We start from the raw sequence: 144,179 nt of genomic DNA, 5'->3' as shown, positions 1-144,179 counted from the left end.
TCTCTCTCTCTCTCTCTCTCTCTCTCTCTCTCTCTCTCTCTCTGTCTCTCTCTCTCCTTCACTGTCTCTCTCTCTCTCTGATGTTTTAAAGTCAGCATCGATTTGCCCAGTTCGCACAAATACGTAGTTAAATATGGTAATAACACAATAACTGTGGTCTCGGGAATGGCCATGTATGGACTTCTTATTGACAACTAAAATGTGTCCAAAGACACTTAGAAAAATTTTGATTACAATGTTCTGCCCGCTTTCACATCTGTTGGCTCCTTTTGTAAGATTAAACCTAAATTACCCGGAAGATGTTTCGAATCTACGAATGGATCACGACCCCAGTCACTATCTTCAACACACTCTCCAAAACATTTTTTGAAATTCTACTGCATGGGTACTAAATGTTCCTTAATTAAGTCAGTAAACGCAATATTATCTTCAGTAAGGACTATGCAGGTGGAAACATATGACGCGATTCATTTTCAATTGTCTGTATCCACAATTTTACTTATCCATAAATCTATGAATATTATTCGTCCTAGTCAGAATATTTATTTCTTGCCTTGCATTTTTTTTGTTTAGTTCATTTAAGTGTACGAAAAATATGCCAACCTCGATCATCTGCAAATAAATGAGCACACTCATGCCCCTCAATAACCAAAAATGGAAGTACCTCATCTCTAAGTCCAAATAGTCGCGTTGGTAGTAGGCGAGGTAAACGTCGCACTTTAGAATGTAGCAGATGTGTAGTGCGCTGTGATCCCAGTTCTTGACACAAAACTTTAAAAAGCTGCATATTGAGGGGCCGCGATTTATTGAAGTTGATGGCTTTTACTATTTCTTCCATCACAATTTTCAGAAGATATGGCAAAGAGTTAGCAACAATGGTTTCGCGGTGAATGTGGCAATGGTCGGTTCCTAAGTTAGGATATACTTCTATTGCTTGCAATTACATCCCAATCAACATACGTAATGGAGGCAATAAGTTGTCCATGACCGCTAGTAACGGTGGACTCTGGAATGAGAACGTGCAATTATTTTTCCTTCAAAATGTCTTCGATGTCATTGGACACGTCACCAACTTGGCGTATGATTGTCTCAGCAGAGAGAGGAATTTTTGAAATATGTGTGGGAACTTCTGAACCAAGAGCTGTGTTTACCATTTCTTTACACGCGACCATTAACAAAGTTTCTACTGTTGTTTATGGTATTTTGTGCTTTACTATAAGTTGGGCTACCTTATAGCTGTACTATTTGCGAAACGCGTACCAACATAGTCATGGGGTGCGCTTGTTTCGTTTTGTTGCAACAGCCGACGAAAATATTCACATCTTTACCTAGCAGAGAGAGATGTTTTGTTGAGAAATGTTTCAATTTAGTGACAACCAAAGCAGCATAAATGAGTTTTTCACCACACCAAATGCACTTGGGGGTTGGGTATGTTTTGTCACCACACCACAAAACCCCATAAGATAAATAATTATCACTATATTGCATTTGAACTACTCAATGTTCCTTCGTTTTTCAAGCTCGATGGTTTCACTACTTGCACTTCGTGCAGTGAACTTATTCATATCGAAAAAAATAGTTGAACACTGTAACAGAAGATATTAGTACAGTAGTCACAATGTTGGCACCACTGTAGAGCACATCAGTGATAAAACTTAAGTGAAATATCCAAACAATAGAAAGAACTAAATGGAATAACAACAATATTGTTGAACTAAAATACTCTATTCTTATCTGACAATGTGCGTGTCTATCGGCAACGAACGATAAGAACAATAAAGGGTAATAATCCGCTACAAGCTGGAACAAACATCAAGACAAGGCAATAAAAGTAATAGGAGATGGACGTTTTTGCTGAACCGCCGAATGTCAGGGAAGAGCACTTGCAGCCAGAAGTAGTCAAAAGTTGTGATGTTACAAAGTACTCTCAAACCAGGGCCATAGCTGGTGAAATGGCACAGGCGAGATTACAACTAATTTAAGATAAGCAAAGTAGAACAACAACACTGAGTAAATAAATTAAATTAATTACATTTAATATGTTTGAAAATATAACAGTTATCAGCATGTAACACATAATCAAGGAATAAAATAGTACCTTCTTATTCAAAACCGAAGGAAATAAATTACACTTAATTTCTTTAAGAACAAAAAAATCCATTAATTTCCTACGATAATATGTAAATGTTTGCGTCACGTCCTTATGGTGACACACCAGTTGTGGAACACTGCACTAGAAGATGCTGCAGCACATTGAAAGCCCCTGTAAAAGAACGAACGTGTTTGTCAAATTCACCCTTAGGTAGCAGTGGATTTGTCAAACTATCCTGTACGCGTACAAACAATATTTGTCAGTTTAACCTCGCTTTGAAGAAGACGCCGTTACTGTTCGTGAGCATTTGGCAGTAGTGATAATAGCCACAAATGCAGACAAAGCATTTCTGGCATTAGCTAAAGAAGAAAAAGTAAACAAGACGCTTGTCCAGACAATGGTTTAAAATGAGTGAGAAATATACACATTAAAACCTGTTAATGGAAATGTTACACTCAGAACCAGATGATTACATCAATTTTCTGCGGATGGACCACGATACTTTTATTAACGTTTCTGGAGTTCGTTCACCCTCACATTGAAAAAAAGGGACACAAGTAAGCAAGAATTTATTCTCTTCTACTTGGTTCTTTAGGAACAGTTCATTAAAATACCCGAACATGGAAACATGTAGCCCACAATGTCTGTAAAAGAAAAGGAGGACTTCGATTTTTATTTTTCACTCCCACTTCTATGTCATGCGTAGAATATTGATTACATTCTTAACATCTTCCTGCATAATATATGGCTAGGAAAGATGCGACATCGCTACTCTTTTGGTAATTGCCAGTGCATTCAATTTTTAACTTTTGAAACGTCTCTGTGGAGTCGTTTCATAAGACGATTGTCTCATTTGATTCCGTGCCTGCTATTCTGTCGGCCGCCTGATTGTGGTTTAATTTATTAACTCTCCCAGAAAGACTGAGCAAACAAATTAAAGCTTATTAAATGATATTAAGTTTGATTTTTTTTATGCTCCATAGGAAATCATAAGCTGTATTTATTACGTTTTCCCTTCACCCTACCTTATGTGTGCATGAATGTGAGTGAATGAGTGTTTTGGGTGGTTTTGGGTTTATTTTGTGGTGGACGCTGAGTTGGTTGTCGTTTGCTAGGAGCAGGTGAAGTTTGCTTTTCGTTTGGAGGGTAGCACAGGATGATCAACTTAGGATCCTATTACCTGGACAGAGAGGTTTACCGCTTTTAGTCTGAGGTTGGTTTGTCTGTCAGGTTGGTGGCGGAAGCCTATCCCTCTGGTAGCTTCCGGTGCACCGGTAGTTAGGCGAAGCTCGGTGGAGAAAGGACACTGCAGCTAGCGGTTGGTGAGTACAGTTCGTAGCTCGTAGAGGAGGTTTCTGCTGATAGGAAGTAGGTCGAATTAGAACTTCCCTGTGTTAAACTCATGGAATATACAAGTATTTCAGCTTAACTGAAGCGTGTGTAGTTATGTGTATTTGTAATGTGGCATAATTATTTTGTTAAAAAAATCGGCTATGATGGTGGTTGAAATTAAAAGTGCGGAAGTTGCTTTGTTCCTTTTCGACATCGTGCCGTGGAATTTCTAGCAGTGAATATGTTTAGGAAAAGCTAGTCAGTATAACATCGGGTGAACGTGAGAATAATAGTGTTTTCGAGTGAGTGTGATTTTTATTGTTCTTATTTTCTATGTTTTCGTGGAAGATGCTATTGTCTCTTTGTGTTCGTCTTGTACCTCGTGTTTGGTTACCGATGATCCTTCTGGTCTACAACTGCACTGCTATAGGTTTTCATATTACCAGTTTAATTGCTCCGTGTGTTATAGTTTCAGTAAAATGTCAGTTTTTCGTGTGCATAGAGGAAATGTTCGTAACGCTTTGTTTCTGAACGGACCACGTGTAAGTTGAAAAGGTTGGGGGGGGGGGGGGGGGGTTCTGCCTTGCTGAATTAATTTTATTTCGTGGTGGAAAAATCATTCTGGTATTGCACCATTAAAATTGCTTACATTTGTGTTTGGTTTAATGTCTAAATTCTGAACAGTTAACTCGTAATCAAGATTACCACACACTGAAGTTCGGCAGTTCGTAAGTGGCAGGGGTGGTTTCTTCGTCGTATATCTATTCTACATAACCTTGCGAATCGGATAAATCTCTTTCCAAGCTATTGCAGGAGCATAATGGTGATAGGTACCTCTCTGAACTATTTCCGTCTTGAGTATGTAGATGAGATGATTGAATTATTGTGTTGCACTTCCTTCTTGTGTGTTTTTCCTTTTTCATTGCGCTATCCTACCATTTTTGCGAATTATTTAGTTAAATTCTTTTATTCGGGCACCAGTCATGTGTATTCATAGGATGTGCATCAAATTTAGTCATGAAATAAATGTGCTATGTAAAAGAAAAATTCAATGTCCTTTATCTTTCTCATTGATGCCACTTTTCAAATTAATATTCTAATCCCTGTTTTTTTTTTTTTAAGTTAATCTGCTTGCTTGTGATGCACAAAAGTGGGAGGAAAAATCAAAGTGAACGGTGTACTGTCTCCAATTAAGGAATACACATTTAATTAAACAAGCTCATTGATGTACGACATACAATGCTGTTCATCTTGTTAGTTTCTTTGAAAAAATTGCATTCTTATAGCTAAATTCTTAGTTTACCTAAACTGGTAATTTCCAGTTCGGCCTTTTCTTAATTGTTAGGAAATTTTTAAATTTATAGTTGTCCTTGTGCAGTGGCTTAACCAGAAATTGCACACAAGGGTTACATCTCCATTATTCTTTGTACGTAACGTATCTCGAGCTTTGGCTCGGATCTCTTTACAGTTCTACATACATACTTTACACCTTGACTGTGGTTTTCACAGTTATGGATACTCACGATACAGTGAAGTAAATTATAATTTTCACCAATCATATGTGGCGAAACATCGACACAAACAATGTCAGCCACCTTGGCAAGCTTCCTATCAATTAATTGGAGACAGTACACCGTTCACTTTGATTTTTCCTCCCACTTTTGTGCATCACAAGCAAGCAGATTAACTTAAAAAAAACAGGGAATAGAATATTAATTTGAAAAGTGGCATCAATGAGAAAGATAAAGGACATTGAATTTTTCTTTTACATAGCACATTTATTTCATGACTAAATTTGATGCACATCCTATGAATACACAATTCTTGCAAACAATTCAAACATGATATATGCTGGACGAACACGTCAAATAGCACCGTTCACGGTCAAATGTTTGGCAACCATAGTAAAACTTCCTGGGTGATTAAAACTCTGTGCCGTACCGGTACTCGAACTCATCCGAAAACATACTAATGTTTGATCGTGAAGGGGGGCTTTACTAGCGTACAAGTTTACTTCTGTGATATATTACATGGATAACAGTGCTAAAGTTCCTGCAACTAAAGCCGTAGTTGCTTTGAAATCGATTGAAAATAAATTAAAAAGTGTTGTCTATCCACGCAACAGCGTCTTTCGTTAGGCTATTGATAGTTCCCAACTATTCGAACAAAAATGAAGAGTGAATGAAGTTATTTTATTCGCTGTACATTTGAAGAATTTTTAGCGTCAGTTTCGTTATGTCTGGACATCATTTTCACAAGTATTATAACTGTTGAGGGACTAACTAGCTTCAATGAGTACCGACCATTTTTCCGATAATTCGGATATTAGTCTCTTTGACTCATCTGATCCGCACATGAAAGCGCTGACATTACTCCAATAAACATTATAAGTATCCATGGTCACCAGCAACGTAGTCTGTTGTGTAGACTCGGGCTATGCGTCAATGTGAGATTTTCTTTGTCGCTCCACAAAGTGGTTATATTTTTCTGGGAGAGGTTCATTTTTTACACCGTTTTATCTACATATAAGGAGAGATTTTCATATAAGGTTGGGGTGAACACGAACTCTCTCTTGAAGTATGTTGTTTCTGGTCTAAAGATTATGCCCTAAGTGAAGACAGTGACCAATGAAGCGTGTATGACGTTGGTTCCATTGCACATATCTTTATTTATGGACACCAAAATTAATTTAAAAATTTGCCTGAATTGTACTCACGACCGCAGAGCCTTCTGTCGAGGAATGGTGCTGAATTTTAATAGTACTTACGGATTATTGTTTTCCAACATTTTCTCATTGATGTCTGTTTCTCAGGGGTTCCAAGAATCAGTTAAAATCACTCTCAAGAATAAACTCTTACCTAGATAGAAGACATACAGAGAAGAGCTGCATGATTGTTCATGGATTTACTTAGGTAGTGTGTGAGAGTCAGACACTTACTCAATGAGAGATGTAACGAAAAGGAAGTTGAGAGCCCTAATCACATAATTCAAAGAGTCCATATTCTGGGCTAATTAAGAAACATAACACTTCCTTCAAACGTACCTTTTGCGTAATTGCCACAATGTTGAAATTAAACAAATTCAGGGTTATGCACAGGTATATCAACAGTCTCGCTTCCCATATGGCATCTGTGAATTAGAAAGGTGGTGAATGACAGTGTTAAATTATGCATGCTCCCCCAAACACCACACGAAGGGCTGTGGACTACACAGTAAAAGTACATGTTAAGTTGTTTCTGTACTGGCATAACTGAGTTTGATTAGAAACATGAGTGTCAAAATTTCTCCATCAGATTAAATGCGAAATTTTTGTCTGCGTTTCGGGACTCATTTAGTAAGGGCTTCATTATCATATTACGCACCTGATCTCTCGAAAGCTGGAGGGCGTATTAACATTTGATCTACGACCTTTAGTGCAACCGTGAATCTTCCGCCATGTACTTCACTCTATTTTGTCGTGTGTCAATGTAGATCCTATTCCCTCTATTTGTAGGTAGCACGTAGCAGAACATAGATTTGAGGTAGTTCTCTCTCGTTATTGATAGAAGTCACCTCGAGAGCTTGTGACCGAACTCGCCGATTCCACGTGTGACCGATTAGTAGTATTAAATACTTCTCGTACGAAATCGCGCGGAATCGTACTGTCTTTACGAAACGTAGTTGAAAAAAAACCTGTTAACTACGTATCTCTTTCCTTACTATTAATTTTGTGTAAATAGATACATTTTCAGTGGACATAATAACATTAGTTGTTTGCTGCTGAGTGGAAATCCCGTGCCAGCCTTCCAGACGAAAGCGAACGCCTTTGGAAGCGGGCCGCCCCCCCCCGCCCTCCCCCCTCTGACGCCTAGCGGACAGTGGCACAACGGTTTAACGGTGGCTCCGCGGCCGCGTTCCGCTACTCAAGCCACAACACGGCCGTTCACTCACCCCCGCTAATGTAAACTTTACACTGTAAAATGGCACTGCAAATATTTTTAATGAACTGTCTATGTTCAACAAAACCTATGACCGGTGTAACCTATTGGACTTTACACTGAAAGGCGATCATTCAATGTGGGCTTCTATCCAAAGCACGATGTGGATGAAGGGGCACGATGCACAAATTCGGTGGGGCACACAGGATTGTACAATGTCTGACCTACCTACCATCAGATCCATCTACACCGCAGCAGCACACCACAGCAGACTCGAAACCTTACCTTAGTTAGGCCCACTGTAAGAAAAACTATTCCCAAAATTTTTTAATTTCGGTCGCCAGCTCTGAAGGAGCAATTTTGAAATCTTTAAACATTTGCCTTTTGATTACTTTTAGTGGTGACAGTGTCTTTCAATGGCTGTAATATATATATATATATATATATATATATATATATATATATATATATATATATATAGTTTGCTTCCATGTTGTTTCCAAGTAAATTCACGATATTTATATATATCGTGAATTTACTTGGAAACAACATGGAAGCAAACTATGACTGGCCAAGTGGCAATCATCTTTAATTTTGAAAAACTTGTTACGTAAATCATGAATTAGCAAGCAAAGCAAATTTAAATGTGCAGTATCGATAGCTGCGATACTGCGCGTGCCACGAGAAGAAACGCAGGTTGGCAGCGAAGTTGCTGCGGGCCGCCACGAGTGCGCCTCGCCACTCGGCAGCCAATAGAAGAACAGCACCGACTCTCCCTGCTGAGAAGACGACGAGCCGTACAGCAGCTAGCCAGCGGAGAAGACATATTATCCATGAACATTGTATCCTCTACTTTGCTTCGCTCAATATATCAGAAGTTATGTAATCTGTTTATTTCTCTTAATACAAGTTATTACAAATTGTTTGCTTTGTGTTGCATATCCTCACATCCTGGATAACTTCCTCGAATTGAAACCCCACTTTTGCTCTGCTTATCCACTAAGGATACAGCAAAATGTATAGCAACATTAATGTTATTCAATGGACTGCAGTTTATTTCTTTGAACAAGGCGACCACATTTAAAGATGGTGTTATAAACCAAAGCAATTTCTTAGACTGAATGTCTCTCTCTACTATGAAGCAGTTCGTAATAATAACGAATTTACTTATCGTACATTTTACTCAACTATTATACAAGCAAGCCATTTAACTTTCAAACTGTCATTTCACAACATGACCAGGGAACAGGATTGGTGATGGCTTGGGGCAGAAATTTTCGGAGAGTAAGTTTACGCATCTTCTATTTTTTCGTTTCAAAGTAACTTACATGTTCTGAGATCAAACAAACTGGTCTATAAAATTAGTTCAAATGGTTTAAATGGCTCTGAGCACTATGGGACTTAACATCTGAGGTCATCAGTCCCCTAGAACTTAGAACTACTTAAACCTAACTAACTTAAGGACATCACACACATCCATGCCCGAGGCAGGATTCGAACCTGCGACCGTAGCGGTCGCACGGTTTCAGACTGAAGCGCGTAGAACCGCTCGGCCAAAATGGCCGGCATAAAATTAGTGCTTGCCTTGCGTTGCGTGCTGTCGGGCTCCTAGCACTGTTGGTACAACAATTTCGGTCGGCTCTTCACGTTCCCAGTGATGGACTTCCTTATTGATAGCCACTTCGCAAGCAGCAATCATCTTGACTCGTTGGAGCGTTGGCCAGATTCCACCATAAAATTATTCGGATAATCTTGCCTTCCGAATTGATACATACTGGAGACGACTTTGGGGCGTAAAAGCCGCTGCCGTCCGAATATTAGGTTGCACTATTTAGCACCATATAAGCCTCACTTTAGCCCGATACACACGCTGGGAAGGCTGCCCTTCTTTCCACCTTTTTTTCACTTGGTGCTCCTCTCGCCAAGGTCACCTCCACAACTGGTCACGTAACACCCTTTGTACTTCCCCTCATCTTATTCTGTAAATTTGTTTCACATATTAACCGTGAAAATTTGCCCTGAGGTAGATACAGTCATTACAATTTTTTCATTGAATGGCAATAACATTTTCCTTATCCAATTAACAATTGGATATGAAGTAATTCTTTTATGTCAAAGAGTTTTGCGTACAAACATAACACTTTTACACATTCATTTGCTAATATCGATTTTTCAACATACCAATACCCTAAAGCAAAGTTAAAGATTATTTAAAAAATTATTTAATTTTTAACGGTGGCATCACAAGCTGGCTTTGAATAGAACGTCGTTAGTGTGATCGCTCAGGTTTTCTCAGTTTAATTTATTAGTGGCATATTTTTGGGTGGCCGATTTGTTGATTCTGTTTACGCGTTAATGGAGTCAATAACTCGGCTGAACAGCCGAAAGCACGCCATACTTCGTTGTCTGATTCAGAACACAAACGGCAGTTTTACCTGCTTGGGTCCAGTCAGTATTTCCACTTCAAGTCAGCATCTGAAACAGTAAATAAGTAACTGACACAAAATTGTTCAAATCTACTTCTAATGTGGAATTCTTGAACTTACACAAAAGGCAGTAAACTCTCTACTAATACGTTAGTGCCAATAGAACAGCGAAACACGATAGATGAAAACAAACACTAGGAGAGCTTGAACATCATAGAGAGTTATAGACTCTTGTGCTGAATTATCTAGTATGTTTGTGTATGTATATGCGTGTGTGTGTGTGTGTGTGTGTGTGTGTGTGTGTGTTTTGTAAGCCCTGTAACCTCATTTTTATATTGAGATCACATACAATACCTACCTTGAAACATACCCTGAATAAGATGCCCTATTCTGCATTAAGTTTAGATGTGTAGAATGAAACGATAACGCTGTCTGACTACGATACTTCTGTTGTTCCTGGGTGCACTCACAAATTTTCTACGCTAGTCTGACTAACCGAGTCTGACTCATATAGAGCGTCACAATCATAGTCCAGAGCTCGCGAAGAATGTCGATATTATAAAAGCAAGGCAACGCTGGTAGCGCATTGCTACACAGTTAGCAGAGCCGTAGCAAGTAGTGCAAATGGTGCAGAATGACAGCACCAAGAGCACCGTTCTGCAAACTCTGCGATACGGAGTACATACAGGCATGATCCGAGCTCCACCACTCCAAGGCGTTCTACACGGTCCAGTCTAACTAATGTGACCACCGCCTATGATCGACATCAACGTGCAATAACCATTCACAGACGACAGGTGGCAGCACTAGTAGTGGAGGGTATATAAACAGTGTCTGGGAGGTCGCCGAAAACAGTGCAGTTATTGTCATAATACAGAAACTTAGTGATTTATGTGACGTCCAAAAGGGCATGATCACTAGCTTTCCAGGAGGGCTACGGCTTCAACCGTGGTTAAAGTATACGATGCATGGCAAATTGGCACTATCCAAAACTGGCGCAAGGCAACTGTGGTGCACAATGGGTCACGGACGAGGGAGATGAACTGGGGCTGTGGAGATGTGTACAGGCAAATAGACGTGCAACTGTTGGGCAACTGGAGGCCCCTATCAATCGGGGGGCTAACAACAGTGTCTCCTCAATGACCGTTCAGTGAACGTTGATGTGTATGGACCTCAGAAATAGGCGCCTGGTTCATGCATTCATGCTGACTGCTGTTCATCGGCGACAAAAGCTCGGATTTGCAGGCCTGTACCGTAAGTGGACGTCCACCGAACAGTGACAGGTGGCCTTTTCAGATAAATCACGTTTTATGCTCCATCTGACAGATGGCCGTTGGCGTGTACGTTGTGAAACGTCTGAAAGCAAACAAGGAGGGAGCGTGATGTTCTGGAGAACGTTTACGTGGCATTCCCTGGCACAGTGGATGAGTGGAAATATGCATCCATCGTTGGGGACCATGTCCACCCCTACATGCTGCTCGGTTTTCCTCAACATGGTGGTATCTACCAGCTGGACAATGTAACATGCCACACATCTCGCACTAGTTTACCATTCTCCCCCGTCACCAAACTTCCCAGATTTAAACCTAACCGAGAATCTACTGGACGAACGCGACCGCGCTGTTTACACCGTGGATCTTCAACCGGGAAACCTAAGCAACTAGCCACGACACTGGAATCGGTATTGCTCCACATCCCTCTTTTCACGTTTCAGAACCTAACTCACTCTCTTCCTGAACATCTTGCAGCAGTCTGCCTGCAAAAGTTGGTTATTCAGGCTGTTAACAGGTTGTCACATTAATGTGACTGAACTATGTAGTACTGGTGAGAAATGAAGAGGCAGGGAAACCAGTTCGCTATTAAGACACCACGGTGCGGTCCTGGCCACTGACACCTCAGGTTAAACGAGGGAAAATGGGCACCTAACCTGCTACGATGGCGTGATGTCTGGCGTTAAATACCCATGTTTCAGACATCTTGTAACTAACCTGTTACTACGGGTTATTACGTTACTATTGGGAATGTAAATACTTATTGCTTGGGAAGTTAACGTGAGAAGATTAGGGTCCCCACCAACTCAAACAATACAACTAATCGAAGGTTTGGTCGAGTCGGAAAATAAATTGATCTGATCACAGACCAAAAACACACAAAAATGCATGCGTTGTGATGTCGCTCATAGGGGATAAAATGTAATTAATAGTATTGCCCGTGCACTGTTCACGACAATCAAACATTTAAAATAAAATAGAACATGCATGAGCACTGGGTTTTCCGGGCCACGCGAAGCGTGGAAGAGGCTGGAGAAGAAGCGGGAGCAGTCCGCCGCCGGTACGGGAAGCGTCCACAGCTGTGCTCCAGTCGAAGAAGGGTGACTTAGACTGACCACGTGGCGCGTTGTTACTTGGCGAGGGGAGAGCTGTTAGCTTTTGGTCTCGCTTTTCAACTCTGAAAGATTGCTTTGCCTTGTCGCAGCAAGGAATGCAAATCTTTGGCAGATGTTTCACTTAGTAAATTTGTATAGCAGACTTGGATCCACCGGAAGAGCGCCACACAAAGGTGTCGATAAGAAGTGAGCACTCGCTTCTGTGTGAGTGTCTGTTTGCCTTCAGCTGTGCCTGTATAAGCTTTAATTTTTCTAAATACACTCCTGGAAATGGAAAAAAGAACACATTGACACCGGTGTGTCAGACCCACCATACTCGCTCCGGACACTGCGAGAGGGGTGTACAAGCAATGATCACACGCACGGCACAGCGGACACACCAGGAACCGCGGTGTTGGCCGTCGAATGGCGCTAGCTGCGCAGCATTTGTGCACCGCCGCCGTCGGTGTCAGCCAGTTTGCCGTGGCATACGGAGCTCCATCGCAGTCTTTAACACTGGTAGCATGCCACGACAGCGTGGACGTGAACCGTATGTGCAGTTGACGGACTTTGAGCGAGGGCGTATAGTGGGCATGCGGGAGGCCGGGTGGACGTACCGCCGAATTGCTCAACACGTGGGGCGTGAGGTCTCCACAGTACATCGATGTTGTCGCCAGTGGTCGGCGGAAGGTGCACGTGCCCGTCGACCTGGGACCGGACCGCAGCGACGCACGGATGCACGCCAAGACCGTAGGATCCTACGCAGTGCCGTAGGGGACCGCACCGCCACTTCCCAGCAAATTAGGGACACTGTTGTTCCTGGGGTATCGGCGAGGACCATTCGGAACCGTCTCCATGAAGCTGGGCTACGGTCCCGCACACCGTTAGGCCGTCTTCCGCTCAAGCCCCAACATCGTGCAGCCCGCCTCCAGTGGTGTCGCGACAGGCGTGAATGGAGGGACGAATGGAGACGTGTCGTCTTCAGTGATGAGAGTCGCTTCTGCCTTGGTGCCAATGATGGTCGTATGCGTGTTTGGCGCCGTGCAGGTGAGCGCCACAATCAGGACTGCATACGACCGAGGCACACAGGCCCAACACCCGGCATCATGGTGTGGGGAGCGATCTCCTACACTGGCCGTACACCACTGGTGATCGTCGAGGGGACACTGAATAGTGCACGGTACATCCAAACCGTCATCGAACCCATCGTTCTACCATTCCTAGACCGGCAAGGGAACTTGCTGTTCCAACAGGACAATGCACGTCCGCATGTATCCCGTGCCACCCAACGTGCTCTAGAAGGTGTAAGTCAACTACCTTGGCCAGCAAGATCTCCGGATCTGTCCCCCATTGAGCATGTTTGGGACTGGATGAAGCGTCGTCTCACGCGGTCTGCACGTCCAGCACGAACGCTGGTCCAACTGAGGCGCCAGGTGGAAATGGCATGGCAAGCCGTTCCGCAGGACTACATCCAGCATCTCTACGATCGTCTCCATGGGAGAATAGTAGCCTGCATTGCTGCGAAAGGTGGATATACACTGTACTAGTGCCGACATTGTGCATGCTCTGTTGCCTGTGTCTATGTGCCTGTGGTTCTGTCAGTGTGATCATGTGATGTATCTGACCCCAGGAATGTGTCAATAAAGTTTCCCCTTCCTGGGACAATGAATTCACGGTGTTCTTATTTCAATTTCCAGGAGTGTATTAGTAGCTTTGCCTTCTCGTAAATTTTCCTTGCTTGATGTATCTTTCGTCCGTGGGGACCCGACCACGTGGTTGAACATTAAAGTTTTGTTGGGCTACATATATAAACAAGTACAATGATGCAAAATCATTACCAAGAGCCAAAGGAGTGTCAGCTGGTGTTGACATATATAAAAACTTCTACGTGAAAGTGCAAAACTCAATGTGCATAACAAATACAGTGACACAAAATCATTAATGAAACCAATGAACCAATGGAATGACAGCTGGTAAATAACCAACTATGGAAAATAAGACACGAGTACAAAAACATATCCAGAAACCAGCTCGTTGACACGCTGTCATTTTGCAGTTTCGTTACATGGTATTTTCACTGGGTATTCTCTTTAAGTGCTGGGGTGGGCGTCTCTTCTAAAGGCGACTTGGAGGATAAGCTACTAGGGGACCACAACGCTGAACTGGGGAGTTCGCAGCGGCGTTGATTGTAACGTCCGTTGTAACCCAGGTTGTTCATCCTAGACAGCACCCCGCGACGTTGCCTCGTGTCCGTTTCCAGCCTCTGTGTCCATACTGTGGGATGGTTCGGCGTTGCAGATTTGCAGGACATCGCCGCTTGTTGGCCCTGCCTCATCATCGAGAAGGCGGCTTGGCGGTCGTCGTCCGTGTGTTGCGGAGGAATGTGTTTTATGACACACGCCCCCGTCTCCTGTCGTGTCAATGGAGAGACACGTGCTCTTCTCCGTCGCATCGAGGTCGACGTAAACTCGTGCGGGTGTCGGGCTTGAGACTCGCTTATCGCCTCTTCGCACCGTCTCAGCTGATGTGTCAGTGGTGGGACCCGTGTCCCTCCGGGCAGTGGGCGTTACCTTACCGCAGCAGCCGTCTGGACTAGCGGCGTTCAGGGATCGGCGGCCTCGCCTGGCGTGCGTCATACTTTCCCTTTCGCTTGTCAGATGACTAGCGCACGGAGTGGAACGCCGGCCATCAGCTGGCGCTGCCGTGGTGACACGCCTGCGGGCTCCGGTGTGAGCCTGCGCCTGGGGGAAGACCAGCATCCCCTCCCCTCTGAAGGGGAAACAGCTGTGACCGCTCGCCGCACCACTGCCTCGCCGTTGATAGCGGGGCTCTGCAATGCCTGCCGGTGGACCAAGCCCTGTGCTTTCTGATGCGGAGGCTCCCTAGGCGGCCTTGCACCCACTTAAGAACTGCGCTCACAGAGATCGTTACAAAACATCATGTGTACAAATTACCACAAAATCAGCGGAGTTTCTTACTCCTGATCAATACGTGGAATATTGCCCAAAATTAACTTGACAAGAAGGGCCTTGTTAACAATGCTAATAAAAAAAATGAGGAAAATTACATAACCAATATTCAAACAAACAAAAAATCCTTTTTATAGAATATAGTTCCAGCATTACATCTGCTGTCAATCATTCAGGGTAGATCTTGTACAAGGTTTGGTCAGGATTTGGATAGGATTTGGCGCCGCTGCTAACTGCAGACACAAAACTCTATCTACTCCTAACTACGCTCTCACACACAATCTACACAGCTCGTACTAGTCACCGTCACCATATAGCCCGACTACAATTCCCACATATAAACAAAATATTCCTTTCAACACCAATACCCATATCGTTGTTCATTGACTGCTCCTCGAAGGTTTGCAGCAAACGTTTGCTGATCTGTGGAAAATTTCCGAGACTTCTTTTCTATGAACATTGCATAATAAAAGTTATGATTAATGAGACACAGAAGGTTCATTCAATCTGGAACGGTAAATGTTTCAACATGTATTCATCAGACTAATGCAAAAGGTCAGTGGGCATAAAAATGGAAATAAAAATCATCCTATCCTATTAGCAAACACATAAACACTTCGTCCTATAAGTACATAAAAAAATACTGTCAAAAGAAATCCATTGTCCAGGGCCATTAGTACCCAACTTACTGCTGTCATAAGATACTCATAATGATTACACAATTACTCACATGTCCCCAGGGGTCCTCACCTACCGTCACGTTATTTCAGCTTGGAGGTAGTCGCACTGATTCTCTATTAAATATCAAGTTGCTTGAGTTAATAAGCTGTTTCCATAACGTCTTCTGGGGTTTAACATTCTGGTGCCCTCAACCGTACCTAGTAGTATCTGGCGGCAAGTTACACTTTCCAAACATCTAATAAGGTGGCAACTCTGAAAGTCAAAAACTATTAATCTCCCTTCATACACAAATCCTTCACCTACAAGTCACCAAGTCGCTTCATCAACATCGCAGTACAGTTGCACAATCTCACCGAATCATGCTCACCTAAGGGGAATAAGAACATTACAACTGCAATTTATCATCAAGAATTACCTTACGACTATTGACTCGCCACGCCAACACACCCGATACCTTTTTAGTCATCAAAAAACAAAAGCCATCTTACTGTAATAGGAAACGCTTCATATGAGCCACATAATCATTCACATTCAGATGTTATAAAGCTGCACAACACTACTCTTTCCTGCTCAGAAGAAGAAATAACTACACATATATTGGGGGACCCTTTAGAACTCATAGAAAATATACACTTTAATTTTAATCACTCCAGAGTGAATCAAAACATTGGAAAATATACACTGTAAATGTACTAAACAGACACGACTGGGTTCACCGCAGGCACACCAAAACTGTGGCCCTTCCTCAACAAATCTTCCATAATAACGTCTTCCTTTATCATAAGCACATCAATATCATCAATAGCACCGGTCCTCATTAAGTTGAAGCCAACCGAGCCAGCCAACAGTCATTGATCCCTTTGATTAGAGGCATTTGTCGGATTGTGCCGCGGGTTTGCGGGACGAATTTCAACACCCACTGGCGGACCACCCGTACTGTTTACGGCACCCCTGTTGTTGCTTGTTCGATAATTATTTTGTGGTCGGTCACGAATACCGTTCCTAGGTCCGCTATAATTGCGCCTAAATCTCTGCTCATTACCATATCTTCTGAACTCCCCGGGGTGTCTCTGATTTACTCTCGGCGAATGATGACGATTGGCATCGTTTGTTTTGCCCGCGTTCCGTGAGGAGTCGCGACGCTGCCAACGCTCGCGCGCTTTGTAACTCTCAGGCGACCCGTTACGTCTGGAGAGCCACCTGTCTCTGCGGCTGCGGCTTCGCTCGCGCGGCCGCTGCTCGTAAGCACTCTGACCGTAATTCTGCGTGGTGCCATTCGCATCGCACTCAAGCTCTAAAAGAAAATTGCGAAACCCCTCTACGTCATCCTTACATCGTCCTGCAAGGATAACGTGCCGCAACTGCATTGGAAACTTTCCCAGGCAAATACGAATAATTTCCGCAGGTCCATAAGGATCGTCAAGATGTTCATTCGCCTGCAGCATGTGCTCAAACATCTACACAGGGCTGGAGAATTTTGACCTGTTTAACTCTGGCAGCATAATGAGTCCGTGTTTTACACGACTTTGCGCTGCCACTGACCAATAGATCGACAGGAAGTGTTGTCGAAACTCCCCGACAGTGTAGCAATTGCGTGCAATTGACCTCATCCGCGCCGCTGGCTCACCTTCGAGGTAGCCGCACATATACTCTATTTTGTGCGCACTGGGCCACATAGGAGGAAGGGCGAACTCGAATTGCTGTAACCAGGCCCGCGGGTGAATCCCCGTAGCCGAGTTACGGAAGACTTCGAACGTCCTCAGCGTCAGAAAATGTTTAAAGTCAAATTCGTGAGTTTCCCTTGGCGAACGTTCCTGCGGATATCCGCACCGTTCCCACCTGGTAAGAGATCCGTGATGGTGACGATGGTCAAATTCGCCATCGTTCCTGGAATCATCGTCGAAATAATGGCCCTTTCGTTCATTTCTTTCAACTTCATGGGCCGTTAACCCTGTTAGGTGAAGTTCTAAACGGGCCATGCGCTCACATAGTCCGTCGGTAACCCCTCTTTGTTGTATTTTTATTTCACACTGTCCACGCGGACATTTCGTTATCGACCGTATTTCGTCTGCATCCGCCGATGACGAGGTAATCGTTTCCCTATTACTGTCAGACTTACGCGCCACTGCGTCTGAGATCCTGGCTATTTCTTTTCGCATCTCTCGGTGGGCCGTGTCTTGTTGTGTTTGCATAAGCCCTTGCTCTCGCTCGACAGCTACACTCCTGGAAATTGAAATAAGAACACCGTGAATTCATTGTCCCAGGAAGGGGAAACTTTATTGACACATTCCTGGGGTCAGATACATCACATGATCACATTGACAGAACCACAGGCACATAGACACAGGCAACAGAGCATGCACAATGTCGGCACTAGTACAGTGTATATCCACCTTTCGCAGCAATGCAGGCTGCTATTCTCCCATGGAGACGATCGTAGAGATGCTGGATATAGTCCTGTGGAACGGCTTGCCATGGCATTTCCACCTGGCGCCTCAGTTGGACCAGCGTTCGTGCTGGACGTGCAGACCGCGTGAGACGACGCTTCATCCAGTCCCAAACATGCTCAATGGGGGACAGATCCGGAGATCTTGCTGGCCAGGGTAGTTGACTTACACCTTCTAGAGCACGTTGGGTGGCACGGGATACATGCGGACGTGCATTGTCCTGTTGGAACAGCAAGTTGCCTTGCCGGTCTAGGAATGGTAGAACGATGGGTTCGATGACGGTTTGGATGTACCGTGCACTATTCAGTGTCCCCTCGACGATCACCAGTGGTGTACGGCCAGTGTAGGAGATCGCTCCCCACAACATGATGCCGGGTGTTGGCCCTGTGTGCCTCGATCGTATGCAGCCCTGATTGTGGCGCTCACCTGCACGGCGCCAAACACGCATACGACCATCATTTGCACCAAGGCAGAAGCGACTCTCATCGCTGAAGACGACACGTCTCCATTCGTCCCTCCATTCACGCCTGTCGCGACACCACTGGAGGCGGGCTGCACAATGTTGGGGCGTGAGCGGAAGACGGCCTAACGGTGTGCGGGACCGTAGCCCAGCTTCATGGAGACGGTTGCGAATGGTCCTCGCCGATACCCCAGGAGCAACAGTGTCCCTAATTTGCTGGGAAGTGGCGGTGCGGTCCCCTACGGCACTGCGTAGGATCCTACGGTCTTGGCGTGCATCCCTGCGTCGCTGCGGTCCGGTCCCAGGTCGACGGGCACGTGCACTTTCCGCCGACCACTGGCGACAACATCGATGTACTGTGGAGACCTCACGCCCCACGTGTTGAGCAATTCGGCGGTACGTCCACCCGGCCTCCCGCATGCCCACTATACGCCTCAAAGTCCGTCAACTGCACATACGGTTCACGTCCACGCTGTCGCGGCATGCTACCAGTGTTAAAGACTGCGATGGAGCTCCGTATGCCACGGCAAACTGGCTGACACTGACGGCGGCGGTGCACAAATGCTGCGCAGCTAGCGCCATTCGACGGGCAACACCGCGGTTCCTGGTGTGTCCGCTGTGCCGTGCGTGTGATCATTGCTTGTACAGCCCTCTCGCAGTGTCCGGAGCAAGTATGGTGGGTCTGACACACCGGTGTCAATGTGTTCTTTTTTCCATTTCCAGGAGTGTATTATCGCCTGGCTGAGGCTTTCTACCTGCGCGCTAAGGTGGACCAGGCACTTAGCCGCAGTGTCCTCTATTCGGGACACAAGAGCCGCGTGGTCACTCTGGCATTGTTCTGCTAATGCGCGGAGATCCCTGGCGGAATTTTGTCCTACTCGGGACTCAAGAGCCGCTTGTTCACTCTGGCATTGTTCTGCTAGCATACGTATATTCCCAGCGAACCTTTCTTTTTGCTCCATCACCTGCTTACTAATGACTTGCTGCCCCTCTTCTAAGGCGGAGATGCGTTGGTCAATGATCGCCAGTTTCTCCCCAACACCCTGTACTATTTCACTAGTCAATCTTTTATTTGCTTCCTCGAGATGCCTCCTATTTTCTTCTGCTTGTTTTTTATTGACTTCCTCGATATGTCTCCTATTACTGTCTAGTAATTGTCGTAGCATAGCCTGTAATGAATTTGCATCTATCGAATGATTCGAAATCACTACAGCGGGCTCAGGATGGACAACACTTGTACTTGCGTTTTCCGCGTTTCGTTCCTGGTCGGACTCGACGTTTTGACCTCGTCCTTGTTCAGGGTTATTGTCTGGCAGGTTTTTCCGATCGCGGCTTCCTGAACAGCTTCGCGTCTCCATCATAAGGATAGTTACTCCGTGCTCCAAAATACAACAAGAATAATGCCAAAGTCTCCTAATGGACTCACAGTCCCCACAAAGCACCCAAGATTTACTATATGACACCGATACACGCCACAGGACAAGAATCAACCCACACTTGTAACACAATTGAATACTAAATCACAATGTCTGTACAGTAATACATATACAAGATAAAACATGTAAGAAAATGCACACCTATATCATAAATTCACGCAAATTCTGTATTACAGAAAGACAATATACCAATTAGCACATCCAACCGACATATACAAGATAAAACATGTAAGAAAATGCACACCTATATCATAAATTCACGCAAATTCTGTATTACAGAAAGACAATATACCAATTAGCACATCCAACCGAAAACAACTAATCCTCACTGCGCATCAGAAGATCTCTGGTTTACCGACATCCGTGAGCAGGGTAAGCCATGTGTAACTAACCTGTTACTACGGGTTATTCCTTATTATTGGGAATGGAAATACTTATTGCTAATGAAATTAACTTGAGAAGATTAGGGTCGCCACCGACTCTAACCATACAACTAATCGAAGGTTTGGTCGAGTCGGAAAATAAATTGATCTGATCACAGACCAAAAACACACAAAAATGCATACGTTGTGATGTCGCTCATAGCGGATAAAATGTAATTAATAGTATTGCCCGTGCACTGTTCACGACAATCAAACATTTAAAATAAAATAGAACATGCATGAGCACTGCATAAGATCAGCTCCCAGCAACACACCTGAAAATAAGACTTAATCTAAAACACTTGTTTTAAAATAAAAAAGGAAACTAATCACTGGACCTGTGCGCAAGGAAACGCGTTGGATGTGCTAACGGGAAAGCTATGAGGTGAGTGGCTTAGGTGCAAAAACGTAACCTCGGAACACAAGAGAAAATTGTGGATAAAATCATTTATTCCTAAGACATTAAAGAAAAGCATCGATACATTCACCGCTATAATCTACACCTAAAATCATTGGTGTGAATCACTGCTGTTGCCTGATCGCAATAACTCGTAAAGCGGTACACGTTGCGCAGTACACCCGCGTGCCCACGTGGTTTGTGGAGACGCACTTCGTAGGTGTCGTGTCCAAGTTGCAACAATATCACATCACACAGCCATGAGCGGTTAAAGTTCTTTAAAACAAGCATGAGACCGGACAGTTAGTGATGACGGTAGCCCAACAAAACTTTAATGTTCAACCACGTGGTCGGGTCCCCACGGACGAAAGATACATTAAGCAAGGAAAATTTACGAGAAGGCAAAGCTATTAATATTTAGAAAAATGAAAGCTTATACAGGCACAGCTGAAGGTAAACAGACACTCATACAGAAGCGAGTGCTCACTTCTTATCGACACCTTTGTGTGGCGCTCTTCCGGTGGATCCAAGTCTGCTATACAAATTTACTAAGTGAAACATCTGCCAAAGATTTGCATTCCTTGCTGCGACAAGGCAAAGCAATCTTTCAGAGTTGAAAAGCGAGACCAAAAGCTAACAGCTCTCCCCTCACCAAGTAACAACGCGCCACGCGGTCAGTCTAACTCACCCTTCTTCGACTGGAGCACAGCTGTGGACGCTTCCCGTACTGGCGGCAGACTGCCTCCCGCTTCTTCTCCAGCCTCTTCCACGCTTCGCGTGGCCCGGAAAAACCAAAGATGCCATTTCCGCCACCAACCTAACGCAGGTGGATTTCTCACAAGTAGCGAAAACCTCTTTGCCTACTTGACCACTACGAGAGTTGGCTATTCTGTACAACTCCTGCTGAATCTATACGACTACCGCAGACTTTCTGCAGCAGACTACGCCACCGTCTAGCAACGTGACACACAACCACATTCATTCAATCACGCCACTATGAGAGTAAAGAGAAAAGAGAAACAAGGAAAAGAAAGAGAAATGGTAATGAAAATGGGCTACCGGACTAATGAAAGGTGGCTACAGGACCCTTTCAATCTCCTCCTCCGTGTCTGGTCATTCTGTCTGAATCACTGTTCCTATCGGAATAATAGTCTCACTAGTTACAGGTGTACTCTGGAGGCAAACCGTGATGTGGTGCTTGCTGCCTGTGGGAAGACTTCAACTACAAGACTGCAGGCTGCAGGCTGTGGTTGGACTTGACCACTCCATGCTGCCACTGCTGACAGATCACAACTGTGGTTTGGCCTTGCTCTGGTGAAGGGCCAAACCGACTCCATCTTCTGCTTGCACGTGAGTGCTGTACACGTATCGCCTTCCTGACTGTACTTTGCATGATCTGGGCTTCTGCCTTCACGACAGCCGCCATCCGGAAGGTGATGTGCGTACAGGTCCAATCACGCGTCCATGCTGAAGAAAGCTGAGGCCTATCGTGTCCACAGAGGTATTTTCGCGGGCAGCCTCACTGGTTCCCACGTCTCCACACTGTCAGGCACTGTGCCTGATCGGCCGCAGGTTTCGTGAGCAGCCAGAGTGCTGTTTCTACCATTCCTCTCCGACGCCGAGAGAACAGTCTGGCCTCTTCCCTGCTTGCCGTAGGGCACAATATTCATTGTCGTAATTCTGCTAATAAAATTTTATTACAAATATTGGTGTTTCACTGACGTCATCGGAAGTAAAACTGGAACACTCGGTACTCGGCCCCCAACACCTGTAACGACACCACCTCACCTGGGTAACCTCGATCCAAATTGACGTCCAGACCCGAGGGGTGACCGTTCTCTAAAGGAGTATAACAAGAGGAGAGTAAAAGTAGCTTACTTTGCACAGTGTAATAATAATGAGCATGAATGAACGCTTGATTGATTCCTGTGAACATACTAAGTTGTGATAAGGGAGTGGCCTAACATTAGTAATGTGTCATTAAATCAGCGTGAAGCCAAGTTTTGTGCAATGTGCATTCCATACTCAGTTTGTTAGCCTAGATATCCTACTGAGAAATCTAAAACTCAAAGACACAAGGCAAACACGGTATACCTAAAGTGATAAACTGACAGCTCTCTTTCTGCAATTCCAACTGCTAACTTACCTTTTGGCCTGTACAACATGCAGAGAAAAAGACTAAGCAACAATAGTCTGCAGTTTTAGAAACATGTGTGTTGAGTGCAGGAATATTTAAGGGAAATTGGCATTTCTGCTGAAGGTCGGAATCCTATAAAATTACGTGAGATAACTCGATGCTAATTGCAAAGTGCATATCCAGGGGTAAAGATATAAATTTTAACCCTTTCAGATCCTCTGGCTACAATTGCCTCCATTAGCGTTTTCTGTGTCTTAACAGAAACAGAAGTATTTTTCCCAATGGAAACCTGAGGTTGAAAGGTCTCTGCTGGATTCCTTTCAGGTTAATTTCTTAAATCTGTTGTCATTTACGGCATAAATTCCTCTTCTAAATTTACTGTGGCGTTTCTGACTATCTGGGAGGAGACTGAGTAGTGGAACGTGTTACTTTTACAATAAACAAGAACGATCTGTCACACTACTACACTTTAAAACACAGTTTATATGTAATTCATGCCACACAGTCTCATACGGAACCTACATCCGCTTTCTTTTGTATACTGTATATGATAAGATACTGTCATCCCCACCGAGCGAGGTGGCGCAGTGGTTAGACACTGGACTCGCATTCGGAAGGACGACGGCTCAATCCCGCGTCCGGCCATCCTGATTTAGGTTTTCCGTGATTTCCCTAAATCACTCCAGGCCAATGCCGGGATGGTTCCTCTGAAAGGGCACGGCCGACTTCCTTCCCCATCCTTCCCTATTCCGATGAGACCGATGACCACGCTGTCTGGTCTCCTTCCCCAAACCAACCAACCAACCAACTGTCATCCCCCTTCCCTTCTGTATGAGAGGATGAATGAACAAATGTATTTCTAGTTGCATGCCTGAGGGTAGCAGACAAGCCTGTCTGCTAGAGAACAGTAGGACCAACGTCGGAACAGGTAGCTACGCTTTCTAAAAGCAAAGAGGTTTCTATCCTTAGTATGGTGCTGTCCGTCCCTTGTCATGTTGGTATAGGAAGCTGCCCCTCTGGCCACTTCCGTTTGTATTTGTGAGCCACCCTCAAGGAGGGACCAGGTCAGTCTGTCCGTGGCGAGCGTCTGAAGTGGTAAGATCTCCGGCTAAGCGCGTGTCTGCTAAGTCGGTAGGACAATGGATTTCTTAAGTTCAGCCTAACTGAAAATTTAATCACCTTTATTTCAGGTTTAGCTCTAAAATATCTAATGTTATCTTAAATTGCAACACAGTGTATTTCGAGTGTGAAGTTCAGAATATTGTCCAGTAGTTGCTTTGTCACTACTTTGTGAGTAAAGTGGAACCACGTGTTGATCAGTAACTCTAACTAAGATCATCAATCTTAAATGCGAGTGTGCGTGAGATTATAACATCTCGTCTTGACAATATTTTTCAATACAGCAGCTTTTCTTTATGTTCAACCCACGTGGGGTGTACTTTGTGAGACCACTACCACGTGCTTATATAATTGTTTGGCCCATCAGGTTAGTAGTAAGACGTTAGTCACCAGTTCGAGGTTTTTCTTTTGTAAATTGCTTTTCGATCTAATTTATTTTAATTATCAAAATTATTGTGGAGTTACACGCTTTGTGTAAACCAAGTTGACCACGTGAAGCATGTGGTGTAATCATCAAAGTAGCCCTCAGCTATTCTTTTTGGGAAGATTTCACAGAGAGTTAGTATGAATTTAGTATACCAGTGTGTGGTAATTACACGACGGACGGGATTGTGCTACGAACGTAACTTCTTTGGGTGAAAATTGAATCGGTTGGTTGTGCTTAATTTCCTCTTGCATATGTTTCAACGTTCTTCGTGTGTTATTTTATGAATGCGGTGTTGTAAGCAGTCTCCCAATCTTGGCTCCATATTTGATGTGTTCCGTAAGATTACAAACTCATATTTTCACAGTCCTAAATAAGGCACCAGCTTAGTTATGACTCACGTTTAATATGCTGAAATTTCAATGATCAATGTTAAAATAAATTTCCAAATATAAACTGATTTATTTCTTTTTATTTAAATTCTCTTTCTTATATATGTATCACCGGTTGTCGTATGACTATTAAAAGATTGTAATTAATTTTAGTCTGGTTGGGAATTTGGTAAGCCTGACAGTATACCTGGTGAAACAGTTGTGCAGTAATGCAAGGTTAACTTCCCCAGACAGCTCACAGCTTATAGCCCGCTTTTATTGTCTATCAGCACCGCTTACACCTCAAATTAAAGCAACAACGTTGCACATGGCGACCCTGTTCTGTGATTCCGCTAGATTCTGGAATCTCTGAAACGTTAGATTGCGAGCGTGTTATAATCTCAAATTTTTTCCCTGCAGCGCTCAAACAACTTCTGCGTTGTTTCTGAGCAGACTTTCAAATGATTCACGGCATTGTTGAGCGGCGTTGTGTTGTTTGTCTTGTTGTTTTCTATATTTGTGTGTTTTATATATGTGTGTGTTTTCTTTCTCGCTTGTAAATTGCACCGTTTCGATCAAAGATACAAATTTGTTTTGCGTGTGAAAAAGTGCGTACTAGGTTGGGTACCTTTCGTGTGGCTGTCGTAATTTTTGGGGGATGCGTTGATTCTGATTAGTGTGTTGCGTACCGGGTATAAATCGAACTAATGCAGACACGTAACCAAGCTAAAAGTAGGCGGTCCAACAACTTAAGCAACATGGATCAAGGGGGTAATTTGATTTCGAATATTAACGCATCAGACGGTTCCGAAAATGCATTGGGGAATACTTCAGAGGAAATGCAAAACAGGACGAACGGGCTCACATCAGAGCCAGAAATTAATTTGCCTCCAACTAACCAAATTGATTTGGCAGAACTCATGAAAGCCTTATTGCAACAAAATAAAGAAAACGCAGAGAAATCAGAAAAATCGTTCCGAGAACAATAAGAATCATCCGAAAAATCGATCCGAGAGCTAGGCGAACAAATGACGCAGAAATCTGAAAAATCGATCCGCGAGCTAGGCGAACAAATAGACGAAAAACTAATCCAGCAGACAAAGTCGACAAGTCGATGCAGAGAGTGTCCGATGGTATCTCACAAAGAATAAACAATCTGGCAAGTTAAATAAAAAGCGATATTATGAAAGAATTAGGCCGTACATTTGAACAAATCGATGACCGTCAGCAAGCCTTAGAACAGGGCAAGCGGAGTCGCGATGCGGAATCTAAAGAGAGCGAAGAACAGCTACTTAGGAATTTCCAAGCGCTGAGAGAAGAATGCCAAAGAGAACACCAGCAGGTACTCTCGAGGGTCCAGGAGGCGGAAACGCATTGTCCAGCGTCCATTAGCAACACAGTAGCGGACAACAGTCAAGCGATTCACGCACTCGAACAGCAAGTAGAACAATTGAAGCAGACTGGGGCGGAGGACAACAGACAAATACATGATAAGATTGCGGCATTAGCGGACATTGTAGGTATGATGAAGGTGACGGAAAACGAGAACCATACTACACCGGTAGCGGTCGCAGAGACCAAAGAAGTGCGTTCGCTTCTTAGATTTCAGAGGGGACAGTTCGAAGTGAACAGGCGGCACAAAGCTGTATCATGCAAATTACAAGAACACGTAGCGCATCTGGAAAACTGCATGCCGTGTGATTCCGAACTCGCCAATAGCACTAAAAATAGCCATACGGACAGTGCAGAGAGGGACTCCGGCCACGAGGGAGATTTTGACGACAGGGAAGAATGTATTTTGAGGGGCAGACATGAGAAAAATAGAAACATTCAAGGGCCTCGCCGGGAGGAAATGCGGGGATTTGATTTCAAACATTTCCTTACGGTGAGAAAGTTTGAGATATTTCGAAATTCGCAAAAAGGAATACATCCACGAGCATGGCTCGAGCAATTTGAGTTTTGTCTTCCCCCTGACTGGGCAAGTTCACATAAGATAGAATATATGTGTGGATATTTGGAGGGCGAACCAGCGAGTCGCATGAGGTCGGCAGCGCGTCACTGCAACTCCACTCGGGAGTTTCGACATGCCTTTCTGTCCGCCTATTGGTCGGAATCGGCACAAAATAGGGTCAAGCATGGCATAATTATGCTGCCAAATTTGAACCAGTCTGGTTTCGGCAGCCCAGCACTCCTATTCGACCATATGCTGCAGGCAAATCAATTTCTATACGACCCACACGGGTCTGCAGAACTAATTAGGATATGCATCACCAAATTGCCGATGCACTTGCGCCACGTCATTCTTGTGGGACGATGCAAAGAGGACGTGGAAACGTTTAAGACACTTCTCCAAGAGTTGGAATATAATACAGGAGAATGCCCGCCTTATCAGGCACAGAGTTATTACGGGGCACAGCAGTGCGACCGCAGTCGTGGCCGTAGTACTAATCAACGGCGTGACTGGTCGTCGCGACGCGAACGGAACAATAATCGGGACCGGCCGTATAGAAACTGGGGTAACAGTCGCGAACATAGGTAGAACAACGGGAATGATCGAGGACGTGGACAAGATCGTGAACGCAACAGGTATGGCAACCAGAATCGATACTACGATGAACACAGTGGGAACAGGACTGTAGGCGGAGCCCCACATGATGTTGAAATTCGGCCGGCTAACCCTAGACATAATCCAGCAAATGGAAATGAACTAAACCGGCAATGGCAAACGATCAGCGCAGAAGGCGCCCAATCGGAACAAATGAGCGACATGGCAAATGAGTAGAAAGGACAGTGAGAAGTAGAGAGGACGGTGAGGAGAAAGAATTGATTAGTTTAAATTTGTGACGTATGCATTTTGAATAATATGTTGGTAAAAATAGTGATAAAGATGTTTCTATGTGATTGGTTGAAGTGACGTTTTTAGTTATTTTTCTTTCCTTGAGTTACTAGGATTTAGGTTGGTTCAAATGTGAAGATAAAAGGTTTCTTTGTGAACGAGTGAAATGCTGTTTATGTTTTTTTTGTGTAAATTGAAAAGAGTCGCTCCTGAGAGAAGCAAGATCTGTGTTGAATTAATGCAAAACTCAAGGGAATATCCGATCTGTGGGTATTATGGGTCTGGCAAACCCAGGTACCCAGCTGTTAGTAGCCGTGTTTCCGATTTTCTGCTTTCAGTGCTACTATCTATCCATTACTATTCTATATCTGTCAGTATAAATGAGGATCTCTTACTATAGTATGCGTGCTGTATGAATATTTTAAGATAGGAGAACTCTGAGAAGGGAATGAGTAAGTTTGGAATCTTGAAAACAGGATGCGATAATACGATTGTTTAACAAATGGCTTCCCAATATACGCTAATATGTTAATATTGATGATATATCTTTTTTTTTGTTCTTTATAGCTGAGTATGTAAAGTGTTGTCTGTGGATTTCGTCAGTATATTGATTCCCTTCAAGGTCAAAGAAGAATTGTGGTTTGTGTAATTTACGTGGCCCTGAAATATTATTGTGGTAGTCAAATACGAGCAGTTTTTCAGCAAATGGAGAATGGAACAGAAATATGGATCCTTTCTGTAGTCTTGATTGATGTTGAGCTAGAGCCTGAAAAATTATTCTGCGTTAATACTTGTCCTAGAAAAGAGACGTTTATGTGTTTTGCTGATGCTGTGAGCATTACAGCTTACTGTTTTCGCTGGTGCGGGATGCACTGCAGCCTATATGATTTGTACTGAGGAAATTTCCCTCTTGAAGGCAGAGGAAGATTAAATAATTTTGATTATGGGACCGAAGGAAAGCTTGGTTTAAGGTAATAAGGATGAAGGAAACATTTGTCGTTTAAACTACAGAAGGATTCGGATCTTTTGTGTCTGTTGTAAGTTCAATATGTTAAGATGAAACTGTTTTACAGAATAGAGGTGACCACAATTTTGCCATTCATGAGAAATGAATCCAGAATGACCACCACAGGCGAAATAACTGGTTTGGAAGAGAAAGGTAACTTAAAGAAGGAACGAAATGGGTAAGAAAATGTAGTATAACCTGTGTAATGAAAATGTTTTTACCCTTCTCAGAGTCATCTATGTGATTAATTCTTGTGATAACGTAATTTTAGATGAAATTTTCTTACTGTTTTACGTGTGAATATATGAGTATGATAAATGTATAATTGCGAGTCTCTTATCAGGTGTGTCAACTGGTATAAATGTTTTGGCGTGTAAATAACCATTGTTCTTTTTACTGTGTATGTTTAAGGAAAGTTTCTCCATATTTATCATGTGACAAGACATATGCGGCGAGCGTCAGGAAGAGGACGAATTAGAACAATGTTGTAGTGGTGTAAACACTTTGTTGAATTAGCATTGAAGTAGCTTGTTGGATTAACTAGTAGTGGATAGAAGTAGAATTTTGAGTAATACATGTTTACGGGTAATTAGTTTGTAGAATAGACAACAGGTGTGCATGTGTTTGTGTAAATAACATGTGGACCCTATGCTGTCCTGACCTATACTTGCACAAGGCATAATCCTATTCATTTTAGTGATTTAATAAGTAGCATTTGATTTATTAAAACGTAAGTGAACCACATTAGTGATGTGCATTTAGATATTATATTGTCAGTTCATTTAAATTTAATTTTTATACTGTCAAGCCATTTCACTTTCATTTTTTTTATATTGGCAAGTCATTTAACTTTTATTTTTTATATTGTCGATTCACGTAATTTTTTTTATTTAAAAAAAAGAATAAGTCTCACTTTTGTTCTTAAAAAATTGTGAAAGACAATACTAAGCGGTATTATGTATGACATTTTGTAATCACATAACTATGATAAACAATTTCTGTGAACGCAGTTGAGAACGTGAAAGCAAACCGGCTAAACTCCTACGAGACAGCGGGAGCAGCGAGGAGGAGGGCTAGTTGTAAACTAGCGGGTTTCCCAGCAGGACACGCTGTCAACTGGGCCTCTACGGGAGCGCGGTCGACAACAAAAGAAGGGCACGCGACAAACACTTTCCCTTGCACCTGGAGCTAATGGGCGGCCGCCCCAGTCGTGGAGGCGATGACCTGAGATGGGCGAGCGGTCCACCGCGCGGAAATCCATCTGCTGGCAACGCACCACACGCACGCAACCGTGGCGAGACGGGCGCGGTGAAACGACAGATGACAGGGGATAAAGGGGCGTGTAGCCTTTTGACAGGTACTGTCCAGAGAAAATGGCATACTTCAACTACGCCTATCAACATTTCCTGACGGATGCCCACTGTCAAGCGACAGTAATTCATAGTTCGATGTTCTCTGGTTGCTAAGGGTGGCACAAAGAAGAGCCACTAAGTGTCATACTTGCCCAGGAATATCAAACCGGAGAGCCAATTGAGGATAACTCAAGAATGTAACAACACAAGGGGCGTGGAGCCTTTTGACACATACTGTCCAGAGAAACTGGCAGACTTCAACGACGCGTATCAACATTTCCTGGCGGATGCCCACTGTCAAGCGACAGTAAATCATAGTTCGATGTTCGCTGGTAGCTAAGGGTGGCACAAAGAAGAGCCATTAAGTGTCATCCTTGCCCAGGAATATCAACCTGGTGTGTAAAACGAGGATACCGCACGAATTTGACAACACAAACATGGAACCAAATCGAGATGTACGTGACACGGGCCACCAAGAGAAACTTCATGAGAGGGCAGAGACGGCGGGATTGCACGCAACAGATGGACAAAAATCCCTACTGACAGCTGCGGCGACGAACCCCCCTCCCCCATCCCTTATATTGTGCCTCGGAACAGTGGAAGTACTGAGTGTGTCAGTGAACAGTGATTATACGGTTCTTAGTCCAGTGCATATACGTGTGTTTCTGTCACAGAAACTTTGACTCGTGTGTTTTGCAGGGGTTCGATTTATTGGTGTTTATTAGACTGACTCTTGTATTTTACAGGTGTTCTATTTATTGTTTTTTTTAAGACTTTGACTCTTGTATTTTGCAGGTGTTTTATTTATTGGTGTTTTTTTTAGACGTTGACTATTGTACTTTCAGAGCTGTTTTATTTATCAATGTTTGTTTTTGTGTGATGTATTAGATTTGTGATATTTTGTTTCGTAAATTCATTGCTGTGGCATTGCTTCGTTTATCAGTCAGATAGCTTTTCATTCTCATTGGACTGTGATCGATTAGTCTTTGCATGGGGCATATTTATAGTGAGGAACCCCATAGGGGTAACAATCACATAATTAATTGTGGTTTCAGTATAACGACACAGTGATCATTGTTTGCTAATTAACTGAAATATAGAAGAGTGATTAAATTAGTGCCACAAAGTTATTTTGATTCTACAAATTATTAGTTTTATAAGATATAGAATTTTTTTTTGCGATAACCACTTTGTAAAACATGTTTTTTTTTCTCTTATCTTTTTTTTGCTTTTGCGGATTGTGCATTGTAATGTTCTGCTTTATAATACTGATGTTATTTTCATGTTTTTTTTTAATTGCTGTAGCACCTTAGCTATTTTCATAAATTTTACTTGTTAATAAACAGTCATAAATTTTCCTGTGATCAGTTGGCTCTTGCAATGAGCAAATACTGGTGAACTCCATAAGGGTAACAACCAGAAATTATTTTCATATTAATGACACAGGAACCATTGTTTTTACTTGCTGACCGAATTAGGTCTACACTATCTTTTAAATTGGTGTCACAGATTGTTTTTTTTTTTTCTCTTTGAAATTGGTAGATTCTAAAGATGTGTTGAAATTATTGTGTTTTAGCAAGTAGCTTGTGACCTTTTGCCTTTTCTTTACATTTTTGGTTTAAGTAGGGTGTGAGAAGCCTGCTTGGGAATGTCCTAGAATGGCCAGAAAATTCCCTGCACAGTCTTTTCCCGGAGCGTTGGGATTATGAAAGGTCTCTGCTGGATTCCTTTCAGGTTAATTTCTTAAATCTGTTGTCATTTACGGCATAAATTCCTCTTCTAAATTTACTGTGGCGTTTCTGACTATCTGGGAGGAGACTGAGTAGTGGAACGTGTTACTTTTACAATAAACAAGAACGATCTGTCACACTACTACACTTTAAAACACAGTTTATATGTAATTCATGTCACACAGTCTCATACGGAACCTACATCCGCTTTCTTTTGTATACTGTATATGATAAGATACTGTCATCCCCCTTCCCTTCTGTGTGAGAGGATGAATGAGCAAATGTATTTCTAGTTGCATGCCTGAGAGTAGCAGACAAGCCTGTCTGCTAGAGAACAGTAGGACCAACGTCGGAACAGGTAGCTACGCTTTCTAAAAGCAAAGAGGTTTCTATCCTTAGTATGGTGCTGTCCGTCCCTTGTCATGTTGGTATAGGAAGCTGCCCCTCTGGCCACTTCCGTTTGTATTTGTGAGCCACCCTCAAGGAGGGACCAGGTCAGTCTGTCCGTGGCGAGCGTCTGAAGTGGTAAGATCTCCGGCTAAGCGCGTGTCTGCTAAGTCGGTAGGACAATGGATTTCTTAAGTTCAGCCTAACTGAAAATTTAATCACCTTTATTTCAGGTTTAGCTCTAAAATATCTAATGTTATCTTAAATTGCAACGCAGTGTATTTCGAGTGTGAAGTTCAGAATATTGTCCAGTAGTTGCTTTGTCACTACTTTGTAAGTAAAGTGGAACCACGTGTTGATCAGTAACTCTAACTAGGATCATCAATCTTAAATGCGAGTGTGCGTGAGATTATAACATGTCGTCTTGATAATATTTTTCAATATAGCAACTTTTCTTTAGGTTCAACCCACGTGGGGTGTACTTTGTGAGACCACTACCACGTGCTTATATAATTGTTTGATCCATCAGGTTAGTAGTAAGACGTTAGTCACCAGTTCGAGGTTTTTCTTTTGTAAATTGCTTTTCGATCTAATTTATTTTAATTATCAAAATTATTGTGGAGTTACACGCTTTGTGTAAACCAAGTTGACCACGTGAAGCATGTGGTGTAATCATCAAAGTAGCCCTCAGCTATTCCTTTTGGGAAGATTTCACAGAGAGTTAGTATGAATTTAGTATACCAGTGTGTGGTAATTACGTGACGGACGGGATTGTGCTACGAACGTAACTTCTTTGGGTGAAAATTGAATCGGTTGGTTGTGCTTAATTTCCTCTTGCATATGTTTCAACGTTCTTCGTGTGTTATTTTATGAATGCAGTGTAGTAAGCAGTCTCCCAATCTTGGCTCCATATTTGATGTGTTCCGTAAGATTACAAACTCACATTTTCACAGTCCTAAATAAGGCACCAGCTTAGTTATGACTCACGTTTCATATGCTGAAATTTCAATGATCAATGTTAAAATAAATTTCCAAATATAAACTGGTTTATTTCTTTTTATTTAAATTCTCTTTTTTATATATGTATCACCGGTTGTCGTATGACTATTAAAAATTATAATTAATGTTAGTCTGGTTGGGAATTTGGTAAGCTAGACAGGATACCTGGTGAAACAGTTGCGCAGTAATGCAAGGTTAACTTCCCCAGACAGCTCACAGCTTTTAACCCACTTTTATTATCTATCAGCACCGCTTACATCTCAAATTAAAGCAACAACGTTACAGGGTACACATTTGTGAATGATCAACCTTTTGATCATGCACAAGTGCTGCCAACCGTTGAGCATCAGTATGAAAATACCAGCAAGTCAGGGTAGCAGTGCGCAGCAGCTCGTGGCCACCAGTATGCACGGATGTTGTCGGTTCGTTATATTCCACTGTGCAATTGAATACTGTTATTGTTATTTTGCTTGATAATTATTGAATGAGCATCTTACTATTTATTACAATAGAGAATATTTCGTGATCAGTTATTTTAGTGTATAAAAAGAAGCCAAGTGTACAAAGTATGTTTTGGAAACAGGTATATATTTTTGTGTATAAATCTTCTATCTAAAAGCCATTAAAAAATCACGTAAGAGCATTGCAACATAAAGAGAAATTTTACTTCCTTCAGAAAAATTCAGGTCCGACAGGGTTAAAATAATGGCAAGGGATCACAGATAAACTTCAGAAGCTTTTATAAAGAAATTATAATTGCATTTAAAGCCACCACGACGTGACACACATAACATCCGTGTATGGAACAAGTGGTACAATAAATCACCTCAAGTGAAAGATTTAAACGAAAAGAGTTACGCACGCATGAGAAAGTGTTGTAAAGGGCTCACCACACTATGGTGGATGAACTCAACTGTCCTAATATTCGGATGGATTAACGTAAAACTGATTCTGCGCAGTGCTTTGATAACGGCACACATAATCGGGGGAACGAGTGTATCGTTTTCATATGGATAAGGGCTCATAAAAGATCTAGAAATACTGTAAATGCCTCTACACCAAGTGTTGCACTACAAACCAGAAAACAGGCACATATTTATAACACGACATCTGAGAATGAAGAACAGAAACTGTCTTAATGTCTTAGGCAAGTACAGCAGCGTCTCTGCACACCAACCCATACTGACCGACAGTGTCGAACTAGAACTCCCCTTTTGCATTCAAACCGAAACGTTCCCAGCAGATCACGCGGCGCATTCGCCGCAGACTGACCGCCGTAGCCATCTCGTCAAAGTGTTTCCTCGTCTACTACTACTGAATGTGTCAATAACAGTTATGTTTTTACAGATCGATTGCTCGATACAGTAAATACACTGTCCAGTCACATTAACGTGACAACCTGTCACTAAGCCTGAATAACCCACCTTCTGCAGAGAGGACCACTGCGAGACGTACAGGAGGAGAATCAGTGAGGTTCTGGAAGGTACCAACAGGTATCTGGAGCCATGCAGAGTCCAGTTCCACGGTCAGGTTTCTCCGCTGATGACCTATGGCGCGAACAGCCCGATCGTCGTGGTCCCACACATTCCCAATTGCGGTTCAATCAGGGGAACTTGGAGGCAAGAAGAGTACGGTAGACTCATGCTGGTGCTCTTCGAATCACGCACGCACACTTCGAGCTGTGTGACACGTTGTATTGTCCTGCTGGTAGATGCCATCGTGCTGATAAGAAACAAACTGCATGCAGGGGTGGAAACAATACCCAGGAATAGATGTATACTTCTTTTGATACATTGTGCCTTCCAGACTGACGAAATCACCCAAGGAAGGCAACGAAAACATTCCCCAAATAATAACACTCCCTACTTGTTTGCTTCCAGCCGTTTCACAACGTACACGCAAACGGCTATCTATCCGATGGGGCATAAAACGTGATTTATCTGGAAAGGCAGCGCATGCGCGCAGGAGCCAGGCGCCTGCTACAGAGGCTCATACACAGGAACGTTGGCTGAATAGTCGTTGAGGAGACAATGTTGGTAGCCCTTGGTTCATCTGGGCAGTTAATTGCTCAACAGTTGAAAGTCTAGTCGTCCGCATACATCTCCACAACCGCCATTCACCCGTGTCATCTATGGCCCACGCTGCATCACAGTTGCCTCGGTGCCGCTTTCCAATAGCTCCATTTTATGATGCACGGAATCCTTTAACCACAGTGGCACACAAACAGTTTACAGACTTAAGTCATTTCGGAAATGCTTCCACCCTTGGCCCGAAAGCCAATGATCGTGCCCTTTTGGACGTCAGATAAATCGGTCTGTTTCCGCATTACAATGACTACACTGTTTTTCGTGTCCCCCCAAAACACTTTATACGGTTCCGCGGCTCGTGGTATTGCGGGCGTTCTCGCTTCCCGCGCACAGGATACCGACTTCGGTTCCCGGCGGGGTCAGGGATTTTCTCTGCCTCGAGATGACTGAGTGTTGTGTGTCTTTCATCACCATTTCATCCTCAATCACTCGCAAGTCGCCGTAGTGGCGTTAAAGAACTTGTGGAGCGGCAGCCGAACCGCCCCGCGAGGGGTCTCCCGGCCACCAATGCCATACGCTCATTATCATCTTTATACGGGGTGAATGTTAGTAAAACCGACAAACTACATGGATGGATTCTTGATTGGAAATGGAAGAAAAAAGGTCCTGAGAACATGTGTCCGGAAATAGGTGATGAGCGTGCAACGACAACCAATCGTCCCAGAACAAAGTATGGAGCTGCACTGCATCCACGTCACAACAGATGTCCAAAGTGACCTCCATGGGATTGCAGGTTACATGGACAGTACAGTTGTCATGTAGGATACATGTAATCGTACTTTGGTTTGCGCTATGTTGGTGGGCCACTTACCTGTAGCTTGTACAAGGGTTCGTCTCAATATCCTGTAGAACCTGGTCATCCAAATCTGGTGCACGCACGGTTATGGACTGTACCCACAACATCTCCATCGTGTTGGATTAGGTGACACAGGCATATGCACGTGTGGGGAAATCGGCATAGCGGAACTAAGCACATTACGATGTGACATTTTTAGACACATACGACCACAACAGCACGACAGTGGCACACGACAAAGGGTAAGACAGCTGAATGACTGGTTAGAACTAAACACCATCACAGACAAAATTTCACAATCACTCCACACAGCATGCAGGCAGGATCAAGCGTACATGAGCCGGAGGATAGGCAATCACCCTACAAGGCAACACAATACATGGAACGATTCTGACAACAACACAACCACTGGCTCGAATGCTTCAACAAACTCAGCTCAAGACAACATGGATATACAGAACAATGCCAAAGTAAATAATAAAACAATGAAGAAGATAAAGGTATATATAGAACACTAGCCAAAGATAGGAAATGTATAAGGATTGTAACTATAAGTAAGTAACATGTAAATGATTGCTAAGCTTAATTTCAGAAATACACTGAGCTAAGACTTCCAGGGGATGTGAGGCTCGAAGAACGTCCGAGGCTCTCCACCCACAAGAAAAGCGACGTCATTGCCAGTAATTATTCAAGAATGTCATATTACTGTCAAATGCCTTCTGGGCTGTAAATTTCCCATAATAGATCATTTTACATAATTCATTAGTAGAAATTCCACTATAAAAGTAAAATTAATATGAGAAATGTATACTAATTTATTACGTATAGTGAAAAATTTTAAATAACATAATTCAATACAATTTGTACTTAGATCTAAGCAAATTGCTGCTCCGTCTGGGACTGGCTCGAAGTTGTTCCGATGCTCTCCCACCTGGAACAGCCATTTCGTGCATATATTCTATTAAAAACCTCTCTTATCATCTATTAGCTTCTTCTTCAATAAAACAAATTGTTTCAGTTTCCTTTTTCTCAAATTATGTTCATTTTATAGTAATACTAACTCATTATTATTATTCTTCTTGTTCTAGTGCTCAAAAAAGTTTGTTAGGAATCTGGAACAATGTACTGTAACACCTAAAATGCTGCTTTTTAAAACAGGCAACGGGTATTGGTACATGCAATAAATGAAATGTACGCACATTCTACCGCCTTCTTGTGCGTTCGTCTGTCTGGAAGGACCCACGATCACTCAAACGCCCAAAAAGGGCTTGAAATCTTGTGTGATGTGGTTAGTGTCTGAGAGGGTACTTGTTTGGTATAACCTTGCTGTCTCTCGACCATTTCCATCTGCTTAGCCGAACACAAACACCATCCCGGCTTGTTCCCGATATGAATACCGGTCCACTCTGCTGCTTGCAGTACGCTGCGTGAATCACAGCGTGCAACACGCAAGGAGCACACGGCACGTGGTCACAGGAACTGTCATTCTTCAGCGCCATCTATCGCTGCAACCATGCATTTCCGGGCACATGTTCATAGGACCCTTTTTCGTCCATTTCCTGTCAGGAATTCGTCCCTGCAGTTTGTCGGTTTTATTGATGTTCATCCTGTATACCTTCCACTGCTAGTGCTGCCATCTACCGTCTGTGAGCGGTTACTGCATACTCACATCGATTATGGCGGCGATCACATTAATGTGAATGGACCGTGTATCTTCGCAGGGTGCCCGTGCGTAAGAAAAATCAGCACTGAAAAGTACGATGTGTGTGAGTGAGTGTGTGAGAGCGAGAGAGAGAGAGAGAGAGAGAGAGAGAACGCCAGACAAATTCCTTTTAGTGTGCGAGAATGGGTAAAATGATAGCACTTTCAGTATATGTCTGACAGAACAGACTCTCTCTCTCTCTCTCTCTCTATCTATATACACTCCTGGAAATTGAAATAAGAACACCGTGAATTCATTGTCCCAGGAAGGGGAAACTTTATTGACACATTCCTGGGGTCAGATACATCACATGATCACACTGACAGAACCACAGGCACATAGACACAGGCAACAGAGCATGCACAATGTCGGCACTAGTACAGTGTATATCCACCTTTCGCAGCAATGCAGGCTACTATTCTCCCATGGAGACGATCGTAGAGATGCTGGATGTAGTCCTGTGGAACGGCTTGCCATGCCATTTCCACCTGGCGCCTCAGTTGGACCAACGTTCGTGCTGGACGTGCAGACCGCGTGAGACGACGCTTCATCCAGTCCCAAACATGCTCAATGGGGGACAGATCCGGAGATCTTGCTGGCCAGGGTGGTTGACTTACACCTTCTAGAGCACGTTGGGTGGCACGGGATACATGCGGACGTGCATTGTCCTGTTGGAACAGCAAGTTCCCTTGCCGGTCTAGGAATGGTAGAACGATGGGTTCGATGACGGTTTGGATGTACCGTACACTATTCAGTGTCCCCTCGACGATCACCAGTGGTGTACGGCCAGTGTAGGAGATCGCTTCCCACACCATGATGCCAGGTGTTGGCCCTGTGTGCCTCGGTCGTATGCAGTCCTGATTGTGGCGCTCACCTGCACGGCGCCAAACACGCATACGACCATCATTGGCACCAAGGCAGAAGCGACTCTCATCGCTGAAGACGACACGTCTCCATTCGTCCCTCCATTCACGCCTGTCGCGACACCACTGGAGGCGGGCTGCACGATGTTGGGGCGTGAGCGGAAGACGGCCTAATGGTGTGCGGGACCGTAGCTCAGCTTCATGGAGACGGTTGCGAATGGTCCTCGCCGATACCCCAGGAGCAACAGTGTCCCTAATTTGCTGGGAAGTGGCGGTGCGGTCCCCTACGGCACTGCGTAGGATCCTACGGTCTTGGCGTGTATCCGTGCATCGCTGCGGTCCGGTCCCAGGTCGAAGGGCACGTTCACCTTCCGCCGACCACTGGCGACAACATCGATGTACTGTGGAGACCTCACGCCCCAAGTGTTGAGCAATTCGGCGATACGTCCACCCGGCCTCCCCCATGCCCACTATACGCCCTCGCTCAAAGTCCGTCAACTGCACATACGGTTCACGTCCACGCTGTCGCGGCATGCTACCAGTGTTAAAGACTGCGATGGAGCTCCGTATGCCACGGCAAACTGGCTGACACTGACGGCGGCGGTGCACAAATGCTGCGCAGCTAGCGCCATTCGTCGACCAACACCGCGGTTCCTGGTGTGTCCGCTGTGCCGTGCGTGTGATCATTGCTTGTACAGCCCTCTCGCAGTGTCCGGAGTAAGTATGGTGGGTCTGACACACCGGTGTCAATGTGTTCTTTTTTTCATTTCCAGGAGTGTATAATTTCCGATTATTCCCTTTTAAGAGAGCGATTGAACTTGAATTGTCATGATTTCTTCTTCTTTCTTCGTTCTTCCCAAATTGTCTTCATACGTTCACTGTGGTCTCTCTTGCATTCTTCCGACCATCTTTTTCCCGTTCTGTTATCCGTGTGTTCTTGTTTAAGAGTGTGTTTCTGTATGATGTTTCTAAACTGTTCTCTATTGTTTATGTTGTCTTGTGTGATCCCCAGTTCTTTAATGTCTTCTTCTGTTTCAGTGATCCAATTTGTCTTGTTTTTGCTCTTGTTTGCTATCTTAAAGATTTGCCTTGTGAGCCTTCTTTTATTCATCCTGACGATATGTCCATAAATTTTCATCCTTCTCTTTCTAATGGTGTCTGTTATTGTTTCTATGTCTTTGTAAATCACTCTAGTTGGCCTCTTCATCCAAATTCCTTCCCAAAACACTGGTCCATATATTTTCCTCAGAATTTATCTTTCCTGCTTTTCAATCTCTCTGATCTTCGTATGACCATCAATCACTGTAGCTTCTGCAGCATAAAGTGCTTCTGGTAGTACTACTGTGTTGTAATGCCTTAGTTTCACATTGACAGAAATAGATTTCTTATTATAGTGATCCCAAGTGAGCTTATATGCTTTTTGTAATCTGGAGATTCTATCTTTATTGGCTATTGAGTTCAATCCTGATGGTTTGATTATCTCTCCCAGATATCTGAAGAGGGCAACTTGTGCCACTTTCCCGTATTCAGTAGTAATGGGGAGATTATCTTCAGGTTTGTTTTCCATATCCTGTGTTTTCTCGTAGGAGATTTGTAGGCCAGTTTTCTGTGAAATTTAGTGTAGTTTTTCCAATGCAAGTTTGGCTTCCTCTCTATTGTTAGTTAGAATGGAAAGATCGTCCGTGAAAGCCAGACACTTTACCCTGATTGTCCGCTCTTTTTTAATCCCAAGATGATTCCTTTGATTTCCTTTTCCCATGTCCTCACAATTTTTTCCAGAATCATGTTAAATAGGAGGGGAGACATTCCATCTCCTTGGCGATCACCAGTATGGATATGAAAAGCTTCTGATGTTTCTCCCATGAATTTAACTATGGAAGTTGTAGCTGTTAATGCCTGTTGAACAATTGACCTTGTTTTAGTGTCAATCCTGAACTCCTCTAAAGTGTGGAATAATGTTTGTCTATCTATTGCATCGTAAGTCTTTTTAAAATCGACAAAAGTTACCACAGTATTTCTCCATCTCCTCATTTGCAAAATTTTTTTAAGTTCTATATCTGTTCGAGGCAAGATCGACCTTTGCGAAACTCTGCCTGTTACTCCCCTATTAACTGGTCCGCTTGTGTTTCTACTCTGTTTAACAGGGCCTTTGAAAGAATTTTGTATATTACAGGGAGCAGTGAAATTCCCCTGTAATGATTTGGATAGGTTTTTGTACCTTCTTTGTGGAGAGGGTGGATTGATGCACATTTCCACTCTGCAGGTATTTGTTCAGTTTCCCAAATATTTCATATAACTCTGTGGATTGCTTTGTGAGATTACTATCATTTAATTTCCATACTTGTGCTATGATTCCGTCTTCCCCTGGAGATTTGTTGTTCTTCAAAGAATTGATTATTTCCCTTATCTCTTTAAGTTATGGTGGATTTGAATCGGGATTGGATGTGGGCTTTTCGAAATCTAGTTGTTCTGTCGGAGGCTCGCGGTTGAGAAGTGAGTGAAAATATTTATCTAAAATTTGACAATTCTTGTTAGGATTGGTTTCCAGTGATCCACCGGGCCAGCGAAGGCACAGATTAGGTGGTTGATACCCTGTTAGGCTTTCTTTGAAAATTTAGTAAAAATTTCTGGTCTTGTCCTTGATAAATTCTTGTTCAATTTCTTTTAGCCGGCTTGTATCATATCTACGTTTTCCTCTTCGTATTGCCTTGGATGAATTCTTCTGTATTCTCAAAAACTCCTGCCATTTATCTGTAGTTTTGTTGCTACTGAAAGTTTTCCATTCTTGTGTTCTTTCTTCTATTGCTTGATCACATGCGCTGTTGCACCATCTGTGTTTTCTCTTTCTTGGGGGTTTGCCAAATTTCATAGTGTTTTTCGGTACTTCTGCAAGTTTCTTCCAGTTCGTTTCGTTTGATTGCCCAATTTCCTTGAGAATTTGCCTCTTGTTAAGTTTAAGGTATTCTGGATCAGTTCTAACTGTTTTGTTCATTGGTGATTTCTTTCTATTAGGTTGAAATCTACTCTTTATTTGCAGCAGATGGTGGTCTGACTCAAAAAACCCCTTTCTTGTTCGTACGTTGAGTATTCCTATGGTATTCTTATTAGATATGGCAACATGGTCTATCTGAAATTCACCCAGAGTTGAATTTGGTGATTTCTGTGTTGTAAGTTTGTTTACATGTTTAAGGAATTTTTTAGGCATGATTTTAAGATCCTCTCTCTCTCTCTCTCTCTCTCTCTCTCTCTCTCTCTCTCTCTCTATATATATATATATATATATATATATATATATATATATATATATATATATATAGTGTGACGACCAAAGATCCATTCTTTCAGTGTGGATGCACTCCAAGCCTGATCTCTTGCGGGAATCAGAAATGGTGAGTAATGGGTTCATGGGTTGGTGATGCTGCTTTAAGGTATAACAAGCTGGGAATTTTGAACGGGTAAGAAGCGTGCTTTATATTTATTGACATAAAGTACCTGGTAAGAAATTATTGTTATATGCTTTAACTTGCTGTAACTATGCTTCATAAAGATTTTACGAAAAACTAATGAAAATAAATTATTGTTGTATGCTTTAACTTGCTGTAACTCTGCTTCATAAATTTTGTAAAGTAAAGTTACTACCCTACCTTATAAAGCACCATTACTGTGCAAACGGCGTGCAATGAGAAAATTTTACTGCTAACGGAGTTACTGGTATGTACACTTTTATGTATGCCTTGTAGTTTTGACGCAGTCGTTTTTTGAAACACTTGAGGCAGGGGAGAATGTGGCACCTACACAGAGGATAGTGTACCTAGGAACTCAACTTGGTTTTTGGTCGGTACTCCAGCCTAGTGACTGATTTTCGAATCACGTGAAGGAATGCGCATCAGAGACAGCCATCAGCAGTTTCCGCTTTTTCTACAGTTTTTGTTGTTGTTAGACATGGGGTGGTGCAACATTTCTAAATATGTCGAGTTGCTACGCACTGAAGTGTTGTACATATATTAAAGATATTTAGAAAATATTGTTAATTATTCAGTTACAGAATTTTACGGCAAGTAAAATCCTATGTGTTTTTAAAACTAGTTACATAACATGTGAATGAGTGGTCGTTCAGCTGCGGCACGCGGGCTGCATGCGATCCCAGTCAAGTCATCGGTTCTTAACTATGTTTTATAATAACATTCTTCTAGAAAATAGCAGCTGAATTCAAAAACGTGAACTAGCGTTAAGAGCTTCTTAAGAGTGTGGTTTTCCTGCTCAGTGGCAAACAAAAATACTTACAGAGAAAGTATTATTTTAAGATACGATGCATTTTAAATGACGTTCATGAATTCTGCGGCGACCTAGGAAAAGTGGGCATTTTCCTTCAGGAGCAGGGGGGCAAGTAGCGCTGCTACTGCGGGGTTAGAGGGTGTGAGAAGGGGAATGTTATCTTGTTTGTCTTCCAGTGTTGATAAATCGTTGGCGTATGTGCCTCGTACCCATCCGCTGACATGATATAAATTTCAGAGGAAAGTAACATGGATTCGTGAATGCTTTATTATAAAGACGGTCATCTTCAAATACGGTACAAGTGTATAGCAGGAAATACGAAATCAAATTAAGTCTCTTGAAACGCAAAGCAATGAGTAGAAAAAAATGACATGCAAAACATTTGGCAAAAGTTTGTGACCGTCTTGCATAATGCGTTTAAGTATAAGCACAATTACTGTTATAAAAGCTTTGACTGGCAGTTCTGTGAAATGACGACACGCGAAAATTTCGATGGACTCTTGCTTCCGACAAGTGGCGGAGTACAATTTCTCCACCCTTTAAACTCGAAACCACGTATGTTGACGAGCTCGATCAGTCTCCACTGTTTCTAAAACAGCCGTTTGATGTATGAAGTTCAGCTGCTGGAGAATGGCAGCCGTTCAGTATGTAAAGGAACGAAATACACGGCTTTACCTTGTCTTGCTGACGACGACATTCCGAGTAAATTGAAACAAGATTTAGTTAGCAATGGTAGCGAAGGTGACAGTATCGAAGATTTAGGTGGTGATCCTCACGTGTGCAAGGAGTGCCGTGTCAAACAGCAAGTGAGAATTTCTCGTTGTGATTTTGTAAAACGTTCACTGAAACATTGAGTTCTTTTCTGTTTCTTCGTTTTGTGAACAATGAAACTTTTTTTTTGGTATAGGCAAACAGGAAAGTCTGCAAAAAAAAAAAAAAAATAATAATAATAATAATAATACATACCATTGCACCTAGTGCAAAATACGCATGTGCAAGAAGCCTTGTTACAAAGTCTATCGCACATAAGAACTATCCTGTACTATGTGAAAGATGTGCGTAACAACTTACATATATAAAATAGCGAAGAAGTAGTGTCAAGCTTTCATAAAAGGTTAGTATCACAGTTAAATGTTGACTAGTGTTCTTGATAAAACACAGTGGCGCAGAGTCTATATTTCGCAGTGTCTCTTAAGTTCGATGCAATATTCCTTCAGACACTGCTGTCGATTGACAGCCATATTAAATTATGAAATATATTCGCAAATTGCAAATACTATTGTACATCGGCTATACGATTTACTAGTAGCAAACGAAAACTTGTGTCGGCCAGCCCCAAACTTCGGCACGTCCTAGTGTCTCCGTTCCATAGTGCTAGCATACGAATCATATGATTCCCGAACAGGGAGAGACATTGCCTTTGCTAGTCAGATTGCCTTGCTCTGACATGAGACACAGTAGGGTGCTGCCTGTATTTCGTGGCAATCTGACGAGCAAAATCTGACTGCGAGTCGTGCACGGATTGCCAAAGTGGTGAAGGAGACCATTCGGGTAAATCAGGTCCGACACAAATTTTCATATACTGCTAGTAAATCGTATAACAAGACTACAATTGTATTCGTAATTTGGGACTACATTTGATAATTCTTGATAAAGATAATGAAAAATTATAACAATGGCCGGCATCCTAAGAAACGGCAAGGCTTACGTGGCCGGGAGTCAAAGTGTTAATTAATCATCCGCTTACACAGGTGGAACAGCAACACGGTATCACTTTGAAACAATACCGATAGATGCCGGCTTAACGATCAGTACTTGGGGACCGGCGGCCGGTTTACCGTGCCCTTAGTACGCCTAGTCACTCGATCACTGATGTGGGCGGTCCTGCACCATCTTGTACCTTGAAACAGAACATCTTTTACCATAGAATATGAGATTTTGCAACTTACTTGAGTTTCATTAATGTCTTAACAATTTTACTTGTCTTGAAAATAGAAATTTATGTTAGTTTCCAATACCTTCGATATCAAAGTGTATTTAACTTGTAACTGGTTCTCGATTATATTTCTGTTTAATTTGATTTCACTTATTGATTGTCGGTGTGTGGTAGACTAACGATGTGACAGATAGACGACTAATTACAGTACTGGCATGATTTTCTCGATGGAAACGCTTTTAATTTTTAGATTGAATATTTGTTCCTACGTACATGACCATGTCGTACCTTGGAGCATATCCTTTCATTTGGGAAAACCTAAATTTTCCGGAGCAATTTTTGTAAGGTTCCTAGTTTTGTCCCAGTTCCATAGAATATTATATCACAGAGTGAGCCACTTAATGACATGTGTACCAAGTGTGAGTCAGTTTGCTCCAAGCGCTCTACAGTTATGTTTCACATATCATGCGATGCTACCGCCGCCTCCACCCCTAAGGTTAGATGTCAGTAGTATTGTCACCTATCAGCCCAGCGACCCCGGAAAACTATGGATCTTACTCTAAAGTAGTTGGTTTTCAATTATTTCTACACGTCACCCCATTCTCATATCCGTCCCATCATTTAATATGCTAGAGGATTGATGGTGTGCTTCCGTTTGTTCAGGCCAGTTGTTAGTTCCACTTGTATGCACATTATTTCGATGATGGACCGGGACGTCTTTTCCAGCTGCTGCGAACTGTGTAGTTGTGTGTAATCGCTGCCTGATTTCCAATCAGACTGAGGCATGTATACGTGGTTTCTGTACTTTCGGGCATATCGGAAAGGACAGAGACAATATATATATGATTATGACGAGGACGGCCAATGATCTCTTCATTTCGGAGGTACACCAAGATCGAACTCTTACGAGAACCGGCGAAATGCCGCGAGTAATGAGGATAATGGGCAAGGGGCACTACATTAGTAGTGTGTGGATAAGTTGACAATTTGGATCTGACGGGAGGTGTGGTAGGAAAGTCCGTGCAATTGTGCTGATCTTTGCATGCGGATAGGTTAGTAGTTAGAGCATCTCCCTAGTAACCAGAAAACGCGTTTTCGAATCCCGGTCTGGCGTCAAATTTCAACTTTCCCCATTGATTTAAGTCAGTACCCACCCGAAGTTAATGTCTGTAATTCCTTTGTGTCTTAAGACTTAAGTATTGTTGCCGCGGCTCTGTTTATAGCCGAGTTCGACTTCCGGCACTCGATACGGTCTTCGACGCTCATTTGTTTTTTTTTTGAGCCAACGCTATTATTCCGTGAAACGCACTTTCTCTCGGCGTTTTCCATCTCTGGTGGAAGAATAGCCGATGAGATTTTAATAAAATGAGTGCCAGATGCCATGCCTTGTTTAAACTGAAACCTCCGTTCCTCTTTGTTAGGTTTTCCAACAACTTTATTTTGACAGACTCCTCAATAACGCTGTCCCAGGAACTTGACGTTTGTACCACAATGAACCTATGAGCTTATATACTAGAGGATTCTTCATCCTAACAGTATATTTTTTGAGATAGTCAACTGACATTAATATATCATTCGGCGTTACCTATTAACTTATTTTTACGACATCCTATTTCCCACTCCTACCTCCCCAACAGCGGTAAAAGGTAGTCGTGACTATTACCAGTCAACTACTCCCACGAAGGCTCTTGGATGTGACACTAATATTAGTGATTTTCGATTGTTTCCCATCTCACCCTGTTCCAACGCGCCCTCTCTCTTTTACTCAGTCAATGTGACGTGTACTATTCAGCTTAGCAATGCCAGATACCATGGAATCAACACTAATTTTCGTCGCTTTCGATTATTTTTATGTCACATTGCCATCACTACCGCCATGTTCACTAAACCTTTAGGGGTGAAAGATGACCAGAACTGACACTTAACTGCCTAACAACATCAATATCTACGGATTAGACACTAACATTGTACTTTCCTTGATTTAACATGTCACCTCCTTCCCACCCCACCTCTACTCCTAACGGTGCTGCGGCTGCCTCCCCTGAACCCTGTCCTTCAACCCTGTATTTTTTCCCCCCTACAGTAAGTCATACGTACCTGCACAAAGTTTGGTAGAAATTGATTCAGGCGTTCCAGAGATAATCCCCACATATAGAGGTGCCTTACTCACTCCTTTTTTCTCATATGGTAAGCCATATGTGTACCAAGTTTGGCTGAAAGTTCTCACTGTGTCCTAGATCCATACTATTTTCGTCCAGACAGTAAGTCATTTATTACGAAGTTTGGTTGATATTTCTCCCAGCTTTTCGTATCACCCATTCTTGCTGTCAGCTTCATACCTAGGGGTTAAATATCATGGTGCCCACCATCAGTGAGCCAAGCAACCCCAACAACTACGGATTCTATACTAATATGGTTCGTTCTCGATTATTTTTACTTGTCATCGCTCCACACCTTCTTCATGCCCCTTCCACATCCTGAAGTGTTTTAGGGAGGCTTACCTGTTTTTCTATGTAACATGTTTGGATGAAATTGCTCCAGGCGCTACAAAATCGTGCTTGGATGTCACCAGTTTCTCACCTCCAAAAATATGGGTACTTGGGGGTTTATTAACCGCATGGTAACTGTATCATAACATTATGTCAGACGTGTACTAATTTTGGTTGAAATTGCTTCAAGTGTTCGAGAGCTATGTTGTGACATATACTGAAACACATATCTACTTCTATATACACAGATGGGTACTTAGGATTTTACAAATACACCTTAATGTGTTAGCTAACGAAAGGAATTTATTGAGCTGAATTAAGTGCTATGCTGTGACATGTACAGAAACACATACATCCTTTTCTGTGTACATAAATAAGTACACTGGAATTTACAAGTACACTCTATTGTGTTAGCTAAAAAGGGGGATTTGTTGAGTTCAATCAAATAAACAATGTATAACTGTATCTCAAATGTTCCTGTGATAGAGAGATACCTATTGTCTCATTCATAAGTGGAAAATATTTAGTAATGAGTAATATTTAAGATATATGCAGCTCATAACATGAGTATCTGACACATTAAGTACTGGTAATACCTTTAGTACGCTACGGGGTAGCATTACTAACGCAGTACTGCGCATCTAAGACTAATAACAATCAAACCTAATAGAGTATATCATTAAAGAGTAGTGGGTAGCTAAAACTATTCTTTGGTACTATAAATGTCGTGCTTCTTTTACAAGTGATATCTTCTTCATCCTATTTGCAGCTGTTCAATGGTATCACAATACAACACTACATATAACAAGAGAACAGATTTGTGGCTACACCTAACAACGTTTTCATTTTAGTACAATGCAAGTAAACTTCATTATATTTCTTAACATTTCAAGCTGAAGAGGTGTTACAATTCAGTTCTTTCACTTGTCGTAACCACTAGAAAATAACATTTACAAAATTCACAAGAAACTCATATTTAACGATGACGAGTGTAACTAACGACCACATTCTGGTTTCCTCGCGGGTACTAGTCCAGCGAGTAAACCAGGTAGGCCATTTTAAGATTTCACTTACTATAGCCGAGACTTTTGGAATCCTACGTCATTTTACTAGGGCGCACTAGTGACGTCACTGAATTTCTGTCGTGATTTGACGTGGTATCTGCTCATCATCTTCAAGTGATGATGTCAATAGTTGACATCACCGCCCGAAAAAATATTTTGTATATGTCGGTATATATTTATTATTACATATTTCATTTGTCATTACATATATGAATATACGTATAACTATAGCACTGTAATGCTTACTGTTAAGTTTTACGAATAGATTTATGCTAATGGTAATAAAATCGTTGTTTTAGGTCAAGTAATTGCCCTTTTAATTGATTCTTTTGTGACAAGACGTAAGACAGAGCTGTATTTAGGAACCACTACATTTTCAGTTTTTCTTATGATCCTGTTGCAACACTATAATTCTCGTGATAAAAGAGGATGCCAACGAATTTCAGCATAGCTGTTACAAACGAGTGTTTATAAACTTGACATTAAGCACAATTCGCGATAATTGCACTGTTTCCAACAGGTTTCACACTGAATAATGAGATCAAAATAAAGTAAGTTAATAAATTAATAATATAAGCAAGGAAAATTACTTTTAAGTAACAGTGTATCTTTCACAGAATAGTATTTATGACACGACAGTGTGCATTAGTAGTAATCTTTTCTGCTGATTGTCTACACAAAAAGTACAGCAAACGCTAAAAAAAAAGTTTAACACTTGTTTCTTCAGTAACCTGAATAAATTTTAACCTTATTTAATGGTTGCTGTTAATATTTCTCACAAACAGTTATTGTAATAATCACTTTAAAAGACGAAGCTTAAGGATAGCCTGAAGCTCAAAGGACTGATTTATATTATTAGTATGTTAAGCGTGACAACCGTCATCACCACAAGAAATATTCACTTTGTAGATTTATGCTGTAATACAGCCCCTTATGTACCGTTTTGCGCGCCGTGATGAATCTTTCTAGAAAAGAATACGATGAAACTAAATTCACTGGCAGACACTCCTTCTCAAGATTGCTATGTTAATCAGAGCAGGGTATACCCTCCGGAATCTTTTTTCTGCACTTAAATTATTTACATTGGCCTGTCGAAACTAAATTGATGCAGTTGTATTAACTCCCTTTGTTGTTCATCACTTTGCCTTATTGTGGCATAACTCCCACCAAACCCAACGACATCCTGCTTACAATACCGTACTACACTGGCGACTAATAACAAAGATTTCAAAATGCGGACTGTCTTGTCAAATCAGTAATTGCTTCGAAAAGTTGGTGAATGACAGTAACCGGTACGTATAATGAAAGGTAGACGTCCATCGGAAACAATGCCAGCATCGGGTGCATCCTAAGGACGCATGATAAAGCTGCCAATGTGCTCCGTAAACGTAAGGGTTAGCATCACCGTCGGACTGCACGCTACCGACGCAGTTGTCTAAAGTAATCTTGTTGGATGTTTGGTAAGACACCTTCAAAATGGATACATGCAAGATAAGGCATTTAAACAAGAGACAGAACACAACAGCATAAGATTACATTATCATTAATAAGTGTTTGGAGCCTTTTATACCTTCACGGTAAATGATGACAGCCAAAACAGCTGCTGGATAAAGATTTTTGTAAAATTCTTGACCACGGTTACGGTATATCTAAATATACCTTCATCAGAAGTAAAATTACATCCTGCAATGGAGATTAATAAAACAATCATTGCAGGATGTAATTTTAGTAAGTGACTAAAAGTTTTTGTGCTTGTAATACTCTGGTAATTTTACGGTTACTTAAGCTACAGTGTTTTTTCTTTCTCATTTCCGATGCTAAGTTTTTGCTAATGAGAGTGTCTTCCTGTTCAGGTTTATTTTACTTCTGATGAAGCTGTATTTAGATATACCGAAACCGTGGTCAAGAATTTTAATAAATCTTTATCTTGCAACTGTTTTGGCTGTCATCACTTACCGCGAAGAATTTCAACAATTGCTGTTTCAGCCATGTTTAAAATCTTGAAGCCATGTTTAAAATCTTGCCTTTTATACCTTTTAAATACCTCAGGACAACACTAAAAAGCGATATGAAAAGGAATGAATACCTGAAATGAGTAGTATGAAGGTAAATTTGAGACTAAGAACTGATGAAACTATGCTTGAAAGCGTAGCACATTTGTTAAGGAAGCGTATAAAATACTGTAGTGCGAATAATGAGTTTGACGTCTTCATCAAGTAGGCCTAACGAAAGACGCAGAGGAATACAGAAATGCTCTACTAGGAGGTCGTAAAAGTTCGATATATCTCATAGTAATGAGTGTCAGAGATGTTCAGAAACTTAAATGGAACTCATCAGAGAACGTGACTTGCTTCGGCGAAAACTGAGTAAATTTAGAAGTAGTCTATACCTCTGCCGTACTCTGTATACCGAGTAGGTGCTCCTAGAATGAGGAGAAAGAGCCAAGGATGAACAGTGATATTTGATTTCCCTCGCTTCCTAGGATAAGTGACTAATGTTGGTAAGTGGCATCTCTCGAGAAGTGACTTGTGGACGTAGATGGTAAACAAGAAACGTTGCTTTGTATTTAAGATTGTGATCTCTGGGCTAGTCCATGAGCGTGACAAATCATTTCGAACAGGTGAATGAGCCCTTGCTATTTTAGGGAGATCTTAATAATCTGTCACCACAAATAATGACAAAATGTTGTTATAGAAGTAGTCCATAAAACGCTATGTACCTCTGAGAATGAAATTTAGGCCGTGGTTCAAGTCGTATTTCTGTGCCTAACTTTTAGTTTTCCAATGCTGGAGACAATACCAGATGCCAACGAGTCCCAGATATCAGTCTCAAACTTAAACAAGCTCACGAGGGAAGGTCACGGTAGTTGTCGCGAAGAGTAGAACAAATCTCTTTTTGTTTTGTTATTGATTAGAAAGAAAACTCTAAAGTTTTAGCTAATATGCTGCAACGGCACTGACAGGAAAGGGAGAGAAAGGTGGGTGGTAATAGGTTTCCCTCCTCTCTACCAAAACCCTCCATTTACGTATCGCTCTGCAAGCAGCGCAGTGGTCACAATATGTCAGATGCGTGTGTGTCTATTGATCAGATGATGTTTGTGGCGTGGAAGCGTATTTACAAAGTTAGTAAATGTATTACCGTGGACACCCTGGACAAAGAAACAGACAGCAACTGTGAAACTGTCGGTAGAGTACTTTGGTATTGCAGAAGAGGTACTTTCAGGATAAGAGCGTGTTATTTATGAACAAATAAAGTAACAGTTGACAAAAGAGGCTGCTGCAATAGAAGAGGTTACTACACTTTTCATATACGAAGAGGCATTAGATGAAGAGACATCAGATGAAGACATCAGATCAAGAAAATGATTGGGCCATGACAGTGAAGGATGAAACAACGTCACCAGTGGCGGATTTCCAAGGAAGCAGCAGTTCATCTTATAAGACATCAGCTCCAAGAAAACGAAAGAAGTTTCCAGACGGATATCTGGCTGATGCGTACAAGATATGGACAAAACAACCAAGAGAAAAAGACGGAAACGTTGATCCTCCCCGTCTGTAATTACTATGACACCGCGCCTCTGTATTACAACACTGGTGGCACAGAAAAGGAAAATAAAGAGCAAGACTATGTTACAAGACCTCGAAAACACGTTAAAACAACTTCATTAGTCAAGCCCAGAAATTATACTGGATATGATAAATCGTGCATTACGTAATAATTTTATAATAGACAGAATAACTCAGTAATAGATGACTGCGCATTGAGACTTTGGGCACTGAAAATAGAGAATAAAATTGACCCTCGCATTTCATTGCAGTTCAAAGCTTTCAACTCGTGCGTAAAGAATTTTAAATACAGAAATAAGGTTGTCTGTCGCAAAATAACCCACAACGTTAGCAAGTGATTGATTGAAGGAGATACAGACATTCAAGAAAAAGCTTGTCAAGTCGTGAGAGAAATCACGTCTATCATTGAGGAAAAAATAATCCATTTGTGTAATAAATCATTCCTACTTACAGTATTCTCATCGTAGCGCTGACGATTGATATTTCCTATTCTAATAATCCATAGCAGCTACAATTTTTATATTGTATACATATTTTGTTGCTCTATTAGCTGCACTATGTATGAATATAATTTGAGCGAGAACATGTGACCCATTGTCAGCAAGCCGAACTGTTTGTACGTATACACAAAGCTATCGGTTCGTGACGCTATGACACCGCTGCTTAAGATAGCGGAGTCGCGTCGACGTCTCTTACCAAGTTTGTAATGGGGAAGAGTTGGCGCTGTTTAATTTAACAATAAGGCCCACAACTTGTCTAATTTCAATTCTTCTTCTTTTCTGTTAAAGTTGTTTTGTGCTTTTGAATTTCTATGGCCTCTCTAAACATCCTAGCACTGTAATGACTGGGTATCGATAAAACCGTAGTGTCGGTGAAACAAAGTCGGTGGTTACCTGCTCCCATTGCATGATCTGGTACAATCGACTTATCCGTGTTTCCCAAACAACTGCTCCTGCATTCCTTACGTCGAGTGTTAGTGCTTCTTTTGTATGTACACTTGACTGTATGTGCAAGGAATTTCGTATATTCCTGCTGTGGCAAGCGGCAGGCGAAGGTCCTTTGCAGTGTTCAAATATTCGCGCACCTTCCTCTTTGGTTGGTTTAAACACTGTGTCTTCTTGGTATTCTGCTGAGGTGACGAGTGACAGTTTTAAACACTGTGTCGATAGCGTCTCTTCTTGATACCCGCACTATGCTCATGCAGTATATGACAGTTTGCACGAATGCGAGGAAAACTTTCTCTTTAGTTGGTTCTTTTTCACTAAAAGCTCTAGATGTTTGAGAGAGTAGTGCTCTGTTTTTCTTTTTGTCAGAGTAGCCGTTGCTTCTGAAAGCAGTTCTTAAATTATCGAGCTCGTCCAACGGGTACTGTGATTCACAGATTCTTCTAGCCTGGTCCACCAATGTTTTGATTACTCCTCTTCTTTGTTTAGGACGATGGTCGAATTTTCTGTAAATGTATCTATACCTGTGAGTTGCCCTCCTGCAGACTTCGTAGCTTGAGGTTCCGTCAGGTTTGTTAAGCATCTGCTGAATTGTAGTTTCTAGTGAAAAGAACCAACTAAAGGGAAAGCTTTCCTCCCATTCGTGAAAACAGTCACAGATCGCATCAGCAGATAAGTGTGAAGACGTGATATCGTCATAGTGTTTAAACTAACAAGAAAGATTTGCGAATGTTTGAATACTGCAAAGGACGTACGCCTGCCGCTTGCCACAGTAGGAGTATATAAAATCCCTTGCGCATGCGGCCATGTGTGCATAGGATCTACAAAAAGAAGCATTAAAAACAGCCTTAGGGAACACGAGAGCAATTGTCTGGGAAACAAGGATAAATCAGTAGCACCAGATCATGCAATGGAACTAGGTAACCACCAAATTCGTTTCTCCGATACTATGTCTTCATCTATACGCAAACACTGCTGTGTTAGGATGTACAGAGAGGCCATAAAAATTCAACGGGAAAGACGAAGGACTGAAATTAGGTAAGTTATAGGCCTTTAGTGCTAAACAAAGCAAACAGCGAGAACTCTTCCCCAATACAAACTGCATAACACACTTCAGCGCGATTCTGCGATCCTTGGCTGCGGCCTGATGAGGTCACAAACCGACCGTTGCGTTTACGTTTTTACTGCTATCTGTGTCTTTATAGCCTCTGATGATGTCTTCTGATCTGGAATACGAAACGTTAGACAGAGAAATATGCCTTGTACCACGGCCTAACACCCGTAAAACTAAAATCGCCAAGGTTGCAAAGTAGTGTTTATTTTGAGGGAAGTTCTGAAACGTCTTTGATTTGATTTTCAGGTTTAGTGATTTATATTTGCTATGACCTCCATGTCTGGAGAGCATATCAGTGGCTCAGTTTAAGTCAAGGCGGCCTATCGTGTTTGGAGAGCTTTAAGTAAGCAGGTATCTTTTCTAAAATAAGTGGAGAAAGTGAACAATTCAGTCTGAAATGTAGTCTTCGGTAGACTTAGCATGTGACAGCTTGAATTTATTTGACTTTTGGAGCACTGGACAGATATTATGAAGAAGAGTGGACTTTTATGACAAACTCTGAAGGCCTATGCCTAACTTTCCAATACTTTGTCAGTCATACTCTGAGTCAGTTTCATACTGAGTGCTAAACTTCAGGAAAATTGCATTCCTGATCTCGTACTCGTGAAGCTGACGTGCCCCTGAATTCTTCCAACATGTCAATGAAGTCGCATGTCTAAATTGTGCAGCTGGCTGTGACGGTTGCTCAGGCAGTGTTGCGTGTTGTTACGGCTGAATATGGCACATAACTTTCTTCTCCTCAATAGCTCCGATGGGTCCCAACAGGACAGACCCCCTAAATCTGTTAGAAGCTGGACGCGTAATAAAGAAAATTACTGCATAGTCTGAGGTGCAACCTTCTCATCTCGACTATGTCAGCCAAATTCTGGTGACGAAAATTTGCTCCACCTCTGGGATGATTGCCACCACACTAGCGTGCGTTAGGGAGCTTCGCTAAGGAGGCGGTTTGTACGGGATACCTCTTCACATTTCCCCAGTGTAAAAATTGTTCTTCTAAAGAAATTGAATTTGTGACGTTCTTATGCCATGAAAGATAGAGATGAGAAAGCAGTAGTGAGTGCATCCTATATTCAAAAGCAGCAAATTACGGACGTTTAAGTTAACTATTCACGGCACATAAAATGTATGCAAGGATAGTAGGCGTAATAGCAAAACCAGTTATACTCGGCATATAATGGTACTGGGCAGGGAAATTCTGCAGCATTTAGTAAGAGTAATACAAAGTATGTATGGTAGCACACATATTAAAATTTTTAATGGGATAGCGTAAACTGAAATAAGACAAGGATTTTGACAAATGTTCCCTCTGTCACTCATTTGTGTGTTGTTGCTGTTATAAATAAATGGCAAAAATTGTTACCGAAGGATATTTATCTTACATACACATCAAACGATGACGTGAGTATTAAGCTATAGAAATCCCAGTACCTATGTGGCCCAACCAAACGTGACGTTAAAAAAAAAGCAGAAGAGATACATTGCTTAAACTATGAAAAATCAAAGCAGTACTAATATTTTTATATGGTTGTTAATGTTTGACGCTTGATATACTACAGGTCAAAAGTACAGGTGAGATTTCTGGGAGCAGCAGCAGGCCAAACATTAATTAATAGGGAAATAAATAAAAATTTGGGGAGCGAATTAAACTTATTTATTCCGAATGAATAAATAATTAGGTACAGGTGAAAATGGGAAGAGCATCTAACAAGAATGCAAGAATTCAGAACACCCAAGTCTCTGTTGAATTATAAACCAAAAAAAGGAAGAAGGAAGACCGCTCGTCTATAGAAAATATGGATAGGCAAAGTGCTCGAGGGCAAAAGAAAACCAGAGTTAGTGTAATACTTGATGCCGTCGATGATAATGGCGACGATGATGACGTACCGTGTTGCATGTGTAAGTATTTATCTATGCCAAAAGAAGACAAAAGGGAAACATGATTTGATTAAAAACAACAGTGGCTAGCCTGCGTTGGATAAGAGGTCTTGCCCTTACATGTGAACTGAGTGTAGTAATGAACGCTGCAGCCATATTTGACTGCTTTGTAGTCAATAACCCCATCCATATGGCAAGAAAATAAAGAATTTTCGTAACTTTGACTTTAACCTCTGTGCTTACCTTCTCCATACGGACAATTCCATTTCAGTTCAGACAGCAGGAAACCTTACATTTTTTGCAGGGTTCAGTTTTCTGTTATCCAAAGTGGATCTTACGTTAACATATTTTGGAAAGTGATAAACAAATGCTTCCGGATTTTCTTAGTGGTCAAAATTACCGTAACTCGCGATTCTGAAACCCGTAGCTCGGAAAATATTCTGTGTAAAATCCTTAAATAAAATTCAAAATATAGATCCTATTGTACATTTTGAGTTGGTATTTATGAGGTATTTTTATAACATAAATTTTATGTGGTTTTCATCATGTTTCATACTTTTTACTGGAAAACGCCATTTTAAATGAAATATAAACTATGCCATATCGTACAACACTTGATTTAAAAACCATAATAGTAAATATTTTTGTGGTGTCTTCAATGTGGAGCCGTGGAAAAAATAAAACGCAAATAGAAGAAGTTGCAACCCACGTGGTTGCGCTACATCTTGTGAATCATGACGAAGCCATAGCCGACCACCTGCTGTTTATGCTTCACGGCAGCCCATAGCAACCTAAGCATAGCCCGAGCTTAAATATTTATAATTCAATTATTTTTTTCCACGTGTCAGACTATGGCTTTCATAAAATTTAAAATAGGAATCAATGTACAATAAAAAGAAGTTCAAGCCTCTGTAACTTTAATCTTTTTGAAAATGGTGTTTATGCTTAATACACGAATAAACAGTTTTTGAAAACTGTATTAATTAGTTTATGTTATTGTTGTATACGGCAATCAACAACAGACAGTCAGCCTCAAAATGAAACGCAGCTCACTGAAATCCGATAAAATGTTCATGAGTTACGCGGCAGACAAAATGTCGCGTTCGGAAAATAACGAAAATTTTACCGAATTTTAACTCTAAATGTAGAAAACATTAAGAGATAACAGCATGAAGGGTGTTTACCTTTACAGTAAATGTCACATGTAAAAATATCAAGGATTTCAAAAAATATGAGGTCAGTTGACTCATTTTTCGTCCGATTTGAGCTGGAATACCCCACCCTCGACAAGTACTCATTTAGGGCATATCGGGAGAGGTCATTTTTACGTTCTGCTACATACGGATCGAGCACTGTATTGCTCCTAGTTATCTGTAAGTCACATCTAATCTTACTCTACTGAACATGAATCACCCCAGCGAAACCTGCGACCAGCTGAACACGGTACCGTTTCCGGATACCAAGGAACCTGTAATTAGTTGAAAACTGGGACTATATGGAAGATCATTGTGAGTGCGGGACAGAACATATATATGTACCAGTGTTAGTTTCATCTTACTCACTGCACTTTCGGAAATCATGCCATTGGAGAGTCAATTGCTGTTGCCATTTCGGAGCAAATCTATTGAGAAATCTATCTGGAATAAGAGAATCCTTAAAATTTATAACTATTTATATTTAATAGTTTGTGATGCTATGCACTCTGAGACGAAAATAATAATAATCTGTAGAAGCTACAAGTGTACCAGAACTACAATTTTGCAAGTACTATCGAAATTTTTATTTTTAGATATGGTTGGCTGATCAGTATCTTTTCCGCAGTTTGATGCGTGCAGCACAGCAAAATTAAGCATAAGACTCCTTTTGAAATAAATTCTGTGTTAAAGAAAACTCACTAAAATGTCTTCATTATTGAAATTGTGGTCTGAAGCACAGAAATTATATGGATCGCAATGTTTTTGGTATTGTCCATATTCATAAGCAGATTTTAGAACAGATATAAAGCACAGATATTATGAAAATATCAACTGTACTGTGGATTGCTACTGTTTAAATGATATATTGCAGGATTTTGAAACATACATTGTGTCCGGGCATTACGAAATACCTCGTAGAAAACTATCTGTTCACACTTTGAGTCTATATATCCAAAAGGCTTTTGACATTGTTCCTCACAAGCAGGTTCTAAACAAAGTGAGCGTCTCTGCTGTGTTGTCGCAGTTGTACGACTGGGTTCGCGATTTCCAGTCAGAAAGCTCACAGTTCGTAGTAACTGAATTAAAATCTGGTGTTCCTCAAGACAGTATAATAGGCCCTCTGCTGTTCCTTATCTATACAAACGATTTGAAAGACGATCTGAGCAGCCATCTTACATTGTTTGTAGCTGATGCTGTCGTTTCCTGTCTAGCAAAGTCATCAGAAGATCAAAACCAATTGCAAAATGATATAGACAAGATATCTGTAACGTACGAAAAGTGGCGATTGACTGTAAACAATGCAAAGAGTAAAGTCATCCACACGGGTACTTAAAGGAATCCGTTAAGTTTCGGTTACACGATAAATCACAAATTTAAAGGTCGTTGATTCAGCTGAATACCCAGGGATTATGATTACCAACAACTTAAATAGGAACGATCTCGTAGAAAATGTTGGCGGGAAGGCAAATCAAAGAATGCGTTTTACTGGCAGAACACTGAGAAGACGCAGTAGTTCTACTAACTATACGGCGTACATTACGCTTGTCCGTCCTCTGCTGGAGTACTGGCGTGCGGTATGAGATCCGTAGCAGGTAGAGCTGCCGAAGGACATCGAAAACTCCAGAGAAGGGCAGCTCGTTTGTACTATCGCGAAATACGGGAGAGAGTGTCACGAAAGTGTTTTGCGATTTGGGGTAGCAATCATTAAGACAAAGGAGTTTCTCGTTGCGGCGAGATCTTTTCACGAAATTTCAGTCACCAATTTTCTCCTCCGAATGCGAAAGTATTTTGTTCACTCTCACCTACATAGGGAGGAATGACCATCTTAATAAAATTATAGAAATCAGAGCTCGCACGCGAAAAGTTAATTGTTTATTTTTCCCCTCTCATTCTGAAAATAGTTGGATAAACCCTCTGCCAAGTATTTCAGTGTGAACTGCAGAGTGATGATGTAGACGTATCTACGCTTCAGGTTTTATTTTGACCTTATGATGGCTAAGACCGAAACGACTCACAAGGAATAATAAAGACATTGCAATCGAGACCAACTGTGTGTGTAAGTGCAAAGCACGATCGGTGACCTGCAAAAGAATCTGTCATATTTGACGTGAATTTTGGTCTTCACACCACATCCGCCTCCAGTTTGTGGATTAAGCTCATGGGTTACTACCGCTGATCGTCTCCTAGCTCAAGACAGTAGAAGTGCCACTTTATCTGCACGCTACTTTTTTCAGCCATTTCGGTATCTTTGCTTCAATGTTTGTGAAGCGCCACACGACGTCAGTTAAAATCCTCCCTTCAACACTTACATAACGAAAAAGATGCTTGATGCGAGTAAGATGTGCGGCTTGCAGAAATAATGAACCCCTGTTAATATTAGCAACATATATAACTGAACTATTTACTTGTTGGTGAAGGTTTGTTTGTACATGGCTTACTTGTCTTCGCCTCACGCAATAGCCGATGGACGTAGTTCCTAACAGCATGATTAAAATACCTGAACAGCGAGTAAAGGTCTAAAATCACAATAAACATTGATTTTGTCTTTCCAAATACTTCAAAATAGGGGTAAAACTGAAATAACTCCTTTATGAAAGTCAAAATGAGATAAATGTAATTTTACTTTGTCAGTAATTTGTTTCAGAAGCTAGCGTCTGTCGTCTGAGTCTTATTTTTGCGCTTTTATCAATCTGTTTATGCTCTGTGAGGTCTAAATTTATTTCGAAGACGGCCGTAAAACAAATTATAAATCGTAAACAGCCTGACGCAGTAGTTATTGTTTGTCGACGACGTGTCATTTGTCAATCTATGTCGACTTGACGGAAGAGTTGCTCAGTCAGTAGACCGCTTGACTACAAACAACAACCAGACCGGCGGGGATAATCTTTCTGCCTCCAGTAGCATCTGAACATCGAACGAATAGTGGCCACATTGTACTAATCAAGCGACTCGGAGAAATAAATGTTCTGAGTATTGAGCAATGGAAATCTGGTGCAAAGTGAAATATCGTGGGTGAGTGAGAATCACAGTTCATTATTTGGAAACGATTTAAAGCAGGATAATTAACATTGTAAATGTATTGTACATGCCAAGTTTCGGGACAGTACAACACTTTCACTCTCAAAATATGTGTATTCTCTGAAAAGGAAAAGCAAAATTCAGTACAGCGCGTTGACAACACACCTTATAATCATTCAAATACTACCAAGCATCTTCGGCGGAAAGAAACGTCGAAGAACGTGGGTGTAACTTTGGATGAGCACCTGAGCCAGGAAGAAAATATTTTCGTTATGTCCAGGAAGAATTTTGATTGCCTTTATGCTCTGCATAAGTTTCTGAACATACTTCGACAAGACATGAAACGTTAACTGTAGAAGTTCGTTCTGCCGGACCTCCACTATCACGATGTATCCAACACTGGCATAATAGTGGTGTAACGATGTACTTGTATCTACAACATCCACGCATTTGACATTGTGCGTGTGTCGTACGCTCATTAGGGCAGTTGCAGTCAGCCAAGTTAGTGACTAACGATGCGTATGTTTACTTCATTGCCTCTCCAATCTGGGCGTATTCCAGTACTTTGTACCACAGTTCACATACCTATCATCTCACAATAACTGCAAGAAAAAGTTTCTATCTGTGCCCAGTCGTAAAAGAACAACTTTTACAAATCCCTTCTCCATTTTGCTGCTGCCCCACTTCTGCAACAAGGTACTTCACATCCCGTGAACAATTCAGCGTCCTGCTGTTTTTAAGAAGAATCGGAAGCACCTAATTTTGTCAATATCAGAACTTTACCTTAAACAGTAACATATGGTTACATAGTCATTTCTCTTTGTCAGACAGCAAAGCAAATATTCACATCTTCTCCTAGTAAAGGTTATTTCTCTCTTACTTTCTCTTTCACTTCCTTTCACACACTGTTCATTACTTCTGTTGTATCACGTTTCTCTTTCACTCCCATCTCCCACACCTTCATTCAGATCCACTGCTGCCAGAGCCCACACCTTAAATCTACTTGCCTTTATCTATAGTATATGAGTGTTCATAGATGAATGTAAATCCTGTTTTCTGCTCTAGCTATTACTGTTTACGCTGTTTATGTTCTAACTCTTTCCTATTGATAGGCTCCATACTATATGGGAGACTATTTATAACATGTGCATCACAATGAATATAATGTAGAGTATGAAGAGTGTGGTTAGATGTAAGGGAGGGTATAATGGTCCTAGTCGTGCCAGGATAAATAAATGAATAAGTAAATAAATTAAATGATATAGTCTTCTATTGCCTTCAGGTATCCTTGGTGCCACACTGAGTGGTCGCGCGTTTAGAGGCACTATGTCACGGATTGCGCGGGCCCTCCCGCCGGAGGTTTGAGTTCTCCCTCGGTATATGAATGTGTGTGTGTTCTTAGCATAAGTTAGTGTAAGTAGTGTGTATGTCTAGGGACCGATGGCCTCATCAGTTTGGTCCCTTGGGAATTCACACACATTTGAACATTTTTTTTTAATCCTTGGTAATGGTGTACGTGCGTTAGTCATTTCAACGATAATTGCTCTCGATGTAACACTGATTATGGTAAACGTGAGTTAGGGGAAAAATCCGGTGTCCAAGTTCCTCTCATCATATCCGAAGAGTCCAGAGATTCACTCGGTAGCAGGGTTCTGTATTCCGGTGGGTGAGTCGAGCGCACTCAGATTGGCGCGCCCGGCTGCTGAGAGGGTGAGACGGCGTTAGTTGGCGGCCACGTGCTTCACCTGGCGCACCAGCGAGTACGGCAGGTAGTCGCGGGGAGTCCCCGCCGAGTAGAGCGGGGAAGCCCCGCGCGTACAGTCGGCTGGCGGGCACACTTTGGCGGCGGCTGCGCCTGCACCGGCACCCACGCCGAGATTCACTCGATAGCAGGGTTCTGTATTCCGGTGGGTGAGTCGAGCGCACTCAGATTGGCGGGCCCGGCTGCTGAGCGGGTGAGACGGCGTTAGTTGGCGGCCACGTGCTTCACCTGGCGCACCAGCGAGTACGGCAGGTAGTCGCGGGGAGTCCCCGCCGAGTAGAGCGGGGAAGCCCCGCGCGCACAGTCGGCTGGCGCGCACACTTTGGCGGCGGCTGAGCCTGCACCGGCACCCACGCCGCCCGTCAGTAGCTCGCTCATGAACGAGATGTACGTGATGGCCAGCCGCAGCGTCTCGATGCGTGACAGGCGTTTCTCGTACGCGAATGTCGGCACCTTGCGTCGCAGCTTGTCGAACGCCTCGTTCAAGTTGAACATGCGACGACGCTCTCGGATGTTGGCGGCTCTGCGTTGCGCCATGGTGGCCACCCGCCGGCGAGGTTTCTTGTGGCTACCCGTGCTAGCTGCTGTACCCGATACGGCCGAGTGAGACCCGAATCTGCACATAACACGAGGAGGCTGGAAGTGTTATTTGCACAATTATAGTTTCTGAATTAAGTAATTACAGGACTGAGTAAAAGTTTCAGTTTAATTACTTTTAACATACTGGCTGCTGGCTTTTGTCTCAGGATCTTCATCTGACATCTGTTTAACGATTTTTATGACGTTTCGCGCACACGAGTAATTGGTTCATCCTTCATTGCTGGCGGAAGACGGCACGATGAAACGAGCTTTCTTGGTGAGCGAATTTGAGTGACACGGGAAGTCCAGTCCCCCACCAGAATGGAGGGAGAACCTTAAATAGTGCTAGCTACTCGTCCTGGCGAAACACCAGAAAAATAGTGAAATAAGCATCGGTCGAAGATACCGAGACAAAACCCAACAGGCCAAGTGCCAACAAGGGGCATCCTTGTAAGCCTCAACAGTTTTGTAAAATGAGTTTTATTGTAAACTACTGAATATAATTAACGATGCATAATGGAAATACGCACTGAAAATAAAAAGACATGGCATTTGCTTAACCGATATTTTGGTACAAAAAAATTGCATTAGACACTGAAATTCGAGATCTGCCAATAGGTTAAATTTGAGGTTTTCAAGGAACACCATTTCACACATAAACTTATCAATTTCCTTTCATTTAGGATTCAATGTAGGCTATTTCTGGTTCCTCATCAAAGTTTCTTGTAGAATGGCTGTAGTGGATGACGATGATGTAATGGCGTCTGCTTAGATGATGTTTAGCATAAAAAACACGTTAACTGTTGAAATTAGCGGTAATAAATTGGAGATCTTGAGGGGAAGTCGTTTCACAAATGAACTTGTAAATTTCTTTTGACTTATAGATCAATGTACAATAAATAGGATTTAAAGAACCCACTGATGATGGCGATATTGTCTCTGAAACTAGTTTGGGAATAAATAAATAAACAAATAACAAAAAGTGTTTTGCGTCAAGGTGGACTCACAACCCCCATATTGTTGGCTCACGCTACCGAGGTTGTTTCGAGTACGCTGCAGAAGTTTCGGTGGGAAGCCCTTACACGTCCTCCACAAAGTCCCGATCTCTCCTCACACATTTTTTTTCTTTTTTTTTTTTGAGCATGGAAAAAGTCGTTCGTGGCCGTAGGTTTGTTTCGGACGTAGAGGTGCACGCACAGGTACAATCATGGTTCCCTAGGCAACAGAAAACATTTTTCCACTGGAAGTATTGACCATCTTGTGTCAGAGTGGGGTAAATGTATTAACAGTTACGGTGATTACTTTTGAAATAATAAAGAGTTCACTTTTTTTCACCTGTCTCGTTTTCATTTGACTACCCCTTATATTTATGAAGGCTGTTGCTCCTTATTTTACAAGGCGAACGACATTTTTATGTGTGTAAGGTGAAAAGTTTGTGTTCTGTTTAAGGAAGGAAGATTGAAGCCCGCCCAGTTAGCCGTGCGGTCTGACGCACTGCTTTCCGGGCGGGAAGGCGTGCCGGTCCCCGGCACTGGGGCCCGAACCGCACGATAATCCTGGGTTCGGTGTGGGATGGCGGTGGGGTGGGTGGACTGCTGTAGCCTGTAGTCGCGTTGTGTACCACTGCGGGCTAGGGCGGGGACGAAGCCTCTCCGTCGTTTCTAGGTCCCCAGTTCCATACAATACAACAGAAGGAAGGCTTAACGTTTTACTAACATAATTCGACATCATACTATTTTAATTGCTACTAACTACATTTCAACGTGACACACCTCAGACAGGGTCATAATCTTAAACCTGAGATTCCAAAAAGAAACACTAAAAGTAATCCAGATTTATGCACCTCAAGTGGGATGTAGCGAAGAAGAGAAGATGGACTTTGAAAATGTGTTAGAAAACCATATAGAGAGTGCTAATATAGTGATGGGAGATTTTAATGCACAGGTAGGCAAAGACAGATAGGGATTTGAGCAAGTATTGGGATTTTTGGATATGGAGGCAGAAATGAAGAAGGGGAAAGACTCCTGGATTTGTGCCAGAGGAGTGGAATGAAAATAGCAAACAGCTGGTTTATGAAGAGAGAAAGTCATGTTATCACCAGATACAGTTGGGATGGAAGAACGAAGAGTGTAATTGATTATATTCTAGTAGATAGGGAATGGGGAGAGAAAGTAACAAATGTGAAGGTAATTCCAAGTGTGAGTGCAGATGGAGACCATAGATTACTGGTGGGACAATGGAAAATGAATCAGTGTCTGAAAAATAGAAAACAGAAGAAAGTGATGAGGATACGGGATTGGAAATTGAAGGACAGTGAATGTGCTGGGAAGTACAGAGAATTAATAACACAAAAATTTCCAAAAGAAGTTTTCTGCGATGTAGAAAAAGAATGGAGTTTATTCAAAGACACTTTAGTCGAAGCAGCACAAAAAGTATGTGGCAGAACATCTGGTAAGGAAAAAATAAGACAGACAAGTTGGTGGGATGATAACACAATCCAAGCAGTTAGAAGAAAAAAATGGAGCATGGAGAAAATGGTGGAAAACTAAAAATGACGAAGACCATAAAAGATATATAGAGGAAAAGAAGAAGTGCAAAGAAATAGTGGAAACAGCAAAGAAAAAGGCATGGGAAGAGTTTACAAAAAAACTTGAAGAAGATGTAAAGAGCAATAAGAAAATGTTCTACAAAATGATGAAAAATAAAAGGAAGGCTTCTGAAGTACCAGTAAAGATGGAAACAGAGGACGGTACCATTATTGAAGATCCAGGGAATATAAAAGATCTCTGGAAAAAACATTTTAAGAAGCTGGTAAACGCTGAGGAGCAGGTACACGAGGAAACAACAAATAATGGAGAAATTGAGAGAAGTTGGGAAGCAGAATTAGGACAAATTACACGGGAAGAAATGGAAAAAGCTGTGAAGAAGATGAATGGGGGGAAAGCCCCAGGACCTGATGAAGTATCAGTGGACGTGATAAGAGCAGCAGGTCCAGTGGGAATGCAGGGGCTGTATAGAGTACTATCAAGCGTGTGGAGAAATAGTACAATACCTGACGACTGGAGAACAGGAGACATTGTTCCCATCTTCAAGGAAGGCAATAAAAGACTTTGTAAAAACTACAGAGGAATAACCCTAATGAGTCATACAGCCAAGATTTTTGAAAGAATTTTACTAAATCGAATAAGTGAAAAGATAGAAAAGGAGCTGAGTGAAGAACAGCATGGGTTTAGGAAAGGAAGGAGCACGATCGATCTGATATTTTCTATCCGTCAACTGATGGAAAAAAGTTGGGAGTATAACAAAAGGGTGATAATGATTTTTATAGACATAGAAAAGGCATATGACTCAGTTGACAGGGAAAGACTCTGGGAAGAACTGAAGAAGATAGATATAGAAGATGGATACATTAATGTTATAAAGACAATGTACAGAGGCCACAATTGTAGAATTAGAACACGACTGGCGGACTCTGAATACTTCGAAATAAGACAAGGACTTAAGCAAGGAAGTATTCCATCTCCTGCGCTTTTTAATGTAGTGATGGGGGGAATGAATAGGGCAGTTAAAGATATAGTAAAAGAAAAAGACAAAAAGATGATTTTTGCAGATGATATGGTAATATGGGGTGATAAAGAGGTAGATGTACAGTTACAGCTTGATGCGTGGAAGGAAATAATGAAAAGGTATGGATTAAAAATAAATAAAGATAAGAGTGAAGTAATAGTATTTGGAAGAGAGAAAGGAATCAATGGAAATATTACCTTGAATGGAGAACCCCTCAAAGTGGTAGAAAGTTTCACTTATTTAGGGAGTGAAATATCCAGGGATGGAAGAATAACTAACGAAATTAATAGGAGGTTACAGAAAGGAGGCAATTTCTACCAAACAATAAAATATCTGATTTGGAATAATGAAGTTTCAGGAAGAGCAAAACTCCTTATGTATAAGAATTATTACATCCTTATTGTCACCTATGGTGGAGAAACAGGGACAATGACGGAAAGGGACTGGAGCAGACTGCAAGCAGGGGAAATGAAATTTCTCAGAGCAGTTAAGGGAAAAACAAGAATGGACAAAGTAAGGAATGTAGAGATTAGAAAGGACATCAAACAAGAAAGTATGAGAGAAGAAATTGAAAGAAAGAGATTAAGATGGTATGGGCATGTTAAGAGGATGCATGGGCAGAGACTCCCCAAAATTATGGAAGAACTAAAGATGGATGGGAAAAGACCTAGAGGGCGCCCAAGAACACGGTGGAAAATGGGAGTGAGAATATCTGTTGAAAGGAGAGGTGTGACCTGGCAGCAAGTGGAGGAAGAAAAGTGGTGGGAGGACCGAGCCAAATAGAGAGGACTCGTCAGCACCCAGACCCGGCAGTAGCTGGAGCGGGATTCGAATATAGATAGATAGACACCTCATGGAAGGCAAAAATCGAAAGTCGGATACCAATTTTGCGCAGTCGTGGTTACAAGTTGCGCCTGAATCCGTTTTAAGAACATGAATTGTTTATAAGAATTGCCTCCCCAAAACAGTTGTTCAGATTTCATGAACCCGGTGAAGTGAGATTACAAGCCCTTCGGGATTTTTTAATACAGAGAAAGTACAATTTCCTCACAAATGTCTGTGAACCCTTTAGGAAGATGTGGAGGAGGAAGAAGAGTTCGTTCAAGGAGAGGTCCTTGAAAATCCTATCCACGCCAAATAGTGAGAGCGAAGTTATTTTGTTACACCTACCTACATCACGCGCAAAGCAGGAAAAAGTGCAAAGTGATTACTGCACTCAAACATTTTGGAGGCTCTGAATGGCTAGAAAAGTTCCGACGGAGTGAAGATATATCCCCCATTCCTGCGCACTGAATGAACGTTTGTTTGTTTCATCAGATCATGCTTGTAGGAGAGTCTTGACAACCAAAAGCTGCAGTGGGTATAGCAATTGACGCAGGATATGAAGTTGTTGCCAAGTGGTTCGATTTTTCTAATTTAGTGAATATATCTGTATTTAGGGGAAGGTTACTATCGATGGGCCACCTAAAGAAAATGTGTAATAAAATCCTCGGGTGTTGTAACAAATATTTTATTCCCAACGTAGCTTGAATATTTTTGCATTTCACTATATTAACCACAGAAGACATAATTATTCACTGTTGATGAAATTGTGAAAAACTTTTGCAAAACGGGTTACACTTAATGACCTTTAGAATGCACTTATTGTCAATACCCGCAGCGAAATCGAGCCAGCCCATCGACAGCAACGTTACCCTACGTATTTCTTCCCATCTAATAAAGATGGAACTTGCTTTTCTTCAATTGAATAACTTCCTGGTCAGTACAGTACATCTTGTTTTGTTTCACTCCACACAAAATCATCTCGTGAACGTTAACAAACATTTTACAAATCAGGTATCCAGTTAATAACTCAGTCATGGCTCAAAAGAAGCAGAGTAAACATAAAGCATAAACCGATTGTACGAGCTGAAATCTGGCAGCCACATTTACAAAAATCGATACTGGAGTGTTTATATGAACCAACTAGAACCTACATTGGAATATCATTTTGCAGACTATTCGATTTGGGAGTCCATGTAAAGGTTCTCATAGTGCTTAGTCGAATAATATTCCTAGCTGATCTGTTTTAGGGAGGGTCCGCCTTGAGCAGAACACAATTTTTTATTTTTATTTTTATTCCCCAGACATGCTCCGCTGGAGTTTCAGCATCATGAGAGGGCTTTTTGTTATCTTCTATAAAACAGAAAAATGCTTTTCAGTACCGGTACAAATATAAATTTGAGCTTTTAAAGACAGTATTTACGTATTTGAAAATCAGACAAAAATTTGTTTATATACCTTGTCATCACATGCTGTGGATTTCCTGGATTTTATGTAATTTAATGCAGTTGTTTTGTTTCACGGTTTGTCTCATCTGCAAACCATATAGAACTTAATTTAGAACAATTATTTACTTCGAAAATTTACGACTGGACATGTTATGGTTATGCCTACCATTAACTTATACAACGTGGAAGATTTTGTGTGTGTGTGTGTGTGTGTGTGTGTGTGTTTCAGTTTTTCTTCACATAATAGGGAAACTAGACTAAGTAAGTGAAACATATTGCAAACACACAAATGTACACACACACACACAGCCGGCCGAAGTGGCCGTGCGGTTAAAGGCGCTGCAGTCTGGAACCGCAAGACCGCTACGGTCGCAGGTTCGAATCCTGCCTCGGGCATGGATGTTTGTGATGTCCTTAGGTTAGTTAGGTTTAACTAGTTCTAAGTTCTAGGGGACTAATGACCTCAGCAGTTGAGTCCCATAGTGCTCAGAGCCATTTGAACCATTTGAACACACACACACACACACACACACACACACACACACACGCAGACACACAATCTTTCTACTACTGGTACAAATATAAATTTACATATTTGAAAAACAGAGATAACTTTATATATATATACCTCGTCACTATATCTAAAAATTGTGTCTGTTTTTCAAATATGTAAATATTGTCTTAAAAAACTTAAATTTATATTTGTACCAGTATTAAAAAGCAATTTTCCTGTTTTATAGAAGATAAAGACCTACCAATGTTGCTGAAACTTCAGCGAAACATATTTGGGCAATAAAAAGAAAAAATTGTGTTTTGCTCAAGGTGGACCCTCTCCGAAAACAAATCAATATGTAAGCCAACACGGACAGAAGAGCTTCAAGCTCAAGATGAATATTCCTAGTTATTGCGCTAATTTTATCGATTTTTATATCTCGCCTCTAGAGTGTATTTGTGATCTTCTACCCTATTTGGAGTTTTACGATGGGCCAGGCATGTGATAAGATGGCTTTCGCTGAGTGTTGATTTTACTCTCCATTTCCGCCCCAAATTTTCAAGCTGACTGACATTCTGTGACAGCTTCAGTAGCTTTAATTGAACGTGTCGCTGAACACCATCAGCGTAGAGATTGATGCTTTTCTGTTAATTACATGTTCCTTAGAACATTTGCACGGTGTTTATCGAAATGATATGGAATGAGTCAGTTTACAGACTAGATATAAACGATTGTTGTTGTTGTTGTCTTCGATCCGAAGTCTGGTTCGATGCAGCTCTCCATGCTACTCTGTTCTGTGCGAGCCCCTTCAATTCCAAATAACTACTGCAACCTACATATTTCTGAATGTGCTTACTGTGTTCATCTCTTGGCCTCCCTTTACGATTTTTAGCCCCCACACTTCCCTCCATTACTAAACTGGTCATCCTTTGACGTCGCAGAATGTGTACTATCAACCGATCCCTTCTTTGGTCAAGCTGTGCCACTAATTTCTTGTCTCCCCAATTCTGTTCAGTACTTCCTTAATAGTTACGTAATCTACCCACCTAATCTCCAACATTCTTCTGTAGCACCACATTTCGAAAGCTTCTATTCTCTTTTTGTCTAAACTGTTTATGGTCACTCTTTCACTACCATACATGGCTACACTCCAGACAAATACCTTCAGAAAAGACTTCCTACCACCTAAATCTATAGTCGATGTTAATAAATTTCTCTTCTTCAGAAATGCTTTTCTTACCATTGCCAGTCTTTTTATATGCTCTCTACTTCGGCCATCAGTTATTTTGCTGCCCAAATAGTAAAACTCATCTACTACTTTATGTGTCGTTTCCTAATCTAATTTCCTCGGCGTCACCTGATTTAATGCGGCTACATTCTATTATCCTTGTTTTTCTTTTGTTGGTGCTCATCTCATTCCTTCTTTCAAGACACTGTCCCTTCCGTTCAGCGGCCCTTCCAAGTCCTTTGCTGTCTTTGATAGAATTACAACGTCATCGGCAAACTTCAAGTTTTTATTTCTGCTCCCTGAACATTAGTTCCTATTCCAGATTTCTCTTTGGTTTCCTTTACTGCTTGATCAATGTACGTATTGAATGATATCAGGGATGGGCTACAACCCTACTTCACTCTCTTCGCAACTACGGATTCCCTGTAATGCCCCTCGATTCCTACAACTGCCGTCTCCTTTCCGCGCAAGTTGTAAATAGCATTTCGCTCCCTGTATTTTACCCCCGCTACCTTCAGAATATCAAAGGGAGCATTCTAGTCAACATTGTCAAAAGCTCTCTCCAAGTCTACAAGTGCTACAAATGCAGGTTTGCCTTTCCTTAATCTGTCTTCTAACATAAGTCGTGGGATCAGTATTGCATCGTGTGCTCCTACATTCCTCCTTAATCAAAACTGATCTTCTCCGAGGTCAGCTTCTATCAGTTTTTCCACTCTTCTGTGAAAAAATCGTGTTAGCATTTTGCAACCATGACTTATTAAACTGATAGTTGGGTAATTTTCACATCTGTCAGCAACTGTTTTCTTTGGAATTGGAATTACTACATTCTTCTTGAAGTGTGAGGGTATACGCAATACAGGCTACTAAATAGTATACTGGGGTAAGTTTAATAAGGGCAAGCATAGCCATACCTACTGACAGACAAATTTGAGAACGACTCCTTATTTCAACCTGTTTTTCAGCTAAGCATGCCACCAGTTTTTAATAAATATTTGTCTATGAAATAGGGTTTGTTTAGAAGAAATGAATTAGGCGAGATTTAAAATTTTCTTTGCTGCTTGTCAACAATTTTATGTCATTGGGAAAATGAATAAAGGTTGTTACGGCTGCAGACTTAATCCCTTTCTGAGAAACTGACAGCTTTAGCAATGAGTAATGTAGGTCATATTTTCTTCCAGTGTTGTAGCTGTGGACCTTAATTAATATTCTTCTAAATTGTGACTGACTATTTATGACGAATTTTATTAGTCAATATACAGATTTTGAAGGGACGGTTGAAATGCCCAACTACTTGAAGAGGCGTCTACAAGATGACTGTCGGTAACATCACATGTTACTCCTGCTGCTCGTCTCACTTTTGTGCTATCTGTACTTTCGAGCTAAATGGTGAGTTGCCCCAGATAATATCAGAAGACAGAGAGTGGAAGTATGCGCAATATGTTAAAATGTTTACTTGTTTGTTCCCAATATTAGCAATTATACGAAGAGCAACGACTGCTGAACTTAGCTGTTTGAGCAGCGCAGTAATACGATTCTTTCAATGCAAATTTTCGTCGATATCTACACCCAAACGGTTGTGACGTCCTGTCCTATTTACTGATTCCTGCTCATGTGCTACATCAATTTCTTATGGTATACTAGTGGTTTAACTGAACCAAACAATACGAAGTTCTTTTTTTAAAAAAAGAAAAAGAAAACGGTAGAGTCCAGTTACGGTGAAAAGTTTTCTAATCATTTGAAAAACGTTATTAACAGTTTCTTCTTCTTTGTTTCTCTCTAACAGGATTAATTTTATCGCTTATGTAATCATAGTCTTAAGAAGTACTGATTTTATTCGATGTATGGGAGCTGGAAAGTTTATTCACGAAAACTATAAGACAAAAAAAAAAGAACGGAAATCGGTTGATGTGATGTACACGACTACAGTTTCGAAAAAAAGCGATGATTTATTCAAGAGAAATAAGAGCTTCACAAACTGAACAAGTCAATAACGCGTTGGTCCGCATCTGGCCTTTATGCAAGCAGTTACTCGGCTTACCATCGATTGATACAGTTGTTGGATGTCCTCCTGAGGGATATCGTGCCGAATTATGTGCAACTGACGCGTTAGATGGTCAAAATTCCGAGCTGGTCGGAGGGCCCTGCTCATAATGCTCCAAACTTTCTCAGTTGGCGAGAGATTCGGCGACCTTGCCGGCCAAGGTAGGGTTTGGCAAGCAGGAACACGAGCAGTAGAAACTCTTGCCGTATGTGGGAGTGCATTATCTTGCTGAAATATAAGCCTAAAACGGTTTACCATGAAGGGTAAAAAAACGGGACGTAAAATATCGTCGATGTACCGCTGTGCTGTAAGGGTGACAGCCCAAGAAAATAAATGGCACCCCAGACCATCATTCCTGGTTGTCTGGCCGTATGGCGGGTGCCAGTCACGTTGGCATCCCGGGGTGTCTCCAGACATGTCTTCGCTGGTCATGGGGTCTGAGTTGGAGTTGTGACTCATCCCTGAAGACAACGAGAATCCAGGCCGAAGAGTGTCTGAAGACGCGGCGGGACCCCAACCTGACTGTTTCCAATTGTACAGGAGTGACGGTCTGAGGAGCCATTCCGGGACTCCGGTTGTCATCCACGGCAACCTTCCAGCACAACGGTACGTCGACCATATTCTATGTCCCATTTTGTTGCCGTGCTAAGCCATCCCGGGCTTACATTTCAGCAACATAACGCCCTTCTGCTCACAGAGTTTTTAGTACACGTCTGTGTGCTTCCAAAACCCAGCTTGGTCGGGAAGGTCGTCGAATCTCTCCCCAGTTTAGAGCGTTTGGATCGTTATGGACACGGTCCTCCAAACAGCTCGTAATTCTGACGATCTAACGCCCCGACTGGACATAATTTGGCACGGTATCGCCAGGAGGACATCCAAAAACTCTATCAATGAATGCCAAGCAGAACAACTGCTTCAATAAGGGCTCGAGGTGGACCAACACTTTATTGACTTGCTCAATTTGTGACGCTCTTTCTCTCGAATAAGTCATCCAATTTTTCCGAAGTTGTAATCAGTTGTTTGTCCGTACATGTACATCACGTCTACCTCTTTCAGACCCTTTCGGATAGTGCCTTAGTGGTCCGTCTTTTTTTTTTTTTTTTTTGTCTTAGAGTGTATATAAGGAATAGGAGTCGACCAAAAATCAAGCCCTGCGGGACTTCCTTCGTGTTTTATTACCAGCCACTGCTATTTTATTTGCTTAAATCATTGAATTATTCAGAACAAATTTTTGTATCCTTTTCTTCCTGTTCAAACCAGCTACGTGTAATACAATCAGTTTCATAAATGTAAGCACTCGGAAGAGACTGGATGAGTGCAGCGCCTACACGCCCCTTTCCTGGTGGGCACGAGTAGTCACCTCTGCTGCAGCATGCACTGCGCGCGGTGCTGCGGCGCGGCCGACCACAGCTCGGACGCGAAGCCGATGAGGTCAGGGTGCGCGCCCGGGTAGCCCACCATGGCTCCTGGGCCTGCCACGCCCGCCGCCCCCGCGTGCCGGTGGTGGTGGTGGTGGTGGTGGTGGTGATGGTGGTCCCACAGGCTCGAGTACGGTGCCAACTCCCCGTAGCTCGACACGCCAATGTCTGCGGCCTGTCACACACCGTACATAAAAGTAATATCTGCTTCTTTTCGGTCACAGATGCTTCGCACTGCATACAGATAAGGTGGCATTTCAACTTTCTCTAGATGATCGATCGTATTAACCTCTGAGCTTAATCCAAAAACTGTAGGTGATTGCGATAACCGTAATTTACGCTACGTAAGATGGCAGATCCTTATAGAGGTCACTGGTTGTTTTCAGCCCTTACGCACAGAACTGGTCTCTAGCGCAATGTCTTTATAATTGCTCAGCCATGTGGCTCGCGTGCGGGCACTTTGTGCTATCTTTCGGCCTTTCGGTCGCGCCGTCTGTTGCCTGTCTGGCGCGCTCTGCTGGGAGGAGTGGTTCCGGTCGCTGGGGTGGGGGGCGGACGCCGATGAGCAGCTGATTCTGCACAAGTTGGCGTTGGGGACAGTTGCCACTTTTCGTGACATACAGATATTTTCTCTAAATCATTTTACATTTTTTTAAATCTTTTGATGACAAACGACAGTATAATCTACAAAGAATATAAGTTGGCCCATCCAAATCTTTTGTAGACATCAGCAACAGCAAGGGGTCCATATCACTTCCTTGGCGAACGCCAGATATTACTTCCGTTTTACTCAATGACTTTCCCTCAGTTTCTACGAACTGTGACCTTTTTGGCAGTAAATCACGAAGCCAGTCGCACAACTGAGACGACACTCCATAGATAATGAGTGTATGGTATTATTGGCTGGGAGGCCCCATACGGAGAAATTCGGCTGCCGAGTGCAAGTCTTATTTCAGTCGACACCGCCCTGGGCGACTTGGGAGTCGGCGATGAGGATGGAATGATGAGGGCAACACAACACAGAATCCACGAGCGGAGAAAATCTACAACCCGACCGGGAACCTTAGCCGGGCACGCTGCAGGGAAAGCAAGCGCGTTACCACTCAGCTAAGCAGGCGGCTACAGATACGTCCTTTGATTAGAAGCCGCTTGTGAAGAGCGGTATCAAAAACCTTTTGGAAGTCCAGAAATACGGAATCAATTCGAGATCTCCTGTCGATAGCACTCTTAACTTCAAGAGAATAAACAACTAGTTGTGTTGGACAAGAACGATATTTTTCAGAATCCATGCCGACCATTTTTCAATAGATCGTTTCCTTCGAGGTAATTCATAATGGCCCGCATCTCGTGGTCGTGCGGTAGCGTTCTCGCTTCCCACGCCCGGGTTCCCGGGTTCGATTCCCGGCGGGGTCAGGGATTTTCTCTGCCTCGTGATGGCTGGGTGTTGTGTGATGTCCTTAGGTTAGTTAGGTTTAAGTAGTTCTAAGTTCTAGGGGACTGATGACCATAGATGTTAAGTCCCATAGTGCTCAGAGCCATTTGAACCATTTTTTGAATTCATAATGGCTGAATACAGTACACGTTCCAAAATCATACTGCAGATCGACGTCAGTGATATGAGTCTGTAATTCAGCGGATTTCTGCTGTTTCATTTCTTAACTACTGGTGTCACCTGGAAATTTTCCAGTGTTTAGGCACGGATCTTTCGTCGAGCGAATGGTTTGTAACATCATTATCGATTGTAAGTAGTTTATACAGTGTTATTATGTGTATTTAACTATGAATTGATTGTTCTGTACTAGTTAAGATCTTTGAACTGTCAGAGGGAAAGTGGAAGTTTATGATGTATATATTGTAAAGATTTAATAACGTTTAAGAATAATGAAACTTCATAAAATATGTATGCTCGTAAAAGAGAAATCGTACTTTGAACACTGTTTCATACTCAGGGAAGTTGTATTATATAAAGGAAAAGGTGTAGGCAACCCCCTCCGCTGCGGAAGGGGCTTGGCGCGCGGGAAAAGGTGGCATTGGCGGTCAATTTGGGCGGCAAGAGAGAGAGCACATTAGGCAGTCGGTGGCCAGCAGTCGGTGGCCAGCAGTCAACACCGTAGGTGCCAAGTGAGGCATTAGGAAGCCAATTTATGTTGAAATTGCCTCGGATGTGGTTTCGGCTGTAATATGTTGCTCTTGTATTATGGAATGGCTCTGAAATGATTGATACGTAACCAAGAAGGAATCTGAAAAGAGCCTTAAACTGCAAGAAGTAAGACCAGATGGCCGCCACGTGCTTTCCACCACTATTGCGCCACTCCTCCGCTAACTTCAGGAAATCAGATACGTATTTTAGTACGGACCAGAACATTTGTGTGTTTTTTCAATAATAATTTCAGTGATAAAAGTATGTGTTGGAACGTTGACATTGCCCTGATCATGAAACCTATGCAGGGTCCTATCCTAAACGTGCTAAAGACCGAGTGTCTTGTTTCTGACTAATCAGTGATTTGTTTCTACTTTGAATGTGCCAAAGTTTCAGTGCTAAAGTGTATAAATGATACTAGTTAAACCACCTGCTTCACAGGTAATGAAAGAGGCACATAATTTGAACATTCATGAAACTTTACTTTGTTGTAACTATTACTAGGAACTAATTTCTGAAGTTTTATTTGAAAATATTAATTGAGTAAATTGCTATATAGTGTTGAAATATAAACCAGTTCAAGAGGGGTTAGAAATCCACATTAGTGTAATGCAATTGTCTCTGAAGTAGTTACAGAATATACCTATAGAGTAAATGACAGTTTATGGGCCCCCACTATATTCTTTTCCACTATAAGAAAGTCAAACTGAAGATAGTTTTTTTTGGTCGCTAATAAAAGAAATCTGTGACATTGGTAATAATGAAGGCATAATGAGTATAGGTGAGGGTTATTTAATTTCATTTGTGGTATGTATGTGTTAGCTGAAATCAGAACTCTTTCCATGCCCAATTTCAGTCCAGTGTGTCTTTAGTAACATCTTAATGTTGAATTAGTACTGAATTAATTAATGATTGCAATAGTAACTTTTATTACCATGAGTGAAGTATTATTTAGTTCCCTACGTTTGCCGATTTGTGTAAAAAGTTGTCTACTGCTAACCACTACGTAGTTCGTACGTTAGTTGTGTGTATCCATTGCACTGTTTAAAACGAGCATTAATGGAAGTCTCTTCAGCAATCCATGTTTATTTTTCTTTAAACTTAATGTTTCAATGTATTATGCCTAATTAGGCTGGCAACCGTTTAGTATTTCATTTACGTGAACTTTGCTACTTTCATTACTTACAAAATTAAAGTCTTTCAGCTTTCTATCAACTGCCACAGTCAGCAACCCTTGTTCGATACCCTCTGTCCATTAGGTAAACACACAGTCAAACTTCAGAATTACTTGCAGAGGGAAATACTTGTTGTATGTTAACGTCATATTTGGCACAATGTACGTACATAGATGTTATAGGTTGTATATGATTAGTAAGTATGAAGCTATCATATCTGCATACTGTGAAAGGAATCTAACTGGTGCACAATCTGGACCGGAAGACTTGCATTTATTAAGTGATTTGAGTCGCTTCGTTACACCGAGGATATCTATTCCAAGTTACTAGTGTCAGCAGCAGTTCCTGATTAGAAATCAGGAATATTTCCTTCGTCTTGTTTGGTGAAGAAATTTCGGAGAACGGTATTTAGTAACTCCACTTTTGTGGCACTGTCGTCGCTAACGCTACCATCGCTGTCAGGCAGTGAAAGTAATGATTGTGTCTTGCCGCTGGTGTTCTTAACATACGACGAGATTCAGATTTTCTGCAAGAAACTATTAAAAGCATCTCGCATTGAAATCTGCAATGTATATCGAGCTTCTGTGAAACTTCGCCAATCTCGGGGATTTTATGGTCTTTTAAATGTGGCATGCTGTTCTCGTTGCTTTTGAAGTGTGTGTGCGTGCGTGTGTGTGTGTGTGTGTGTGTGTGTGTGTTGTGTGTGTGTTTACGCAAAGAAGTAGGTGGCATTGTAAATGCTAAACTGCCTTAAATGAGTGTAGTTTAGTACGTCTCATTGAAAATAAGCGTCGCATTATTTCTAAGAAAGCCATATTTTCTCTGACAGCGTTATGCCAGCTTTCAGATGGCTGTAATAAATGTAATTCTCTTTAATTTTATCCACAGCTAGAGGTCGCAGACGCAATTCAATAATTTAAGAAAATATTCCGGCTCAACCGCGACCCTCCTGGATAGCCGATATTACGAAATCTCACGCTTCCGGAATACGAGGAGGTGAGCCAGCCCCAGATCGAATCCACCTCGCGGATTAACGACGATGGCCAGCTTGGATATGACTTTTAGGCGCTTTTCCACCTGCTACTAGGTGAATGCCGGACTGGTCCTCACGCCCCACCTCAGATACACACAACGCAAACTCCTATAAAATGTTATTAGACTTGACAATGACGTCTACACTAGTCACCGACAGATGCGGGTCCAAAGATTCGCCCGTGGGGGATGGGAGGGGGGGGGGGGGGTGACAACAGGAAGAGCATCCGGCTACCAAACATCAGTAACCCTCCTAATACGATACAACATTACCGAAACAGTAGAGACTCGGGAAAAGGCAAAATCAAAAGAATTCCGGATCAACTAAACTTTTAATGTTATTCACCTTAGAATCTGATAACCTTAAAACTGACACGTTTCGGAAGAGCGAGCTTCCAATTTAAAACACACCATCATAACATCATAAGAATCAGAGTACTTTATCTAATGAAAGTTACAAATCATTTCATAAATTTAAAAAATTAAAAAATATCGGATAAGTTGTATTCGTTTCTACGTCAGCAATTAGTCTGCCATGGTAAGTAAGAGAAGAGCGACCAACTTCCCTGCTGAAGCCATAGGACTGCAGGCTCGAGATGTGCCTTCACAATATTATAAGACGATCATCATGTGCCAGACAAATTCTGCAGTTATTGGTGAAGAGAATCCCTTGTCATTGACCAGGTTCATTTGCAGTAATTCCCCTGCTTATTTCCTTCGCGTAACACGGTGCTGCGGGTAGTTTGTACTGTTGCTCGTAATCGACAAGTAGAAGACAAACTGACTCTGTGGAGATGGTTGCGTAGTGACAATTTGTGAACAGTCTGATCTCGAAATGACCCTTCGAGACAAGTTGACAGATTGAACAGAGTACATAAGCCACATTATCCCGCTCACAATAGGAGGCACAATGGAAATTGCAATGATGATGCTAGTTTACTTCCAACTCTGTCACATGTGTGGCTATAGATAGCAGTTTTTTGTGATCAGAAGAGTAATGAGAAAGAGGTTTCTGATCAGAACTAAGCAAGTCATGAGAGCCACACAAAATTTATTTTGAACAGTTCATGTTGTATCCTCCAAATGTACAGTCTTTTTATTATGTACCAGCAGCGTGCTTTTGATACTTCTTACAAGGTGCTACTGCTTTTCTCGACAGTCACTATTTTCTCTTTGCCAACCTCTGCAACACGGCATAAGGTTCCGTAGGATCCTGCGAGGTTGAAAAACACGACAGAGCGTTAGTGGAGTACATCTCCTGAGTACGAGACGTTGCACCAGTTCCCGTGCTTGTGATCCGTACCCTTGTCATTGCCTAAAGGAGTGAGACCGTGAGACACTATTGACGATGATCTATCATACCTATGAGTACGCTATGGTCTGCAGCCTCCATGGTATTACTCGAGAGCTGATCAATACACTGTCTCAGGGGCTCATTGTGAGTACTGGGGCAACCTGCATATGAACACACTCTGCATTGTTGTCAGGTGTATCCAAGATGGCGCCAATGGCGGGAAAGTGCCACGCCCCCCTCACCCAGAAAAACGGGGTGAATTTCAAATTCCAATAGGATAATGCATCACACCACGGTTATCTCTACTAAGCTAAGAAAATTGCAGGAAGATAGGTCACTTCGGCTGCCCAAACTAACCTAAGTCACCCAACCGCCACTTCTACCCATGAACTGGCGGCAAGTTTGAATTTTGGTGGTAAAGAAAGGTCAATTTGCGTATCTCTACTAAGCTAAGAAAATGGCTCGAAAGAAAGGACACTTGGACTAACCTCAGTCACCCGCCCACCATCTCCTCCTAAGGATTCGTGGGAAAAGGACTCGGACATAAGTCTTTATTCAAACAATTTCGTGCAGCACAGCCATCCAGTGTGTTCACCACAAGGTCTGGTTCCAACTGACTTAGTACACATTGCCAACACCAGAGGGCGCTCTCATCTGTGACATAATCCAAGATGGCGGGAAACAGTGTGTTTACCAGGAGGTCCAGATTCCAACTGACCTAGTACACAGTGCCACCACCAGAGGGCACTGTTGACAAGGTGGCGGTCATGACGTCAGCTGATGATGCAAGTACCGTTAGACATGGGATGTCACAGACACACTGATAGGGTTCCCACCCTAAATCCAAGATGGCGGCGGCATGAAATACAAAAAGCGATGCGCACCCCTCCCAGGTGGGAAATTCAAATTTTGTCATATTTTCGCCAGTGCCATGCCCACCTGGACTTGGAAGGAAACAGTTAGTCTCCATCTGACATGCATATACACAGAAATACAGAAGACAGAGCAAACGCTGTCCAAATGTGGGGGTGACTGGATAAAGTCGAGTACAATGCTATATTTTGCCTCCCGGTCAGTACTTTTGGGCTAGGTGTTGGCAGCTGTGCTACATTTACAGGCAATTTTAGAACACAGAACGAAATGTCATGATTGTATGGATAGATCTGACATAAAATCGATAGAAATGCGAAAAATGATGAGCGAATAGGCATACATTGACCAAATATACACCAAAATGTGGGGAAATTGAGTAAGTACTTGCGTATCTTCTGGTTCGCGCCAAATAAATTGTACATGGAAACAAGTATGCCACAACAAGAGGAATCCGAGGAAATGTCGACATCGAAACGCAGGGAATCAGGGAGGCAGTCAATTTTTTTCCGTCGAGGCAGCATTATACTCTATGTCTATTGAGGTACCAGTGATACACGCAACTTGACTACTGTATTTGTTACTTTTCAGGAGGACAGAGAACCATTCACCTCTAAACCTATTTGCACCTGCGTTAAAGGATAACAGGAAGTGAACAGGGTGATCGATTGAGATGAAGCTGTAACGAGGTATGATTTAATGGTTGACTGACGCATTCTAGAGAAGGAGAAGTTGCTGCAGGTCAGTTTTTCCAGTGTTTGTCTGGATGCATCAGTCGCGTGACAGCCTGCGTTCTAGTCATATACAGCCTGGTGTTCTGTATGTGGTTTAAAGCAGTCTCATAACTAAGTTAGCGATAGGTGTTTGTGAGGTGCTGTAATCCCCGTGTACACATTTACCCAACAGACGTGCTGTTTACAGAGTTAGTGACGGAATGACTTGTAATTTACACATGTCGGACGCTGCTGCTATGAGTTTATCTGTTCCCCCGCTACTAACGATCATTTTATATAGGCCTGATGCAGGCATCGTATAATTTCTGAACCATGATCGGACGTGGACACTATACATCTCCAAATAGCTACATTGTGCTCTTATCACGCAGAGCAAGTGTTTTACGGAAGTAGTTTTTTTCCGACTTACGGTTCGATAACATCGTTTATCGTAGAGAAAGTGGGAAGAAGGATGTATGTCATATGCCTGAAATGTATTTCTCACAATGAAATATTAACAACGCTACATTCCAGACGACTGATAGGTCGGAAACGCAGGTGATCTAACGTTATAGACCGTTTTAAGTGCAGAATGTTGTAGCCTTAGGAGTGCATGTGTTTATGTTCTCTCATGCCAGTACCTTCCAGGTACCAATCCTAGACTCTAGAACAATACTTAAGAGTTGATAGCTTGGTTGATTTACGTAAAAATGCGTCGAACTCCATCCACCTGGAGCTCTATCGCGCATAAAAATCATTCATTTCTTGTTCTTCTCAACTGTCTGCTATTACATTATGTCACTTTGAAATCTGTTACTATACATCGATAAGGAGTGCTAAGCTCCGCAACATGGGCCCAACTCGATATGGGTGAGGACTCGGAATGGACGTACTGCACCGTCATCTATCCATGCTCGAAATGATACTCGCAGAGTGGAGAAGGGGTTGTTTGGCTACGATACTGAAATTGGGGAAACATGCTGTCACATCATTGGCCTGTGTTGAAAATTACTAAAATTGTTCGCATTATCAACTGTGATGCTTATTATTGGAGTACATCGATGGTGTCTTTTCCATCCCATCTGTGCACTGGCATGCTGATGGTTACCACATAATGATTGACTGATATCGCTTGTTTGATTTAAGGAAAGTTTTGCTGGATGGACAGCACCTTCTAGGGTGGATAGCACCGAAACACTGATCACGCACATAAGTGCAATGTGAGGAATCAGTCGAAAGGGAACGCAGAGCCATCAGCTATTCCATCAGTGTGAGAGACAAGTCTAAATGTAGAGCTCGTGAATCACCTTTGGACTATTGTTTGGAAACCTACACCAACGCTGTAGAACTCTTCTGGTTTCCTTATGTTGTAACTGTCTTTTATTTAATATCAGACAATGTGTGGTGTGTTATGCTATCCACCATAAGAGCATTATTTACACCATGCAACATCTAGTTTCCTACAAAATGCCGTGGATCAGAACTTCTTAATGTCAGTTTAGGACCAGGCACAGGCCTTGAAGTCGTGGTAGAAAAACGAAATGTTTGGCTTTGTAAAAAAGCGTGTTAGAAAACAGTGTCTCAAGCAACTAAACAGGACCAGAGGGAGTGTCTCTTGTGACTTAGTATAGTCTGTGGGATACGATCATTCACCTAGAGTATAGGTGATCAAATTTTAAAGGGCCTCTGCAGTATCTGTATATTTAATAGGATCGTGCCACACAGGCTGTCGAAGCAGCAGCAGTTTGAGATGTAAATTCGGTGAGGGACTGGGTATACTGTTGGGAATGCTTGGAGGGCTGCACACTGCACTTTTCTGCGGAGTGTTGCGAAATCTCTTTCTCCGCGATGGACCACACTGCAGCTATGCGTCATTGCGCCAGTATCGGTGCCTAGGTGACTTCTATATCGGATGAAGTTAGTGGGGCTTTTATAGTTCGTAATTTTTCTCTGTTAGGGGTAGAGAATAACAATGACAGTATGTCGGGCTGATTGATTTGAATGGTCGCGGATCTGCTTCGGACTGTAGTATCTGTATCTAGTGCGGATATGTACCACTTTGTGCGCATTTCAGCCGAATGGTCAAATCACGGTCCTGTTGCACTATCTCTGGACGTTCTGTTTCTACACGGGTTGCAGAAGGTGGTGGATATGACTTTCTCCGACTTCTGCTCAGTTCCGACTAAAATTGGAACGATCACATGTGCAAAGCTGTAGAAATGAGATCAGTTGCAAGATGCGTAGGGACTGACTAAAACCAGGTTATAATTTGACTGTAGCAGACAGGTTCAAGGAAGGTGACTCGTTGCAAGATATGAGAGTGCCAGAAATATGCTTGAGTAGTGGTTGTAATCATTAAAGGAATTGTCAATAGGAACCAACGCAGGTATGTGCTTGAATGGAAAGACCTGATTCCAAATCATGGACATCATTTTTGGCGGATAGTGTAACACTAGAGATCTGAGAATCTACTGTACATTTTCTTACGACCTCAATCAGAACATCATCTACTACTGGTGTTTGTGTTCCTTCTCAATCAATCATTGCCTTTAACTTGGCGAAAATATCTCGGAACCTCTGATATGGTATCGAGACAGATGGTGCTACAAATACCATACAATTATCTAGCTGTGGCGGTGTGAGGGAGTCGCAAATGCCGCTTACATACCACGTTCCTTAGCCGAATCACTTTCAAAATGCGTTAAGTTTCTGACAAGGTTGCATCATGGGCTATGTGTTGGTCTGATAATACACATTCCTACGATCACCGTCGCGATATTTGTCCAGAAAAAACCAACTCATTCAGAGGTAATGTCGTATCTCGATACTTGCGTACAGCTGTAGAACCAAGACTGCTTGTGACGGTAATATACAGTAGTTGTTGCGATCGGGTTTTTTAACATCTGTCCGATTACGTCTCTCTAAGACACAGAGGTAGCACTCGCAAGAAAAACCTAAGAGACATGCCCACCCATCGTTGATTTTTGGTCAGCACTATTTTGCAACGTGTGGAAACATTTATTGGTCAAGTATTATACTTAGTACTAGTGGGGGGTGCGTGATATGGTCGCAGTTGAGCATCAGGCTTATAATGTATGTGTTTGTGTTCCGATATGTGTAAAGGAGATGACTATGTCCAGTAGTAAGGAAGGTACAGGTATTTCCATTTCCAGAGCCACAGCCTTCAGCAGGGTGTATTTCTGATACTTCGCGCATTGTCGAATGCCGTTCAATTGAGACCGCGATCGCAACATTTAACTGTAAGTATAATGACAGAGCATACATGTGACCAGTTTTCTAGAATGATTCCGTGTATACATGACCTGTGGTGGGAATGATTCACGTTTCCCGTTAATGGCAGTAGCCATCCGAATGCAGAGGTCTGTTGGAGTGTAGGAATGTATTTGAGTTAACTTTTCCGTCGTCTAGAAGACCGAATAACGAACTAATACTTAGTATGTGTTGGGCAGCTTTTGTAATCAAGTGGAAATTTGAGAAGATTGTGTATGGAGGTGCGTTTGCGCTGGACCGTTATTTCCTCCCATGTAAATTGTTTGGTTGAGTGCTTCTGCACATTTCGCGCCTCTGTTTAGTTAAGAGAAGATCGATTGTGGTGTGTGCTTCTAGCATGTGGAAGACACGTTTGCCTGTTCTCTAGACATGGGAAAGACCTTAGTTGGCTTGTAAATTATAGGGATGATTTTGAATCTGTTACAACATCGACATCAGTATTCGAGAGTGGAAATAGCAGTTTCCTCTGTTTGTTTCTAGTTACTCAGAGGTTTACAGCATGCTGCACCTCACTAAAGGTTGGGTTTGTGGAGAAATAATTTACAGTCTATATCTTGGGATTTATGTTGCGCTAGCGATCGGTAGGATGCTGCCTAGTGCTTGATATCGAGAAGTACCGCGAAAATGGTATAATATTATGGCAAACCATGCGAAAATACGTGTGTTCTTGTAATCCCAGAGTCTGGAGATATGCGTAGAAAAGCGAGCAAGGAAGGAAGCAGGTTTGGAGCAAAAACAGTAACGCGTTTGTGCCACGGGGAAACGATCCCGAATTTGTAGAACAGTTCTGAGAGCGACTTCGGTCCGCTGAATGGGGCTATGATGTAAAAGGAATGATTTTGTATGGCGGAGGATATGTCTTTTGTGTTCACTACATCGACACAGTATGCGGTGATATATTGCTGGGTTGGATATCAGTTTCACTCTCTAATATTAAAGCTCCTGTCCTCAGTGGAAGAGCAGTGTAATTGAGTAAGCGTCTTTCCATATTTGACGATATGTATGGCACTTCACGAGGTTTAGTTGTCGATGCACTATGGTGATCAGTGTAAAATAGTTTATTGCCGCTGAATGTCACGTCTGAAGAAAGAAAGAAAATTTTTTTGGGTGCTGTACAGATATAAAGGATAACTACACTGTTTGTGTAAAATGTGTGTATATTGTATTGTAAAGTTACTGTGGTTTACATTGTGTAAAATGTGTATATATTTCATTGTAAAGTTACTATGCTATATGATGTGGTATGACTAGAGAGGATGACTGTGTGTCCTATCATGAGGGGCATATAGATTCAGCACATCAATAACTGCGAGAGATTTTTTAAGTGGAAAATTATGTGCGCTACGGATACTGAGATTCGTTCTAGAAGCACAGTCAAAAAAATGGCTCTGAGCACTATGGGATTTAACTTCTGAGGTCATCAGTCCCCTAGAACTTAGAACTACTTAAACCTAACTAACCTAAGGACATCACACACATCAATGCTCGAGGCAGGATTCGAACCTGCGACCGTAGCGGTTGTGCGGTTCTAGACTGTAGCGCCTAGAACCGCTTGGCCACCCCAGCCAGCAGAAGCACAGTCGTCAAGAGGAGACATTACCTGTACATCGATTGGTGTCAGATTGTAGCAGCAATAGTAATATTTAATTGTAGTTACACTGATAAATACCTTCCTGCTTCCAATATTCTTGTGAGTCTCGTATGTATTTGATGATCTGTAGACAACTTTGTGGGTTTAACTGTCAGTGCAATTTACCGATCTGTGCAAAATAATTTTACCACTGAATGTCTCATCTGCAGAAAGGAAGAAAAGGTGGATGGTGTTTCGATACCGGCGGCATCAGTAATTCAGTGGGTAAATTCGATAAGAGCCAATCATAATGCTCGATTCATTCACATCCTTTGTGTTGGGATATAGGAGCTTCTACATAGCGGAGGGAACATTTGTGTGTGCGGGGTAACATGTGATGGAGTTGGTACCACGTTAGGTCCACGAGGAAGACTGCATTCGACGTTATTCTGCGTTATTTGCATGACCAGGTGCTTTTAGGGCAAGAATTTTCATGCACACAAGCTGAGACATCAAGAAAGCGAGCGTTAACTATTTCTGGGGCACTATACAATTTCCACGAGGTCGACTCGGTTCTTATTCTTTACGCAGTCATGTGACGTGAGTATGAGATTGAGAACCTTGTTAGATGCGTTTGCAAAGGTTTGTAACTACTCCACCATCAACGGTAAAGACACGTGCTGCCAGAATGTGTCTTGCATATAGGGGCTGCGTGAGCTCACCCTGGAGTTCTGTGACGTCAGTATAACAGCGACTGTATACTCGAAAAAAGAGGCAACTTTCACCTGCGTCCGGCGCCTAGGTGATCACGTATTTCGCAAGGAATTTCTCAGGTGTCAAGTATGGTTGGGGCACCACCACCTCATGCGTGCGGGACCTTAATGGGCGTCTATGTGTGGTTTGACAGCTGATGGTTGTGTCACTTTGCGGGGGCTGCCGTTAACCTCCTGTGTGGCCTAGTGTACAGGGGATGGCAGAGGGTGCTTGCACGTGTCTGTTGGATTATTATGAGCAGGTCTGTATTCTATGCTATGCGTTATTTGGACAGTTTACCACTTTGTGTCTGCACATCAGTGTACCGAATTATTTAAGAGCAGTGGAACAGTTTATGTATAACACGATCTGTGAAGTCCATATGCACGTCTCTCTCTCTCTCTCTCTCTCTCTCTCTCTCACACACACACACACACACACACACACACACACACGAGCGGTGGAACAGCATCATCTGTGACATCGGTATCTATGTATCGGAGGTGTCCCGTTAGAATGACGATAGAGAGAAAGCGGTTGAACAGATGAGAGGAATTACAGCGAGCTCTGGTGGTGGCGCTGTGCACTAGGTCAGTTGGGCTGGACCTCGTGGTGAACACACTGGATAGCGGTAGTGGCTAAAATTTTAAAAAAAAAGACAGGTGCATGATTTCGACAGTTGATAATTAGCAAGCATGTTTGCAGACTCTTCTTGTGGTTCACATGTCTGTACACCATGTGATGTGGCCTCAAGCATGTCTGAGTGTGTGTTTTGTATCATTGTAATAAATATACTCCATCCCTAAATAAATTGTTATAAAATAAAGAACACTTCTCCCCCGTGGCGGATAGGGGAATGCTCTCCAGATATGGAGGGTACCGGGGAAATAAAATACCCGGGGTGGACCAAAACTATCAACCGAAATCCACTAATGTCTGCGTGGTATCCAGCGGTTAGGGGTCAGCATCTGTTCGCCTAGATGGTGCGGCTGCAGCAACCTTCTTGATCTCAACAATCAAGTCGTATTCCTCGTGATCTTTCCTCGGAAGGACCACCACCAAGTTAGTTTTCAACTTGAAAACCAAACATGATGATAACACAAGGAATGAATCCACTACCCCGGGCACCAGTCGCAAGGCTGGCTTTACCTGGTCATCGGATTCCGGGGGACCAGGAGCATCATGTTACGCCTAAGGTTGAGAACCAGACGACGTCCAAATTGTTACACACAAAACAAAGACACTTCATCGGTACACTTAATACTAATACTCTTTTCAAACTGGGCAAGATCAAACATCTTACAGACGTGCTGCAAAAATTCCAGATCAAAATCCTTGCAATCCAGGAAACACGATTTACGGACGAAAACCATTTTGATACAGGCAACTACAGGATCTACAAAGGAAAACCAGCAGTTAAAACTAATGAGAAAGGACTCAAACAGTTTGGCACAGCATTTGCAGTCCACAAATCTATCAGCGACTCTGTCATTGACTTCCAGTCTGCCTCAGAACGTATATCAACGCTCTCCGTCAAATCGGCCAACAAAGCATATACCTTGATCAACGCACACACACCCGCAAATACCTATAACAAGAAGAACCGGCAGAAAGTGGATGACTTCTGGAATGACCTTGAAGAGACGACAAACAAAATTGCCAAACACCATGTAATAATCTTGTTAGGCGACTTTAACGCACAATTAGGTAAAGAGGAAAAATACAGGAAAATCACCGGAATCCATACAGCTCACAAGAGAACTAACAAGAATGGGGAAAGATTGATAAACTTTTTGCGAAAATTTCAGCCTCGTAATTATGTCAACACAATTCAAAAAACCCAACAAGAAACTGTATACTTGGAAGTCGCCCAACACAATGTTGGGTGAATTCCAGATAGACCATGTGGCCATATCCAAGAGTAACACAGCAGAAATTCTGAATGTGAAAACGAGAAGAGAATTTTTTGACTCAGACCACCATCTCCTACAGATAAAGACCAGATTACAACCCAATAGAAAAAAGCCAAAACTAAACAAAGTGCTGAGACCGGACCACGAATACATAAAACTCAACAAGGAAAAATATCTTACAGGAAATTAGTCAGACAAACACCACAAACTGGACAGAACTTGTGGACGTCCTCAAATCCACGATGAAATTTGGTCAACCCCCGAGAAGGAGAAAACACAGGTGGTGGAATATAATATGTGACCAAGCAATAGAAGAAAGGACCAATGCCTGGGAAAACTTCAATAGTCACAAAACATCGGAAAAATGGCAACAATTTCTAGTAATCCGAAAACAAACATCGAAAACTATTCGGAGGGAAAAAAGAAATTATGACAAACGGCGACTAGATGAAATAGAACAAGATTTTAAGAAGAACAACACCAGGAATTTTTATAAGACATTTAAAGAACATATTGCAGGATACCAGCCACCCAATCTTTGTTTCAAGAAACCGGATGGTTCACTAGAAACTAACACGAAGAATAACTGCCAAATCCTCGCAGACTATTTCAACAAACTTCTCAAGTGCGAAAGACCTACAGAGGATATTCACTACGAGACGTCTACACCAAATCCTGACGCTAAACCGCCAACCATCAACGAAATAGTAGAAATTATCAAGATATTGATAAACAATAGAGCCCCAGGAGAATATGGAATTATTGCAGAATTATGGAAACTAAATGATGAAAGATTAACAGGAAAAATGCACAAAATCATATTAAACATTTGGGAAACAGAACAGATCCCTTCTGAATGGAAATGCGCACTCATCCATCCACTCCACCAAAAAGGGGACAAAACTGAATCAAATAATTACAGGGCTATCTCACTCGTACCGGTCACATATAAAATCCTATCAAAAGTTCTCATGAATAGATTAGAAGAACAAGCTGACCCACAAATAGGAGAATACCAGGCTGGTTTTCGCAAGGGACGATCATGCATAGAGCAGATCTGGAATCTGAAAATGATTCTCCAGATGAGAAACACCCGAAACACAGTGGTTACTTTTGTAGATTTTAAAAAGGCCTACGACTCAATAGACAGACTAGCGCTCTGCAAGACGCTGGAAGAATTCAGCATTGACAGAAAGACAAGAGCAATCATTCGGGAAACATTAACTGACACAGTCTCCGAGGTTAAATTTATGGGGGATATCTCGGAACCATTTGAAATCCAAACTGGAGTGCGACAGGGTGACGGACTTTCACCATTACTCTTTAATATCATTCTTGAAAAAATCACCAGGACATGGTAAAAAGAAGTCAAAGGAATCCAAATTGGCATCAGAAAAGATAATAGATTCAATGTGAAGTGTTTAGCTTTTGCGGATGACCTTGCAATCCTCACAAATAATAGAAAAGAAGCCACTAACGCCATAGAGAAGTTATACGAAATTGCACAAAGAACTGGCCTGCAAATCTCATATGAGAAAACCCAGTACATAGAAAGAGTGCCACAAGACAAATTGCCTATTGTGACAACCCATGGGAAAATCGTACAAGTACCACATTTTAAGTACCTGGGAGAAATCATCCAGCCATCAGGGATCAACCTAAAGGCCAATGAGGAAAGAATAAAAAAACTACAGAAAGCATATAAACTCACGTGGAACTATTATAACAAAAAGTCCATATTCATTAACGCAAAATTGAGGCACTACAACACTGTCGTACTTCCGGAGGCACTGTATGCATCTGAAACAACACAAATAGGTGGGCAAACTAAAATCAAAGAAATAGAGAAACAAGAAACGAAAATTCTCAGGAAAATTTTTGGCCCGATACAAGAGCAAGGAATCTGGAAGAAGAGACCAATATCAGAATTATATAAATACACAGACAAGATTACGGATACAATAAGGAAAAGAAGAATACAGTTCTACAGACATATCCACAGGATGAATGAAAACAGAATTTCAAAGCGAATTCTTAAAGTCATCAACTCAGGCAGGAGAAAAACAAAATGGATAAAAGAAGTTGAAGAGGACCTCAGACAAGCACACATAACAGTAAACGATGCAGAAAATAGAACTGAATGTAGGAACATCATCAAAAAACATAAATTTGACACCACAACACAGAAGAGACCAGGATGCAAATGGACAGCGGAGCGAAAGAAACAACACAGTGAACACATGAAGAAAATTTGGGCTCAGAAAAAACATAAACAATCATCATAAAGGAATTCAATGTCAAACGCTCTCTTAAATGGGAATAATCGAAAATAATAATAAAGAACACTTCTTCCTCTCTCCATCAGTCCAGTGCAGGCTGAGTCCTTCTCCCACGAATCCCTAGGAGGAGGTGGTGGTCAGGTGACAGGTTTGTGGAGGCAGTCCAAGTGTCCTTTCTTTTGTGCCATTTTCTTAGGGTAGCAGAGGTAGCCCAATTGACCTATATTCCCATCAAAATTCAAACTTCTCACCAGGGTGGTGTGGCAATTGCGTCATCAACTGACGTCACAGCCGCCCTCTTGGATGACGTCATGCACCGAGCATGTTAGTACATGTTAGTGCACATTAGTACATGTTAGTATACATTAGTCCGCCAACATGGATTGTTAAGGGGACGTGGCGGTCGGATCATGGTGGAGACTTTAACTATTTCCTTCAAAGTCCAGGTGGGCGTGGAACTCGCGAAAATATGAAAAAAATTGAATTTCCTGCCTGGGAGGGGGGCGTATCACTTTTTCAATTTCCCACTGCTGCCATCATGGATTGGGGATGGGAACCCTATCAGTGTGTCTGTGACGTCACAGGTCTACGGTAGTTACATCATCAACTGACATCATGACAGCCACCTTGGCGACTGTGTTCTCTGGTGGTGGCGCTGTGTACTACGTCAGTTTGAGTGTGGACCTCCTGGCAAACACACTGTTTCCTACCATCTTGGTTTACGTCACAGATGAGAGCACCCTCTGGTGGTGGTACTGTGTACTAAGTTAGTTGGAGTCCGGATCTTGTGGTGAACACACTGGATGGCTGTACTGCATGAAATTGCTTAAATAAAGACTTATGACCAAGTCCTTTTCGCACGAATCCTTAGGAGGAGGTGGTGGTCGGATGACTGAGGTTAGTCCAAGTGTCCTTTCTTTCGAGCCATTTTCTTAGCTTAGTAGAGATACGCGAATTGACCTTTCTTTACCACCGAAATTCAAACTTGCTGCCAGTTCATAGGAAGAAATGGCGGTCGGGTGACTTATGTTAGTGTGGGTAGCCCAAGTGACCTATCTTCCTGTGATTTTCTTAGCTTAGTTGAGGTAACTGTGGTGTGATGCATTATCCTGTTGGAATTTGAACTTCTCGCCGTTTTTCTGGGGGACGAGGCATGGCACTTTCCCGCCAAAAGCCGCCATCTTGAATAATGGTACTTTCATCATCAGCTGATGCCATGGACGCCATTTTGGATGACGTCATACGCTGTTGGGAAGTCTACACGCCGCCATCTTGGATGAAGTCATAGCCGCCATCTTGGATACATCTGAAAACAATGCAGAGTGTGCTCATCCGCATGTTGCCCCAACAATATTATGTGCCTTCTCCTTTACTGTTACCTACAACGTTACCACAAAAAAAACTGTAGTTACGATATCATAATCATCTTAGCTAACGGTTTCACTTAAGGATTAATTTTCTTATATCACAAAAAGCATCTGCCATCGTGGTCATTTTTCCAGTTAGGCCACTATACAGGGAGCTCCCTGCCAATAATGTCACATGATGCAAGGCCAGTTCTGCAGGTGTACTGCATGATATTATCTTCAGCAAATCGAAGGTGGAAATCTCCGTAATTTTTTTAGTTTTGCTAATCTCCAGAACAACTAGTTCCTTGGCAACAAAACACCAGTCTGTTTTTGACAAGAACTGTGTGTTTGTGTGTGTGTGTATGGGGGGGGGGGGGGGGGAATTCTTCATGGAATCGTCTAAACATCTTTAAGTTCGTCTTCTCAGCATTTTCTCATTGTGAAGTGGAGCCTGATTGCTGCTACAAATCTTCATCACTGTTCACGGACCACATTGATCCGGCTGAGGCGCTTAAATCGTTAAGCCCGTAATGATGAATCATTGTATCGTCGTGTTTATGTGCATCTGAAAGGAAGGACTGGCACTCACCAGGAGACATAAACGGTAACCGCAAGCTACTCCCTATACAAGCCCTGTGGTATTCTATGCATTAACCTATGTACTTTTCAAATTACTGTGTAGTACATGGCAGAAGGTACTACTTATCACTGTACCAAATATTAGAGTTCATTCTCGTTCCAATCGGATATTCTGTACGCACTCTGTAATTAGTCTTATCTATCTTCGCGATACACAGAGGGCTGTCATTTATTTCTAGATTACTCACTTAATAATCGTTCTTGAAAATTTGTAAGTAAACTTTCGCAAGATAGCTGGCCCCATTGTTCCAGTGTCTGCCAGTTCAAGTTTTGAAACATTTCCGTGATGCTCTCATGCGAGTCAAAGAAACGTGTGATCACTTGTGCTTTCCTACTTTGTATACGGCCAATAAACTCTGTTAATCCTGTTTATCGTAAAGTATGTCCCACATACTTGAGCAATGTTCTATGACATGTAGAGGGTGTGGGTGTTCCCTGGTGGAGGTTGGTGAGGCAGGATGGCCACAAGCAGCTGATTGGTCGGCTTTGAACCAACGGCTCTCGGCGGCGAAGAGTTGTCAAGAAGCAGGCGACATTTGCTACGCCCAGCTCGTCTTGATGGTGGGTCAATCTTGCTACAGTAGCATTTCTGGCCGGGCAACGAAGCTGTGCGAGGCGGTAGTGCAGGAGACTGGTACGAGAGCAGTGCGTACACCGGCTGTGTCGAGTCACGGCATCCAGAGTGCGAACCGCGGCATCTGGCGCTGAGGATGTCAGCTTGCCCCTCGGTCCACCAGTGCTGCAGCTGGACCCCCAAGCAAGCAGTCCTGTTACGATTCCAGTGGACCAAAGGCTTTGCGTAATACTGCGTCACCGTGTTGCGGAAACTAACTCTCTTTTGTACGCCAGAAGTTAGCCACCACCTTAATGTAAAAGGCAGACACAGCTTCGAGGACAAAATGAAGACCTTAAACCGCTTGCTAAGGGGCTAGTGTCTTCTTCTGACCTGTCAACGAGTCTGTATCGTGCTGCACCAGCTTGTGTAATTTAAGTAGAGAGGCTATATAAAGAGTAATTCAAAAGGTTATGCACAAAGGCTGCTGACAGAGGAGTCGAAATAAAACAGCTTTGGAATACGAACATATGGTTCAGGAAGTAACCCTGAACCGTGAACGGTGAAAACTTTGGAATTTCAGGAACAACAAGGGCAATTAATGTCCATGCACCTTAATATTTCAGTAAAGATGATGTACTATTTACTCAGCAATATTCTACATTACTGAAGGTGCTCAAATGACGACCACCACATTCAGTATAGGTATAAAGTTTTACATACTCTATCAAGTATCCAGACATCACAAACAACAGTTATACTCCGAGAACCGTTTCTTCGTCGGCAACTGGAGTACATACTTGAGGATTTTGATATGTCTCCACAACCAAAATTAATAGCTAACATATCAGAAGAGCAAGATGGCTATACAATTACACCATCCCTTCCGAGCCAAGGCCTGGGATGTGTGGCACTGAGTACGCCAAGTACTTGCACAGACAAGTCTGCGCCGGCCGGTGTGGCCGTGCCGTTCTAGGCGCGTCAGTCTGGAACCGCGTGATCGCTACGGTCGCAGGTTCGAATCCTGCCTCGGGCATGCATGTGTGTGATGTCCTTAGGTTAGTTAGGTTTAAGTAGTTCTAAGTTCTAGGGGACTGATGACCACAGAAGTTAAGTCTCATAGTGCTCAGAGCCATTTGAACTAGCCACAAGTCTGCGGGTGCTCTGTCTAGTTGCATCCAACCGTAGGTACACAGAAACTTAAAACTGCGTTTGCGTTATTATTGTTGTTGTTGTTCCTGACATTCAAAAGCTTTCACTGGCGCAGGATTACTTCCAGGGTTATAAGTTCTCATTCCAAAGTTATTGTATTTCGACTCCCCCATCAGTTCCTTCATTTTGCACACAGCCTTTGGAATCACCCTTTAAGGAGGGATGTTAATGAAAACGGCGGAAAATTTAAGTTTCCCGTTTATTTTCTGTTTATAAGTAGAACTCATGGACAATAAGTTCGCAAAGTTTTAATGGTGAAATAGCATCCGAAGTGCTTGAAAAACAAATGTGTGAAGCGACCTTCCTGCCACACTCATTTTTTAAAGCAATACTTCAATATTTACAGGCTCAGAGGGATAACAACCCCTACATTCACAAGGAGAGGCTTCCAAATTGTATCCTGGATGTTGTGAAATCGACTAACAGTTTTCTGGCCGATCTTTAACTTCTAAAACAGTGTATTAATGGCAAAACCCAGAATCCAAGTGAGTCTCTAAATTCAGTTAGACCATCAGAGAGAGTAGATCGTTAGTTCCTGCTACTACTAAGGCGAGTACACCGTTCGCTTTTTACATATTTTTACGAGCTTCAAACAGGAGCGACTTATTTTCAGTTATCTATGTAGTTACTAGTTTATTTTTGTAATTTCTTTCGTGTTCGAGTGCTTACTAGGCACAACCTTTTATTTCAATAACAGTGTAGTGTACAGTACCGCCGTTGCTATCGACTGTTGTATCGACTTTCGTATCGTACAGGCTTTTGTTTGTTTGGTTAGAACAGCTTAATGTCAGTTAGACCGTCAGACAGAGCGGGTCGCTAGTTTCTGCTGCTAATAAGGCGAGTACACCGTTCGCTTTTTACATATTTTTACGAGCTTCAAGCAGGAGGAGTGCAGTAGTGGATAGGAAGTGTGATTGTTGTGTGCAGATGCGAGCTGAGGTGGCGACCCTTCGCTCACAGCTTCAGGCTGCGTTGGCTTCCATCACACAGCTTGAGGCTGCTCCAAGGGGCGTCACTGTGGGGGATCGGACGCGGGGGTGCGAGGGACGTCGAGCACGTCCCACGTGTCCTCCGATCGGTTCACTGCTGTGGCCGCCCCGGTTACTGTCTGCACTGAGGTTGACCCTTCACAGATGGTCGAGTGGGAGATCATTCCAAAGTCTGGCAGGCAGCGAAAATCTTTCCGAGGGGCCGATCGTAGGGCCTCCCCGTTTCGTTTGACGAACAGGTTTCGGGCGTTACCTGTGGCTGACGATGTCTCTGAGCCGGATGCAGTCGTCCACCCCGTTCCAGAGAAAGCTTCTCGGCCCGCAAGGTCTGGACATTCACAGAGGGTGGGTTTGCTGGTAGTTGGGAGCTCCAACGTTAGGCGCGTAATGGGCCCCCTTAGAAACATGGCTGCCAAGGAGGGGAAGGAAGCCAGTGCGCACACTGTGTGCATTCCGGGGGGAGTCATTACGGAAAGGGTGCTTCTGGATGCCATGAAGAGTACAGGGTGCAGCCAACTGCAGGTGATCGGAGCAGATTCTGTCTGGTTTCGGGCGGCTAGCGGAAATGGTAAAGACTGCCAGTCTTGCTTCCGAGATTAAGGCGGAGCTCACCATCTGCAGCATCGTCGACAGAACCGGCTGTGGTCCGTTGGTGCAGAGCCAAGTGGAGGGTCTGAATGAGAGGCTCAGGCGGTTCTGTGACAGTGTAGGCTGCAGATTCCTTGACTTGGGCCATCAGGTGGAAGGTTTCCGGGTTACACTTAATAGGTCTGGGGTCCACCACACACAGGAGGCGGCTACACGGGTAGCTGGGGCTGTGTCGAAGGGACTGGGCGGTTTTTTAGGTTAGAGAGTCTCGGGAAAACACAAGATGGGCTTCAGTCACAAAGGGTGCAGGCTGAACACAGGCAGAAAATGGATACAGGAACCATTGGTATAACAGTTGTAAATTGTCGTAGCTGTGTTGGGAAACTACCAGAGCTCCAAGCGTGAATGGTTGCGAAAGCATACTTGACCTTTTGGCAAAAAATAATCCTGGACAAATAGTGAGTGTTGAGACGAATACAGGGAGTAGCGACCACAAGGCAGTTGCTGCTAGGCTGAATACCGTAACACCTACAACCATCAAAAAGAAACGCAAAGTATATTTACTTAAAAAGGCTAATAAAAATGCTCTTAACGCCTTTTTAAGAGACAGTCTTCACTCCTTCCGATCTGATCACGTAAGTGTAGAAAAGTTGTGGAATGTTTTCAAAGAGATGGTATCAATAGCAATGGAGATATATATAACACTTAAATTAATAAGTGATGGTACCGATCCCCCATGGTACACAAAACGGGTCAGATCGTTGTTGCAGAATCAACGAAAAAGCATCCAAATTTAAAAGAACGCAAAATCCCCAAGATTGGCAAAGTTTTACGGAAGTTGGAAGTATGGCGCGTACTTCAATGCGAGATGCTTTTAATAATTTTCACAACGAAATTCTGTCTCGAAATCTGGCAGAAAACCCAAAGAGATTCTGGTCATACATGAAGCACACCAGTGGCAAGACACAATCAATACCTTCACTGCGCGATGACAACGGTGACGTCACAGATGACAGTGCCACTAAAGCAGAGTTATTAAACACAGCTTTCCGAAAGTCCTTCACCAAAGGAGACGAAGTAAATATTCCTGAATTCCAATTAAGAACAACCGTCAAGATGAGAAACATAGAAGTAGATATCCTCGGTGTAACAAAGCAGCTTAAATCACTTAATAAAGGAAAAGCCTCCGGTCCAGATAGTATACCAGTCAGGTTCCGCTCAGAGTATGCTGATAAAATAGCTCCAAATTTAGCAATTATATACAACCACTCGCTCTCAGAAAGAAACGTACCCAAAGACTGGAAAATTGCTGAAGTCACGCCAATACCCAAAAAGGGAAATAGGAGTAATACGCTGAATTACAGGCCTATATCACTAACGTCAATTTGCAGTAGGGTTTTTGAGCATATACTGCATTCGAACATTATGAAGTACCTCGAAGAAAACGATTTATTGACATAGTCAGCACGGTTTCAGAAAATATCGTTCTTGTGAAACACAACTAGCTCTCTATACTCATGAAGTAATAAGTTCTGTCGACAGGGGATGTCAAATTGATTCCATATTTTTAGATTTCCTGAAGGCTTTCGACACCGTTCCTCACAAGCGTCCTCTAATCAAACTGCGTGGAATACCGCCTCAGTTGTGCGACTGGATTCGTGATTTCCTGTCAGAAAGGTCACAGTTCGTAGTAATAGACGGAAAGTCATCGAGTAAAACAGAAGTAATATCCGGCGTTCCCCAAGGAAGTGTTATAGGCCCTCTATAGTTCCTGATCTATATTAACGACTTAAGAGACAATCTGAGTAGCCGTCTTAGATTATTAGAAGATGATGTTGTCATTTACCGTCTTCTAAACTCATCAAATGATCAAAACGAATTGCAAAATGATTTAGATAAGATATCTGTATGGTGCAAAAAGTGGCAATTGACCCTGAATAAAGAAAAGTGTGAGGTTATTCACATGAGTACTAAAACAAATCAGCTAAATTTCGATTACGCGATAAGTCACACAAACCTGAGGGCTGTCAATTGAACTAAATACTTAGGGATTACAATTACAAATAACCTAAATTGGAACGATCACATAGATAATATTGTGGGTAGAGCAAACCAAAGGCTGCGATTGGCAGAACACTTAGAAGGTGCAAGAGGTCTACCAGAGACTGCTTACATTACGCTTGTCCGCCCTATTCTGGAGTACTGCTGTGCGGTATGGGATCCGCATCTGGTGGGACTGACGGATGACATCGAAAAAGTACAAAGAAGGGCAGCTCGTTTTGTATTATAGCGAAATAGGGGAGATAGTGCCACAGACTTGATACGTGAGTTGGAGTGGCAATCATTAAAACAAAGGCGTTTTTCGTTGCGACGGGATCTTCTCATGACATTTCAATCACCAGTTTTCTCCTCCGATTGCGAAAATATTTTGTTGGCACCCACCTACATAGGGAGAAACGATCATCACGATAAAATAAGAGAAATCAGGGCTCGCACGGAAAAATTTAAGTGCTCGTTTTTCCCGCGTGCCGTTCGAGAGTGGAACGGTAGAGAGACAGCATGAAGGTGGTTCATTGAACCCTCTGCCAGGCACTTTACTGTGAATTGCAGAGTAATCACATAGATATAGATTCACTCATATGGGAAGGATGCCCTAAAACGACATTTTTATTTGCTACAGTTGCAACTTGTCTTGCAGTACTTGTGTTTAATGATAGGAACGTAGGGAGGACGAAGGTATTAGAAAGAAAGGGTTTAAGATAGGTAATTTTATTCAAGACATCTTGAGAAACATAGATTTACAGTGCCTCTTTGCAGCTGTTGAAGGAAAGAGGGCAGAAAAGAGAGACCAGAAGAGAAGTCTTGAAGAGAAAGAGGACCCTGAGTACAAATCTGGAGCCTTCTCAAGAAGTGACGTAAGAAGGAACATTAGGTTGAACTTGATGGCTAGAACTATGAAATTTCTCACACTTATTTCTATATACCCAACAAATGAATTTTCTAGAGTAAATTTTGAAATTCTGAGTGTAAGATGAGATATGGGGCAAAGTGCTCGGAATTTTGTATGGATTTTATATTGTACTTACAGAATTATAATAAAAATTATTAAAATTCTCCTATTCGATATTTTCAAAAAAAAACTCATGAGAGAAGCTTGCTATATTCAAACGGTTAAAAGGAGAAAATTTTGTAGAAATCTCTTCAATAGTTTCCGAGAAAGAGGCATATACATTTTTTCGAAATTAAAATTCTTAAATACCATAAAAAGTTAAATATATGTTTAACCTAAGAAAGTTAATAGTAAATGTAGCAATCTCATATAAAACATGGTACAAAATTTCGTTGCCATATCTTCAAAATTGTGTATCTGGCGCATCTTTTAAATAGTGTGTGTTTCAGTAACGTCCCTCCTTAAAGATAGAAACTGGGCGATGGTGATTAGCTGAGAGCTCAGGATGCCATTTTTTTCGTCTGTCGTGTCAACTGTGATGGATTTGTGTGCACAATGCTAGCGTAGACAGATTTTAACGTCCAAATACCTGTTCCGCGGCATAATTATTTACAGGTAGAAATTGAGCACGTCTTGGTGCAATACTGTATACCGTTTGTCGGCTCTTCAGGAGAGAAATCAGTGCAGGAAATGATTGAGATCTGTGTTTATTAAAAACTTTGTGCCTGTTGAGTCTCACATTTATTGACCAAAGACCATGAAGTTCGGAGGAGAACTATCATCCGAAGGCTTCTTCAGAGTTTCGGAAATAAAGAAGACAAGTTTTTGATGAGCTTGGGACATGTGGTGAAAACTACGTCCATCGCTGTAAGCCTAAAACAAAACGTAAAAGTATGGAATTGCCCTATTTGGATTCGCCATCAAGAAACGAACCAATGACAGTGCGATCCGTTGGGAAAATTATGGGCAGCGTTTTCTGGAATGCAGAAAGCTGTCTTTTGGGGCATTGTCTTGATATGAACGTGCCATAAATGTTGTCTGCAACATTCAGACACTTCTGAAGCTCCAACGTGCTTTGCACGATACGTGCCTGCGGTAGATCATCCTGTGGCACTATAAAGCGCGGCCTTACACTTTGGAGAAAATTAGGTAGGATAAATCGGTGGCAAAGCCTTCGACATGCCCCCCTACAGTCCCATCTCCGAATGCCACATTTTCGCTTTGGTGAAACAATAGTTGCGCCACCACTATGAGATGCTGACGGACATCCAGAAAGTGGTGTATCAAAATCTTCCGGCAGCCGCAACGTTCTTCTCCTTAACGGAAAGTTCAAACGTATAAATGATGGGAAAATCTGTGCAAATAAATGGAGACTATTATGAAAAGTGACAAAAAATTATGCCACTTTAGATGATGTCCATAGCTTGTCTAAAAAGCAGTAATCAATATTTTTAATAATAGTTGGCTCATGACTTTTCGTTTGACCCTCGTTTGCTATTGATGGACGCGCCTCCGCAGATGAAGTCACTAACGCGCGATGTTGCGTCGGTACCTGAGCAAGAGACCGCCGTCTCGAATCATGAAACTGTAAGAATCTTCAACTTTCAAAATTTGAGCGAAAGAGAGGAGTGGTGTTGATTTTTACATCAGTGTCTGGTCACCAAGGTGTACATCAATGTCTTGAATTACAGAGTGTGGCCAACGCTCAGGCACCGCCATGTCTTTTCAGACAGCACGCGCCTTGGACAATTAGCATCTTAACGGTGGAATTCAGTCACCTACCGACTACAAGACGGGGATCTAACAACTGACACGAAAGCAACGGTTCAAGATTTGCTATGTAGCTAAAGCTAATATTATTCCAGCATTGTCACACATTTACTTATTGACAAAAGACCATGAAGTTCGGAGGAGAACTATCATCCGGAGGCTTCTTCAGAGTTTCGGAAATGAAGAAGACAAGTTTTTGATGAGCTTGGGACATGTGGTGAAAACTACGTCCATCACTGTAAGCCTAAAACAAAACGCAAAAGTATGGAATTGCCACACACCGTCAGGTGGCTTGCGGAGTATGGATGTAGATGCAGATGTAGAGTAAACTCAACAGTCTGGTATGAAGCAATGTATGTGTCTGACGAAAGCAAAGACTCATGAAATATTAGTAATTTACTGCGGTTCTATTGGCGTTCTAAAAATAATGGGAATCGGCCAGAAAAAGATTCATACACTTTCTTTCAGAGGCTCTGAAGTGATAAAACTTTCGTGCTGGAATACTCATTGTTGTTAACCTGCAAGTTTTTAATATATATTTTTCTTCCCAGCACAAAATATATTCGATGATTCATTGTGGATCTAATAGCTTTCTTTTATATAGAGGAAATCCAGAAAACGCTTTTCTGTACTGACATGTAGAAACCGTAAAACAAAAAATCGGAAGAAAACTGTTTCACAGTAGCTGATTTTTGAAAACGAAACATTTACACGTTCTGCACTGGCATAGCAGTAGTACATGAAAGGTAAATTGTTGTCTACGTTGTACTGGCTGGCCTATTTATATTTCTTGCTGTTCACTTTCCATAGCCAATAATTTGCCCTGCGACTGCGAATAAACAGAAAAACGTAACCAGTCTGTAAACAAAAAAAAAAAAAAAAAAAAAAAAAAAAAAAAAAAAAATGCAGTTTATAAGTTTGGTGTATTACAACAGTCATATCCTGCACGCTGCAAGTCAAACTTTTCGCATTAACAGATCACTATCAGAGATAAAGGAAGTGATAGAATAGAATGTGGAACCGACTGATGACTGGACCTGAGACCTACATAATCTATACACTTAAGGACAAGTTGTAGTTTAACGTTGTTACCAAAAATAACGAAAAGTTCTTCACCGATTTACTTCAAATTTGTACAAGATACTGTAATAGACGTTCGAATGGCGATAGGCTACATATATGGTTCATATATATGTATGTAATGCATAAAGTGGAAACTTCGTTAGTAATAATCTCTAAAAGCTACTGACCAATTTATTTCCTATTTTTACACGACACTCCAACAGACTTTTGGACGGACGTAGGCTATACATTTCTAAATGTATATGGTAAAGCTTTAGGAGTTCGTTTTTCCCGCGCGCTGTTCGGGAGTGGAATGGTAGAGAGATAGTATGATTGTGATTCGATGAACCCTCTGCCAAGCACTTAAATGTGAATTGCAGAGTAGTCATGTAGATGTAGAACGTTGTTAGCAAAAACCTCAAAAAGTTCTTCAGCAGTTTATTTAAAATTATAACACGATGCTACAATAAACATTCGGACAGACCCTGGTTGTACTTTTTAAGTGTACGTAATAAATAAAAATATACTTAATATATTAGGAACAACGTTGTTAGCAAAAATCTTGAAAAGTTCTTGACCGTTTTACTGCAAATTGTTACACGATACTCTGCTAACTTTCAAACGGACGTTGGCAATATATTTTTTTAACCAATAGTGTACAGAATTTCTGTTAAAACTGGCTGCGAGAAAGAAAATATTGCGCTATGAAAAAGTGCAGTTTCACTTCGTTTCTCGCAGTCCATTTTAAATTAGATATCAGGCCATTTAATACATTAGACAAATTGTTTCTTTCGCATATATCGTTTCTCCTTGTGTACAGGGTGGATCGCCTACAAATTGCACCGCAGACATTGCGGACATGGAGAGTGCTATTGATGTGCGGTTTTCACAGAGTGGATTGCTAGTCAGGGCCTCGTATTGTTAATCAACAAACAGATCGTAATAATACTTAGAAAATGTATTTTTCATGCAAACATACACTTTTTAAAATGGAACAATACCTATTGACATCAACAAATTAAAAATGGATAAATTGGAAGGTCAGTGGTGTTTGTTGTAAGGTTCTAGTGCGAGTCGTTTATGAAATATCGTATTTTGTAAGTTTCCACACCGACACGTGTTTGTACCATACAGCATGCGTAGTTGCGAGGTATGATGATGTTATTTTTGCTTATAGTGTGTCTGTGTGTTCACTGAGTGCGTTGCGACTTGCTAGTCAGTGTCTGACAGTCCAAGCAATAGTTCTTGAGTGGACGATGGGAATACCAACGCAGAAAAAGCCGACACGCCCAAGGTATATGTATGGAAAGTGTAAGAAGAATGCAGTTCATTCATGTAGGGCGTATGCGGCAAGATAACCCAATAGACGTCAACCATCTCGGCAGTTATCTATCAATCTCTTCAATCAGTTACGTGGATGTGATAGTATAACACCTACACAACATAACAGAAGGAAACAAGTGACGACTGAAGAGGGCGAAGTTAATGTTCTTGCTGCTGTTGCAGTTCATCCGCACGTTAGGAAGTGGCAGAGTGGGCAAGTTTGTTGTAGGGTTCTAGTGCGAGTCAACGTAAGTTCCATCCCCGTCACATCTCTCTCCATCAAGAGCTGCATGGAAACGATTATGGGAATCGTGTTAACTTGTGTACATTGGCATTAAGGCAGAATACTTCAGATGTATCTTATATCTTTTTTAGTGATGAAACCACATTTTCCAATCACGGAGAGGTAAACGAGCGAAACATGCACTACTGACTATTCATAGTTCCCGCTGGCTTCGTCAGGTGGAACTTTAACGTCTATGGAGTTTAAACGTTGACGTGGGACAGTGAACTATCAGCTCATAGGTCCATTTTTCATAGACAGAACACTGAACACGCACAAGTATCGCAGCCTCCTATCATATCACCTTAGACGGATGCCAGAAGACTTGCCTCTGGAGAGTAAGAGGAACCTGTAATACTAATATGATGGCTGTCCAGCCCACAGTGCACCAAGTACTACAGCATGTCTTCACGAATTGCTGGATTGGACTCAGAGGAGCTGTACCTTGGCTGGTCTGTTCCCCGGATTTGACGCCTGTACACTTTTTTCTGTGGAGAAAGCTGACAGACGCTGTCTACAAGGACACACCAACCACACCCGATGATATGCAACGACGTATTACTGCAGCCTTCTCGGACATCTCCACTAAAATGCCAGCACGAGTGTAACAGTCGTTCCATACCGACTGGAATCGTGTAGTGCCGCTGCCGGTGGTCATTTCGGACAACCTGTGATGGTCAGTTGTCTCGTTACTGGTCAGAATACACATAACTAGTGTATGCACTTGTGTGCTACCACAGATATCGTACAAGTGTCGGTGTGGATATCTCGTAAACGACCCTCACTAGAATCCTGAAACAAACACCACTGACATTCTAATTATCCTACTTTTAGTCTTTTTGTGTCAGTGGCTGTTGTTCCATTAAAAAACGTACATTTTCTAAGTATTGTTGCAGCTACTGTATTGGCTAACAATACAATCTCTGGAAATCGCACACCGACAGCACTTTCCATTCCCGCAATAACCGCCGTGCAAATTTTAGTGATTCGCCCTGTATGATATTAAACAAAAACTGTATACGAAACAGTATGCTGTTTTGTTTTCTCCGTCGCAGGCAGTATTAAGAGGAAAGAGGAATGTTGTATCTACGGCTTATTGACTTACGATTAGAATACTACTGTGGAGTCTGGATCACACGAAACTTTGTAATCGTACCCGTTCACAGATTAAAACTATGAGAAATATTGCCATTGAAATTACTATCCTCACAGATCCAGCAGCTGGGGCGGTCTCTCCTATGTCCCTTATATAAATGATCCCAACCGATTTACTCTTTCATTTTAAGTGACTACGTTTTCCAATCGAGGTTTCGTTTGCAGTAACAATAAAAAACTCTAAAGGTCAAAGGGAGGGTGGAAGAATAGATGGAGGGAGTGGGTGGGAGGGGGGGATGGACAGAGAGAGGGATGAGGAGGTATGGAGAGAGATTTGGGAGTTGCGGGAAGCTATCAGGAGATGGACAGTGAGTGGAGGGAGGAGGAGAAAGAGATGGATAAAGAGAGGGAGAAGAGGAGGAGATGGACAAAGAGAAGGGGAGGAGAAGACTGACAGAAAGAGGGGGAGAAGGAGATTAGGACGTATATGCAGTTCCCATACATATTTAGCAATTACGAAGCATTGCCGGGTTCGCTATGATTAATAAAACTGGTTACAGTCACGGAATAAGAGCAGTACTGCTGCAGTTGGATACGTTTTCGTATCTTGTGTTCTTTGACTCTAGTTATAAGAGTATATAGTTCTGTGCAGGGCCAGTTTAAGGGCCAAGCGACTCAAGCCTCCGCTTAGGGTGCTATATACTCAAAGGGGCGTAAGAGACGCCACAGCTTAGTGACTTCCGTACAGGACACATCGCAGTTAGTAGCAGTCGCTTGGGGCATCAAGCTGAGAGGGTAGCTAAGGGTGCATAAGCGTAAGATTTATATACAGTGCGCATCACAAGTAGTCGCGAAAGGTGACTCGACTCAAAGTGTGCGAGAGATAATAGGGGCCGCCAAATGACAAGTCGCTTGTGTGGAAATACGTTCTCAAACCTGCCCTTGCTATGGCAAGTTATTAATAACCTTACGCATCTTGTAGTTTGTCCCTGGTAACTTCAGATTTTCTGAGCTTGAGAGTGCATAAAGCTTTCTACAGTTACCGACGCGAGATCAATACAGGGGGGCGACTGATCGTCCTTAAAGGAAAGAACGGGGAGATGTGGGGGCTAACAACATCGCAGCATCGCTCCCCTTCCTCAGATTTAGTGGTAAGATGGCCCATCAAAAACTGAACGCAGATGAAGCATGAAAACAGGGAGGTGTATTGTACTGTGAAAAAAATATATATATATAAACAATGCACGGTCCATGCTCAACAAGGGAAATACTCAGCGTAACTAAACAGCGGTGGCGTCGTGGTCAATTGGTGACACTGGTGGACTGTGAAGGGGACGAAACGTGTTCAGAACGCCATGTTATGTATTTTATTTTACAGCGTTATGAGCTCTCCGTCCGGTCACTGAAATGTTTGTTCCCTTTCTATACTCCTGGCAGTTGTCATACGATACGTCGGTTATGGAGTATGAGTCATGTGGTAAGAAAATGTTACCGTCGCAAGTAAACGTGATGAACAGCGAGAACAGAAATGAAAAAAAAACGAATACAGGAAAGGAATTGAAGAGCCAAAACTTCAAAAACGGAACGCAACTTCAAAAACGTTAAAAACGTATGTTTTCACAGAGCACAGAGAAACTGTGTGATAGCGAAACTGTTGCAGATTATGTGAAATCTATTATTTTTCGTCATTTTCTTGGGATTGATCACATTCACATACCTACGAACATATAAATCGGACAGAGAGGCAAACTTACTCACTTATCAGGCGTACAAATTAGGTGCAGCAGTAAGAGATTCCTGTCATATGACACTCGTACTGTCACTAATGTCATGTATGACACGCCAGACGTGTTTTCCGGTGGAGGATTCGGTTGATTTGTTGCCTTGTCATCAAATTTTTGCGATTCCCATTCGAAAGCCGCTTCCTTTCGGCAGCTAATAGAGTAGTTGTGCTGAAGCAATTGTAATTATAGGTCCCTTCCTTACACCTTGCTGTTGCAAATGGACGTTACACCTCGGCACAGACAAATTTGAATACAGCGAACAGCGGAAAAAAGAAAAATATGGCATTTCAGTCTTTGATAGCTATTTTTTATTTTCATTGACCGGTTTCAGGCTAGCTGCCCATCTTCAGATCTGTTAGACAAAGTTAAAAATATAATTAACAAGAGAGATACATTTACTGATAGAAATATCTTAGTTTACAAAAAGAAGAAATTTTGGAATGTATTAAATGCCAACATACCATATACTGCAGTTACAGAGTAACTTGTCAGTACAGAACTATCGGTTCACTGTCATAACTGAAGTAAATTTTAATCTGTTAAAAGCTTATATCGCAGTTTTGGAGAAACCTGACTGGAGACAGTAAAAAGTGCCCTCTACCTATAAGAATTGTGCATGTTATTTTCTCACCGTACATATTAATGGCGAATATACTTTTTAATAAAACAATTTTTTTTCTTTTTTTTTGAGTGGGCCATGAACCGAAATAATTTACGCTAATGTAAAATTTTTTTATAAAGAAAATTAAAAATATAATTAAAATGTAGATATTCTTTCGAGAATTATTAAGCAAGTTGCAGCAGCTAATGGATACAGGACATAAGATGTTACGCGTATGTTTAACAAGATCAAAAACAAATCCGCGGGTATCAATAATGATTCTAGGAAAATTAAAGTTAAGAAGAAGTTTGTCACCACGACATACAAAGGGCGTGTGTCAGAAAGAATTGCTAAATGCTTTCCAAAAAACATCGCTGTGGCATTCCAGAATGAAGGGCAAATGGCACATAGATTAAGACAGTTATTATATGGGACAGAGAGGATGGAATTTTGAAATTCGATACAGGGAACATTGCAGCCATAGCGATCGGACAGCATTTGGAGCACATTTAAAAGACAGTAAACATTAAGTGAATAATATAAATGAACAAATGGAGGTGCTACATGAAGCTCCAAAAAGTCTCTATCTTAACGTGCTCGAAGAGATTGAAATATACGCTAATCAAAGAAAAAAACCAGATCTACTACTTAATGAGCAAAGTGATTTTATGCACAGAAGTTATTATGAGATTTTTAAAGACCTGGCCGGCCGGCCGGCCGAAGTGGCCGTGCGGTTAAAGGCGCTGCAGTCTGGAACCGCAAGACCGCTACGGTCGCAGGTTCGAATCCTGCCTCGGGCATGGATGTTTGTGATGTCCTTAGGTTAGTTAGGTTTAACTGGTTCTAAGTTCTAGGGGACTAATGACCTCAGCAGTTGAGTCCCATAGTGCTCAGAGCCATTTTGAACCTGGCCGGCCGCGGTGGCCGTGCGGTTCTAGGCGCTCCAGTCCGGAGCCGCGCTGCTGCTACGGTCGTAGGTTCGAATCCTGCCTCGGGCATGGGTGTGTGTGATGTCCTTAGGTTAGTTAGGTTTAAGTAGTTCTACGTTCTAGGGGACTGATGACCACAGCAGTTGAGTCCCATAGTGCTCAGAGCCATTTGAACCATTCTGTAAAGACCTGTTTTACGCGTACTCCTGAATGCAACAGCACGCTCCAGTAAGAACAAGCTGCAGCGGAACGGCCCTCAGCGTACTGGCAGCGAGGTGAATTGGGCGCGGCGGTTAGAGGACTGGACGTGGCGTTGTATATATTCTGACGTTGGGAAACCCTCTCCTCCACCAATCAATACAAAGAAGAGGAAGCGCACACTCTCGAATAAATACCTACATTTTAATCATATTTTTAATTTGCTTCATTAAAAAATTTACATTAGCGTAAATTATTTCGGTTCATGGCCCACTCAAAAAAAAGAAAAAAAATTGTTTTATTAAAAAGTATATTCGCCATTAATATGTACGGTGAGAAAATAACATATGCACAATTCTTATAGGTAGAGGGCACTTTTTACTGTTTCCAATCAGGTTTCTCCAAAACTGCGATATATGCTTTTAACAGATTAAAATTTACTTTAGTTATGACAGTGAACCGATAGTTCTGTACTGACAAGTTACTCTGTAACTGCAATATATGGTATGTTGGCATTTAATACATTCCAAAATTTCTTCTTTTTGCAAACTAAGATATTTCTATCAGTAAATGTATCTCTCTTGTTAATTATATCTTTAACTTTGCCTAACAAATCTGAAGATGGGCAGCTAGCCTGAAACCGGTCAATGAAAAAAAATATAGCGATCAAAGACTTAAATGCCACATTTTTATTTAAAGAACAGTCGCGGAAATCCCATTAAGACAATCATGTCTAGTTTTGAAAAAAAAAAAAAAAAAAAAAAAAAAAAAAAAAAAAAAAAAAAGAAAGGCACACAGGAAGTTTGATCACGGATTGCCCGTCTATCCCCATGGCTACTGAACCACATCCATTAAAGCCTGCTCCATATTGCATTTTTTGGGCCGTTCATTGTTTCTATTTGCTTTTTTTCCACAGTTTAGTACGCCTTCTTCCTGTTTTCACACTTGATCTGTGTTCAGTTTTTGACGGGCTGTCCACTAGCCATCTTACCACTAAATGTGAGGGGGGGGGGGCTGTGATCGGGAGTTTCCCTTGTAAGTAGTGCAAGTAGCATAGAAACAGAACTCTGGCACGGAATGCAATGAATCACTCAGTTTTTATTTTGAGTCGAACAGGCTCGGTAAGCAATCGCTGCTTACCTAGTGTCGCAAATCCGATGGAAGAATGCAAGGAAATTGGACTATGCTACACTTTGAACTATTTCCAACGCCTAAAAATCATAAGTACAGGTGTAAGCCGTATGTCGGCATTGCACAGAATGTAATACTTATAGATAAATGCGAATTTCTGCACCTACTTTTTTCTACCAAACCATAACACACGACAGGTGTGTGAACTTTTTGCACCGAACTAACGAGAACTTTATTGGAAGTTGGTATAACATCACATGTGCTGGACTTCTGTTGAAATTGCTCATCAATATTTTATAAAGTTTTAGTCTTAAGTTACTTATTTTAAAGTTTATTTGTGTTGTAGCGGCACCACAATTTAAGACAGGAAAAAGTTAGATTCGGGGCAGTATTTCTGAGCACACGAGTTACAGCCAGTCGCGGGCCTCTTGACAGTAAGTTGCACTACCAGCGGTTGCAAAGTAGAATGGAGGCCACAGGGCTGTAGACCTGCTGAAAAGAGTAAACGCAGCGGTGTGCATGGCACAAGTTACAGGCAACAGGGGCCCACTGGCCTACCTAGGTGTTATAAGCACATGACTCGGAGTGGTGCATTAGCAAAACAGAGGCACAGACAGCGTTCCAGTTCACGGCAGGTAGCTGGTTCGACCGTCCGAGTCCAACACGGGGTCCACAGCCAGCCAGTGGCGGGTCACGCCACTGCTCGCTACTGCAGGCAGTCTCATTGGCTCCCAACACACGCCGGAGGCATCCCGAGCTGAGGGCCGCAGGTTCAGATGCTGGATCGCGGGCGCTTGTTGTCGCTGCAGTCTTAGTCAGGTTGGCGGGGAAGCATACCACGGGCACTTTGCAGCTCCCAAGCTCCCAGTGGGTGGCGCTGAGGCAGCAGGGACAGAGACCACTGAGTCAACTGCCGGCGCAGCCAGATGTCGGCTCAACTCCACGGCCGCACAAGGCCGACACGCAGCAGTGCGCTGCACGGGTCGCTGAGGCAGCCATTCCACGCCGAGCCATTTCACAGACAGCAAAGTGGTATCCTCAGCATTGCGGGACCTGGTGATTCAGATCGAGAGGAACGGGGGCACTGTAGCTGGAAATAATAAATCACTTGGGAAACTCGAACGAGTTTTAACACGGCACACCCTGACAGTTCCCATCCGTGTCCAACACACCATCTACAGTGTTAATACTTGCTGTAGAAGTGACTTATTAGTGGATTTTCATTAATCTCAGTCTTTCTTCCTCTGTTGTTTATTCGAGTGTCCTTACTATTTGCGGCGTGCAATGGCACCTGTAGCACTTATAAAGCTAAGTACTGAAAAAGTTTTTTGTGCACTGTTATACACTTATTAAATTTAATAGCTTTCTGCAGTGTTTTGTACTGTTTGTGGCGAAATAACGATTTAATAAATTTTTGGAAACGTTCACTCGCTGTGTTTTTTAGAGTTCTCTGTGCGTTGAAGTCATTTAGTAATTGCGTGCTTTAGTTTTCAGCTGGCGTTTCTTATAGTTTCTAGTGAAATATTTCAGTAAATTTTTCACGCAGTGTTTTAACTTTGTTGGGTCTTCCAGTGGCTGCTTGAATTTCTGGTTTTAGTTAATAACTTTGTGAAGTTTTGTTGGCATTGGTATTAGTTGTGGTTTAGTAGTATTAATACAAGTAGTGGTTTTCGTAGTAGAGAGAGAATTTCGAGACCAGTATTGTTAGTTCTATAAATAGTTCTGCTGATGTAATTGAACTTAGATGTAGACGTACAATTTTTTGCAATAACTGTAAAATTTTACTATGAGTGAGAAGTGAGGGCTCTGTCATAGGTTTGTGAATGGTGGGTTACGGAGTGGGACTTGTTCAAAGTATTTTCGCTGGGGGGAATGCAGTGGGGATGCCAGTGGGTATTCTAGCCAGATCCTCACCGGGGAATGCAGCCTCTGCAGTAGAAATAAGTTGAGAGAGGAGCAGGAGCGTAGGATCTGTGCCCTTCGGGTGCAGTTACAACACGCAAAGGAGGAACTACATAGGTTAAGGAGGGTGAAGGGTGGTGGGGAGTGGGAACTGGCAGTTGACAAGAAGGCAGCTAGGAGGAGAAGGTATTCAGACAGTTATACTTTGCATATATGCAATAGTTTTGACCAACTGTCAGAGTGGAGTGGAGAGGAGCCTCTTGTAGCTGTAGCTATAGATGTAGGAAACATGCAGCAGTCCTCAGAAGTTGGGAGGCCTAGGCCAGTTGCAAAGTCCAACAGAAAGAAGAAGGTTCTGCTGCTAGATAGTTCGCACAGTAGAGGTGTGGGCCAGCAGTTGCAGGAAGTGTTGGAGAGTGAGTACCAGGTCACCAGCAGTGTGAAGCCTAGTGTAGGGTTGGCTCAGATAACTGACAGCATAGGGGAGTTATGAAGGAAGTTTACGAAGGAGGATCAGGTAGTGATAGTGGATGGAGCAGAGAACAGTCTTAATAGGGATGGGGAATATGATGTAGGTGGTGACCTGGTAAAACTAGCTACTCAAACTGGTGGCCATAATGTGCATTTCCTGCAATTGTTTCAGCATCATGGTCGACCTCATCTTAAAAAAATGGTTCAAATGGCTCTGAGCACTATGGGACTCAACATCTATGGTCATCAGTCCCGTATAACTTAGAACTACTTAAACCTAACTAACCTACGGACAGCACGCAACACCCAGTCATCACGAGGCAGAGAAAATCCCTGACCCTGCCGGGAATCGACCTCATCTTAATGCAGGTGTTAGCCACATTAACATGGGGTTGGAGAAGCCACTGATGGCAGAGGGCATGGGTCACATTTCAGTGGTGCCAATCGAGTCCATCAGTATAATGGCTCTGAGCACTATGGGACTTAACTGCGCCCGCATCTCGTGGTCGTGTGGTAGCGTTCTCGCTTCCCACGCCAGGGTTCCTGTGTTCGATTCCCGGCAGGGTCAGGGATTTTCTCTGCCTCGTGATGGCTGGGTGTTGTGTGATGTCCTTAGGTTAGTTAGGTTTAAGTAGTTCTAAGTGCTCAGAGCCACTTGAACCATTTTTTTGACTTAACTGCTGAGGCCATAAGTCCCCTAGAACTTAGAACTACTTAAACCTAACTAACCTAAGGACATCACACACATCCATGCCCGAGGCAGGATTTGAACCTGCGACCGTAGCGGTCGGGTGGTTCCAGACTGGAGCGCCTAGAACCGCTCGGCCTCTCCGGCTGGCCCATAAGTAGATTGGGTTCCACTAGACATGACCGGCACCTCATTAAGTACAGGGAGGGGAGGCTGGCAAAGCTTATAGGTCACAGTGTAGTGGGTGGTGGTGGGATCATACATGGAAAAATTCCTGTAGTAATTGGTGTTGGATCTGCACCTTTTTTAGACTGAAGTCAGCTGATAGGTATACCAGCTTAAAGAAAGTCCCTCTAACTAAGGGCTCGCCTTCAGAGGAGGTCATGTTTTCAAGTAGAGAAGGCATTAGCGTATTTAATCAAAATATGAGATATTAAAGATAAAGTTAGTGAACTGCTTATAGATGTTGACTCTGAAATTATTGGTATATCGGGGCATCACTAAAATAATTTGACAATTTAGAGGCTTCCTTTACCAGGATACATATTAGCTGGTTGTTTTTCAAGTAGTTCCTTGGGGGGTGGGGGAGTGGCCATGTGCGTAAAAAACAGTATTCCATTTGAGTCCATGGACGTATCACGGCACTGCACTGAACAGATATTTGAATATTGTGCAGGAGCAGTTGAATTTAGTGAAACTAAACTTCTAATTTTTGTTGTTTGACTTTTGAGCATTTCTGATCAAGCTAGAGAGGGTTCTTGATTCACTTTATAGGGAGTACCGGAAATTAATTATATGTGGTGACTTCAATATAAATTTTGTATAGGATTATGCAAGAAGAAGGACGATGGTAGATCTCCTAAATTCATATGATCTGATGCAGACTGTTTTTTCCAACTAGGATGCAGGTGAACAGTAGCACAGCCATAGACAATATTTTTATTCATTCTTCATTACTAGATGGGCATTCCGCTAGTAAAAGGGTGAATGGCCTTTCTGACCATGATGCACAAATTTTAACACTAAATGGCTTTTGTACTCAACCAAGTGTCACATACAGTTACAAACTATGTAGGAAAGCTAATCAAATGGTAATAGAGAGTTTTTCAAACCTCGTCAAGGAACAAGAGTGGCAAGGATGTTTATAGTGCCGATAACATAGATGACAAATATAATGCTTTCCTGAACACATTTCTCATGCTCTTTGAGAGTTGCTATCTATTAGAACATTTTAAACGGGATACTACTAATAGCAGTGAAAGGCAGCCCGCATGGCAGACTAGTGGAATAAGAATATCATGTAGAACAAAGCAGGAATTATATCAAAATGTTAGTAGCCACAGTCAGGCTGCAGTAGTCCATTACAAACAGTACTGTAAGGTGCTTAAAAATGTTATTAGGAAGGCAAAGAGTATGTGGTATGCAAGTAGAATAGCTAATTCACAGGATAAAATTAAAACCATATGCTCAGTTGTGAAGGATGTCTGGCCAGCAGCACAAGGCCGACGACATAAAGTCAGTTCATAGTAAAAATATTTGTTACTGATAAATCAGATATACGTACAGTATCATTTTCTGAGCACTGCTGGTGTATTAAATAAAAATTTAGTTTCTACAGGGAATCATATAACTTCCTTGGCAAATGCCTTTCCGTGATTGATGTCTGAAATCACTGAAGACTAAGGCCTCTCATGGTTATGCTGGAGTGCCTGGCAGAATATTAAAGTATGTACTGTGCTGCACATGTTAGCCCTGTATTTACCCATATCTGTAATGTTTCCTTTAGGAATGGTCAGTTTCCTGATCGATTAAAGAACTCAGTAGTAAAGGCGCTTTATAAAAAGGGAGAAAGGGATAATGTAGACAATTTTAGTCCTATCTCTACGCCATCAGTGTTTGCTTAAGTTATTGAAAAGGCTGTGTATGTAAGGTTAATTGATAATTTTATATCACATGATTTGCTATCAAATGTACAGTTCGGCTTTAGAAGTCATTTAACAACTGAAAATGCTATATTCTCTTTTCTCTTTGAGGTACTGGATGGGTTTAATAAAAGGTTTCAAGCGCTAGGCATATTTTTTGATTTAACTAAGGCCTTTGATTGTGTTGATCACAAAATATTGCTCCAAAAGTTGGACCATTACGGAATACAGGGAGCAGTTCACAGTTGGTTCAGCCCTTACTTTAGCCACAGACAGCAAATGGTCATTATTCACAATGTTGAGAATGGCTGTGATGTGGGGTCTGAGTGGGGTACAGTCAAATGAGGGAGGGGTTTGGGGGTGCCCCAGGGATCAATGTTGGGGCCACTCATGTTCCTTATTTATATAAATAATATGCTCTCTAGTATTACGGGTAGCTCTAAAATATTTGTTTGCTGATGACACTAGCTTGGTAGCAAAGGATGTTGTGTGCAACATTGGCTCGGTTTCAAATAGTGCAGTTCATGACACACGTTTATGGCTTGTAGAAAATAAACTAACGCTAAAGCACAGTGAGACTCAGTTTTTACACTTTGTAACACATAAGTCAACAAAACCTGACGTTTTAATATCACAGAATGGGCATATGATTAGTGAAACTGAACAGATCAAATTTCTAGATGTTCAGATAGCTAGTATACTGTCGTGGAAAGCCCACGTTCAGGATCTTGATCAACGACTTAATGCTGCCATTTTTACTATTCGAACGGTATCTAAAGTAAGTGAATGTTCGACACGAAAATTAGTTTACTTTGGTTATTTTCATTCGCTTATGTCGTATGGTATTATATTCTGGGTTAACTCTTCCCATTCTAAAGGGGATGTTTTTGGCTCAGAAACGGGCGATTCGGGTAATAAGTGATGTAAGTTCACGAATCTCTTGTCGACCCCTGTTCACGAGTCTGGGTATTTTGACATTGGCCTCTCAAGATATATATTCCTTACTGTCATTTCTTGTTAACAATATTAGCTTATTGCCAAGAATAAGCAGCTTTCACTTAGTTAACACTCGGCAGAAATCAACATGCATTTCCATCGGACTTCCTTAACTCCTATGTAGAAAGGTGTGCAATATACTGCTGCATCCATTTTCAATAAGCTACCACTAGATTAAAAAATCTTAGCAGCAATCCACGTGGTTTCAAATCGAAACTGAAGAGTTTCCTCGTGCGTCACTCCTTCTATTCCGTCGAGGAGTTCCTTGAAAAATTAAGCTGATTCTTGTTGTATGTTGATTGCGTTTACTCAAACTTATAGCTTGACTTTTTCGAGGTTCATAAACATTTCATTTGTATCTGTTATTACTTTTATGTTGTAATTTCATGTACTGTCACGTTCCACGACCTTGAAGATTTGCTCTTCAATTTAGTCCTACGGAACTTGACGCGTAAATAAATAAATAAAAAATATTTAGCGTCGTAATATTGTTACATTCACGTTGGCAATATGTGTTCCTGAATTGTTCAGTATGAAGTTACCATAATTAGGTTAATTGTCAGTTCTCTGAGGAAAAGTTACCCCATATTGTTTCCATAGCTATCATAAATTGTGGAAAAACATCGGCCCAGGAATTCGTGTTGCATTAATTGCGAGGCGCACTCCTGCTTTTAAATTATGGAGAGACTTGTAACGCCGGAAATGCATATCCTCCTATTTCCATCTATTGTACTATAAATTTTTTTCCTTATTTTGTTACCTGAAGATATGACGTTTCTGTGTCTTTATATATTGTAGTAGTTTTACTATTTGTATATATATGCATTTATGTCGATGTATAATTGGTTTGTTTTGTAAATATTATTTGTATTTTTATGCTGGGTCTGGCCTCGGGAAAACTATGCTATCGAACGAATTCATCGATAGGTCGTGTGGAGAACCAAAGTGTTTAGGATCTTTGGTAGTGTTAACTCCGCCGCATGGAGAGCGGACAGAGGGAGTCTGGCTGGAATAGGGCGGTGGAGCAGGTGTGTTGTGTGACGCTCCCGCGAGTTGCCGCGCTTTCGGGGTTTGGCAGCATGTAATTGCGCTTGACTTGCTATGATAGTTTCTGACACGGTGTCGCGGACGGGAAGCATTAGCTGGCGCACATCAAGAGCGCATTTCGCCTGATGACCGTATCGAGAAGAAGGCGCGCCAACATCCAGCTTCTGCAACAGCGACGGCCGACAATGAGTGACTGTCGCCACCTCCTCGATCGACGACTTCAAACCTTCAATCAACCAGCAAGGAAGACTGAAAGCACGTAAAGTTTTAGAACTGTATGGCAGACCTCAGCTTTTCAAACTGTTCAATTTGTCTCAAAAAAATTACAGCAACGTAGCATGAACCTTTGTTGCTCATTGTCCCAATTGCATTACCAAGCAGGGTCCCTTCCTTTTCCGGAATGAACCCGAGTGTCGTTGAAATTCAAACGCCAGCATTAAAGTAATATCATTCGATTTCACTGCTTTAATTTCGAAGTTCAGTTAAGGTATTCACAGCTGGCTACAATATTTAGATTACACAAGCACAAATTAAGAGTGCGAGTTTTGTTACCATATTTTAGCTTACCTGTGGCTGCAGCTCAGCTTGGTACGTACTAAATTTTACTATTGTTAAATGATCACAATCATTTAATTCAAGTTCAGAGTTAAATATCTCATTTCTACATTGCGTAGATTCAAGTAGCTTTTGAAATGATTGTTGAGGTAGCCCAAGACTAACATTATTTTATTGAATTTCGTAGTGCTTCAGAAACAAAGTTCACTATTAATTTCAGTCACTAAATTAACTTTCAATTTTCCGGTTTTATTAATTCTTTTGCTAAATTAAGTCAGAGTGTAGCGAAATTTACACTCCTGGAAATTGAAATAAGAACACCGTGAATTCATTGTCCCAGGAAGGGGAAACTTTATTGACACATTCCTGGGGTCAGATACATCACATGATCACACTGACAGAACCACAGGCACATAGACACAGGCAACAGAGCATGCACAGTGTCGGCAATAGTACAGTGTATATCCACCTTTCGCAGCAATGCAGGCTGCTATTCTCCCATGGAGACGATCGTAGAGATGCTGGATGTAGTCCTGTGGAACGGCTTGCCATGCCATTTCCACCTGGCGCCTCAGATGGACCAGCGTTCGTGCTGGACGTGCAGACCGCGTGAGGCGACGCTTCATCCAGTCCCAAACATGCTCAATGGGGGACAGATCCGGAGATCTTGCTGGCCAGGGTAGTTGACTTACACCTTCTAGAGCACGTTGGGTGGCACGGGATACATGCGGACGTGCATTGTCCTGTTGGAGCAGCAAGTTCCCTTGCCGGTCTAGGAATGGTAGAACGATGGGTTCGATGACGGTTTGGATGTACCGTGCACTATTCAGTGTCCCCTCGACGATCACCAGTGGTGTACGGCCAGTGTAGGAGATCGCTCCCCACACCATGATGCCGGGTTTTGGCCCTGTGTGCCTCGGTCGTATGCAGTCCTGATTGTGGCGCTCACCTGCACGGCGCCAAACACGCATACGACCATCATTGGCACCAAGGCAGAAGCGACTCTCATCGCTGAAGACGACACGTCTCCATTCGTCCCTCCATTCACGCCTGTCGCGACACCACTGGAGGCGGGCTGCACGATGTTGGGGCGTGAGCGGAAGACGGCCTAACGGTGTGCGGGACCGTAGCCCAGCTTCATGGAGACGGTTGCGAATGGTCCTCGCCGATACCCCAGGAGCAACAGTGTCCCTAATTTGCTGGGAAGTGGCGGTGCGGTCCCCTACGGCACTGCGTAGGATGCTACGGTCTTGGCGTGCATCCGTGCGTCGCTGCGGTCCGGTCCCAGGTCGACGGGCACGTGCACCTTCCGCCGACCACTGGCGACAACATCGATGTACTGTGGAGACCTCACGCCCCACGTGTCGAGCAATTCGGCGGTACGTCCACCCGGCCTCCCGCATGCCCACTATACGCCCTCGCTCAAAGTCCGTCAACTGCACATACGGTTCACGTCCACGCTGTCGCGGCATGCTACCAGTGTTAAAGACTGCGATGGAGCTCCGTATGCCACGGCAAACTGGCTGACACTGACGGCGGCGGTGCACAAATGCTGCGCAGCTAGCGCCATTCGACGGCCAACACCGCGGTTCCTGGTGTGTCCGCTGTGCCGTGCGTGTGATCATTGCTTGTACAGCCCTCTCGCAGTGTCCGGAGCAAGTATGGTGGGTCTGACACACCGGTGTCAATGTGTTCTTTTTTCCATTTCCAGGAATGTGTTACTTCTGACAAGCATTCAGTTTTCACACAACACGTGTCAACCTTCAGTTGCCACGCTTTTAGTGCTAATTATATGTGCAATAACCTTTCCTTCTCAGTTATTATAGTTGTCCATAGGACTGGCGACCGTAATTTTCCCCAAATCTCAAATATCTAATTAACGCCAATTAATTGTTAGCGTGACGACCGCACATTTACTTTCTTTATTAACTTTACCCCTTTTCAAAATTAATTTCCACCAATTTCATTTACATTTTTCCTTTCATTTAGATAGAACCCTTTCCTCCCTCTTTACCGACAGATTAACTTCGGTGACGATTGCTTTTCCCAAATTTCCATTAGGTACACGCGGTTTAATTTTTCACTGTCATTAAGGTCGATAAGTGAGGGGGGATGATAATTTTCAGAACTGCAACGTCGATTGCGTTGTGATATCACGTATTACTGTAACCATGCTTCATCAGAGGGAAAATAAACGGCGTATCAGGATCAAGCAGGAGCTGCAATAGCTAGCTGCAGCACTGACGGAGAGCAACAGTATCTGAACTGGACAGTCCAAGTATTAGCGTTGCTTGCTAAGACTTCGGTTTGCGTTTGGATGCTGCTCCGTTAGCAGATGCAGCTGACAGTCCAGTACGAAGTGCTAAATGGCACAACGATTTTTCGGAATTTTTTCCTCCAAAACTGTTCTTGACTCTCGTTCAGCTATGCCACCTGCTAATACCAGAGGACTGTGGTGGTCGGAGCCTCTCTTGTAATAATCACCGTACAACGCCGGACACAGAATTGTGAAACACTGTGTAAAGAGAGCTACCTACGTCTACATAACTACTCTACAAATCACACGACAGTGCTGGGCATAGGGTTCATAAAACGCCTTTGAGACTATTTCTTGATCTTTCCGCTCTCGAGCAGCACTTGGAGAAAATGAGCATCTAAACCTTTCCGTTTGAGTTCTGACTCAGTTACGATGGTCATTTCTCTCTATGTAGAGGAGATGAAAAGAAACATTTTCATAGAGAGAGGAGGAAGTAGGTGATTGACATTTCGTGAAAAAATATCACCACAACGAACGACAGCTTTGTTTTAATTATTGCCACCCCCAACTCGCCTATCACACCCGTGATACTCTCCCATGTTTCTCGATAATAAAGAACGAGCTATCTTACTTTGAATTTTTTTTTTTCGATGTCCTCCATTGATTCTTTCGGGTTATCATCACATACCGTGCAGCAATACTTCACAAGAGGACGTATAACCGTAGTGTAGATGAGTTCTTTAGCAGATTTGTTGCATTTACTAAGTGTTCTGCCATAAAACGCAGTCTTTGGTTCTCCAATTGTTTTCAGTTTAAGTTGTTTGTATTTGCAATACCTAGGTATTTCGTTGAATCTATAACTTTCAAATTTGTGATATCGTTCAGTCGAAATTTAACTAAAGACTTATAAACTTATAAACTGTCAGAAATCGGAATGGTGTAAGAGATAGTAATTTATTAAATCATTACTTGATTGATTTTAGGCAGTGAGCGATGACTTTTAGTTTAGTACATTAAATGGATTCGCAATTGCGAATGAAGACAACCATCAGCTATAGAATGGACTGGCGACAATGAAAATTTGTGCCGGAGCGGGACATATTTTCATTGTCATTCCATTCTACAGCTGAGGGGTGTCCTCATGAGCATTCGCGAATTCGTTTAATGTATTTCATAAAGGCCGTAGCCGCCGCAGTGCCTATTCCTTTGAACTTCCATCGTAATCAGAACAACACAGGCACTGCAATATCATATTAGTCTATTCGTCCAAATACTGTGAATCAAGATGAAATCTACAGCAACCAAAACCATTGTACCTCTACATCTACGTGATTACTCTGCTATTTACAATTAAGTGTCTGGCAGAGTGTTCGATGAACCAGCTTCAAGCTGCGCCTGCGCGTGAAAAACGAGCACTTAAATTTTTCTATGCGAGCCCTGATTTCTCTTATTTTATCGTGGTGATCATTTCCCCCTATTTAGGTGGGTGCCAACGGAAAGTTTTCGCAATCGGAGGAGAAAACTGGTGACTGAAATTTCACGAGAAGATCGCAACGAAAAACGCTTTTGTTTTAATGATAGCCGCTGCAACTCACCTATCATGTCTGTGGCACTATTTCCCCTAGTTCGCGATAATACAAAACGAGCCGCCCTTCTGTGAACTTTTTTGATGTCATTCGTCAGTCCCACCTGATGCGGATCACACACCGCACAGCAGTACTCCAGAATAGGGCGGAAAGTGTGTGGTGAAAGTAATCACTTTAGTAGACCTGTTGCACCTTCTAAGTGTTCTGCCAATGAAACGCAGTCTCTGATTTGCTCCACCCACAACTTTATCTGTGTGATCGTTCCAAATTAGGGTATTTGTAATTGTAGTCCCAAAGTATTTAGTTGAATTTACAGCCTTCAGATTTGTGAGACTTATTACGTAATCGAAATTTAGCGGATTTCTTTTAGTAATCATGTGAACTAACTTCACACTTTTCTTTACTCAGGGTCAATTGCCACATTTCACACCACACAGACATTCTAACTAAATCATTTTACAATTCGTTTTGGTCATCTGATGAATTTACAGGACGGTAAATGACAGCGTCGCCTGCAAACAATCTAAGAGGGCTACTCAGATTGTCTCCTATGTCGTTAATATTGATCAGGAACAATAAAGGGCCTATAACACTTCATTGGGGAACGTCGGATATTACTTCTGTTTTACTCGATGACTTTTCGTTTATTACTACGACCTGTGACCTTTCTGACAGGAAATCACGAATGCAATCACACAACTGAGGCGATATTCCACAGGCACGCAGTTTGGTTAGAAGACGCTTATGAGGAACGGTGTCGAAAGCCTTCTAGAAATCTAAAAATATGTAATCAACTTGACATCCCCTTCCGGCCGGAGTGGCCGAGCGGTTCTAGGCGCTTCAGTCTGGAACCGCGCGACCGCTACGGTCGCAGGTTCGAATCCTGCTTCGGGCATGGATGTGTGTGATGTCCTTAGGTTAGTTAGGTTCAAATAGTTCTAAGTTCTGGGGGACTGATGACCTCAGATGCTGAGTCGCATGGTGCTCAGAGCCATTTGAACCTGTAAGCAGGCTGTTTAGGTTTTTATGTTGGTAACGCCACGTAGCGCTCTGTACGAAAATCACTGGCTGTGCTGTGTGTAGTCTGTGGCTGTTTTTGATTTTGTTCCATTGGGTCTAACTTTTGAAGATTTTGTTCCATTGTGTCTAACTTTTGCTGTGTTTGTCTCTGATTTTGTTCCATTGTGTCTAACTTTTGAAGATTTTGTCCCATTTGTTTCTGATTTTGTTCAAGCGTTGTGTCTAACTTTTGTAGCCTTTGTCCCATTTGTTGCATTAACTGTAATAACAACGCACTGGTGTCTGAAACATGTTCCTCAGTGCTATTCGGCAGTGCATTTGAACCGGCAATATTCGCATCTTGAAAAGTAGAAAATATGTCTTGACTTATTTGAGAAAACGGTGAGGACGCAAAACCTGACTCTACAGTATTTGTAAGATTGTGTCCTGTCATTTCGGATTCCTGAGGTGAGCTGTTGCCGACCGATCGATCGATAATGCTTCCCTGTTCACTAATTGTTTCACTGGCTACACCATTATTTTCCGCCCGCTCCATTTCCAAATGTACATTTACCAAATTACTACTTTGTCTGTTAATTCATTACACGGTGGTGCCGATAAGTTACGCTCGTCGTCACTATCATTTCTCAATCTACTTTGGAGCCTAGTATTACGTTTTTAACACACCATTATTGTCGCAATATTTCACACGATAACACAGAAAAGCACAATTTGAAGAGCAAAATAAAAAAACACATTAACGTAGCACTGAAAATAATATCTCGTTAGTGACTTCACCGCTGTTATCGGGCAGTGAAGGTATTGATTGCGTCTTGCCGCTGGTGTGCTTTATATATGACCAGAATCTCCATGGGTTTCTGCCAGATTCCGAGACAGAGTTTCGTTATGGAAATTATTAAAAGCATCTCAGATTGAAACACGCGCTATTTTGATTTCTTTTAAATTTGGCATGCTTTTTTCGTTGGTTCTGCAACAGCGATCTGACTCGTTTTGTGTTCCATGGGGGATCAGTACCATCACTTATTAATTTGTGTGGTATATATCTCTCAACTGCGACCGATACTATCTGTTTGAAATCATTCCACATCTTTTCTACGCTTACGTGATCAGATCGGAAGGAGTGGAGACAGTCTCTTAAAAAGGCGTTAAGAGCATTTTTATCAGTTTTTTTAAATAGATATACTTTGCGTTTCTTTTTAATGGTTGTGTGTGTTACGGTATTCAGCCTAGTAGCAACTGCCTTTTGGTCGCTAATCCGTGTATGCGTCATGATACTCCCTATTTGTCCAGGATTATTTGTTGCTAAGAGGTCAAGTATGCTTTCGCAACCATTTACACTTCGAGTGGGCTCATGAACTAATTGTTCAAAATAATTTTCTGAGACAGCATTCAGTACAATTTCGGTGTCGTTTTATGCCTGCCGCGGGCTTTAAACGTATAATTTTTCCAGCATATCGAGATTAGATTGAAGTCGCCACCGACTGTAATTGTATGAGTGGGGTACCTATTTGAAATGAGACTCAAGTTTTCTTTGAGCTGTTCAGCAACTATATCCAATGAATAGTTTAGTCCGATTGTCAGGTATAACCTCTGCCCAGGAACTATCTACTTCAGTTTCACTACAAGGTAAACTATTTCTGGCAGCAATAAATACACCAGCACCAACATTATTTAATCTATCCTTTCTGAACACTGTTAGGTCGTTTGCAAAAATTTCTGCTGAACTTATTTCCGGCCTTAGCCAGCTTTCCGCACCTATAACTATTTGAGCTTCAGTGGTTTCTGTTAGGGATTGGAGCTCTGGTTCTTTCCCTACACAGCTACGACAATTTACAACTACAATACCTATCGTTTCTACAACTACTTTACTGTGTTTCCACTGTTCAAATGGTTCAAATGGCTCTGAGCACTATGAGACTTAACATCTGAGGTCATCAGTCCCCTGGAGCTTAGAACTACTTAAACCTAACTAACCTAAGGACATCACACACATCCATGCCCGAGGCAGGATTCGAACATGCGACCGTAGCGCTCGCGCGGTTCCAGACTGAAGCGCCTAGAGCCGCTCGGCCACAGCGGCCGGCTGTTTCCACTCTATCCACTTCACGGATCGGTGGTTATGATTCAGTAAATCGTTATGTTTATTCAGCATACAGTACACAAGAAAGCAATGTTAAGACACAGCCATGTGTTTCGAGAGCCACAGTTTATCATGTGGCTGCCCGTGTTTAAATCATCAATCAGACATACTTGAACATATATGAACATACATTCTTTAACGTATATACCTTTACTTAAAATTCCTCCCTTGTTCATATTTTTAGGTGCAGACTTGAATTTTCAACGCAACCCGGTTTCCGCATTCTAGTGGCCAACATGGCAAACGTCATGATTATGAGTTAGCTGTGTCTCTAAACTAATACTGGGTAAAGCGTGTATTCATGTGATTTTTGGGACATACAATGCTCCATACCGTTACTTTTTTACTTTTGCAATACTCTGTGTTCATTTGCCGCAGTAATTGACGGGAAGTGATCTAGTGAAACGAAAGTGACATCTGGAGTTCCCTAGCGAAGTGTTGTAGGCCTGCTGCTGTTCTTGCGACTACATCCAAATTATAAGAAAAACCGCAACAAATATAACGCTGTGTTCCCCATTTTTAATTAGCCTTGTTGGAAGAAGCAAGGAAAGGTGTTTCTGAAACAACAATTGCGGATAACATAAACTGTACAGAAAGTACCAGGATTAGGGATGTAGATGACCTTCACCGCAGGATCCAAAAGGTCGACCTTGGGATTAAAACTGCAACTTCGACTTTGATTCTGGCTACGATAGTTTTGAAACTTCATTCTTGAAAAACGAAAACTCATACAGGAGCAACGACGTTATCAGTCGTATACCCTGGGCTGGGGAGGAACGTTGCCGTCTCCCCAGCTGTCATAAATCGCCTCATGATTGAAGAAGTTTAGAGGAATTTCATATTCTTACACCCTCGGTATGAAACCAAGCTCTCCAGCGAAGCCGTTGTAGGAAACTTTCACTACCGTATTCATGTATTTGATTGATATCCAAAAGCTAGTAAGAATGGGATCGTCTAGAGGTAATACAGCAGAAGCTGCTGAACTAAGAAACAGTTCTGAAACGGTGACAAAAAGCGGTAACATAAAAGTCAAGGCGTTGTTTTATGATTTGCGATGAAGATAATGATAACACTACGGCTAATGAATATCTTGTCGATAAATTAGTTTTAAAGTAAAGCTTTGAGTATAACACAGTACTGTAGGGAAGCAGCATACTCACGCCTTATAAAATTCACATCAGTCTTTCCATTGTGTGCCAGCCTAGTCCGCTGTAACTAGCTCTGACGTCATAAATGTTGCGCAATACTTTAAAAATCAAGTAAATAACCTGAAACGTATCTAGCATGTCAAGAGTAATACTAAATCAATATGTGTTGAATATCAGTTCAATAACTTTAACCATTTTCGAAATTTGGACGTTTTTCTGTAAAAATCATTGGCGCACCAGAAAAGAGCTAGAAACTTAAAAAATTATATTTAGATTCCTTTTGCATAATAATTTAGTAGAAACTCTGGGGGAGTTGCTAGTCTCCTACCAGGCGCCTCCCCAGGTGGCGGATGGGGGAATGCTCACCAGATATGGTGGGTACCGAGGAAATAAAATACCCGGGGTGGACCAAAACTAGCAAACTAGGGCACGACGGTTCCACATGTCAGTGGCGGTTTCCCGACAGCGTCTGTTCCACATGTTAGTGGCGGCTGATTTGTGTTTCAAGGCTCCACAACCTTGATCCTACCAACTGGCACATGTCAGACCAAAATACAATTGCAAGTAAAATCATGGTTCGTGTATGTAATAACAAAAGTACCCCAGGTGGTGAAATCCACCCACCTAGCAGAAAGGTGGCAACCGGTCTATCGGATTCTGGGGAGACCGGACCTACACGACTTGTGAGTGGATCGGAGCACTCTGGAAAACTTCCCAAAAATGAAGATTACATTGGAACAGTAAACATACGGACACTAATACAAACCGGAAAATTATACACATTAACAGAAGAATTAAAGAAGCTGAAAATCCAAATCCTAGCAGTACAAGAGACCAGATTTCCTGATAATCAAATCACTGACTACAATGGCTTCAGAATTTTCAAAAGTGGAACGGACAGAAAAATTGGTAAAGGGGCAAACATGCTTGGTATGGCCTTTATGGTCGAAAAATCCTCAGTTAAATTTGTAAAATCTGTAAAAACTATTAGCAATAGACTAATGTTTCTTAGGTTGAAACACAAGAATAAATATTACACCCTAATTAATGTTCACGCACCCTGCAACGTTGACAATAGAAAGGACCTAGACAATGTGGATAAATTTTGGGAACGATTAGAACTTGAAATGTCAAAGATACCGAGGAATGATGTCAAAATACTTCTTGGAGATTTCAATGCACAGATTGGCAGAGAAAAGAAATACAGGAAGACGGATGGGCTATACCCAGCACACAAATTGACCAACAAAAATGGCATGCGACTAATCCAACTTTGTCAACAATTCAACATGAAAATCAGCTCAACGTCGTTCAATAAGAAACCAAGAAAACAGAAGACCTGGAGATCCCCTATAAGCCAATTGGGAGAATTTCAAATTGACCATGTGGCCATCTCATATAACTTCCAAAAAGAGATCAGAGATATCCAGGTTAGGAGAGGTGCAAATATTGACTCAGATCATTATCTCACAAGAGTTCGGGTCCAATTCACCCCAAGAAGGAAAACACCAAGAATTCCACCAGCAATCCCAAAATTTGACCTACAAAAACTAACAGAATCAGAAACAATTAAAAAATGGGAAAATTCTCCCGCAAACAACTGGGAAACATTCAAGGAAAAAATCACAAAAATAGCGAAGGAGCAAATACCACTGAAGAAGAAGCACAAACATCCATGGTGGAATATGGAATGCGAAAAGGCAATTCAAGTTCGTACAGAAGCCTTTGCGAAGTACAGTTCAAATAAAAATGAGAAAACTCTTCAAAACTTTTTAGAAACACGGAAACTTTCAAATAAACTTATTAGACAAGAGAAGAGAAAGTATGTAACTCAGCAACTGGAATCAATAGAAGCAGATTTTAAAAATTATAATACGCATGGATTCTACAAAACTTTTGCAAACCAAATTAAAGGGTATATCCCTCAAAATGTCTGTTTTCGGAAATCAGATGGGAATCTGGCACTAAGCGACGAAGAAAACTGTGAAGAATTAGCCAAATATTTTGAAACGCTACTAAACTGTCCAGAACCAACAGAAGCTCTTCCAATATCCAGCACTAAAGCCCCGCAACAGCAAGACTCTGTACCGCCAACTGAAGAAGAAATTATCAAACACATAAACAAACTCAAAAATAACAAAGCATCAGGAGAAGACGGAATTGTAGCCGAATTTCTCAAACGTCTAGGGTCTAACTCAAGAAATGAGCTAGTTAAAATTATTCAAAACATGTGGGTTACTGAAGAAATACCAGAAGATTGGAAATGTGCCCTAATACATCCGTTACATAAAAAAGGGGATAAATCGGATGTGAACAACTATAGAGGAATCTCCTTACTTGCCGTCACATACAAGATATTATCAGCTTGTCTTCTTGAAAGAACACAAAAACTGCTAGAACCCAAAATCTCAGATTTCCAAGCTGGTTTCAGACCAAACAGATCATGTCCAGAACAAATTTTAAACTTGAAATTGATTACAAGGATGAGACAAATGGGAAGGAAGCCTACAGTATATGTCTTTGTCGACTTTAAAAAGGCATATGATTCAATTCACAGACCCACACTATTTAAAATTCTTGAAGAACAAGGACTGGATAAGAAGACACGGAACATCATAGAGCAGACATTAACAAATACAAAATGCAAAGTGAAATTCATGGGAAAACTTTCAAAATCATTTGAGATAAAAACTGGGGTTAGACAAGGTGATGGATTATCACCTCTGTTATTTAACTTAGTTCTGGATAGAGTCATGGGAGAATGGGAAAAAGAACTCAAAAAAGAAAAGTACTGGAAACCAATATCACTGGGAACCAAAAAAGATGACCTACAAATCCCCTACTTAGCCTACGCAGACGATCTTGCAATAATGGCAGATTCTAGTGAAATGGCAGTCAAACAGATAGAAACCTTAAAAGAGTGTGCAGGAAAAGTTGGCCTACAAATATCATTTGAGAAAACGGTGTTTACAACAACAAATCTAGAAATTTCTAAGTTACAAACCAAATATGGAGAAATTAAGAGGGTACCATACTTTAAATATTTAGGAGAGTTAATTTCTGAAAAATTCTCACAACAAGAAAGAATATTAAAAGCTCGTAGGGGTCTAGGGCTGGTCCAAAACATTTACAATAAAAAATGTCTATCTATAAATACAAAAATTAAACATTATAAGTCGGTAATTAAACCAATAATGCTATATGCCAGCGAAACCTTGACACTTAAAAGGAAAACAGATATGGAAAACCTGAAGAAAGAGGAAAGGAAAATCATTAGGAAAATTCTGGGACCAAGATGGACCAAAGAGAGATATAGATTACAGAAAAATTCTAAAATTGAAGAATATTCTAACATAGAGATAGACATGAGGAAGAGGCGTCTAAAATTCTATGGCCACATAATGAGACTTCCCGATCACAGACTTACAAAAAAAATAGTAAGATACATAGCATCCCTTGTTAATGGAGGAGAATGGATCAAAAATGTAAAGAAAGATCTGGAATTAGCCAACATTACTACTGAAGACATGAACAAAAGAAACAATTTCAAACTTAAAGTTGACAAATGGGAGGTCAAACCAGAGACAAAAGCGCCGAGAACTGGAACAAAATGGAGCGAAGAAAGAAAAGCTGAATTCTCGCAAAGAATGAAGACCTGGTGGGCAAACAAGAAGAATAAGAAGCCCCAGAAGTGAACCATCTCTACTTAGCGTCTTCCATGTTGGGAGCTTTACGACTAATAATAATAATAATAATAATTTAGTAGAAATAGTATTCTGGATCTCACAAATTAAAATTTTAGTTGAAATTCATGATTTTCTGCTTTTTGTCTTAGAAATTAAGGAAGCAAGATAGATTAAGTAGGCGAATAAATAAAGCTAGGATGTTTAAATTTAAGGGAGATCCGCTATAATCATATAGATGTGAGAAGTTTCAACTGAATAACTATAAAACTATAGCGATAGCGTATCTCCAAAGGGCAAGTTCAGAGCTCGTCTACTGCGTGTAGTGTAATTAAATTAATTCTCTCGCCCAAAATACACTCCTGGAAATTGAAATAAGAACACCGTGAATTCATTGTCCCAGGAAGGGGAAACTTTATTGACACATTCCTGGGGTCAGATACATCACATGATCACACTGACAGAACCACAGGCACATAGACACAGGCAACAGAGCATGCACAATGTCGGCACTAGTACAGTGTATATCCACCTTTCGCAGCAATGCAGGCTGCTATTCTCCCATGGAGACGATCGTAGAGATGCTGGATGTAGTCCTGTGGAACGGCTTGCCATGCCATTTCCACCTGGCGCCTCAGTTGGACCAGCGTTCGTGCTGGACGTGCAGACCGCGTGAGACGACGCTTCATCCAGTCCCAAACATGCTCAATGGGGGACAGATCCGGAGATCTTGCTGGCCAGAGTAGTTGACTTACACCTTCTAGAGCACGTTGGGTGGCACGGGATACATGCGGACGTGCATTGTCCTGTTGGAACAGCAAGTTCCCTTGCCGGTCTAGGAATGGTAGAACGATGGGTTCGATGACGGTTTGGATGTACCGTGCACTATTCAGTGTTCCCTCGACGATCACCAGTGGTGTACGGCCAGTGTAGGAGATCGCTCCCCACACCATGATGCCGGGTGTTGGCCCTGTGTGCCTCGGTCGTATGCAGTCCTGATTGTGGCGCTCACCTGCACGGCGCCAAACACGCAAACGACCATTATTGGCACCAAGGCAGAAGCGACTCTCATCGCTGAAGACGACACGTCTCCATTCGTCCCTCCATTCACGCCTGTCGCGACACCACTGGAGGCGGGCTGCACGATGTTGGGGCGTGAGCGGAAGACGGCCTAACGGTGTGCGGGACCGTAGCCCAGCTTCATGGAGACGGTTGCGAATGGTCCTCGCCGATACCCCAGGAGCAACAGTGTCCCTAATTTGCTGGGAAGTGGCGGTGCGGTCCCCTACGGCACTGCGTAGGATCCTACGGTCTTGGCGTGCATCCGTGCGTCGCTGCGGTCCGGTCCCAGGTCGACGGGCACGTGCACCTTCCGCCGACCACTGGCGACAACATCGATGTACTGTGGAGACCTCACGCCCCACGTGTTGAGCAATTCGGCGGTACGTCCACCCGGCCTCCCGCATGCCCACTATACGCCCTCGCTCAAAGTCCGTCAACTGCACATGCGGTTCACGTCCACGCTGTCGCGGCATGCTACCAGTGCTATAGACTGCGATGGAGCTCCGTATGCCACGGCAAACGCTGACACTGACGGCGGCGGTGCACAAATGCTGCGCAGCTAACGCCATTCGACGGCCAACACCGCGGTTCCTGGTGTGTCCGCTGTGCCGTGCGTGTGATCATTGCTTGTACAGCCCTCTCGCAGTGTCCGGAGCAAGTATGGTGGGTCTGACACACCGGTGTCAATGTGTTCTTTTTTCCATTTCCAGGAGTGTATTTGACTTAGCCACGTCATACTTTTATTATGATTACTTACCTGTGTGCTGATTGCACATTTAATTTGAGAGCTTCATTGGCCATCAGCAAAGGAAGCAATGATTTATTCGATAACTTAAAGTGGTGCATTACTAGCTCAGCGGCTAGTCGGGAGAGCAGATTTGATCAGGCGTTCCCTTAGCCGTCCGCACCGCGGCTTTATATGTAAGAACGCTGCGCGAGGGAAGAAGGCCCCAGTTCTCTCCAGACACTGATTAGCGCACCACCTATGCCGGGAGTCGCGTCGCGTCGGTATCGTTGATATAAACAGCCTCGGATGCAGTAATAAGTTACTCGGGATACGCGTAACCATGAAATAGTTTGCGAGTGAAGTGTTAATTCTGGGATGACTTTAATGATCTATCTTCAGTTTGCGTATGTCGTATTTTCACGTGCCGCCGCAGGACAGACTTTCTACCATTATTTAGCGTGGCGTTTGATGAACATTATCATCAAATTATGGCGAGCATTCACTTAAACATTTAATTTGAATAGTTATAGTTGCATCAGCGCATTAGACTCTGAACTGCTCTGGTAGTTGGATTGTGTGGATCCTTTTTGGTCTGTGACTTTCAGAATATAGTAAACATTTTAGAGAGAATGGTTTTTGATTATGAATCCCAGACAATCTCCTAATTGCTCACACCTATAAACTGTAGCTATAAATGTATTTCTCAGATGAAGTGGGCACTAGGAATTCTAATTTCAGGCTTCACGTTTTGCTAATCACTTTCTGGTTGCCAATATTGTAGTTAGAGAGCCAGTGTTGAGAATGGCAGACAACAGCATTAAATAAATAATAGGAACATTTAACAATTATTCCACCCGCCGCCCCACAGTACGACATACACTCCGACAAAGAAAAAAAAGAAAATAAAACCAACGCACCACGAAGGAATTATCAAAATGGTTCAAATGGCTCTGCGCACTATGGGACTTAACTTCTGAGGTCATCAGTCCCCTAGAACTTAGAAATACTTAAACCTAACTAACCTAAGGACATCACACACGTCCATGCCCGAGGCAGGATTCGAACCTGCGACCGTAGCGGCCGCGCGGTTCCAGACTGTAGCGCCTAGAACCGCTCGGCCACCCCGGCCGGCAAGGAATTATCCGAATGGGACTTAAAATCGGTACATGTGATGTAAATGTACAGATAAATTATTACAGTTCCAGAAAAATTGGATGATATAGTCAAGAGAAAGAGTTTCACAGATTGAGCAAATCAATAATACGTCTGTACACCTCTGGCATAATGCAAAGTTGTGATTCAAGCTTTTGACAAGTGGTCACATTAATGCGACTAGGCAGTGCGCACTTGAACGTTGTTTGTTTGTGAGAAAATCGTGTTATGCCTCGTGTAACAAGGAGAACCGTTTACCAGCACGTGTCGGTATTCAACAGCGGCGGGATCGCCCCCGGGCGAGACTGCGGTTTGTCGAGTTACGCTGCTCGCGTTGGTCGGGGTGCCACGACTGTCTTGTAAATATCAAAACGATTGGTCCAGGAGTATCATTCTCTACACGATGCAGTATCTCAACGGCACTACGCAGCACCCAAGAGGACGGAAGTTTTGTTCGCTCTGCCGTGCAGGATCGTACAGCAACGCCACTTACCACGAGTCAGCATTACGATTGTTTGTCACGAGACAAGTATCCACAGGGACAGTCCGACGGTGTGTGGACTGACAATCGCGATGACTACTATTGCAGCTTCCTTTGACACGGCAGCAGGCAGCAGAGACAGGCGCACTGGCAGTGATCCGCACAGCGACAGCACGTCGTCTTTCAGACGAGTCCTGGCATCACGAAGGACGTTTCCGTCTGGAGGTTCTGAGGAGAACAAACGTTGACTTCATTCGTCGTCGTCGTACGGGCGTGATAGTATGGCGTGCCGTTGAGTACACAAGACGATCACCCCTGGTTCGGATGGTTGGTAATTTCAGCAGGAAGCCATATGCTTCTGATAAGTTAATGCCAGTGGCAATGCCTATCTTCGTGGTCTCCGTGACGTCAATTTTGAACACGATAACGCATGTTTCCCGTGCTCTCCTGGCCTACCTCCATTCAGAGGGCGTCCAACTTCTGCCAGGTAAGCACGTTCCCAGAACTCTACCCGCTGGAAACGTCTGACAATATGTTGCCGAGAGACTGGCACGCCTCAACTCTGGTATAGAACTGAAGCAGTATGGAATGAAGTACCCCTACCTCTCATCCAAGCTCATGTCGTATCGATGCCCCAGTGAGATTAGTATTACTGTTGTTTCCAGAAGTGGGCGTACTGTGTACTTTTGTATTTTGTGTGTTTTGCATTCTGTATACTCCAAAATCTGCAGATTTATTCTAGCATTCTTCCTGTTATACTGCAAACACACAATAATCCGAATTTCAAAACTGCGTATCCTTCCCGGTGCTGTAATTTTAATGGCCAGCAGTGTACCTTGTAATTGTTAATTCTTCTTCTTGCGTACGTATTTTTTCAGTAGCGTCTCCATGTTCGCATATGACTCCGACAAAACAATTGTGCAGCCATAGACTCAGACTTCGGTTCCAATCGAGTCACCTGCCTCACATCTCGTCGTACCGCTGCAGAGAAGCAGTACCACTTTCTAAATTCTGTAGTGTTTCGAGACAAGGTGGCTAAACACCACAGCTGAACTAAGTATTCGTACATATATCCCTTTCACCTGTTGCCAAATCAGTGAAAAGCTTCTCACCAAAAGCATGTCATAACGGTGTCCCGCAGCATCGAAATGTTTCGATAGTGTGACTAGACGAGCAGGTAGATTTGAGCATACGGTAAAAGCATCTACCTTTACAGCTGAAAACACAGCAACACTGGAGGGACTCAGTTACGATAAAGAATTCTCGGAGGGCAGGATTACGGTATGATCAGACTCAACAAGACTATTGTAGCACCATACTAACAAAACCGGAAGTATTTATTGTTTATAACTATCCCAGAAAACTCACAGAACGTTTCAAGCCAGAATAAAACCGTCATGTTGTGGATGAAACTCACAGTGGAATTAAGGTCAATGAAGAAGTCAGTGCTTGGACTAAGAAAGCAGTGTACTCTGGATCAATGATGTACAAGAAACTACCACCGTAAAACTTCCACTGCACCATCAAACCCAAAGAATAAATCAGTGAAATGACGGCTAAACCTATTACAAGAAAGTACGAGAAGAGATTATGCAGCATTTGTCCCTATTTTGCCACATTCTGGGTATGATAAAAGAAACTGCAACAGTATTTCCAAATGACAACATCGAGCCTTAGATATAATCACGGGAGATTCAGCCCGTATACCGACTCCATACGGTTCCATTTCCCTACTATGACTGAGACACCGAAGAAGCCCTGAAAGATGTTTATTTTGACTGTCTCCTACGATACCATAAGACCAAGAAATTACTGCAGAATATGGTGCCTTTGGGAAACGAACGACTAACAAATGTGGCAACCTTATTAGCGACAAGCGATATAACCACACGTAGATACATAAACAACTTCTTGTTAAAGTGTCCAACAAAGGCATAGGCAATAATTCAGATTCGTAAATCGCCAGGTGATTAGCGCGTACCAGAATATTAGTGCTGAACTATGACGCTTTAAGTAATAATAGTTTTATGTGTTGAGCTGCTCATTGTTAAATAAGGGCCGATCAAAAAATTTCCTCTCGAAGCTCGTACTGTTCAGTATCAGTACGCCAATTGGGGAAAATGGCCGTGAGCATTGAGACAATTGTCCCATAGACGTACCAGGCAGATGATACCCGCACGGTAAAACTCTGTGCTCTGCTGCAGTGAAGATGTCCGTAACTGCCTGCTGCACATCGTCGTCCGACAGGAATCGTCAACTCTTAGAGGCCTTTTCTAGGGACCGAAGGAGTGATAATGAGGAGAGCGGATGCTCCAGTGTGTCCCTCGTGTAACTTCTGCTTTACGACTTTTGAGATAATGGGGACGTGCGTTATCATGAAGCATCAGCACATCTTGTCCCGCACCGTTCCACAACCCTGGTTTCCGACAGACATGCTGGCTCATACACTGTCTTCAGTTTCCTATGGATGTCTAACGGTGTTTGTCCTTCGGCATACAGGAAAAGCGTAACTAAGTGCACGTTGATCCTTCTCGGATGCATTTCGTAATAACGTCGCCATAATTGATGTTTCCGTATTTATCGAACTCAGGTCGGAATGACACGAATGCCACGCTAATTCCTTACCTGCACGTTGGTGCTTGTATACCCGCAACGGAGTCGCGCTACGCTGCAGCAGCGCCCTCAAACGGGAGCTTTTTGCCGCCCCTTCTACTATATGCCTTCAGAGGCACACTAACATAAACTACCTGACAAAAAAATTGAAAGACTCAGAACGGGAGAATGAAACTATACATATTGAGACGGCATCTGACGTAATTTCAGTGATTACAAAATAGAATTTACAGTATGAGTCCATTTATCAGTACGGCGTCGAACCCACTCTCGCCTCGATCCATAAACTAATTCGGTTGGCAAGAGTGTCGTAAAGCTATTCTACCCTTTCCTAAGGCAAGCTAGGACACAACTGTTGTAACAGGCCCTTGATATTTTGGATACTGGTACTGGAACAGCGTTCATGTCAGAGCTGGTCTCAGTCATGTTCTGTTGGGGACAGATGTGGGATCAGATGGCCAGAGGAGTACCACTGACTATTTATAGAGACATGTGCCATGTGTGGGCGGGCATTGTCCTGTTGAAAAATAGCACCGCGGTATTGTCTGGTGGGAGGACGCAGGATGTCTGTGACGAGCCGTTGTGTCGTCGAGAGTTCCCAGCCGAGACCCGACGTGATACTCAGAGGCTGCCCAGAAGTAACACCGCTGTGCGTCTCCGTATCATTGTGACAACGGGATCTCTTCCCAGGTCGGCGCCACGGTCACTCAGGGTAGAGCACAGCCGCGATTCATTGCTCAGCACGATACGACGCCGTTCATTACCAGTTCATGTTTCCCACTCCAAACTGTCGTCTTAACGGCAGTTACGCATGGGGCGGTAATTCCCTAGTCCGGCTGCTACCATTCTCCGACCAATGTTGCTCTGTGACACAGAATGATGCAGGACGTTTTCTGATGGCAAACGCTGATGTGAATGGGTTACGATGTACTTGGTACTACATCTTCATACATATTCCCCAAATCACCTCATGGTGCATTGCAGAGGGTACCTTGTGCGACTATTATTCATTTCTCCTTTTGTTCCACTCACAAAGGGAACGAGGGAAAATGACTGCCTAAAAGCTCTAATTTTTCTTATCTTCACGATCCTCTACGTTGGTGGCAGTAGAATCGTTCAGTCGTCCTCAGCTGCCGGTTCTCTAAATGTACGCAGTGGTGTCTTGCCGAAGGAGCATCATCTTCTTTTCAGGGGTTCCCATTTGAGATCACGAAGCAGCTCCTTAATATTTAAGTGCTCATCTAACCTACCGGTAACAAATCTAGCTGCCAACATCTGAATTACTCTGATGTCTTCCTTTAATCCGACCTGGTGGAGATCGCAAACACGCGAACAGTACTCAATAGCGGGTCACACTAATAATAAAAAAATAACAATAAAAAATAACAAAAAACTGATTAAATTAATCCTTTTTGTGAGGCAAAATCGTTATTGGATGATTTCCACTCACAAGGGAATCATATACTCAATGGATCACAGACTTTGCTCCTCTTTCGCACCGTTTGTTGTAAGAAATGGTGCTGTAGTACGATCGCTTCTCAGTCGTTTTCGAGAAATCGAGTTCAATGATTTAGGCCCCTGTAGAATACTAAGACACTAATTTTGTGACTTGTGGGTTCTCAGCTACAACGAAATTTTTAAGTGCCAACGTGGTTCAGAACTGACTGAATTTGTAATCTTTATTTGTGTTGCTGCCGAAACAGCCGAAATTACAGTAACTTAAATTAAAGTTGAAAATTCAGCTAGTTGTGGAACCAGGATCTCATTTAGAGCGCCTGTCGTCGGGCAGCGGCGTTAGTGCAACAGTCTAATGCCGAACACTAGAGATCTGCCTGTACTGCGTTCGAACACTTGTGTGGCTGCAAACGAATCGTGCTTCTTCGGAAAGGGACAATAACAATAATAATGATAATCGTTGTGGTTGATTCACGGTGATAGGAAGGTGCAGGGCACACACACAACGCGGACCACAGTCTGCTTCCGTCTTACGAACGAAAACACAATTCCGTGCACAAATTAAGGACGAAAGTGACTTTCACACGATGTGTCGCTACAGCATTGCTCGATGCAACTTGATTCGTACATAGGAATAACTGCTAAAGTGTGTTACAAAAGGTAATTGAAAGAAATATGCAACGAGACAGTCGGAAATAACACTTTTTATTCGAAGGCAATAATTACACTGAAATCACCGCGATTCCTGGTGGTCCCCAGAACACTGCGAACGGCGGTGCACGGTTTTTAAGAGGGTGTGTGATCACCACGGTACATGTGGACATGCTCCAATACATGTCCTTATCGCATTCCACACGTGCTCGCTCGGATTTAAGTCGGGGGAAGTAGAAGGCCAGCCCATTCCCTCAATATCTTTTCGTTCCCAGAGGTCCTCCACCTGCGCCGTTCGATGCGGTCGCAGATTGTCGTTCACAAAAGTTAAGTCAGGGCCTAAAGCATCCCTGAAGAGAAGGAAAAGAGTGCAGCGTCAAAGATATACGGCCCTGCAATGGTATGCCTCCCACACCACAACACACGAACCATCAAAACGATCATGTTCGGCTATGTTTCTGCGTGCATTACTACCCTCATACGACGAGAGGTGAGAACAAGTAATGCACCGAGGAACACTGTCGAACGTGGTCGTTTCGGTGGTCCAGTTATTTTGGTGTAGGGAGGCATAACGCTGCATGGGCGCAGCCACCCCCGAATCCCCGAACACAGTACAGTGACGCGGCTGTGACACTGCATTCCTTCCCCAAGTGCGTCTTTTCACGGGTGCATTAGACCCTCACTTCATTTTTATGAATGAGAATGCGCGTCCGCATCGATCAGCACAGGTGGAGGAGGATATTCGGCGAATGGACTGGCCTGGCCGTAGCCGTGGGGAGACGTCCACATGCAGCAACGACCATCCGGCAGTTACCCACCATCCTGGTGGAGGCGTGGAACACTCCACCCCAAGAACTCCCTGTGGCCAGCGTGGGATGCGCTGCCATCTCTGGTTACCACACACCCCATCGTCTACCGTCGTTTGTAATATCCAGGGGGACCATCATGAGTTCCGATGTTTTCAGGGCAATTGTTATCTTTCCGTAAATGCGTCATTTCTGTTCGACAAATGGTTCAAATGGCTCTGAGCACTATGGGACTCAACTGCTGAGGTCGTTAGTCCCCTAGAACTTAGAACTAGTTTAACCTAACTAACCTAAGGACATCACAAACATCCATGCCCGAGGCAGGATTCGAACCTGCGACCGTAGCGGTCTTGCGGTTCCAGACTGCAGCGCCTTTAACCGCACGGCCACTTCGGCCGGCTCTGTTCGACAGATTGCGTATTTCCTTCACATACCTTCTGTACTATACTGTAGGATTTCTTTCTACGTATGGTCCAACTTTCGTCTAGCTATGTGACTTGACAGCGACACATCATGTGAAAGTTACTTTCGCCCTTAAATTTGCACGCCATGGTAGTTGCAATGTGGACATCCTTCTGCCAAATCCGGATATAAGCAGACGCAAGTCTCCGCTCAACAGTATGTATAGACGTTTAGTTCGACAGTGTCAACACTGTGCCTGAAGATAGGATCACGATTTACCTACAGTCGTCCCCAGAAGAGTCCAACTGAACATTGTACTAGTTACGTTAGCTATTGCTCATTGGATTCAGGACTAGGCCAGTGTTAAGAAGTAGATCAGTGCAAATGAACACTGTAGTGCACTGACACAGATCCCCTTCACACTCACGATACGGATGTATAATTACTTTTACTAAGCTGTTTAATTGTCGCTAATCGGCGTTTCCGCAATTTTTACAGTAATTTGCCTAAACGTATTTTGCCTTGTGGAAAGGCTTCGTGCAAGCGATCCACCTCAGTAACAGCAACTACTTCTCTTCTTGCCACATTCATGTTGGATGCCAGTTGTATTTGGTGTATAAAACAGTAGTCTTGTTGTATGAGTTGTTTTACTTCCCTGAAGATTCCCACTCTGCGGATCTATGCAACAAAAAGTATATCCATTCTAATCTAAAGCAGTCACACGCGAATGGCAGTAAATTCATACCAGGCTAGACCTTCTTTCAATAATGTACACTCTAGTTGCGATATACACTTGATAATATCGATAAACAAATATTAATTTCATCAAGACTCTTTATTATACAGCACCACGAATGTACCAAAATGACTATCATTATTGTTCCGTTCCGAAGGAAAATGATTCGTTGTAGAGATGCAAGTGTTTGGTGGAAGATTAGGAAAAAACAGTTGAGAGCAGTACGCGTCCAGTTTTGAGGGTGGGAGAGGGGGTGGGGGGGCTCTTCTAGCATATGCCAAAGACGTTTGCCAACACCAATCACATAATTACCTAATTAGGCCTATAAGACAAAGTTAATCAGCATGTTAGCTTTGGATATTAAGTACTTGTCGCTGGCAATGTGGAGGAGGCGGAGGAAATTAATGCTTACCGTGCCGTCGACAACGATGTCATTAGAGAGGGGGTGCAAGCTCGGACTAGGAAATGATGAAAAATGGAAGCGTCCGTGCCCTTTCCAAGAAACCATCCCAGCATTTGCCTTAAGCAATTTATCGAAATGACGGAAAACCTAAATCAGGATGGCCGGACGCGGGTTTGGTTCAAATGGCTCTGAGCACTATGGGAGTTAACATCTGAGGTCATCAGTCCCCTAGAACTTAGAACTAACCTAAGGACATGACACACATCCATGTCCGAGGCAGGATTGGAACCCGCGACGGTAGCGGTGGCGCGGTTCCGGACTGCAGCGCCTCTAACGGGCCGGCTACGCGGGTTTGAACCGTCGTCCTTCCTAAGGCGAGTAACCGCTGCGGTACTCTGCAATGTGCTTCACATCAAAGATATTGCTTGAGTTGTTTATTTCATAGCGTATAGTTAGTTACATGTTCCATAGTTCATTTCAACGATTCTTTTATCGAAATGATGTTGAACGAGTCAGTTTACAGGATATGTATACATGTTTACTCTTAACCTTAATTAACATATTATCATTTTATTCTTAATCGTGCAACTACACTTAAAAACAAGGTTTTTTCTGCCTGCCAGTTTTTAGGTAGAAATTCGTCAATAGAATAGCAGGAGTTGTCCAGGAGAAATAATTTCAAATTAGATTTAAAACTTCCTTCGCTACCTGTCAGACATTTTATATTACTTGGAAAATGATCAACAAATTTTATTGCTGCGTATTGAACTCCTCTCTGAACTACTGACACCTTTAACAACGGGCAATAAGTCATTTTCCCCTCTAGTGTTGTAGGTATGTACATCATCGTTCTTCTCAAATTGTGATGGATCTTTACGACGAATTTCACTAGCGAAATTATATAACTTTGTTTCAAAATTGTAGCTTATTATCTTTGTTAACGAAGTTTCTAACAAAGAATGTATTTCAGCACTAAATATTTATGAAAATATTGGTGAAATTTTCGACAAACGTTGTATTTTTTAGTTCGGTCTGTCCGTTGTAAGTAATGTTAGGATGTTTCGTCAAATATGTGAAAATTTCTATTTCTTGCAGAAAACTGCTTACTGTCCATCCTACATATATTTTCTCGCAGCTATGTCTTATAGACACGAGAATGGGTGAATTTAGAGAAATGTTGTAGGAAACAGCTAAATCGTAATCGTACTGAGTTGTGTGTTATGAAGCTTTTTCTCAGGTCGGTTTTTTGAACCGCAAGTCTCATTTTACCTGGCAATTTTCTCTGGTATTATATGACCGTGAGTAGAGCTTTTTGGTTATCGTGTGGTTTTTGTTAGGGTAATGCTTTAACATACCAAGTCCGCAGCTCGTGGTCGTGCGGTAGCGTTCTCGCTTCCCACGCCCGGGTTCGATTCCCGGCGGGGTCAGGGATTTTCTCTGCCTCGTGATGACTGGGTGCTGTGTGATGTCCTTAGGTTAGTTAGGTTTAAGTAGTTCTAAGTTCTAGGGGACTGATGACCATAGATGTTAAGTCCCATAGTGCTCAGAGCCATTTGAACCATTTTTTTTAACATACCATACATTTGTACAGCATTCGCCCAAAAAATTGAATTCTACGTGTGCTAAGTAACTGATTTAATAACTATAATAGCGACAAACACTCACACTTTGACATCTTACTAAACTACAAAGTATAAAATAGTAACGTGCACTCACCACTTGCAAATTTCACTAACAAGGGCACATTACCAATTGTCAATAATCGATCTTGATGAAACTCGGCGCGCGTGTACAGAGGGCAAAACAGTGAAATTCACAGTTTTTGTTTGAACACAGTTTCACTTTTAAGGGGTAAAACATACCCTGAACGGTAATTTGGCATTTTAGGTTTAGAGGGATATCATCGAAATGATGATATATAAAAATGTTTTCCACATAAAAATTGGTATTTAATTAATGTTCTTGAAAACTATAATCAGCTTTTATCATAATTTGAAATTTTGCAAGATATTCCATCACCATTAAATAATTTTAGAAAATGAAAACTTCTGTTACAAAATAAATTAAAGCAGCTCTCAAGCCTCATTACACCGCTTTGTAATAAAGTTGGTTTCTGAAATACTTTTTCGGAAATTGAGCTGTACACAATGTGCTACCGGAGTATTTTCAACATAGTTAATTCAAATTTCTAAACATTCATTACTCTTATAATTATTTATTTTACTTGTATTTGGTTTGTGTTTTAAATTGTTATTTTGTTTTGCGTTCGTCTTTTTAGTTTATCGTTTCACATGCATGTATTTTCTTAATTTAAAATAATAAGTACTTCGTTGTTAGGATAGAAAATAATTACAATAATGATGATCTGTAAGGATATACTTAAAATATAATGTTCTTTAGACCATGCACATAAAAAAAACGAAATTTCTTCATGTAATATACACGACAGAGAAAACAATATAAAATAAAATTCAGCAGGATTTCAAATTATCAAAGGTGATCCTCTAAACATCATGATTTGTGTCAGTCTTACTTTAGTACAGTGTTAAGTCTTGGCGAAGGGAACTGATTATGTACTAGTGACTTCAACTTGATTGGATTGTTCGTCAAATGGAGACTGACATCATAATCATTTAACATGACTAGATCTGAAAATCTTCTCACAAAAATCTTGCAACATCGAAAGCCGTATGTGTTCCAACGCTCTACCTGTACCATCAAGCCCTTTGGGATCAACAGATGTTTCTTGTCCTCGGGTATGACGCTCAAAACGGTTTTTCCTCACACGGACCATCCGCCTTTTCATAGTTTTAAAAGAAATTAATGGTGAGTTTGGACCGACAATCTGGGAATCGCTTTTTGACGCCCTAAATATCCTTGGCAGCATCGGGATCTGGTAGACAAAGACCTGACCAGGTCAAAAGATATGTGAAAGCTGTTTTTTTTCCAGTGAGTGAGAATTGTCTGTATTATTATTAGATTCTTGCGGTGGTCAATGCGAAAGAACCGTTTGGAGCATCGTATCTGAGGACAAGGAACTCGTTCGTCTGGTAATCCCAAAAACCTCGACGGAACAGGTACAGCCAAAGGACGAATACAGCTTTTGATGTTAGAAGAATTTTGTGGGAAGACTTTCAGATCTAGTTCTGCTGAATACTGTAATTATGATTTCAATCTCCACTTCAGAAATAATATAATTAAGCTTTAGTCATAATAATGACTTATTATTTTTAATTAACCAAATACACGTATGTAAACAGTAAGCTAAAAAAATATGAATGTAAAACGTAAAATAGTAATTCAAAACATCAGAAAAATACAACTTAACTAAAAAATTAGTATTGCAATGAATGTTTAGATATTTTAATTAGGTATGTTTAAAATATTCCTACAGCACTTTGTGTACAGATTATTTTCCAAAAATGGTACTTCAGAAAGCAACTTTATTACACAGGGGTTCATGTGGCTTGAAAGCTTCTTTAATTTATATTGTAACACAAGTTTTCACTTTCCAAAATTAATTAATGGTGGTGGGGTATTTTGCATTAATTACATATCAACTTACATGTAAAATCATTTTTTTATGGATCATCGTTTCGAAGATATTCCCTCTAAACCTAAATTGCAAAATTACCTTTCGGTGTGTGTTCTACTCCTTAAAATGAAACTGGGCACAAAGAAGAAAATAGGTATTGCACTGTTTTGCTTTCTCTACACACCCGCGAAGTTTCATTAAGATCGTTTATTTACATTTCGAAATATTCCCTTCTAAACTCAAGGGTGGTGAACACAGGGGTGCAGCCTATAGCCAAGCGAGCATGTGAGATGCTGTTTCCTTCAGTCGTTTTCGCCTACATTTGGGAAAGTCAGTGCTTCTCGTGTGGACTCACGAAACGTATCGGGTTTGCTGGTTGTGTCCGCCTGTGATCGTGCGCCTTTTTCACTTAGACTGGTCTCTGCAAACGGTCAGGCCACAACCCTATACACGTGAGCAGGCTCTCAGCCAAACAACTGGACAACAACCTACGCTAAACAATGCTTGTCATTTTCTAGTATCTTTGGCACTTTCTAGACTCCTAGCTTCTACGTTGTTTTATTCTCCGACAGTTGGTGGGGGAAATTTGGAAATTGCTACATTACGGGAAAATATAAAGGCCATTAGTAAAATTTAGGGTCAAGGGGCTCACCCTCTCGTGCCTACGGGGAGACCTGTAACCTAATGGATGACACTGCTGCTCGCCGACGCCCTCCCGTGTGGTGTTCGACACGCTCGTATAGATTTGACTCTCGATTTCTAGAGTACAATAGAGAAGCTGTCGTATTAAAGCAGCATTAGTAACATCTAAGTACGTATTAAAATCGGTGATACGTTGGCGGAGTCTCCCCTACGTCTAAAGAGGAAGAAGTGCAACTTACTCACCGCGATCTGAGCGTTGCCGGTGGCCGCAGCTATTTCCCAGAGAGGCTGTTCGGAGCTGGCGGCGAGGCCGTGTACGAATCCTGACATCTCATTCGTCCCACGTGGCCGCAGTCGCAGACGGCAGCTACATGGCGAGTGCCGCCGCTGCCTGGCCCGGCGTCGCACCGCCCCTCCGTGGCGCCGGCGCCTCGGCCGGCCAACCGCGACCCGCCGTCCCGACAGGCCACGCCCCCTCCGCCCGCCGACATTGATCCTCCAGTGCCGACACAATCTGCACCGCTTTATGTGACAACTCTCCTCTAATTGCGTGCGTGCTCTGCAAACCAGTGTGCACTGCGTGCAGATGGTGCTTCCCTACGTACCAAATATTACGGTTCCTTCCCGTTGCTTCGTGGATGAAGTACTGGAAGAATTACAGTACAAATTCCTCTGTGCACAATGCGAAATCAAATAATAAGACGTACAATAGCTCTAATAGACGTACCATATTACCCTATACAGGCTGTGCCAAAAGTCGCGAAGGCGATAGACCTGTGAATAACTATTCGGGTTATCATTAGTTTCCATTGATATTTCACAGAATTAAAGGGTGGGAGATAGAAAACACGCGTCGAATATAGTCTCGTGTAGCTTCCGCCATTAAAGTCGGGCAAGATTGCGCACTTAAGGTTTAAATAGCGATATACTGAAGGAAACGTCACAAATTACAGTTATATTTTAACTGGCATTTCATCTGAATTTTGCCTGTTATATGACAGAGTCCGAAAGTCGTAGAAACAATT

General features: G+C 42.3%; 1 protein-coding gene across 1 annotated transcript; it reads right to left on the bottom strand.

The window, feature by feature from the left end:
* Nucleotides 1–62,196: 62,196 nt before the first annotated feature.
* Nucleotides 62,197–143,484, bottom strand: LOC126469642 (heart- and neural crest derivatives-expressed protein 1-like). The gene is made up of 3 exons (XM_050096767.1): nt 143,398–143,484; nt 73,531–73,763; nt 62,197–62,608 (listed from the first exon to the last, which is right to left on the bottom strand). Exons 1-3 carry the CDS (start codon nt 143,482–143,484, stop codon nt 62,197–62,199), a joined length of 732 nt encoding a protein of 243 aa, XP_049952724.1.
* Nucleotides 143,485–144,179: the final 695 nt, after the last annotated feature.

The sequence above is a fragment of the Schistocerca serialis genome, chromosome 3 (assembly GCF_023864345.2).
Source record: "Schistocerca serialis cubense isolate TAMUIC-IGC-003099 chromosome 3, iqSchSeri2.2, whole genome shotgun sequence".
Lineage (NCBI taxonomy): Eukaryota > Metazoa > Arthropoda > Insecta > Orthoptera > Acrididae > Schistocerca > Schistocerca serialis.
Note: the sequence above shows the minus strand (reverse complement) of the source record. Positions and strands in the feature narration are given on the sequence as shown.

Excerpts from the sequence above, each read along its gene's own strand:
- LOC126469642 (XM_050096767.1), bottom strand. The coding sequence starts at position 143,484 with ATGTCAGGATTCGTACACGGCCTCGCCGCCAGCTCCGAACAGCCTCTC. Across the intron at positions 73,764-143,397 it reads CCGGCAACGCTCAGATCGCG|GCCGCAGACATTGGCGTGTC; the intron begins GTGAGTAAGTTG and ends GGTGTGTGACAG. Across the intron at positions 62,609-73,530 it reads CAGTGCATGCTGCAGCAGAG|ATTCGGGTCTCACTCGGCCG; the intron begins GTGACTACTCGT and ends TGTTATGTGCAG.